The sequence below is a fragment of the Chanos chanos genome, chromosome 1 (assembly GCF_902362185.1).
Source record: "Chanos chanos chromosome 1, fChaCha1.1, whole genome shotgun sequence".
Lineage (NCBI taxonomy): Eukaryota > Metazoa > Chordata > Actinopteri > Gonorynchiformes > Chanidae > Chanos > Chanos chanos.
Genome location: NC_044495.1, coordinates 17,469,981 through 17,598,743, shown reverse-complemented (window position 1 = coordinate 17,598,743; position 128,763 = coordinate 17,469,981). Strand labels below are relative to the sequence as shown.

General features: G+C 38.8%; 8 protein-coding genes across 11 annotated transcripts; 2 read left to right on the top strand and 6 right to left on the bottom strand.

Moving 5' to 3' along the window:
* The first annotated feature begins 1,009 nt into the window (after positions 1–1,009).
* Positions 1,010–5,557, top strand: zfyve19 (zinc finger, FYVE domain containing 19). The gene is made up of 11 exons (XM_030782350.1): positions 1,010–1,246; positions 1,347–1,468; positions 1,567–1,620; positions 1,709–1,872; positions 1,971–2,113; positions 2,311–2,416; positions 2,654–2,872; positions 3,937–4,013; positions 4,242–4,343; positions 4,539–4,726; positions 5,069–5,557. The coding sequence occupies exons 1-11, from the start codon at positions 1,193–1,195 to the stop codon at positions 5,145–5,147; spliced, it is 1,308 nt and encodes a 435-aa protein (XP_030638210.1). The 5' UTR covers positions 1,010–1,192; the 3' UTR covers positions 5,148–5,557.
* A 1,351-nt stretch (positions 5,558–6,908) lies between these two features.
* Positions 6,909–18,534, bottom strand: ppp1r14d (protein phosphatase 1 regulatory inhibitor subunit 14D). The gene is made up of 4 exons (XM_030789273.1): positions 18,358–18,534; positions 8,924–9,004; positions 7,437–7,469; positions 6,909–6,977 (listed from the first exon to the last, which is right to left on the bottom strand). Exons 1-4 carry the CDS (start codon positions 18,529–18,531, stop codon positions 6,909–6,911), a joined length of 357 nt encoding a protein of 118 aa, XP_030645133.1. The 5' UTR covers positions 18,532–18,534.
* Positions 18,535–24,829: 6,295 nt separating this feature from the next.
* On the top strand, positions 24,830–29,816 carry srp14 (signal recognition particle 14). The gene is made up of 5 exons (XM_030773939.1): positions 24,830–24,936; positions 26,624–26,696; positions 27,075–27,187; positions 27,325–27,357; positions 28,348–29,816. Exons 1-5 carry the CDS (start codon positions 24,913–24,915, stop codon positions 28,435–28,437), a joined length of 333 nt encoding a protein of 110 aa, XP_030629799.1. The 5' UTR covers positions 24,830–24,912; the 3' UTR covers positions 28,438–29,816.
* Positions 29,668–41,504, bottom strand: xgb (x globin). Its single transcript, XM_030773928.1, has 5 exons — positions 41,335–41,504; positions 33,825–33,932; positions 31,928–32,048; positions 31,653–31,733; positions 29,668–29,787 (listed from the first exon to the last, which is right to left on the bottom strand). The coding sequence occupies exons 1-5, from the start codon at positions 41,502–41,504 to the stop codon at positions 29,668–29,670; spliced, it is 600 nt and encodes a 199-aa protein (XP_030629788.1).
* A 2,118-nt stretch (positions 41,505–43,622) lies between these two features.
* LOC115811581 (pleckstrin homology domain-containing family G member 3) lies at positions 43,623–86,459 on the bottom strand. Of its 4 annotated transcripts, XM_030773862.1 has the most exons (19): positions 86,375–86,459; positions 65,733–65,781; positions 60,181–60,596; positions 58,740–58,840; positions 56,670–56,739; positions 56,494–56,540; positions 56,054–56,204; positions 55,522–55,653; positions 54,814–54,996; positions 54,600–54,692; positions 52,783–52,869; positions 52,655–52,688; positions 52,448–52,543; positions 51,360–51,392; positions 49,788–49,801; positions 49,127–49,420; positions 47,771–47,884; positions 45,741–47,238; positions 43,623–44,978 (listed from the first exon to the last, which is right to left on the bottom strand). In XM_030773862.1, the coding sequence occupies exons 3-19, from the start codon at positions 60,565–60,567 to the stop codon at positions 44,182–44,184; spliced, it is 4,131 nt and encodes a 1,376-aa protein (XP_030629722.1). In that variant the 5' UTR covers positions 60,568–60,596; positions 65,733–65,781; positions 86,375–86,459; the 3' UTR covers positions 43,623–44,181. The 4 variants fall into 4 exon arrangements, with proteins under 4 accessions (XP_030629722.1, XP_030629714.1, XP_030629732.1 ...); XM_030773854.1 differs by lacking the exon at positions 86,375–86,459 and having other exon boundaries at positions 65,733–65,875; XM_030773872.1 differs by lacking the exon at positions 86,375–86,459 and having other exon boundaries at positions 49,788–49,798; positions 65,733–65,875.
* A 1,683-nt stretch (positions 86,460–88,142) lies between these two features.
* Positions 88,143–95,968, bottom strand: spint1a (serine peptidase inhibitor, Kunitz type 1 a). Its single transcript, XM_030766913.1, has 10 exons — positions 95,563–95,968; positions 94,711–94,865; positions 94,225–94,366; positions 91,853–92,023; positions 90,206–90,253; positions 89,891–90,022; positions 89,250–89,300; positions 88,702–88,872; positions 88,448–88,507; positions 88,143–88,321 (listed from the first exon to the last, which is right to left on the bottom strand). Exons 1-10 carry the CDS (start codon positions 95,966–95,968, stop codon positions 88,143–88,145), a joined length of 1,515 nt encoding a protein of 504 aa, XP_030622773.1.
* A 5,883-nt stretch (positions 95,969–101,851) lies between these two features.
* pld4 (phospholipase D family member 4) lies at positions 101,852–105,544 on the bottom strand. The gene is made up of 9 exons (XM_030766800.1): positions 105,537–105,544; positions 104,451–104,634; positions 103,853–103,973; positions 103,624–103,751; positions 103,315–103,515; positions 102,940–103,079; positions 102,623–102,788; positions 102,377–102,473; positions 101,852–102,069 (listed from the first exon to the last, which is right to left on the bottom strand). Exons 1-9 carry the CDS (start codon positions 105,542–105,544, stop codon positions 101,852–101,854), a joined length of 1,263 nt encoding a protein of 420 aa, XP_030622660.1.
* A 2,106-nt stretch (positions 105,545–107,650) lies between these two features.
* On the bottom strand, positions 107,651–128,346 carry cep170ba (centrosomal protein 170Ba). Its single transcript, XM_030766688.1, has 18 exons — positions 128,200–128,346; positions 126,629–126,718; positions 124,974–125,052; positions 124,583–124,641; positions 124,126–124,264; positions 123,020–123,133; positions 120,008–120,475; positions 119,093–119,886; positions 118,371–118,553; positions 117,275–117,413; positions 115,494–117,062; positions 114,304–114,538; positions 112,741–112,876; positions 111,195–111,329; positions 111,011–111,099; positions 108,800–108,893; positions 108,673–108,724; positions 107,651–107,769 (listed from the first exon to the last, which is right to left on the bottom strand). The coding sequence occupies exons 1-18, from the start codon at positions 128,302–128,304 to the stop codon at positions 107,660–107,662; spliced, it is 4,590 nt and encodes a 1,529-aa protein (XP_030622548.1). The 5' UTR covers positions 128,305–128,346; the 3' UTR covers positions 107,651–107,659.
* Between the last annotated feature and the right edge of the window lie 417 nt (positions 128,347–128,763).

Here is a 128,763-nt window from a genome sequence, read left to right as displayed (position 1 = left end):
CAGTCAGGTTCTTAATACGAATTATAAAATTTCGTTTAGGGTAAACGCTTCTATTAACCCTTTGGAAACACGATTCAGTGGTTCATAACTTGAATTTAATTCTATTTCAACAAATTTCAATTCCTGACGAAGCAGAGTGTCCGAAACATGCATGCTGGGAGATGGGGTTTTTTTTGCATCTTTCCTCTTAGCATCATGGGAAGCATAAATATTTAAGGTGCATTTTATATACGTGTTTTATTTCTTCAGTGTACGTTTATTTGCTTACTTCTAACTTCAGGCGGACACATTTTCAGTGATTTTTTTTATATATATCATAAGGATGCTCGAGTGGCTTTAAGGACAACCCATGGCGGAAATGACAAAACCCTGTGCGGCACTCAAAAGAGGGATGCATTCGGAGGGATCACCGCCTGCTTGGCTCTGCGCAGATTCTGCTCTGAATCAGTGTTTGTGTGATTTTCTTGTTAGAACAAGACTTAAATATTGTTATGTGCTGTTCAGCTTCTTTGAGACAAAGAGGAAAAATAGGTTTCTTGACAGTAAATATACACTTATGTATATGCCATTTGACTATGCTTCGACTAAAATTTATGAATCCAAGCGCACAACCATAAAACAAAGCCACTACAAAGTTTAACAATAATAAACTTGGAAATATCTTGCCAAAGTTCTTCTTTACAAATTGTTTTCACTGCAAGACTAACTGAAGAGCTTCATTAGTCGTGCTGCGGGGGACCTTCGTTGCCTGTTTTCTGTACCTTCTGTACCTTCTGACTTAAGACCCGTTTCATGCAATGAAAAAATGTTTGTTTTGATACTAAATTAAAAGTATGGTATTTTACGCACTTGTGTAGTTTGTAATTTGTGTAAAGTAGTCGGTTGAAAATGCGCCGGCTTGACGATGTTTTGATCCTCGTGAATAATCCACGCGATGTGTTGCCTGCGTATTAGGAAGTAGTTGTACTGTTGTGATATGTTAGAACTACAAGAAGTTATCTGCTGACTTCACGGTTGCTGACATTTATAGAAATTTAACTACATCCCAGCTCTGAAATAAGATTTAAAATGAAATTAAACAATGAAACTGAGACGTTGATTAAGCGTCTCTAATTCATTTTATAACAATACAGCAGCTGATACTTCCTGCACGTTTTCAAGGATAAGTTTTAGCAGGCGGCTCACTGTCAATATGGATAATCGCTGCTTCGGTTGTGCCTCTAAATTCACCCTCTTTAGAAAAGAGGTTGGTTTTTAATGAAATTTTTGAGAGAACATTGCATGAAATTGAATTTCTAATTTTCCCAATCGGATTTACATTAAAATATGTTCCTCTTCTGTTTCAGCTTGGCTGCAAAAACTGTGGACGTTCATTTTGTTCAGGGTGTCTTACATACAACGCTTTGGTGCCACGGTATGGCAATACACAGCAGAAGGTCTGCAGGCAATGTCACGGGAACCTCACGGGGTCAGAATATATGTTCCATTTAAGTTTTACTTATCAATTGCTTTTACTAATGGCCTTTGATGGTTATATTGAGTTGATAACTATCTCTGTCTCTACAGAGGGGAAAACCAAAACAGTGCAGGAAGATGGTCACCACCTGAGAACTACAAAAAGTGAATTGCTTTAATTTACTCGTTTAATACATATGTCATGCATCAATATCGCATCTTTTTTATTAGTGTGTCCTTAATTGTTTTCTAGGCGAGTTGCTTTGCTGGAGGCAAAACAAACGAAACAGTCTCAGCCTATGAAACATGGAGGTGGAAAGAGCAGTGCCTCTGACTCTGTTCCAACCAGGGGTTTAAGCAAAGAGGACCTTGCCATAGCAGAAAGACTGCAGAAGCTGAAACAGGACACTAAGCCAAGTAAAGACCATCAAGACATCACCAACAAGCTTGAATCAAATGATAAAATATGAATTCACATTAACTAGACCTGTACATACCCCAATCTTTCCACACAGAATCTGTCCCATCTGAGAGGGAAATTGAGTCTCGCCTAGCCGCCTTGAAGGCTCCTGACCTGCCAGTGCCTTCAGCTGAGGAGATGGCAGACCGTCTGGCAGCTTTGCAGGGAAGACTTCCTCCCTCACAAGCTCCTCCACCAGTAAGTAGATAGTTAAATAGGAAGGTAGGAAGATGAGGAACCAGGATGTCACTGTTATGAGTCTCAAGTTAATCTGCCACTTCTCTGAAAGATTTTGTCGCTGGTGGATCATATAGGAATTCCTCTGTTTTTCCTATGTAAGTTCACGTATTACATTTCTGTTATTTTAGAGTTATTGACATATCTGCTCTGTACAGGTTCATCAACCGCCTGTCAGCAGAACCCAAACAGAACAGACCAATGATTTACTAACTCAACTGACTGAAGAAGTGGCTATTGACAATCAGGGTCCAGCATCACAGGGTACAGTGTTCACATCAGTCTGTACACAGTAGCACATCATTTAGTTGGCAGTCTTTGAAAAAGCATGAGGGATATAAAATGTGGTCCTGTACTCCTATAAGACATTTGTTCTCCTTGACCCCTTAAGCCATGAAAAGGCCGCTCTCTCCTCAAATCTGGGTGTAAGATACATTTTTATCTTGATCATTCAGCCTTATCTTGGTATCTGTTGTTTGCTTCCCTCCTACATTTCATTAGGTACAGAAGGCCTCTTAAATGATCTCAACAAGGAACAAGGAGGGGTTTTAGATGAGAACCTGGATGGTAAGCCGTTGTCACTTAAGGAGCTAGAGGCAGAAAAGAATCGCTTACTGGCAGAAGCTCGTGAGGAGTTACAGAAGGATTATCACGACAAAGAGCAGGTCCTGCAGATGGCCAAGAGGCTTGCTGTGCTGAAAGACCAGGACCCTGACAAAGGTACTGGTCTTATTTCAGTAAAACATCAATCCACAGGAAGTATGTTGTATTCCAGGATGGATTTCATGGTAAATCTAAAATTATAAGTACAAAGGGCGTGATGAATATTCAGTCATTCTCGATTAACTTGATAAGTAATGGTAGTGATGTCAAATCTAGTCACGTGATGAGAAACACAATGCCTGTTCATTTCTGTGTTATGTTAAATGTATCAGTTCAGGGATGATTGCTGCAGGGTTGAGGGAGTGCAGTCATAATGTTTATAACTTTGCTGTCTGGTATTGAGGACAGCCAGAAAATTTTGTGGATGAATGTTGGTATTTGTGTAGACAGTGTTGTACAAAAGATGTTTGATTGCTAGTTTATAAATACAAAACTTATCAAAGATATGTAGAAACAGGGTTTGTCTCACCAAATGACTGCCTTTTGACATTGCACTGATATTATATAGCTGACCAAGAAAAGGTGAAATACCTGTTTGTTACTTGTTTTTGTATGTTATTTACCCCCAATAGATCCCAGAATAAGAATAGAATATTCTTATCACCACAGAATATACTGTGGTGATATTGTGATGCAGGCCATTTGCAATATACAAATACACAGAAAATCTCAATGTTAAGCTTAGCTTGGTCAGTAAAACGTATTAGTTTTGCTTTACTTTTCCACTTTATATCCTGTAGTTTCGATTGGCCTTTCCTAGCTGCTGACAATACGCCGTAGTGTTTTTCTCCACCAAGAATAACTCATCTTTTAAGTTTTGTTCATTTAAATGTGAACATTGCAAGACTTTAGAGGTCACCTTTGACTTCCAATCAAAATATACATACATGTCACATAACAATATGTGGTGATCAAGTGACATCAGGCTCTTGTTATTTCATGGGCCAGACACTTGATAGAAGAGAATGCTCAGTCTCATACTCACTCAGTTTTCACATTAGAGACTTTAATACATATATGTAGTGTCAGTAATTTACGTAACATGATGGCATGTGACTCATGTGTCATCTGTCTAGTTGTTGTTTTGTGTCCCAACACATTTCACTCACTTTCTGTCTCAGTGGCGATGGAAGACTTCCAGCAACCTGACAGTGACGATGACAATGAGGAGGAGGCAGTCAAAAGGATATTGAAGATGGTCTGTAGCTATTAGCCATAAGTTAGCACAAGGCACGTAGTTTTTCATGCTAGTCAATTTAAGAACCCAGTGGCAACCGCACAGGAGTGTGTTTAAGTTGATTTTTGTACTACAAAGTCATTCTTTACCTGAGTGTGTTATAACTTTAAATATATTTATTGATATATGTATTGTATAAATGATGAGATGGTTCAAACTAAACACATAAAATTTGAATGGCAATTTTAGATATCAGAGGAAGTTACATTGGATGAGGCCAGTGGTTTCAACATCCCACCAGATCAAAGCATCCCCCAGAATCTGAAGAAAACTAACTCAAGCAAAAAAACGGTAATCTCACAGTCTTTACCCTCCTGCATAACTCATGTTGTTTCTATCAAATTTTTTTCTGTCACAGAAAATTCATTGATTGTCTGATGGAATGCAAGACTGTTCCATCTGGGAATAGCCTTCAGTGTAACAACTGTTGGTTTTCTACGCTCTCATTTGACTTGAGTCAATTACCTTTTAATGTGTCCATTTCAGACAGCAACAAAAGCGCATAAGTCAAAGACCCCAGCTGTGGCTCAGAAATTAAACAGAAAGAGTGATAGTGATCCTGATGATGATGATGATGATGATGAAGAACTGCCCTGGTGTTGCATCTGTAATCAGGATGCCACTATCCGTTGCCACACCTGCGACCAAGACCTGTACTGCAACCGTTGCTTCAGGTAAGATAACCTCACTTCAAACACTGGAGTTTTCTCCTGCTCCTAGAATTGGAGAAAAAAATCTCAATGATCTCATTGACTAAAATGATCAAAAAGATGAGCGCAACACTGACTGTAGTTTTCAGATCCGTTTGATAAAAAAAAGTCACTGAACTCATCGTTCAATCCTAAATTCATCATCTTTGGATGTGCCACAAATAAATTTTGTAGCACATCCATTCCAAGACACAATTATCTTGCTAAACAGTTATTTGTGAGGTCGTGAGATTTAAGTTCTTGCGATATTTGCCCATATAATTTTGCATTTCATTGTAATAAGTGAGTTTCTTAAATTTCTCATAGGGAAGGCCATGATAAATATGATCGAAAGGAGCACCGCACCTCTGCTTATACAGCACCTAAAAAAAAGAAGAAAACGTGAGTTTCAACAATGAGTAATCAGAGGTTTCTGTAACTTGTTTATGTGTTGCACTATACCTTTAAACACCTGGCCAATCTTATGTGACCTTTGTAAAATCTCAAATGGGCAGGTACTCATAGCCAATAAAATGATCAGCACAGGCCATGTAAAAATATTAGATATATTGCAGTTGTAGTCTAATAGTAAGGAGCTTGTTTTTACTCATAATTATCATCAGTGTTTCAAAGGTTGTCTGGATGTGTTTCGAATGAATGTAGAATAACTGCTTACATACTGTTCACACATAAAGTGAATGCTTCAAAGCTGATTTGTTACATGGTAGTATAACTGGTAAAAGGCTGTCAATACAAACTGTATGATGTTCAGTAAATTAACCTTTGAACTGTAATTATGTTATCATGTTAAAGCTGATGAAAATCCTCGGACAGATTAAACTACTTTAAGATTAAAGTAAATATTGACTTGTGTCTGAGAAATCTCATTTCTGAGACATTCTTTTCCATGTGGTTTAAGTTCTTGGAGTTATCCTTGCTTTGTTTGTTTTGTCATCATGCCATTAATGAGGTTTCATTTTTAGTGTTTAGTCTGTAAATCTGATTAGACCCTCAAATTGAAATGACTCAAACACCAGAGTTACATGCTGACATAGTAACATCATATAACAGGCTCACATCACTAACGTCCCATCTCTGTAGGTCCGCCTCACACTTTCATCCCTGTCAGCCCATCTCACACCTGAATTTTAAATGCATGTATCAAATAACAGATCAGTAGAAAACCTTTTAAAACTCTGTATTTTTTTCCCACTCCAAATTTAATGGAAAAATTGGATATTTAGATTTGAAATAAGTAACAAACAACAGCAGTTATTTAATTATTTTTCAGTTGATTTGATAATAATATCAGCATAGAAGTCAGCGGATGAAACATACTCTCTCAGTACTGATATAAACACTTGTGTTATGTTTTGTTTATTTAATATTTATGAAAGTGTGGGGTTTTTGCACGTGTGATGGAAAGTGCTCCATGTGACATTAGTTCCATCTGTGGACGTCCTTTTCAGAATATGGAAATGTTGTTATGCAAGATATATAAGTTGCTCTGGTAAAAATAGCATTCTGCTGAAGATTCTCAGTGTCACTGAATTATTTGCTCAGTGAGATTTTCAAGTTTTATGAATTTGTTAATCTCATAACATTTCTGAAAACTCTCTCTCAGTACTGCAATCACTGCATCTGGTAAAATATCATAAATATTTAAGACATTCCTATACAACTGCATGTATTTTAAATGTAGTTAGTTTCTGACTCGTTTGTGAACTTCAGATATAGTTATTCAGGTGGTACATTTCAGACCCAGCACCATATCAAACTGCATGGTTTAAAAGATTTAAAAGGAATACAGAGAACACTTGAAAAGGCATGTATTTATTTTTTCAAGCGACAACACAACCAGAACAAAAACATATAAATATACAAGGCAGTAAAACGATTACTTATGCATATAGACAAGTTATTATCTTCACAATGCAGTCTGCAACTGCTTGGAGGGTTCAACATTCTAAAACTGTACACAAATAGTAATAATAGTTGTAATAATAATACCAAAAACAGCATTTCTGTGGACAGCCAACCTTTGATCAAAGGGCAGAGGAAATAAATAAGGTGACATGGGAGAAGCCCATATACAGCTGCCCTTCATGTAGACAGACTGTTTGGAATGGAAGGGGCAGATATGCATACTAATGATTTTGACCTTATTCTACTTCTTCAAGGGTCCTGACATCTTCCGTAAACCCTTCATCCGATAGAGCAGTCCATTGATAAAATCCTGAGATAGGGGAGAGAGAGCGGCAGCACATGAAAACTTTGGTAAATACAATGAAGAATAAATGTGTACCGTAAGCATAGACAATGTTTTCTGTCTGTTCAACAAGATACTCTAAAATATTGTATACATACTTTGGGACAGAAAATACACAAATATAACCCCAAATGAGATGCTAATCAATAGTGGATAAAACTTCCACAAAAGAAAGGAAGAACAACGCAAACTAACACAATGGGTAAATGTGAAGTGTAACCTTAAAAAGTATGTCTACATGCAGGAGTGCTTGTTTTGACAGTCAGAAGTGAAAGAGCAGTATTTTGGCTAATTATTCAATAAAAGCAAGTGGATAGCAATGAATTCTCTGACTGATGTTGTCCTCGTACTCTAATGTCACTATATTTGAGGCATAATTTTATCCTTCAAAAACAGAGAATAATTACAAGAGTGTTTGTGGCCTACCTCTTTTGGCTTGCCGCATTCCTGCAACAGCTCCTGTGAAAATTAGTCATACAAATACTTTCAGAGAGTTTTGTACTGTCACTTAAAATCTTGTTGCAGAGTGATTATAGCACATGCACTTCTGATTTGTACACAGTGGTTGTACACATCTTGAGAGCTTTTGTACACGACTTGCTTGCTCTCTCTTATTTCACTGTCACGCTGTGCAAAAGCAAGTGCAGGTCAGTGTTTTCTTGATTTGCAGCACTCATAACAAAAGGTTCAAAACTTAAAGAGTGCAGGTCTTCAAATAAAGAAAGGCAAGCAAAAACAATGTGACGTGGGGCAAACTCCAAACAAAGCCAGACAAAGAGACAGGGGAAACCAAGGAGTATTTATACAAGACTTAATGAGGCAAAACAAAATGAAATCAGGTTGAGTCAATAATTGAACCAATGGGACTAAACCAAAAAAACAGGCAGTACGAACTTAAACAAAACCAGACTCAACCAAGAAACCAGGAAGTAAAAGACTCAAACCAACACTGACCACTAGAGGGGAGAAAAACGAGATAAATAAAGGACACAGGAGCAAGAAGGGACAGGGAGGAGCAGGGCATGAGGGACAGAGAGGGGACAGGGAGGAGCAGGGCGTGAGGGACAGAGAGGGGACAGGGAGGAGCAGGGCGTGAGGGACAGAGAGGGGACAGGGAGGAGCAGGGCGTGAGGGACAGAGAGGGGACAGGGAGGAGCAGGGCGTGAGAGACAGAGAGGGGACAGGGAGGAGCAGGGTGTGAGGGACAGAGAGGGGACAGGGAGGAGTTGGGCGTGAGGGACAGAGAGGGGACAGAGAGGAGCTGGGCGTGAGGGACAGAGAGGGGACAGAGAGGGGACAGGGAGGAGTTGGGTGTGAGGGACAGAGAAGGGGACAGGGAGGAGCAGGGCATGAGGGACAGAGAGGGGACAGGGAGGAGCAGGGCGTGAGGGACAGAGAGGGGGCAGGGAGGAGCAGGGCGTGAGGGACAGAGAGGGGACAGGGAGGAGCTGGGCGTGAGAGACAGAGAGGGGACAGGGAGGAGCTGGGCATGAGAGACAGATATTAAGTGACGTTAAAGCCATTTCATTTTTTATGAAGTATTTTGTCATAGAAAAGAAAGATCAACATTCATGATGATTTGCCATTGTACAAAACAGTATAAAAAACAGTAAAAAAAAACAACAAAAAAAAACAGGTCAAAATCATTTGTGGTGATTAATTATTATGTTATAATAATGTTATAAAAATGTAAATTTGTGTGTAAATTACATTGGTATGGTTTTGCTTTTGAAATGGTGATCAGGACCAGGTTAAGAACTCTGCAGTCCTGCTCTCTGAGGCATTGCCTTAACTTGAACCGATAACCATATCTTGATCACATAAATGTGGCTGTTTTCAAACATAAGCACAGATATACCTCTAAGTTGAGCTTGAATCATTAAAATGAGTGCTCAAACTCATCAGTACCATACCTGCAGTTTACCTCTCTGTGCTTCATCTGAAAGTTCTAGAAGCTCATCAATGTCAATCTCCAATTCTGGAATCTCCTCCTCCTAAACAGATCAGGAAAGGTAATGAAGCGACGATGTAGTTTAATTTGTGGCCACAAAAGCTCACTCATACAAAGGCAGGATCCGCAGTACTCTATGACTGTTACCCACTGGATATGATAAAACCCCTTTCAGTCTGAGACTACAAAACGGTTGTTATTTTAAGCATTTAACATAGAGAGATTAAAGGCAACTGTCATCTTAGTTACTTTAGATGAGTTTGGTGGATTGAGATTAAGGTGATGTCCAGGGTTCACATCACAGGTGAAAACAAACAAGCGCTTAATTCTCTGAATACCAAAAACAGATAAGGAACCATATTAAAGTACACTCTACTGTCACTATGGTTGATATCCCCACTGGTGGTGCAAGTGGCGTACTCTTATTGGAACTTTCATAATTAGAGTTTATGAATGGGAAAGTAGCATTAGCAGTCATACACAGGAGTTAAAACCTGCAGAATAATGGATGGCTCCACATGAGACAGCACCAATGTGTCCTCTGTGTAGTCAAAATGATACAAACTGTCTTACAACTGCATTCATTTGGGTCAGATACAGTTTCCTTCCTTACTGAAAATGTAACGTGGCAAACAGGGTAGACGTAGACTTGTAGACACTTGACCTGTAGAATGATATGTCAGCGAGTGAGGTGTCATAAATGTCAGACTTCTGATTGCACAACTAGAGGCTTGAAAAATGAGCACTCATGAACTCATTATCCCCTCCCCCAGTGAAGTTGTCTTTTATCAAAAAGACAGCAATACCTCTGAAGCTCTGTTTTAGTATGTAAAATGTACTGAGTTCTGAACTATTTTTACCCACTCCACAGACAGTCTTGATAAATAGTGTGTTAATGGGAGATTACGCAAATGTAGGAAGACAGAAATCAACCTAAAATGTCAATGAATTCTGAATGGTTTTGAATTATAGGGTAATGTTAGTCAGTAACTGCGCTCTGTTGATATGAACACTTGTGAATGAAAGATCAGTAACAACATGCTACTTCTCCCCTGATGTTTGTCTTTTCGGTCGCTGGTCACTCTCCTGTATGCCACTTCAAAATGTCATCACCTATTTCTGACCAGATATCTGAATATCTAAATTCAAAGCAGAGCTTAGCGAATAAAATTAAGTTTGCATAGACCTTTCAGTTCTTTAAACTCTACTCTGACAAGTGGCTTTTGTATGTGTAAACAAGTAAATTGTTTAGTGTTAATTTCCTTAGTGCGCTAATCTGGGATGGAACTAACGCATTGGTCATTTGCCCAGTGGAAACATTCAGTCTGTGATACAATCTTATGTTAAATTTAAATTTTGACCATCATTTATCCGATAACTGCATGGGAATCATTGTGTGTTGATCTGCCACTGCTTCTGGTCTGATATATGGATAGCTGTAGTTATATCAGATTGGTGCATTTAATGTAAACCTGTGCCAAAACCAAAGAGTCAGACGCTGTGGCTTGGCCAATCAGGTGGGGGTAAGCACAGAAACCTTACACTGCATTCTCCTTTTGGGAAGGCACACACAGGAGACTGGATATCTGACCCAGGCTTCTAAGAGAGCAGCTCAGCACCTTGACTAAAACTCTCAATAAGTGCAGTTATAGCGTAAGACCATTACAATAAAACTGTATAAATCGAGAACAACTATTCATACAAAGTAGTAAAGTGCACCTCTGGATTCAGAAAAACCCAACAAAAAACCCTCCAGCAATGGCACAGTGCACTGGGTACAAAGGTTTTCTTTTTTCCGTCACATTTGTCTTTAATTGTGTCCTATCACAAGATGACATGTATGAAGACAAGGGTCAGAGTTCACATTGTTCATTCTCAATACTATGGTAAAAAGTCATATAACAGTTCACAGTGGTGTGATTACATCTTATATCTGCAGTTGAGACTCAAAGTTCAACCTGTGAACTCACAAGAGGTGATTTGTTATGATAACAATGAATGAAGTTTCTCACTCACACATTCATGATTTCCAAGGATATTACATAACAGACAAAAACATGCTGTGGGAACCAGCGACAGTTTTATCTTTTTAACACACGCTTTTGTTTGAAATAGAAAAAAAATGCTAACATTTTCACTCAGCCAACATGCCTACTCATATTCCGGTATAGGTATTTCATTCATCTTTTGTTTTCATGGAAAATGGATAATACCTTTGTTAAAGCGTAATATTGGCTATAGCCACATCAGTGACTCCAGACCCAGTGAGGACATGCATCAATTAGAAATGTCTATAAATAATTCAGTGGTTGACACAGGGGGCTGACTGTAAAACGCTTCCATGCGGAAGAGTCAGAGTACCCACGACATAATCTTTCCTCCAGCTCATTTAAAATTTATCATGTTTACCAAATACATTACAGAAGCACTGGAATTACATTAGAATGAAAGATTTTTGGACTGAGGGCACCTTCTCTTTTTTGAGAGAGAGAGTAGTAGGTAGTAATATGATTATAGATAGATAGATAGATAGATAGATAGATAGATAGATAGATAGATAGATAGATAGATAGTTAAGTGATATACACATATCACTTACATAAAGATTAAACAAAATATGGTAGCTTTGACATACTCTGCTTGGTTCTTTTGGAGAAGTATACCTGACTGCTCTGCATGACCTGACGTTGAAGAATTTTGTAGCATAAAATGCATAGCTAGTACATACTTTTAAAAGTCTGCAAAATCTACATTATTCAAATGTGACTAGCATTTTAATTCTTGATTTACAAATTGCTCCTGACATATCAACATATGGAGGCTTCTTTCCAACTGAAAAAGACTGTAGTGGCATAATTAATGGAGATAACAAAAAATTGTATGTTATTTTCTAGTGATACCAGTCCATCATTCCTACATACTGAATAAACAAAAGAAAACTAGAACAACTTTTGATGCTAAACAAATCTGAGATCATCTATCATTTACATACATTGTGGGTTGTCTTAATGAATCATTCAAAATAAAAGGAAAAATGCCAGCATGTGTGTATTGTTTCCCTAAACAGCACACTCGCTTTCTATTGAAGATACTTTTCTGCATCTGCAGAGAATGGGTACAGTGTGTGTTATGTTTGTGTCTGCAGATTGTAGCAGTTTCTGTTCACATATACACTCCTCAAACAGACAACTGTTCCTGTGTCGACTGTATGCTTTCTTACAGTTGTACACTATACAAACCTGTTTTTACAGAAAGGTGATAACGTCAGTTATTCTCAAAATATAACACATTCAAAGATTTGTTTGTTCCTGCACTCAAATATTGTACATATTGAAATCAAATATTTTATGTATTGACTAGGGTCATGGAATGATGAAACTCAGCTACAGGGAGGGAAAGTTCAAAGATGTTCTGAAGTTTGACTTGTATTCGTAGTCATACTGCATGTGGATGTAACTAAAATAAAACGATACCAAGCAAATCCAAACCATGAGTTTATGCTTCTAATTTATTTATTTATTTATTTATTTTGCAATTTAACATACTAGCTAGTCTGCTAGCAACCTAAACTGTGTGGCTGAGTCATGAGATCACTTTGTCCACATTTGTTCAAACACACCTTATTTTATTACATGTAATACAGGTTGCACTTTCCACAGTTAAAGATATATTAACAGAACAACTGATCAGCTCGTAATTAGTCAGCTAGTAATTCACTCATTGCAGCACTTTCTTGTCAAGTTTAGCAGCCTTCTATCACTGTGACGATCTATTTTAGTCCTGTAAACAATCTTGATTACTGTAAAATCATATTTGTTTGTGATCAGTGTACATTAGTTAGCTCCCTGACGGCGAAGATTGTAGCATTAGAGATGCGCATCCAGATGCTAGAAAGGCTTAGTGAGAGTGAGAATAGCCTAGTTCCTGTAGAGGAAAATTTGACTGGCTCAGGTAGAGTTAGCAACCCCCTGGCGACTTGGCGGCATAAGTGCAAAGCCAAAGCTAACACTAAGGCTAGCCCACAGAAGCAACACCCCTCCCTGCTTCACATGTCAAACAGGTTTGCCCTCCTCAGTGAAACACCCGCTGAGAAACCTGAAAGAGCCCTGGTTATAGGAGATTCCATTTTACGGCACATGAAATTAGCTAGACCTTTAGGGGCCTTAGTCAGCTGTATACCGGGAGCCAGGGCGCCGGACATAGTAATTAATCTTAAGGTGTTAAGTAAACATAGGTTTTAAAAGATAGTTTTTCATGTAGGAACTAAGGATATACGTCTTCGTCAATCAGAGATTACTAAAAGTGATATCGTAGAGGTGTGTAAATTAACGAAGGCGATGTCCGATGCAGTAATATGCTCTGGCCCCATCCCAATGCGGCAAGGCGATGTAGTTTACAGCAGGTTATGGTTGCTGAACTGCTGGATGTCCAGGTGGTGCTCTGAAAATAAGGGCAAGGCTGGCCTTTTAGGGTGGGACGGTGTCCATCCCACTCGGGAAGGTGCTGCTCTCATTTCTTGCAACATAGCGCATAGTCTCAGAACAGTTAATCCGTGACAATCCAGAGCCAAGGCCAGGGAGCTGACACTCAGGTTCAACTATATTGAGACTGTTTCTGTTCCCCAACCTACACGAAAATGTAGAAATACTCAGAGAATCTGTTCCAGTAACCTAATTAACATAAATTTAAATCATACTGAATGTACAGCCAGCACCTGTGATCTAAAGCTAGGACTGTTAAATATTAGATCTCTTACACCTAAAGTGCTTATTCTTTACGAAATTATTGCTGATCAGGAGTTTAATGTACTGTGTTTAACAGAAACGTGGATCAAACCAAATGAGTATGTAGCATTAAATGAAGCTAGTCCTCCCGGATACATACAGATATGGAAACATCATGTATCCATATCTGTGCGCATACAGTTATATACACCAGCCTCGTCTTACTCGCAGAGGAGGAGGCGTTGCAATTATTTATAATGATAATTAAGGCGTCATACAAAAACCTTTACACAAATTCAATGCGTTTGAAGCTCTTTATACAAACATAACATATGTAGCCACAAAAATTAAGTCTACCTAGTCTATCACACTAATTATTATTTATAGATCCCCCCGGGCCGTACTCTGAATTCCTTTGTGAATTTGCAGGTTTCATCTCAAACCTCATTGTTTCTTTAGACAAAGCTCTAATTGTCGGAGACTTTAATATTCATTTTGATAACCCAGAAGATCCTCGGAGAACATTGTTCTCAGAGAAAGTATAAATATATATAGAAAGTATAGTCACATTTATACAATCTGAAACTATCTCAGATCATTATCTTATCTCATTCTAAATGTTTCTAAGTAATAATATATGCACCTCGCCACGCTATCATAATAAACGTACGTTTACATCAACTACCACACAGAACTTTACCAATAATCTTCCAGAGTTATCAACTTTGATTGGAGCACCGTTACACCCCACAGAACTTGTTCAGGCAACTGAATCCTCAGAGTCACGTTCTACAACACCTTAGATTATGTGGCCCAACTTCAAAGGAAAATAATTAGAGACCAAGAACTAGCTCCCTGGTATAATGATCACACACGCCCCTTAAAACTTACCACTCGAAAACTGGAATGTAAATGGCGCCAGACTAAATTGGTAGTATTCCAGTTAGCATGGAAGGAGAGCCTCCTGAGCTATAGAAAAGCTCTTAGTGCCGCTAGATCAACGTATCTTTCCACCCTAATAGAAGTTAACAAAAACAATCCTAGATTCTTATTTAATATTGTATCAAAACTAACTAGGAATAAGAGCACCTCGGAAACATGCACACTGTCAATATACAGTGTGTTAGAAAAAAACTTGTGTATTAGATCTCTTACCTACATGGTAATATTATTGGTAAACACAGTGTTATCTTCCACTGCTATGCTGACATACACAGTCGTATGTCTCAGCGAAGCCAGAGAAGAGACACCAGCTTAATAAAATTGAGGAATGTGTAAAAGATATTAGGCACTGGATGCTTACTAACTTACTCTTACTTAACTCTGAAAAGACAGAAGTACTTTTACTAGGACCACATGTAGCCAGAGCCAGGAGTAAGCTTTCTGATCACAAGGTAACTCTGGATGGCCTTTCTTTTTCATCATCTGCAACAGTAAAAGACCTTGGTGTAATTATTGACTCCAGTCTTTCATTTGAAGGTCATGTAGGTAATATCACCAGGATAGTCTTCTTTCATCCCAGAAATATTAACAAGATTAGAGATGCAATGTTATTTCACGATGCAGAAAAACCAGTTCATGCTTTCACTTCCTCTACGTTAGACTATTGTAATGCCCCACTGTCTGGATGTTCTAGTACGTGTATAAATAAGTTGCAGTTAGTCCAGAATGCAGCAGCCAGAGTTCTTACCAGAACCAAAAGATATGACCACATCACTCCTATGTTATCCACACTGCACTGGCTCCCAGTTAAATCTTGCATTGATTATAAAATCTTACTATTAACCTATAAAGCAATAAATGGTCTTGCGCCACAGTGCCTCAGTGAACCCCTGGTCTTTTATGATCCACCACGCCTACTTAGATCTAAGGGTGCAAGGCCATTTGCTGGTACCTCGAATTGTGAAGGCTACAGCAGGGGGCAGAGCCTTCTCTTATAGAGCCCCACAGTTATGGAACTACCTCCCAGCTAGTGTTTGAGGCTCAGACACAGTCTCTATATTTAAGTCAAGGCTGAAAACGTATCTGTTTAGCCAGGCCTTTTGCTAATAGCTCTCTACTAGGTAAAGGAGCAGAACTGGAGGGTTCTCAGGCGGAGTGTTTAGTGAACTGGGATGTTTGGTTGCTGTCGCCCCCCTCCCCCATTCTAACACGTTCACTCAAGTTTGTTGATGGTGGAGTGGGTGGCCGCCTTGTGTCCCAGAGTTCCCTCATGTCCATCTTACCTTCTAGCTCTCCCTTTTAACTACGCTGTAATAGCTAGTCTTGCTGGAGTCCCTGCATGCACTCGATACACGATGTACATTGTCTGCATTTTACCGTTTTAATGATCATACCGGAATACTGGAATTAAAACAGGTTATCAAAATCGACAAATAAGATGGCAAAAAGACAACACTGAAAAATATGTATGCAAAATAGTATATCGGTTTTCCTTTTGTCATTCCTCTGTGAACAAGGGAAAGAGTTGTACAACAGTCATAAAACTCGTTATCTTAAATTCAAAAGCAATACACATTTAGTACAGTACTGAGATTGATAGATGGTGCCTTTAAAATTATTAATTATTGAATGTGGTGTTAAACTCCTCTTTATACCTGTTCCTAAATTGCTGCAGAAAGGGTCAGCTGAAAGCAAATTTCAACCAACTATGTGTGTGCCAATACTTATTGCTATGCAAGCTGCAGTTCCTGTATAGTTTCATTGTGTGCGTCCCACAATTGTCAAATGAGATGCAGATGGTAGTTGTTAGAACAGTAATGTGAGAGGTTATTTTTCAGAAAACATACAGAAAGACAAGCTTCTACTGTGATAATATAGGATCGGCAACTGACGATATAGCCAGAATTCATTGTTGTAGACAGAGGTTTGAAGCACCTGCTTGGATGTAATGACTCGGGTTTGTTAATAGAGGTATGTGCAGAGGTGCACTGGAACCTGTGACACAACCATTTTTGTGCATACATGCAGTTTGACCACCCGGGCTTATGCTCAGCAATGCTGCTTCTGTGTTAGAATCAGATTTGCCATGATCTTGATTTTCAGTTAATACAGTTGGCCCCAGAAAGACACTTTGCATATGGTGGTAGCATTGAAAAACAAAAAATGATTATGTGGATAACAAACTATGTTAATAATAAGTGATTTAAAAAAAAAGAAGAAAGAAAATCAGTGACCACCTAAAGCTTCTCTTGTGCCTCAGCCATTGTCGTGTCTTCACATCAGCTAATGCAATGCTGCGAGTAAGTACCAACAGCTTAATGTCATAATTAGGCATTGCAAAAACTAATCAGTGTGGGCTCAGAATGGAGCATACTGCTGCATATCATGTGGGAATCCCCCCCTTCAAAAATGAATTTCTTCTCCTGACTTAGCCTATTTTTGATAAATAATCATTTCCATGAACTTAAAGAAATGTTATTAAGAAATGATATTAACGCCCTTCTGACATCAGTGGGTCATCTGTCAAATCAGCTGGGGGAAGTTCATTTAATTAATACTGTATTAAATTCCATTTCTGTTATTCACATGAACATTCCACACGCTGTGGAGTGTGGTCAGCTGAATTCAGGTTCAAAGTCATGGTTTGAGTGTGGGTTGAAATTCTGAATTTAATATAACCTTGCAATATGAAAATAAGTCCATATACACTATGCAAAACCAATGTGGTAAACTCATTGTTGTGAATTGGTTCTTCTGATTCCATCCTTCTGATCCTTCTGATTTACTTGAACTGCATGCAAGTAAACTGATGTAGCACTACATTGTCTAACACTGGTAATGTGAAACTGTAGTATAAGTGTGTAGATGTAGATCTGGCTGAAGATGAATCAGTTACTTGTAAGACAGTGAGATTAATTAAGTAGCGTAGTATAGTTTATAACCAAAGCAATTTGAATACTTTATAGTTATATACGTGCATTGTTATCTAAGGTCAAGAACTATATCTCTCAGTTGCTTTTCAAGGGAGGCTAGCTCAGTATTTCCATGAATGATTGTGTAGCCTAAACAAAAGCTTGAGAGTATGGAATAACATAAAATGTTATCTATTATATATGACTATTGTAAGTATATTACCAGATGATTACTCCTGGGAAGAAGGCGATAAATGACTCGTTCTCAGATATGCTCAGACTGCTAGTAGAGATTTTGAAGCTGTCTGAAACTCTAAACCCTAGTTCTAAACTCTAAGAAGTCTTATTGTATTGGCATATAGATCTGCCAGATGCACATTAAGAAACTTTAGATTAGCATCATTGTAAGTTGTACCTGAAGATCTCTGTTTATGTGTTATGTCAGTAACAGCATTGTTTTCACCTAATGAACAGAAAAGAAATACAGCTCTATTTGTGATCTTCTTTGTAAATGGTAATTTTATCTTTATTAACAAATACTTATCAGCTTGTTCTGTATCTACCAACATGGACAAGCATGTTATGCAGTAATGAACATCAAAAACAAGGACTAATCGCAAATATTTTAATGATATGTGCCAAATTCAATAATGGAACTTAATCTACAGCCAGAATCCATACATGAACCCACTCACCTGCACTACTCCTCTACTGAAACAACACTCTGTCTCCTCCTAAATAATCTGCAAGACTGATCTGCCCACAGCAACCCTCACAAACTGCAAATGTATATAATTATAAACATGTTCTGCTCTTACCTCACAGTCATATAGCAGGTGCAGTTGTCTGTCGATCCACTCCTCAATATCCAGTCTCCTCTGGAGGTCTTTGCGGTTGTATTTGACTGTCAGTTTGCCAAGGCTGCGCTGAGGGGGTTCCTCATCTTTAGTCTGAAACATCACCCTGGAATGGGTGCTAGGCTCTGTCGCCATGCCTGCCACGACAGTCTTTCACAGAGAAGAGAACTCGGAGAGCCGTGTCTTTCTCTCACTCCCTCTCTCCCTCTCCCTCCCTTTCTGTCTGTCTCTCTCTCTCTCCCTCTCTCTCCCTCTCTCTCTCTCTCTATCTCTCCCCCTCCCTTTCCTTCTTCTCTCTCCACCGCCCTCGTTGTAAATTCCACTGGTAGACTGTAATGAAGCAAGCCTGTGTGTGTGTGTGTGTGTGTGTGTGTGTGTGTGTGTGTGTGTGTGTGTGTGTGTGTGTGTGTGCACGTGCGCATGTGTGTGTGTGTGTGTGTTTTAATGATAGTGGTGGAGCATAGGTCAAACACTGCTGGTTAAAGCCTAAAGAATTGGATACAGGAGTGACAGAGCACAGAGGTAAACGTGCTCAGTAATGCATCTGCATAGATTTTTTTATGAAGTCAGTATAAAAGAGAACTGTCACTGAAAGCTTAAATTAAAATCAGGATGTAAAGTCAAACAAATATTTGTTGTAAATATTAACTTAGCTGAAGAATATTGAAAATACTAAGAAAATTAAAACAGTTTCATTACATTCCCAATTCTGAGTTTACATGTTCATTTTCTGAGTTATACCATAAAGCAGTGATATTACAAACTCTCTGAGAAAGCCCTCCATACATCTGATAAATTTCTACATACCCTCCAGAACACACACACACACACACACCATCCTCATTCCTCCAAACAATATAAAAGAGAAGTACACAAAACACAATATCATCATTTACCAGGTAAGTTGCACCACACAAAAGGATGCAGAAATAACTATACATATTCTATATTCTTGAAGCTGTCTGTAAGTTAGGTATACATTATCTTAACGTATGCTAAGCTTTTGGCTATAGATAATTTTTTAAAATGTATAATCTATAGCCAAAAGCTTGGCAAAAAACCTTTTTCTTTAACCCCCCCCCCCCCCGCCCAAACACACACACACACACACACACACACACATACCTTAAAGAGGCCCATGCCACAATGGGAATACCACTGCAATAAAGAGCATTGGTGAAAGGTATGAATGTAAATACAGTATGTTGCATACTGACCTGCTGTTTCAGCTTGTATAATCACAAAACCCTGGGGATTTGGTACTTTGTGTCTATGTCATAGCTAATGGTGCTGTTATATGGGTTTAATATCCTGTTCCAGGAAGTAATTTAGTGTAATGGATCTGGTCAGTCTCACAAATTGAAGGAGAGAGAGGGGCTATAACTCTCAAACCTTAGGCTCTTTCACAAAGCATGGTTTAGCTGAGTTGTCAAAATTCACTCGAATGAAAGATCCTTTTATTGCTTACAAAATTATCACAGATACCATTACCAAATATTGAACATATGGACCTGTTTTAGACAAATGTGACTCACAATTTAGTTGAGCTGTGCATTTTGTGTGTTTTTCAAGGAGCAGCAGGTCCTTGAAGCCCATCACTAGAAAGATTAAGGAACAAGATCCTGCACCCATCTGAATCAGATATCTTGTCCAATGGGAAAATTTCTAATGGCTCTTGCAATTTCTATCCATTTTGTGTGAATCAGTGTTATATTGCATTATACGAGCATTGTACTCATATTTCATTTGCATAAAGGAAACAAAAAATATTTTTGGATGTGCTTTGTTTAGAAAGTGATTCTGTGCCTACACCTATCATACTCTGTCTCAAGATGAAAGTTCCCAAATTTGCTGGGGTTTTTTTTAATGCAGAGTGCTCGGTCACACACTGGCTGAGCTTCCAGGACTTTCCATGCCACACACAGGGGAAGAGCAGCTGCAAAATTAGGTGCTGGCAAAGAAATAGGCTGGGCTGGAATGTCCACCACCAATGTTATCTAATGTATTCTACATTGTGCAAGATTCACAAACCCATGGTATGAGGTCTAACACAATAATATTACCTATTGACGAAGACAGGACTGGCACTGCAAGGGATTTAAAAATCTTTTTGAAGAATTTAAGAGAGGAATTTATCATCATGAGGGTTGGATTTAATATAAACAAACATTTGCTAAATCATTTTCTTTATATAGATCCCCCAGTGCATGGACAGATGGCTGGGAGGATGTGGGACTTAAGTGATCAAAAGTGGTGTTAGACGTTGATTGAAGTTGGCCCACGGAGAATTCAAAGTCGTGTTTAAAGGAGGAAAGCTACAAGCAGAATGGATCCAGAATCATTCTCATTAACGTGAAGGAAACTGAAATGTTGTCATTGATTAAATAAGATATCTACCTCTCTTCTCTTACTGGGACCAGCCATGGCAGTAGTTGAAGTTGACATCTGTTACAACTATTGAGCACTATATCAGTAGTGTCAAATTAGTGTGGATTGTAAAAAGTCACTTGTGTCAAAAAAAACTCAATGTCTTACTAGTGCTATATTTTCTGAATACACTTTACAAGTAATGTAATAAATTTGTCACAAGGCTCAAACATTGTTTATTTCGTACAGACCTCTTTGTAAAGCCCTGCGTTTATTTATCAGCAACCAATAATTTTAGGGGAAGCTGCATAAACCTATGAACGAAGCATTCTACATAATTTGGCATTTAAAAGCTGTCTTATCTTGTATGCAAGTGAAGCAACGTACAGTACTTTAGCAATATTACTTTTTCACCACTCATATATCGTATTTTGTCCGCTCGGCTCCTCATTGTATTTTGTCTACTTGGCTCTTCGTTGTATAGTTGATGTAGGAGATTTACTTTAGAGCATAAAACACACACTGCTATCACCTTTAGACATCTTTATCAGATGTATGTTTAATAAGTCTTGAAACTAAATAGACAGAATCAGTTGCACATCAATAAATGACGAATGAGTGAGACTGTGCTACCTGTAAAATCCATGTACATTATTTTAAAGTACCAAAAACTTGTTGGGGAGATGTGGAAATAATGCATTTACTGTACTTTCAATGAATTAAACACAAATTCTAAACCAATTACAGGTGTTTAATCCACCTGTTAGGTCATAATAATTACCATTATCTGACAAGTGTGCACAGTAGAGCTTCCACTGATCCAGTTACGTTAAAAACAACGCAGCTTCTTTTCTTTGGCCCTGGCAGAGTGTGACAGTCAGCCATCACTCCACTTGTTCCGGCACTGATGCACCGTCTGTTACAAACACTGAATTATTGAACGTGCTGGTAGCTCTCCTTTCATGGTCAACAACATTCATTCATTTCTTCCCATCTAACAGGTCCTGCCTCATCAGTTCCTCTGAAAAGAGCTTGATTGTTGCCCTGACTCCTACTGATAAACACACTGGACATTCAGTGTGGGGGGAGTGAACAAGCCTATAATACTTCAGTTTTAGGTAAAGCTGATGTCTTGTAGATGGTTTTTTCACAATATTTACTCTCTCTCTCTCTCTCTCTTTCTCTCTCTCTGTATTTCTAAGCTTTTTGTAATATGTGCTGAAAAAATGTAATAAGTGAGTGAGCACTCTGTGCCTCCTGTGGTGGGCTCTTTTGCATCCGGTAGATGCGACTTTTGTTTTCCTTTGAATCTTTTTGGGTCATTGTATTTTTTTTCTTTTTTGGGGGGGAGGTTTGTTTTTGTTTTGTTAAGGTCCAGGTTATTTCTTTTTAGAGGTTTCGGTTGGGCAATGCTCTAGCTGCTGTTCGCTGTGTTTATGAGAGTCTTCTTGTTCTCCTGGCACTCAGCTTCTGGATACTGGCTTGTCACCTTGCTCAAATATTGAACTTCATACATATTAATCATACCTCCCAGTTTTCCCTTTTTCTACCAGCAGGAGTCAGTGTAACGGTGCTGGTGTTTGGGTTACTGGATGGTGGCTCCCTTCTCCCCACACTGCATGAGGTGAACTAGGCGTAATACAGTATTAACGAGCACCCTCACTGTCTACTATGACTTGCTGTGTGTGTGTGTGTGTGTTTGTGATGTGCAATCCTAGATATTGGGACACGTGGAGTGAGTTTGATGAGCTGGCCTCCACCTCTCCAGGTAACTGCACTCATCAGCCCGTACTTACATTCTGCCCCATTGGCTTTGCTCTGTTTTTATTTACGACAGCCAGTACCCTGGTCTAGCGGTTTCCATTCTTTACTCTGTCCCTGGCTGAAGTGTTTTCATTCATATAGTCTATCTCTTTTTATAATAATGACATGCTACTAATGACCTATTCCTCCTTAGGATTCGTGTTATTTATTTAATAAAATTGCCCAGTCGACTGGAATGCACATCTCTGTCTTATTTTTTTACAGCGTATCTGTGTTTTGGGGAGCCTCTCAGCTTGAGTTGATTGTTACAAATCTTAAGGTGCAAGTCCTTAGGTGGTGTAGTCTGGTCTGGTCTCTTGCTATATATCACCTTGTGGTGTTCAGTCACAGGTGCATCACAAGAAAATCAGTAATATTGCTTTGCTTGGAGCAAGTAAATTCACTTGATCTTCTAAAGCCTGGTTGTTTAAGTCCAGCTCTGTCTTCGCCAATGTATTGTGCCTCTTCTTTTTTTCCCCATGTGTGTATGCCCTTTTGAATGCTCTAATACTTGACTGATCAGTCAAAACGAGGCAGCTACTAAACTAGAAACATTAACACAACCTTTGACTTTCAAGGCTACCAGGTCATGGCTGGTCAGATGTTCTACACAAAACTATGCACAGGCACCATTGTATCAGGCTACTTGGTGGCCTTATAGGCTTGAGATACTAATGCAGAGGGCAAGAAACACAAGCACTGGGCAGCAGTTGCTGTCAACTACTAAATGAGAGGGAGCATTAAATAACAGAGAATAACAAGAAAGTACATTTGGTGAAAGACTGTTTATGAAGATAAGAGCAAACAGGAGAAATACTCAGGTTGCCCAAGACTGATGTTACAGTGTTATGATGTTATTATCCCTTCTTCCTAGTTTAGATACATTTCTGGAGTTGCTTCACTGCTAAAGTTGTTTTATGCTGTTTTTTGTTGTCAGATCCACATCAGCAGAACAAAAGTTTCAGAAGACAGCAGTGTACATTCAGACAATAATGCTACATATAAATTTATGTAGTGTGGACAGCAGATGAGGCTCATCATATTTCAGAATTCATGCACTATACACGTGCTGAACTGGTCTGTCACTTTTAGATTCCAACCCATGCACGGGGGGAGGAAGAATGTGGCACATATCAAAGTGAGCGGCGAACACATGGACAAAAAAGCCTGACACGATGAATAAGTGAAAAATAATTTATTTATGTATCTAGCACACCTGGTTAACTTGAAAGAGTAAATGGGCATCAAACCAGGATTGCTGTTGGTGTCTCTGTATGCAATGCTGGAAAGAGTAATTAAGCTGAGTGATTCAGCAGTGGGCAAAAGAAACTTTGGAAGTTTATGGGGCAAAATATGGATTTAATGAGTATCAGAAACAATGGGTAAAGCAATGTAAATAAGTACATTGTGACATTTATTAAACAAAGTTATTATTCTTTTCTACCAATTTTTACTGAGTGCTCAGAGAATCCATTGAGCTGCTGTGTGACTCAGTGGATCTTTTGAGCAATGTGTGAGAGTGGGAGTGGGAGTTTCAGTTCCTTGGTTCAGTATAAATATGTCCCAGAGCCTAAAAGGAGTCTGTTTATGCTGCAGAAATAGTGTCCACAGTTGTAGGCTTTAGTGGGTGGAATAGACAAAATGGAGGATGTTTTCTGATTAGTTGCTTTAAAGAGCCTGACTGTTATGTAGGAATAACAATTACTACTATTAAATTACATATTAATATATAACTATATAATAATTCTGTACAGTTGCTGACTCATAGGTGTGTTTGTTAGTTTTTGTCGGGTTCCAGCACAAAAGGGTGCTTGGAGTAATAAAGCAGCTGATGTAATGGCAAAAGGAGCATTACAAGGAAAGCTGATGCTATGGTACAGTGGAAGTGAAGTCCATGATAAGAAGGATAAAAGCTCCACAGGCAGAAACGATCAGGATTAAACAAATGTCTCCAATACATTTCACAGGAAGGGACAGAAGGGAGCAAGCTGTGTTATCTTGGCTGGTATCAGTGAACATAAAGCACATATTGATGCTGTGTGGTAAATTTAATGCAGAGCAGAAGAGATTATTTGGTGTTTTGTGCATACTTCAGTCAGGTTTAGGAATATTTTCATAGCAAAACAGGGATTTGTATAGTTGTGTTCGGGGCTTACATTACTTTTTTCATACACATGTGCTCACGCCACAAGCAGTCTCCTGCACAGTAGGTGGCGGTAATTCACCTTTCGTGGGTACAGGCTAGCAATAAAATTCAAAGAAGAAGAAGCCCTAAACGCGACGTGTGCTTTAACTTGAATTCTCCATGATCAATCCATGATCAATCGTTAACTGCTACACGGAACAATGGTATTGCTTGAAAACGACGCGGTAGGTTGGTTTAATAAGAAATACAATCATGTAATGGTCTTTTGTGTGTGTTTGTTGGTATCTTGTCAACGATGCGCCTCGGGATCACAGCGACATGCATAACCTAGCAAGCTATCTAGCCAATTAGCAAACTAAATTGTCAGAAGCATCCCAGCCTGCTTAAAAAAGGTCATGGAATCGTTTGTTTGAATTTTGACTCCTCTGATGGACTGTACTGGAAAATGCATTGGAAACTACATTTACTTGCCAAACGCGCTAACAAGCATTCAAACACCGAGTTAGCATTTCTGCTTCATAGCTAGCAATTTAGTGCTCCAGTAAGATAAGAGACAATGTAACCAATTTGGTGATAGGCAGCGTGACAGGAACATAAGTCACTTGTCTTCCTATTAAAGTGGGCTCGCTTTTTCTACTTGACTGTATTTTAAGGAGACAGTCAACTGCCAGAATAAAGGAAACGCCAACATCTGTTAATATAGCATTGCTCCACTGCGAAAAGCAAAACAGCCTATGCATAGGCATAGATTGTGCAAGTGTGTGGAAGTCTGTTGGATTGATGTGACACTTACAGGAGAGACTCTGTCGTTTCTTATTCTTCTTATCGTGGTGGAAGACACTGAGTCAGGTGCTGCTCCAGAACTTCCCATAAGAGCTCAGTTAGTTTTGGATCTGGTGACTGAGACGGCTGTGGCTTATGGATTTAATCATGCTCATTGAACCTTTCTGTGACCACTGGTGTCTTGTGAGTGGAGACATTACCCTCTAAGAGTTTGATTGAAAGCAAACCATGACGGGAAAAATACACCCCCATAGCATAACAGATCTGTCTGAACCTTTCACTGTGAGACAAGCACTGAGACTGTAGCTTTCTTTAGTCGCAAGCTACACTTTCACTCATCTGCGAAGTGAGGACTGGGTGAAGGATCACCCATCTGTCCATATGACTTTTTTTTCTATTTCTCATTAGCCCCCTGTCTGAGAAGTTTCAGTTTCAGGCATTGCGAGAGCTGTGTTCTCTACATCCCATCATATTCTGCATTGTGATGCTTGCAATAAATGGTTAAACTACATGCTCATGCAGTACACTGATACTTGTGGTTAAACTGATTCCCAGTTGCTCATCTGTTTTGCCATGTATCTTGAAACAAGACGCAGATGTCATGGTCTGAGAAGTCACAGAGGGGTGTGTACTCTCAACCAGAGTTGATCTCAGAGATGATGTTTTTCTTTCAGACTTTCATGCTAACATCATTTTGTTTGTGATACATCTGCAAATGGAGTTGTCTTTCGGGGTTTTGTCCCAACAATCAGTCCTTCGCAAGGTCACCAAGATCACTTGCTTTAACCGTGACAACTTAAAAATGCATAATTTGACCTGCCCAACATTTTCAAAAATGACCTTAACCACAGTCCACCGTTTCTGTGTAATTAACCCAGGGACCAAACTTGTGTGGTAGCAATTTCTTACAATAAACATTGTGTCACTATTATTCCTCAAATGTGTTGTACTTTTAAATGCACATTGTCCTTTTTGTCAAATTGTCACTCCTCAGCAAGATGAATAACTTCAGCTAAAAGTTGTTTCTGTCTTATCCATTCTTAGTTTATGGTTGTCAGTTATTTTTGAGACATGGGATGATATCCCTCTGTGTAACCTCATCTTGCTCTTCTCCATTGTCTCTCTCAGTTTTTGACGGAGCTGACGAAGCTGTTTCAGAAATGTCGGACCAGTGGAAGCGTTGTTATCACCTTAAAGAAATGTATGTTGAATGACTGACCGGAAAGGCTCAGTTCGCTTCTTTGATTTTTCTGAGAGACATTAGATTTGCATGTTTCATTACCCTAATCTCAGAGAGACACGTGCACATGTTTGTGCACACCTTGTCCTTTAGCTGCAGATTCAGATTCAGACTTAGGATTTTCTTCACATTTGTATGTGCTCTTCTTTACCCATGCTGGTCTTATCAACATGTTGCACTCATAATTGCACTCGTAATGAATTTTTAGGTCCTACCTCAAATGTCACAGCCTACACTGATTTGAATGGACATCATATACAGAATGAACTAGTATAAGAAACTTGCTTAGCTGTTTGTATGTACCTACACCATATTAACTGAAGTCCTCTATGTTCATAGATGATGGGAGAACAAAACCTGTGCCAAGAAAAGGCCACCCAGAAACGTTTGAGCCGGCCGACACAAAATGCCTACTCAGAGCCTCCGACGGCAAGAAGAAAATTAGCACAGTGGTGAGTATCCTGACATTTCAGCCTGGGCTAGATTTACTTGCCTTGGTTACAGATCTCTATCCTATAATTAAACATATTTGCCATCATAGAATTCTGTATTTACTGTTTCTGATGTGTCTTTGCTCTGTGTATTTCAGGTCAGTACTAAAGAAGTTATTAAGTTCCAGATGGTGAGTGTTGTATTTGAATTTCATCCATTTTTGCACAACATTTCAGAGATTTCTCTCCACTGTTTTTTTTTTCCACTGTATTTGCTGGTGTACCAGCTGCACATAATATTGTTTGTTGAGGCCAAGAGTCTTAAACATGTAATACCTGTTGAGCATAGTTCTGACAGTGTAAAGCAGTTGCTGTCATTTAGAGTGTAAAATACTGTATGTAGTTTCTCCTTCTTTCATCCCAATTTGGAATACTCGGTCACCTGTCACTTAGAGGTCTCTGCCTCGGACAACAGCCGCTTTGGTGTACGTCCGTTAGGCTAACACACTTTGTCCTATGTTAAACCAGTTGCCACATTTTTTTTATTCACGCTACAATGTACATAGTGTCAAGAGATAACTGTTCACTTTGCTTGTGTCCAAAGAAAGATTTTTTTCAGTGCTCTTCAAAGTTGAATTAAGCTGAGCTTTGAGGATGAGCCTTCTGTTCTCTGAGGAAATGACCTGTCCAAATCAAGGAACCAGAGAATGATGGCAAAGTCACACGAGTTGGAGAAGCTCGTCATCACTGTATTTAGAACCGGATAGTTTTCCAACCAAGCATTATCAGAACAAACAGAAAAAGAAAAGTCATATGGAATCAGGTGCAGTTTGGATGTAGTCATAGCAACAGTAACTGTGTCAACCTCTGTAGAGTGCCCCAAAGCACCTGTTTTCTATATTTCTGGCAGAGCACTTTGTGAAACAGTGCTTTCTGTGGACACAACCAGTGATATCTGCCCGTAACTATACTGTGTTGGCACCTGCATAGCCCTGCTTTGTAGAGGCAGGAGGGAGAGTAACTCTGGCTGTTTCTCCCATTCAAGATAATTTGCTTTCTTGGGATTCTGGCTACAGTTGGTAAAGGTGGCACGACTGGGATTTTGACTGTGAAGCCAAAATATCAGATTTGTAGCATTTTTACCTCAAAGTTGTCCTGTCTTTCTTGTCTCAATCTGTTAGGCATATTCCAACTTATTGAGGGCACATATGGATGGATTGAAGAAGAAAGACAAAAAAAGCAAAAGCAAGAAGACCAAAGCTACACAATGATGGACAGAAAGTTGAGAGAAACCGTCATGACTCAGCCTGTCTATGTTCCATCTACACCACCTCTATTGGGATCCATCACTCAACTGTGCCACCTACAGCAGCATTGAAAACTGACCCGGCACTGCACTCTACAGTCTGCTAATCCCAGGCCAAATGTTCCTTCACCTGCTAGCTATGACTTCAGCTTAACATTTTAGACTCGCCTATATTTTCATGTAGTAGTCATGTCTTGGAAGGATAGAATTATTGAGATGTAATCCAAATGTCCTAATATATCTATCTAATATATATATATCTGTTTTAAGTTGGAGTTACTGAAAACATCAGGTCCTCTCTACCCGTTCATAAACTGTATGTGTAACAGGGTCTTGTGCCCCTTGTTCTCTTTGTTCATTTGAATCCACAGGTGAAAGTGAATGTCATTAGTTATAATGTCTGGATGGAGCAGTTTTTAAAATTACAAGGTGCCATATGGGGTGCCATTTGTGGGCTGTGACTGTATGTGGTTATGGCCTTTTCACTTCCAATACTTTTATTTTTAGGCAAGTTATTTAAAAGGTGAGTGAAGACGGTGGAGTCTTTTTTTGTTAAATAATGTCCACATAGATGGCCATGTCTGACATTTTCATTTCTAATATTTTTTTTTTTTTTCACCTCACTAGGGGACTGTATTTTAGAATGTCTTGTTCTGTTTATAGAGTTCTGTGCCTTTACACAACACCTGTGTTAACCCCCAACACCCCATTCATATGAGGCAGAAAAAAGCACCCCAGTTGATTTTGGGGATATTTTTTTTTTTCTTGCAGACAAACATGACAGCGGTTATTGTGTTTATTATGTCAGTGTCGGTTTGGCAAACTGGGGGAGAAAAAAAGAGATCTTGTAGGTTGTTATATTTAGGCCCAAAATTACATCCAGTCAAACAGACAATAGTGTCCATCTCCTTTTTTTTGTGTGACGTTTGCAAGAATGGAGTAGTCCTAATCCAGGCCCTGAATAAGCGCCTGAATGGCAATCAGATAGTTTTGGTTCATTAATAAAAAAAATAGTGGGCTGACTTACATAGATTTGTGTTAAACAGAATTTGTACAATGTGGAAACAAAAGCAAAGAAGACCTTAAAGAAATAAATACATTATGTACATTTCTAAGCCACAAGGAAGGAACACTTTTCTGTTCTGTTGCTGATTATAGTCTGGAGAGCGGATGAAGAGCCCTCTTCCCCTTTGTTTTAAAGTGCAGTGTTCTTTTTGTCTGGTCTCTCTTTGGTGGACACAACCACATGGCTGTGTTTGATCTCCTCCTCTTCAAAGCCCTTCTTCATAATCTGTGTCACATACCGAAACAGGGCCTGGGGAGTTAAAAACACAACAATGAAAAGGCTGGAAATAAAATTTTTATTCATTTATTTTTTTTGTTGTTTTCATTCTGTGCTTCCTCCTGCTGATGTTTTTTTTCCCATTTGAATTGTATTGTTTTTAACATGTACAAAGACAGGGCGATTGTGAAATGTGACAAGGGTATTTTTGCCTGCTGACTAATCAGAATGCTTTAGATCTTGTCGGTGAGACTGATCTTGAATGAGCTGCAGCCAGTTACATACTTCAGAAAGTATTCAGGCCACTTTTTACACACTTTTTTGTGTTACAGATTCAAAATGGATTAAATAAAAATTTTGCCATCAGTCAACACACAATACACCATAAGGACAAGATGAAAGATTAAGATTTTTCCCCCACAAATTCATTAATAATAAAAGTAAAATGTCTCATTTACATAAGTATTTAGACCCTTAACTATGATGCTCCAGACTGAGCTCAGGGGCATCCTGTTTCTTCTGATCTTGAGTGAGATCTCTTTGGAACTTGACAGTAGTCCACCTGTGGCAAATTCATTTTTTTTGGAAATGATTTAGAAGGGTACATTGCTGTCTATATAAGGTCCCACTGTTCACAGAGCAAAAACAAAGTTCTCTGCAGAGCTCCAAAACAGGATTGTGCCAATGCATAGACATAGAACACACTGTTGGTTCCCAGGAGCACAGTGGCCTCCGTCATTGTCAGATGGGAGAACTTAAGCCACTAAGATTCTTCCCAGAACGGGCTGTCTGGCCAAGCTCAGTTGTCAGCTAAAGGGACTTGTTCAGAAAGGTGGCCAAGAACCCAGTGGGCACTCTAATAGAGTTCCTATGTGGAGATGATGGAGCTTGTTGGAAGGAAAAACACCACTACAGTACTCCATCAATCAAGTCTGTCTGGTAGAGTAGTGAGACAGAAGCCACTCATGAGCAGAGAGAAAATGACAGCCTGTTTACAGTTTGCCAAACAGCACTTAAAGTACTGTGAGAGCATGAGGAAAAAGATTCTCTGGTCTAATGAGACAGAAATTGAACTCTTGAATGCCAAGTACCATGTCTGGCAAAAATGATCACCTGGCTAATGTCATCCCTATAGTAAAGCATAGTGGTGTCAGCATCATTCTGTGGGGGATGCTTCTTAATGGGAGGGACTGGGAAACTGGTTGGGATTGAGGAAAATATGAATGGAGTCATATACAGAGATCCTTGAAGAAAACCTGCTCCAGGGTGCACACAACCTCGTATTTTGGCTATGATTCACTTGTCAACACGATGACCCAAACCACACAGCTAAGACAACGGTGCAGTGACTTTGGGACAGGTCTCTGCTGAATATCCTTAAATGGCATAGCCGAAGCATAGACCTGAAGTCCATAGAAAATCCGTGGAGAGATGAAATCTCGGAGAAACTGCTCCTGTCCAAGCATGTAAAGCTAGTAGAAGCATACTCAAGAAGACTGGCAGCTGTAATTGCTGCCAAAGGTGATCCTACAAAGTACTAAATAAAGAGTCTGAATATGTAAATGAGAGTTCATGTTATTTTCAATAAAAGTGTTTTTATCTTGTCACCATCGGTTATTGTGTGTTGACTGATGGCAAAAAGACCCAAAACAAAACAAAGAAAAAACAATTGAATCCATTTTGAGTTAAGTTGGTAACACAAAGTGTGAAAAATGAGAATGGGTCTGAATAATTTCTGGAGGCACTATAAATTCCCTGACAAATGTGAGCCTCCCATTGATAGAATGTTTTGAGAAATGTAAAATAAACAGTTCATATGTGTGTTTATGATCTAAGTGTGTTTATCTCCCACACTGAAGTGGAATAACGTTATGTCAGTAGGATGGAATTGAGTGTACCTTCCAGGCTTCTTCCAGTTCCGGAGTCCATTTTTCTTTCAGAATGGGCTGAACAGCACAAATAAACTCTGAACCCACATACTGTGAGGAAAAAAGTTTTTCAGAGAAAAAATGTTAGTAATAAGAGATGTAGAAACCACAGATGACAAATAATGGATTAGTAGGCCTCATTTGTGATTTATATGAAGTTAAACTTATTGCCAAACAGGACACTTAATTAGTTGGTTAAGTCACTCCAGCTTATCCTGACAGGCTGTATAAAGATTAGGCCTTACCTCATAGTATTTGGGTGGAGCATTATAGCGATAGTGACTTTTCCCTAACTCCAGAGCCAGCTGGTAAAGCCTCTCCAACTGGTCTAATCTGGCCACACTCTTCTCAATGAAGGACATTACCCTGTCCCACAGACACAAGAGACTACAGTCATTCTCTTAATGGTAACAAAGAGGTCATGGATAAATCTATATAGGCTCACAGTGAAGATAGTTTCTGTTTTTGTCAAAAGACATCTTGCCCCATACGTTAAATACACACTAGGTATATTATTCCTCAAGAAAACTGAATCAAAAACACATACAATTCAGAACACATGTTTGTAAGGAACACAAACAGAGATGGCTGCAGAGCATTCTCAGCAATTACACAGTAGAACTAAATAAATCAATGTCTGTCTCATCTGCTCTAATTATCTAGTCAGCCCTGCACTTTCAGCCATACTGCCCGCTAGCTAGCCTGCTTGTCTGACTGTATAAGCAGTGGAGAACAACATGTCATCTACATGTTTTTACAGGCTAATTATCAATATGTACAGATGGAAAACTGACACATTCCATCTCATCCTGGAGCACGCAGTAAATAGATACATACACTAATGCCCACCAGAATGACTGGAGAGCCACTTGACATTTTTAAATTAGAGAGAAAGTGTTAGGGATGTATTTGTATGAGACAGAGAGAACGACAGTGAGTGCGTGTGTGTGTGTGTGTGTGTGTGTGTGTGTGTGTGTGTATGTGTGCGCGTCTGTATGTGTGTGCGAGAGAGGGAGATTTGCTTTCCAGTCTGTCTCCCTTCCACACCACTGAAACAGCCGTACCTTCCAGTAAGTGGAGCCCTCAGGCTTAATTGGTTTTATTAGTCTTTTGTGGTAAGAGAAACAAAAGGCCCTGATGCATTCATAAAACGACAAAGTGGCCAATGTGTGGAGGCCTGCACTGGATTGAGTGTGCTGTGTGAAGAGAGAGAGAGAGAGAGAAATTGTGGCTGCAAATATTATACTCTCCAGCTGATGTGGAGCATCTCTAACACAGGTCTTCTTTTACATCATTACTTTTTTCCCATTTATGGCAAAATCCATAAAACATAGACTGAGATATGTAAGCCCACAAATCAGATCATGTTAAATCTGATAGATAAAGTGGTGTTTTCATTAATATCCTTATTCATCCTAACAAGGGCTGTTGAGCGTGCTTTTTCAGGGCTCGGTGTTTAGGTATGGGGTATGGAGAGGACACCGGGGTGTCACGTTGCAACTTTCTAGGAGGAACTAGGGGCTGAGTGCCTTTCTCAAGGACACAAAATAGACAGTGCTCAAAGGAAGAGTAGGGACATTAGAACCTCCAGCCTTTTGGTAGTGATCCATCCTGAGGTTTTAATCAGGAACTGTCAAGATCCTTATCAGCGCTACCCATGTCTGGAGGTCAATGTTGATTCCTCTTTGTGAGGTTTCTGAATAATTTACTGGATTGAAAAACTAACATAGATTAAACACACATTCCCATTTTGAACAATGAATGTTGTGCTGTGATGTGTAATGACAAAGAGAGATAAATGTTTGTTTCAGAGCCAGCTTATTTTTCACAAATGCCAGTGCTGACAATAGAGTAGACTTGAGATGGAAGACCCCTCCAGACTACATGAGATGGACCCAAAGGGAGAAGAAGTCCTGCTGAAGAATGAAGTGAGAGGAATATTTTTGGAGACCGAGTTACAGTAGAAGGATCCTGAAACAGTGTTTGAGATTGAGGACAATACTACAAACAGACTGGTGATACTACAGTCAGGGGGTACAGACTTGTGAGGACTACAAACAGAGAAAGTGTAGAGAAACAGAAGAGGAGAAGGAAACAGGAAGGGGGCGGGCAGAGGTAGTATGTCTCCTGAGTGGGGCTTACCTGAGTCCATGGGCACGTAACTCCTTACTGGTACTTAACCTCTCCAGATCTTCCACGTCTCGGAAAAGGAAGAAGACATCTTTGCACTCTGGATGGGTCTCAAATAACCTGTTGCCAAGACAACAGACATTTATGAGCCTCCAGAGATTTGATTAATAAATAATGGCTAAACTGACCAATGATACTCTCACTGTGAGAAGCTTTTCACACAGCTCTCATAAAGTATTAACTACTGATCATTATGACCTGTGGATGACTTCACATCAAAATAATATAAAACTTGTTCTGACCATGGCTCATTCCACCAAACTCCTCAGCTGTGTAACTACTTCAGTTATATCCTTATTACACAATTAGTGAAGATCATGTTTAACATTATGCTTGAATAATGAATAATTGAAAAAATTGTAGCTGCTCAGCTGATAGCCCATATGTCCTCTAACAGTCTGTTTGAAATATTTAAGTCAGGCTTCAGATGTTTTCACTCTACTGAAACCGCCCTTACTAGAGTAACTAATGATCTTTTATTAGTCATGGATGCTGGTGCTACCTCTGTATTCTGCTTGATCTGAGTGCAGCATTTGACACGGTCGATCACACTATATTGTTAAAGCGCTTGGAAAACCAAATTGGCATTCGTGGCCTGGCGCTCTCTTGGTTTAAATCTTATCTCTCTGAGAGAAAGCAGTGTGTCCACTATAATAATGTGACCTCTGAATACCGTAAGCTTAACTATGGTGTTCCTCAGGGATCAGTCCTTGGCCCTCTTCTATTCTCTATTTACATGCTCCCTTTGGGTGACATTATTCGTAGTTACAACATTAACTTCCATTGTTATGCTGATGATACTCTGATTTTCTTACCTATCCAGCATAATGACCGCTCTGAATTGGCTAACCTTGAGGCATGTCTTTGTGCTATTAAGGGTTGGATGTCTTCAAATTTCCTGATGCTTAACACAGGCAAGGCTGAAATGCTGGTCATTGGTCCCCCTACGCATAAGCATCTTTTTAGTGATCTAACTCTAAATTTTGACAACTGCATCATCTCTCAAAACTCTTCAGCTAAGAACCTTGGTGTGGTTTTTGACTCTAGTCTCTCGCTAGTCACTCATATCAAGAACACATCCAAAACTGCCTTTTATCACCTCCGTAACATTGCTAAAATTAGGCCCTTTCTAAGTATGGCTGATGCAGAAACCATTGTTCACGCATTCGTCACGTCTCGCCTCGATTACTGCAATATTCTTTACTCTGGCCTGCCTGCCTCTAGTACCAATAGTCTTCAGCTGGTCCAGAATGCTGCTGCTAGAATTCTGACCCGAACAAAGAAGTTTGATCACATTAGCCCTGTCCTGGCTTCCCTTCATTGGCTCCCAATTCATGCAAGGGCAGATTTTAAGGTCCTCTTATTAACATATAGAATTTTACATGGGCTTGCGCCTTCCTACCTGTCTGGCTTAATTACACCCTATAACCCACCTCGCACCCTGCGCTCTCAAGATTTGGGATTATTAGTCATTCCAAGAGTTAAAAAGAAGTCCGCTGGCAACCGAGCCTTTTCCTACCGCTCTCCCTTCCTTTGGAATGGTTTACCTAAAGAAGTTAGAGAAGCAAACTCTCTCAATACCTTTAAAACAAAACTAAAGACTTATCTATTTTCTCGAACTTATGCATGATATAATTTTGATTTGACTTTGTTATAGACATGTAAAGCCCTTTGAGACTATAAATAGTGATATTGGGCTCTAAATAAATATTATTATTATTATTATTATTATTATTATTATGCTAAGACTTATGTATAACAGTCTATACAAAAGTGACAATGAGTGAGGACAACACTTAGGATTACACTGATGAAGTTTGCTGACTTCAAAATGAAGTAACTACATTAAAAGCAGGTATAAACAGGTAAACGTTCTGTAACTATAAGATCTAGAAATGTAAAGTTACAGAATGTTTACCTACATTTAACGTTAACGGGCTTGCTTTTTTAAGTCCCTGGCTATGGAAAGCAGGTTTGCTTTTCTTCTTTCTCTTTCATCATTTCTTTTTCACATATTCTTCCAGGGAGTTTGTATGTAACATTCCATATCAGTTCTTCCACCCTGATGACACGGCACAGCAAGTCTTCACAAAATCAGAAATAAAAGACCTGCAGCACAGATGTAGCCTCTTGTTCTTCTTGTCTAACACCTAACTATTCCTCCCATAAGGTAGCCTAACAAGTTTTTTTTTTTCCTTTGCCTTACACAGCTGTGTCAGACATGGCAGGGCAGACTCTCATGAACTCAGAGAACCCTAGAACTCATTTATCCTCTGAGGAACACACTGCATGTCTGATGACCTCTAAAGAGCTGCTTTCTTATTGCCATGGTTACTGTAAACCACCGAGGATTCTTATGTATGCCTCACTGTACTTGTGAATGTAATTACAGTGTTCTGGTATCCATGTTTGTAAAAATACTAGAATATTCAGACACTCTGCAGTCTCCAAGTAAAACTGCTATTACCCATTTGTAAAAATCAAATCTTACAGTGTGACTTCATGAATTGCCAGTAAAAACAATAATATTCTGAGCTTGATGATCAATCACCGATGACGAATGATCTGTTATTCACCCAAAAAAAAAACTGAACAAATGTTTGAACTGCTAAAATGTTGCTTACTCTGTGAGGTGACATACTCAATCAAATGAAAATAGGAAATACAGTTGCAAATGCCTAGCACGCCTGTCAAAGATGAATCAAAAAACAATTCCAGTGCTAAGCTTATTTGGAGTTTCACAAAAAAGTAGTTTTTTTCTTCATGATTCATGTTTCTAAACTAAAATCGAATTCAGTTTCTCAAACTCATAAAACAGAAATCACATGTTTCTCTCGTTAATCAAATTAGGTATATTTTTCATTCTAAACATGATTATATATTCAAAGTCTTAATCATCTATACTCAGGAAAGGTTACTGATCCATACCAGATGCTGCACATGGCATCATTGATAAAAGACAATGAAAATGTGTGTACAGCTGCGCACTTGAGTTCCCTGTTGCTTCTCTGCCCCCAAGCAACCTTATGGGGTAAAATAGAGGCCCATTTCTTAAAATGAATGTTTTAATGCAGCAGTAGTTGCAGAGGAAAAAAATATTTTATGGAGAAAGCAGGATTGAAGTGCTTTGAAAAAGGACACCACAGCTGCAAACTTGGTGAAATTGAGACTTGGACATTTCATGAAATGAAAATAAAGTGGCCTGATCTTAACTTACAAAACAATGCATGCAACACTGCTGAAAACATAGTGTACAAACTACTGAATGCACTGCTGGAGAATATAGCCTCTGTTCTGGTAACCAACCTCTTACTTGTACTGTTGAGGAGGCAGTAACTAGGATAATTCCATATGAGGGCACAGATCTTTTTGTTTCTAACCAAGACACTGATGGTAAGTTGCAACACATCATGCTTTCTTATGTCCATTCAATTCAAACAAAAACAAAAACTTTGCAGTTAACCACAATAAATCAAATTAAATTAAAATTTCCACAAGATAGACATTGAGTGATGTACACATTAGCGAGGTTATCCCGGTTGCCTCAGAGAGGGCCTCAGAATGGAAATGGGAAGGTGAGAGGGAAGTGAGAAGCCTCCCAATAACATCCTATGAATTATTCTTTGTGATTTACCAAAGAGTATCTCTCACAGGCTTGCCCCACACCGGTTTTGAAGAATGAATGAGCTGCAGGTAAATACAGTATGCCACAAATTTTAACAAGACTCTGTGAGGATTACATATTATCTAGACACACTACATTTACACTCTATCTATGTACAGAGTGCATGTTCTTGCAACTTACAAAGTGACACTCATTTACAAATGGAGTCTAGGGGTGTAACTCAGATTCTTTGCTGATGAACTCCTGTGGAACACACTTACAATGACTTTTAACAATACTAACGAAATCACATCAGAAATAATTATATAGTCGTACAGTAGTAAGTGTACTTATCCTTATATAAAGAGCTAATGTGACTTCAAATGAGCCACAACTGATGAGTTTAGGAAGTCATCACAAATCCATTCAGTCCTTATGTTAAACTGGTTTGTATCTAGTCCTAATTGTCTTACATTATCACAAATTGGATATCCCTTCTTATTTCATAGTCTATTGCAGAAGCCCACACAACAGGCACTTTACTGTTGTCTCTTCTCTGTCTCAACTGTTTATTTGTGTAATTAATGTGTAACCGCTTGGTAATTATTCTGTGACACAGTCTTGTGTTTCCTGACACTTATGTTTATACACTCATTATTGTATTTAATTAACAGGAAATTAAAAGTCATATAAATGTAACACTACTTTTGAACCACAGAAGGGGTAAACTGATTTTCCTGGGTTTGCATAAAGGTATGCATGGGGTTTTTTTTGTTTGTTTGTTTGTTTTGTTTTGTTTTTTTACATCAAGTAGAATTAGACATAAAAAGGTAGAATGATTGCATGATTGCATGCAATTCAGTGTACACATAACCTGGTAATAAAATCAACTATAAATTACTCTGAATCGAATCAACGATAAATTACTCTGAATCAAAAGTGATTCTGTCTACAAGACTACTCAGTAAAGGCTTTTCTCTCTGAGAGTTGCAAAGACTTTTGCAAAACTTTTACACCTGCCTCTCAGACACTGCTCCCAGGGGTGCCGCTACAAATTGTGGGCCCTATGAAAGAATATAATAGAATATAATACCTTAACAATATTAAGCTTTGGGGGGCCCAAACTCCACCTTTCTGGCGCCCCTGGCTGTTCCCACGGCACACTGATCAATCAGCACCTATTAGCACTCAGGACTGTTGTCACAGTAAGCTGCTGGAGGAGAAAGAGGAAAAGATTCTAGCAGAGGCTGTAGTCACCTAATTGGCATGACCAGTGAGAGCTGCTACATAGGTAGTGTTGGACAGGAGAACAGAACATCCTCAGTTTAGAAGTCTGTTATACCTGTGTGGCAGTTAAGAACAGGTTTGCACCTTCATGAGGGATTTTATTGAGATCATTGTAGGCACGATGCAGAGAATTACTACAAAAGGTTGAGTTTCTGAGCCAAGACCTTGAGGGTGGAGGACAAGTGACACTTGTAGGTAGATTTCTACACACACTCAAGAGACTAACTGGGGTGGGGGTGTGCTCTATGGATGGATAAACAGTTGTTCTTGTTTTTTTTTAAGTTGATTGTTAACTGGCTCTTCATTTGACCTGATCCTTTCCATTAGCTTGGGTGTAAAGAGAGAAAGAACTCTCATTTATCAGGATTATTTTCCACCATGCTTCTCCTGTACACTCTCACATATATTTCACTTTGTTTTTTTACTTTCCTTCTGTTAATATGGCCAGGTTATCTTTGAACCCTTAATTTAGCAAATGAACAATACAAAAATATTGAGAACATGTGCTTCCTCACAGGTTTGGTTTATGAGTTCATTAAACAGGTAGTATTCTATCATACTTAGGGTCCAGGGCCAAAGTGTTGTTTTTTGGCTGCCATGACTAGATAAAGAGAGCTTAGTGACAGGTGTGACTACTGGAGTATATTTGACACATGCTTTATTGATGTTTTACAAGGAAGAGTGGCTATGGCAATGTCAGCAAATAAGTCTGGGGGAAAGAAACTACCAGCTAAGGTCAACTACAGTCAAAACTGTATATTCATTGACTGTGATGCCAGTGTCCGTTCTATTCGAGATGCCAAACTGATGGGCACAAACACCAATCCATAGGTTGAGCCTACTGTTTCATCATATACTGAATACCTCATAGAGCTACTCTCACTATTGTCAGGTTAGAGAGCAAAAACCCTAATTACACCCTGATTCTACTTTTGCAAAAAATTTGAAGCTTGTCCTTTTAGAGGGTGATGTGATTGGTGTGGTATGAGGACTGACAAGTATAAGTAAAACTGTGCCAATTGTTTAGATGAACCTCTGCATGCACACCCTCCCTCTTATTATGTACATGACTGTAACATATTAAATAACCTATTAACATTAATATGTTGCAGCCACATGCATAATCTAATTTACAAATCATAACATTATTTTTATGCTGAAGCTGTCAATGATGTGAGTCACCTTTACAACTTTGGTGTCCTTACTTGAGAGACTGAGTGAAAATTCTCATCTTTGCCTTCATCATTTTCAGTAAACACACATTACATGATTGCATGATGTGCATAATTTCTAGATGTTTTATCATGTGTGATCACTTCTGCATTAGATATATTTCTTCGAAAACAAATGGATAAACATTTAATATACTAAAGTGTAAATTTAATATACATTTAGTGTACTATAGTATACTACAATTTAAGTGCACGCTTCCATGATCCATACTAAATCTGCAAAAGACAGGCTTTGCAGTCTCCTAAATATAACGTCCTGCAAGTTATTTAATATGCAAGAAACCCGCAGGAAAACTTATCATAGCCTTGGCCTGGAGAGCTTAGGTACCCCCAGCCACAAAAGAATCAAGCAGCTGCAGGCCAACATGCTACAGTCAATCTCCTCATCTGTCTGGGTCCCCCAGGGATGCACTGCTCTGATACTCCCTCCACCCACAACTCTGAATAATAAACACAACACTTGGACTCAAAAGAAACTTAAAATAGACTTGAGCATATTTACAGCTCTTGATTCTTGACTGAGTCTCAGACCATTGTGTCCCTATAGAAATGGGTGCTCACATTTTTAAATATTATTAATATGGGGGAAAAGGGTTTCTCTTCTATGATACCTAAAAGGTCAAGAGATCAAATTTGTCATATTTCTGAGATACTGAACCAACGCCTATGCTGAATATATGGTGAATATATGGATAACTGAAGGTAGCCCTTCGTCCCTTTTATAGGCCACCACAGACACACAGCTATGCCAGAGGTTAAACAAACCATCTACAACAATAAAAAACGGGCAAGAGCCTGGCAACAAGACAAAGAATAACTATAGTCTTTGAGCTAATTTCGTTGTCTGCCATGCAAAACCGCTGGGTAAATCATCATCAAAAAAGCGTGTGAAGACATTTCAAAGAATGACCTGAGCCAAAAAAATTCTGTGCTATCCTGCAAATTTAAACGGGCCTGCCCCTCTACTAAACAGTCACTGTCAAAAGTGCAACGTGGGCCAGAGAAAGTCTCCTTAAGTTCTAATTATTTACATCTCGCGAGTCTGTACTGACATAAGAGAACATCGATACGCTTGTTGAAATATTATATTTTGTGTAATATAAATCAAGGATTTTTTCAGCCTATTATTATTATGTAAACAGAGCAAGAGAAATATATTAAAGAAACACAAATACTCCTATGCTTTTGTTATATTATCAGTAAACATCGGTAAGTCTAATATAAAAGACGTGTTGTTTACAACTGAGTTTTCGCCTGCAAGTCGTGTTATCATGCCGAGGCGCAATAAATGTTACCTGTGTCTGCCAGTATAAGCAGGCATCACAGCAAGAATTCTCACCTGACAAACATGATGATTCCAGCTTTCGCTATATCCTCTTGAATAACTTTCCATGACTCCTTTATCATATCAATCTGTTCTTCAGTTAGGTGCGCAACAACGTCCTCCCCTTTCTTCGTCTCAGCCGCTTGTTTTGGTGCCAAACCCAACCCTGATACAGCGCAACCCATTTTTATTATAAGACCCCAACAACTCAAGTGAAATCAGGTGTATCCAAGGCTAGCGACACAATGTTCTGTACAATTCCGAAGAATACTGTTGTAGCCGAGGAATCAGGTCTAGTTTATGCCGTCTAACACGTTGATACTTCGTGATCACTCATAACAGCTTTAGTGTAACTCAGAGCGCACGAGTCCTTCGCCCAGTTCATAATGTGTAACCCCTATAAATAAGAGGGCGGAGTTTTGCCCATTTGCAAAAAAAGAACAGACGTTCTGAAATTCTGTTCAGACCTCAAGTTGAATTTGTCTGTGTATACACTGAACTGGATAAAAACGAATTGCTCTGTAATACACAACCGAAATTGGAATGCAACAGAATGTGCATCTGCGTCTTGGCGCATAATTGGACAGGGCATCTGAATGAGCCATGAAATAAATCTAAATTGACATGCAGATCTAGTCAATACGTCGTTACAAGGAATATCACAATAGTGTGCGGTAAAGCAAGTATAATAATTGAAGAAAAAACGGCTGCAGAACAACGTACAGAGAGAGCTGTTCTCTGAATGCTTCATATTAAGCACATTACATGGAATACATTAAGTTGTACTAGGTGCTAGTACCAAATTTTAATTGATGAGATTTTCAGCTGCATTAAAATACAGGCAGTTACTGGAGTTTAATAAGTTTGTAACACCAGTGCAAATCAAGGACTTAAAAGCAACTCGGACCTGCTCTTATGCGCACTCAATGCAAATAGGGACAGCAAATTGAGTAGTCAAGAGCATATGTGCTCCCAGACACTGCTTTGGACACACCCTGGAGCTGTACTTCTGGAATTAAAGCTGTGTCTTCTTTGTTGGATGCATAACATATTGGTATTTAAGGATACTTAAGAAATTGCAGATCTTTTTAATTGCACCCATCTCAAGATTCACTGATTAATTTTCACACCTTAATGTCACACTTGCCAAATCTGATGCTAGCTTGTAAATTTGAGTATGAAATTCTCCCTACTAATTCTTCTATAGTCGTGAGCAATATTTTGTGTTAGTCAGTACAAAACTGCACAGATACTTAAAAGATGTAAAAACTGCACAGAAGCTTCTGCTTTAAAGTGCAACTGCACAAGTCCTCACAACAAAGAAAGTATTTACAGTCAAAATTGTACAAAAAGAATTACAACAACAAAGTGCGTCTGAATGCATATTTAATGGAGAGACTTTGCTCTTTCAGTCAACAAAAAAAAAATAATGGGTCATATAACAAGTTGATGTCTGTGAAGAGACAACTACTGTGCATTCAATCAAAATCAGTTAAATTAACAAAGAAATTAATTATACAAAAGTTACACAGAGAGTAATGTCCTAGATGATATGTATTTTGTAGCTAAACAGTACATACATGCTGAATCTGAACAGAATCCTTGCTGACTCTCCTCACTGGCACCACAGAGGGAACAACTGTATTTGACAAAAACACTTTGATGAACTGTTTAGTTCTCCAGTCTTTGTTGCAATTCATTAAGTCGCCTCTTCCAGGGTTCGTTTTTAGACAGGGCAGAAAATTCAAGACAGTGATTTTAGTTGACAATTTGCACTTAAACTTCTCTGATAAACTACTTTCCGGATAAAGGATAACACTTCATAACAAAGTTGTCAAACAGCTGAGTGATAAGAGAACAGCGTGCTCGTACCCGATTGGTGACAATGTGGTTTCTTGGTCCTTACTGACAATTAAATAACTAACCTTTAACCAAATCAAGCACAGCCTTAAATAAAGATTGGGCAGTAGACTACAGAGTGAATATACCCATGGATTTTTACAATACTTATTGCAATGTGATCATACAGATACTTATGAAAGAACATGGAGAACTGTGGTATAAAGTAAAACCATTAGAGAAATTTGATTAATTATCAGCAAGTCTCATAGACACTCATCACTCACTCACTCATTTTCTCAGCCGCTTATCCTAATTAAGGTCGTGGGGGGGCCATCCCAGCATTAATTGGGCAAAAGGTGGGGAAAACTCTGGACAGGTCACCACTCTGTCGCAGAGCAGACACACAGACAAAGAGGTTCACACCTAGGGGCCATTTAGTATCTCCAATTTGCCTGACTTGCATGTCTTTGGACTGTGGGAGGAAACCCACGTGGACATGGGGAGAACATGCAAACTCCACACAGAAAAGACCTTGGCTGCCCGGCCGGGAATTGAGCCCAAGACCTTCTTGCTGTGAGGTGACAGCGCTACCAACTGCGCCACTCTGCACCCTAGGTACTCATCAGTCAAACCAATGTGTGCGCCACCTTTGCAGACATTAACACTATTACCATCCTGTTTGACATCTACTAAATATTCAGGAAATCCTCCTCTCATTCCCCCCAAGTAATTAGCAGTTATTACCAGCAATTAGTCTATGTACAGTAATATTTCTGATAGATTATATGTACATAGTTACAATCACAGATTTATTAACAGCAATGGTATAAAATACATTTACACATGAATTTACATTTCTAATTCATATTTCCTCTGAGATTATTTTGCAAAAACTAAGAGAGGCAAACACAACATTACTGGGTAACCATGAGAATGATTGCTGGTATACCGTTGCACCGCATTATGCATACATCAAATATGGTCACTTAAGATTGCATGGAAATTCTCTTGACTACATATTTACGTGAATGAGCTCAAGCTCTGAAATTTCTCTCGCAAATTTTTTACAACACTTTGTTGACTGCTCTCAGTGTTTTTGAGTGAAGTCACTGGATATTTTTTTGCAATGTCCACCATATCATGTGACCCAACGACTTTTTCTTTGCTCTTATCCTTTGCTCCAGTGCTTTGCTTCAACCCCAGTTGATTTTCTTCGCACATCTCTTTCTCTTCTTTCCCTGTGACTACAAGACTCTCCTCTGGCTTGGTGCCTGTGAGCCTCTCTATGATTATGATCTTTCTCTCACCGGGCAGGGTGGACTCACCAGAAACATAATAGCCGTGTATTTGGGTCTCTGGGTGGTTTTGGAATTCATTAAGGTGAAGTGTTCCAAGCACCTGATCTAATGAATGTACCCTACATACCTTTGTCAAACCCTCATTCCCAGAGCTCAAATTTAAGAGGGCTTCATTCGGAGAAGTTTTAATATCCGCAAAGGCCTCTTTTTGTTCTGTTGTGCCATTGCAGCTGGTGCTGTTATTGGAGATGCTTGTTTGAGTGCTTGGCATTTCAGGTTCAATCTTGAGCATCTTATCTGGGACAGAACAGCTCCGGCTCACAGGGTGAGGGCGAGATGGTATGCTTTCTGAGTAGCGGAAGGAGTATTTGGAGCGCAGTGCTTGGACATCTGGCCAGTGGAGAATCTCTGTGTAGATTGGACTGTGTAGGTTCTGGGCTGGCACAGCAGAGCTCGGGGTCAAAGATTCCTGCTGCACCCCCTGCTCATAAGAGCTCAGTGACATCAGACAGGAAATGGCTAAACATGTACACCAACGCAGAGAGATGGAGAAGGGAGGAGAAAAATGTGCAGTCAATAATCAAATCAAGAAAAGACTACATCAAACCTAAAACAGACTTAAAACTGCTTAAAACTATCTTATTTAACTTATTATAATTGGTTTGCTACACATTTTAACTAATAAAATACTGTAAAATATCAAGTAAAACAGATCTTCTGATTTTTGTTGCACATTTGAGCCTGACTTAATAATGAAGTCATTTAATTTTTGTGTCTCAAAAAAATGCTGTGACAAGAGAACTGAATGCTTTTAATAGAGTGAGTGAGAGGAAGCAGCATAATCACTGATAAGACAGACACTCATGACAACCACACTAGGACTGAACAGCTAATTCTTTACATGGTGCAATTTTTTCTTCAAATAGATTGAGACCCTCAGGTTTAAGGCATAATATCAAATGTTTTCCTGTCTCATATTTAAAAATAGGAAAATAAATCCCTAAACAAACAAACCCATCCTCTAAAGTACCTCTTCTGTAACATCTACTGTCTATCTTTCAAGAGCATCAGGATACTTATTTTTTTTAATTTTGTCAACAGTGGTAGAGGGTTAATGGAATTAAGGTCTAGATGTCTAGTTAGTTATCAGTCCAAATGTGATATATATGTCAAGATTAGTTAACCTAATTTAGTCAGTGTAACATGACCTAGGCAAAGAATGAAAGCTAGCTAGAGTTTGATAGCTAACAATAATTACATTTTGGGAGCCCTTATACCTACCTCTCTCACTTTTCTGAGATTTGGGGATTTCCTCCTGGACAGACAGGACGTTCCTGGGTTTAAGCTGGCCTTCGGCTGTTTTGGCTCTCTGACTCACAAGTCTGTTGTTCTTGATGCGTTGACTGTACTGCCTGGCTAACTGGAACACCTTGTTTTTAACCCTCTCCATGTCCTGCAGAATCACATCATCCTCAGCGGCTGACCTGAGACTAATGATCTTGGGTAGAGAAGCCTGACTAACTCTACTCCTCAGCTGGCACTTGAAAATCTCATTTGAGTCTTTCTCCTGTCCCTGCCCTTCGTCTCTCTTGTCTAGGGAGATGTTTGTGGGTGTTGGAGTAAAGGTACCTTCACCTGTTGTACAAAGATCAGACTCCTCCACAATTAGGAGTTTCTCACTGTACTCACTGTCAGGATTTGTAGTAGCTGCTGATTCCTTTTGTAACATGTCAGGACTTGTTTCAATAGTGTGGTCACCCACTATACTTTTAAGAGTCTCTTGGGATTGCATGGATGCTTCACTTACTTTGACTTGAATATCATGGCATTCTTTCATTACGTCAGAAGAAGGTCTGGACTCACTGTCTTTAATTACAACTGCAACACTCTGAGAACTGAGATTAGAACTGTAGCCATCCACTCTGTCATGTGTGACAGGCTCTGGGATCCTTTCTACCACCTTCTCTTTTTCCAGACCTGGGAGATTGAACACATCCCAAGATGTGGGTCGACTGATGTGGGCAGATTTCTTATGCACTGCTATATTGTCATCTGTAGAGATGCCATTGAGCTGTCTGCTCAAGTTGCGGACAAGTCCTACAGGAATGTATGAGAGGCTCTCCCTGCGCCTAATACGGAAGCTAGCATCTTGTTTTTCAGCATGTTCGTAGTATCTCCTGATCTTGTGGATGAGTAGTCGGTCTTTCTTGGAGAGAGTGTCTCCTTTTTTTGTTAGTTTTTGGTCAGTATCCAAAAGGCCATCCAGATTAGGAAAAGAAATTGAAGTTTCTCCAGTGAGGTAGAGAGGAGGTTGTTCTGTGGAGGAGCCGATTAATGTTTGTGTATTCTCTGTCTCCACTTCCTCAGAGTCCACAATGAGGGTACAGCTACTTTGGCTGCAGATGATGTCCTCACCAATAATGTTTCCATTGTCAAGCCCAAATGATGGCACAATCATGTTCCTGGACTCCATCATAGGCATCAACTCATCCTCTAAATCCTCCTCCTCTTCCTGTATGTTCTCAATTTGGCAGAATTCCTTTTCATTGTAGGTCTTAATCATTTCTGACTCATCATTTGGTTTCAGGAGGAAGGATGCATCCACAAAGTCTTTCATATTTTCTCCACAATCTATGCATTCACCATTCTCATTTGGTCTTTCAGATCCTAGAGGGTGTCTATTAGGGAGTTCTGGTACAATTTCAGGCTCTATGGCTTCTGTGCTCTCAGTCTCTCTCCACCAAGAGAGGCCTCCCTCAGGACTTAACTCTTCAGAGACCTGGAAGGGGAGATAAAGAACACTACGTTCCTAAAGAGAATGCAAGGCTAAAGAGAATACTTGCAATGTTTTGATTAACCTGACTTTGGTAATGCAAGAAGACCTGTTTTTACTTCACTAATGAGGATATGACTGTAACTGTCAGGCTGCTGAGTGTGTTGGGGATGACTGTGAAATATATATAGTCAGGGGAGACTGGGGATGGTGGGCAGAAGACAGTGTCAACCAGAATCTTGAGTAAATGTCCAGTCTTCTGGGGAGAAGATGCTGGATCTTTCAGTGTTTCCTTCATTGTTGGGAGGGTGGTGGTGTTAGTCATAGAAATCCTCCCTAACTCAAGTCAGATATCTGCCTGGATTCAATGTCATGAATCAAAATGCTGTTCTTCAGTAAACATATATGAAACAATGCATAGAATTTTTTCAAAGTAAAAACTTGTCTTTCTTCTACATAGGCTATTTGTACTATAGATGAAGCCAACATTAATACAGTTTGCAAAAACTAATTGACTCTTGTCGAAACTCTGGTGTACCTCTTCAGTAAGAATAAATGTCTCGTCCATGTCATGGGCTTCCTCCTCAAAACGTGTGTGGCTCTCCATCCTCACTGGCTCATTCTGCTCAAACAGGTCATTTCCATCTTCATTCTGGAGGAAATAAGAAAGTCAAGAGGAAATTGATTGTGATGATTTTCAAGGTAAGCAACCAACTTATTCTAAATAAGACAGTTTTATATTGCTTAGGTGTTTTGCAATGGGACTGGATAGATTAAAAACATAGGGTAATCTTTGAAGTCATTGTTTGACAGATACTTATCTGATCTTACACAAATGCTTCTTTGCATAGCATATGAGAAATGCTTTTATAAATGGTTGAAATTCATATGAATGATTATTCCTTATTAATAGAACAATAAACCTTTAGAAATCCTTTTTTTTAAATAATAATGAAAAAAGAGAGGAAACCTTTGGTGACTTTGATTATGGAGGGCAAAGTGCTATGTATTTTAATGACCCCTAAATTTGACAGTTAAATTACTCTTTGAAGTCGGACTCCAAAATTGCGCTGTTTAAAATTGCAAATGCATTGGACATTTCCTGATCCTCTTTGAATATACTGGGTAAAATGACTCGACTTCTATCCTTTCAAAATCAGCAAAATGGGATCGTTACAGTGAGAGGTCACCTTCACTTAAGCTAATGTGCTGGATGCTGTAGCTTATCATTTCGGTTTGTTACCCATGATTGCCCAGCTGTTTTACTCAACACCTTCTGTAAACATCAAACTGTTTCACTTGCCACATGCACAATGACTACTGGCAAAAATTCCCAAACAATTTACAGTTAAGTGATGATTAAGGGGGCAGAACAGAAGTAATAGACGAGGTTCTAACGTTTCCTGAAAACACACACACACACAATCACATTAAACCCTCTGTAACAGCCTGAAGCACTCTCAATTCCACTGAGGAGAAGGAACTCATACAGCATTATTCTGTGTTATGTGGACAAATTTGCATCCACCCTCATCAAAAATACTGAGTCACCCTTGATTCACTGAGACTATGCAAAACACTGAATCATGCTTAGTTTATCAAGACTTTGCACGTATGTTCTAATCCTTCAAGACTAAAATCCATAGACAGGAATTCCATAAGTAGTGATGTTCACGATTCATCAGCCATATGCAGGATTATTACATATGTAAAATGTTCACAAGCGCTTGATTTGAATGGATTTCATCATGGAGGGCAGGTTGTTAGAGCATGGCGCATAAGACCAAATCATGACAATGAACCTCATCATTATGTTCTGAGTGCAAAGCAAAGTCCTGCCCTCATATGGCCAACAGGATATGAAAGCCAACATTAAGCAGGTAAAATCAGCTACCTGGTCATCTCCCATTGTAACACTGTCATCACCACTCTCTTCTTCTTCTTTTTGCTCCACATCATTCTGTTTCAGCTCTTTTCCCTCTTTACAAAGCTCTGTGTCTTCCATTTCCTCCTCCCTGTCATTCAGACTGTGTTGGAGCAGTGAGTCTGTGTTCAGGCTAAGCTCCTGCATACTAGATCTTTGAGGCTCGGGCTTCAATGGTGTCAAACCCAAGGTGTGCTCACTAGCACTAGGCTGTAGAGAGCATTTGTTCCTGTCCATCAGAAGAGTGCCCTCACTCTCCGCATGCTGAAGGTCATAGAGAATACAGGGCATTATCTTTAGCAAAGATGCATTTCATCTGAGTGATCTAAAGAAGTTCCCCTTAAGTACTAAGTGTAGACAGTATGTGTATAATAAAATGAAATCTATGCAAAGCTCATGCCAAAATCCATGGGAAACTCATCATGCATTTATTTCAAATAATTCATGCCACTAAGTATAACCATGTGAAACACAGTTTATACATTTCGCTCTTTTTAGCAAAAAAACACCACTGTGTATTATAATTAGACCACATGGTGCACTTAAAATATTTTGTTCCCAGTTAAGTAAAAACTGCAATAGATTAGGGAGAAATTTGCTCCTGGAATACCTTCACTCTGTGAAAGCTTACCTTAAGAGTGGCTACTTGATGGATATGAATGGTCAGAGGATGATGTGGAGAAGAGAGGAAAAAGGATTATTCAGTGATGATACAGAAGACACAAAATGAACGGTTACATATAAAGTAGAACAAATCAATTTTGTGTACATTGTTTTATTACTCATCAAAAACTGCTTGCATGTATTTTGTGGGCTGGGCTCTCATTGTATAAACACTCATTTAAAGAAACTGAATAATTATAAGTAGTTTTTGTGGTGCAGGATAGATTTGTGCTGCTAATGTTACAGTCTAAGGGAATGGATCACCATGACATTAATGTGCATGGCTGGCGACGGAAAATGATTTGTAAAGACAGATAATTAAATCATCTCTTGGAAAAAAAAAACAAACTCATTTTAGATACTCAATACCGCTTGAGGTAATTTGTTTAGACATTCCCAACATCTGAGCAAGAGAAGAACATGTATGATCAGGGATGAAAATGACTTCATTTTAGAGATCATAAAAATCAATCTGAGATCAAAATCAGCTCCTATGTAAGATGAATGGAGAGAGAGAGAGAGAGAGTATGGGCTCTGCTCTGGCCTAACAGTGCTAGAGATTTAGGTTTCCCGTTCATTATCCACAAATTAGAATTGATAATGCAAAGAGCTGATTGAAGGCTCAAAATGAGTCTGAGGGCAGAAAGGAAACAAAGCTCATCACGGATGTGTTTTGTAATTGCCATCATTATGTGTGGGAGAAGAGAACAGGGATTTTGGCCTTTGATCTCTATCTGGAGGGACACCCAGGTCCCCATAAGCCTTTGAAGCTAGATGAGGGTAAGGTGAGCAGAGTTAGCATGAAGCAACACTCTGCCTGCATGACCAGCAGAGAGCTTGTTTAACCCTCCAGGAGTAGCACATGGTGTCTGCTTTTTTTGTTCTTTAATGTCCATCTCTTTTTTGCTATGAATATGAAAGGACAGGCTCATTTTTTCCATTTAAATATGCTGTGCCTTTTACCAACAAAAGAGACTCCCCAAATTTTGGATACTGAACAATCACCATTCTGCCAGGATCACTGAGAGAACTGGCTCTAAAATCACAATTATTTGCTCAAATCAGATTTTTCAACAGTGGTTTTAGATAACCCTAAGGAACTGTGACAAAAGAATAGCTTATTTTAATTCTCCTGTGAAATATATCTATTTTTTCACATAAATTCTTTGAGACATGAAAGATTCACAAGGTTTTTTTAAAGCATTATAGCTAAACTGAGAGTTACATTGTTCAAAGAAGTAAATAATAGCTGAGCATAGCAAGATAGATGGCAGGGGTGAAGGTGGCTGATGGCTGGAAATGATATACATATTAATGTATAATGTATTAATGTAATTGTAAAATACATTATTACAGTATAATATACATTTTGAAAACTGGTTTAAAATAGTAAAATAATTCAAGCAAAAACGAAAGTTCCACACATGGTGAGGTGTGGAAAAAGGGAAAATCAGTACAACCGCTGGTTATTTTTGGCTTTAGCATAACCTGTCTTTCTTGACAAGCTGTTTCATATTAGACATATATAAATAGAACAAACCTGTAGTTGACCTTGTAATCTCCTGGCCTGGTTCTGTAAATAAAGAAAAAACTGCATTAACAACAATAAAACTTATCTCAAACATAGAAATGATAACTGCTCTGTATGACTGTATGGCTTTTGTCTGCAGCCATGCATCCCTTTTCAGCTGACAGCTACTTGGCCTCCAGTAATATTTCTCCAGTAAGGACAATTAAATGATTGGGAGTTACTACCCTCTTTCAGTGCTTATCAGATGCTAATCCATAATTGACACAAGTGTGCCATCAGCTCTATTTGGCCAAAATACAACATTATTCAGGCCATCAAACTGATCCGAATATAGTATAAACAAGTGGTTCTGTACTTTCATCAACTAGTTTTGTACACATCACAGACAACTGACTGTCACTGAGGTCAAAATTGGGTGATCAAGCAAGATAGAGAGGCTGTCCTGACCAACACGAGACAAAACTGTACAGCTACTAGATTTCGAAATAATTTTAGGTTTCCTTAATTAATCACAATTCATAACACATCTAGGACTATTCATGGAGGAGCCAGTGATGACTATTTTACTTTTGACTTTTGAATGATTAAACATTACGTAAGCTAATAACATTCTATTTGAACTTGAGTAAAATAAGTCATAAGAAAACAATAACCTGTTCTGTAAGACTATGTATTTAGGGGAAAAGTGTTAACAGTGAGAAAGTCCCACATCACAACATACTTACACAGCAGCATAAAATGAGAAATTGTTAAATGCAGACCGGAGGGAAGAGGGGTTGAACCTGTCCATATTTACAGTGGTACAGACTGACTTCTAAACAATAAGTAATCCAGAATTTGTGAGGATGAACTTCCTAGACCCCAGACCAGTGGGCAAAAACATTTACTGTATCCTACTTACAACAAAAAGGCTGTTGAACGGTTTGAGATTCGCTGACTGACAGGATCATGTATGCCAGTGCTAAACTTAATGTTTAAAAAAGAAATGTACTGAGTTTTTACTGCCACAAATGACAATGCAATGCCATCCTGTTACAGTGAAATACCACAAGGTGTGATGAACTAAAATTGTCAGACAGGGTTGGAGGAGGATTCACCTGATTGTCTTCGACCTCGCCTCCAACCTCCAGAGAAATTCTCCCCATGACAGGACATTGCATTCTTCAGTCTCTCAGGACTGTACCGGTACTTCGCTGGCCATGTGAGAAAAGAAAGTGACAGAGCAGTCAACGACAAACCATAAAAATGAGAACACCTCTATAATTCCGTTTCTATATCCAAAAAATCCTTTCTCCAGTACTCACAAACTGAATACATGTCTAAGATGGCTTCTTTTGCCTTAAAGAGAAACAAAAAAATTTTTTTTAAAACCTTTGTGCCAAGAAACCAAATCTAAAAAAAACTTGTTTTATATGTGAGGCTTGTCTCCTACTTTCTGTGGTATAACTGCATGGTGGTTCTCCAGAATAAGTCTCTTAATGTGATGAGCCCACACTCTTTTCTCCTCTGCAGTTTTTGCCTGTGAAATAAAAAGTCAGAGTTAGGCACACCACAAATAATTATTTTAAATATATATAGTAAACATAAATAATTATATTTATTAAATGCATAACTATAATGAAAATCCATGTGGAAGAGAGAAATTTTTTAGTAAATCAGACAGCTTCGCATCTACAGATCTTGATAAATGATCTGAACCTCAACAAGTACTATGATATTTTAATGAAAACCTAAAATGGTCCATTGGGAGTCTGAAATTTGGGTGCAAAAACATGTTTTACACAGACAGATATCCCAAACATACCTCAAAATCAACAGGATATTAAATGACTTCTTTTCTCAGTTGATAGAGGAATAGCTCCCAGCATATTAATTCATCCCATAAATCTCAGCAGTTGACAGTGAATTTCCAATGAGAGATATGGAAAGTTATACTTACAGATATTTTATGAGTAGTTTTATGCACATTTAGCTCAATCTAAGGTGTTTATTATCATCATGCATCATACCGCTTACCAGCACTGGCAACTGATTCACTTACACATAGACATAAAATGCACAAACAAAATTCCCTCTCCGTGGGTGATTCACAAAAGATGACATAATAGGAGATAACAGTCTCACACAATGTGAAATCAATAAATGACAGATCCAAAACAATCTCAGATCCCCAAACAACAACCAAAACGATGTCAAATCAATAAATGACAGCTGTTTACAGCAGCATGTTTCTGTGTAATACTTTAACTCAGACCATGAAACACCTCGCTGACTGCATGATTCTGCATCAGTGGAAAGTGAACTGTTCTCTACTGTTCTCTACCCAACTGTTCTCTACCCAAGCCGATACTGTGTACATCACAACTGTCTATGCTGCTGCACATGCTGTTGCTGTTGCACATGCACTTTAAGACTGTTCCACTCAGGACTGTTCACCCACTACACACTCCATTAACCTACTCTATGTCTCTTATATTTATACTCTCAGTTCTGTACATTCTATTTATGCTCATGTATATATATATCCCCTTATAAATCTCCCTATAGTACCCCTATGTTTACCTTACCTTTATTGTTCTTTATTGTTATTTAACTGTTACACTGCAAGTTGAGCTGGCCCCGAGCCCAAGAAATTTCATTGCTGATAATGATGTCTACATTGTTATCGAGTAAATGACAATAACACTTGAATCTTGAAACTTGAAATTCCATCCTGACGTCAAAAGGTTTACACAAGAATGACAGGCTTGTAATACCATTGTAGCGATGTCTGGGTTCTCCAATAATTTGTACTTGCAGTAAATGCCACAGTCGTGTTTTCCAATCATATCTCAGGGGCACAAGGAGAAAGGACCAAAACGCCGGACCCAGAGATACTGCGCTTCTGAAATGCTCTGCTCATGGGTGATCTGTCCAAACAAGCCCACATGAGAGAGTGCTCAATTTCTCACCTATGCACCCGCCAACTGTTTTTGCTCCAACCTTTATTTAAAAGCACTTGGAGAAGGAATGGTCACTAAATTCAAAACACAACTATGTAGACATCTCATTCAGTGTCTTGAAACAACAAGAAGACATACTCACAAACTCAAGCCCACCCCTGAAACCTAAATGTACAACCTACTTCTGTGGTGCAAGACAGCGTCTCCACCAGTTGCATCAGACCATTTTGTTTGCCCGTGTGAAGTGAATCATTTTGGAGGGTCGCTACTTCAACAATGAAACTTTTGCAAATCGCTGTATACTCACTTGCACTGTGTGCGGCTGTTTGGGATGCTTGTAGTGTGTCACACTAAAACGCAGTGAATCCTTTGCACTCTCAATGAGCATCAGAGTAGAACACTGTAAAACACAAGATTTAAGAGTCCTCTTAAAAATAATCCACCCCGATGAAACAGATAAGCCACAGCATTACGGCCAACAGTGCGTAACATGAAATCTGTGCTCAGCTCTGTAAGGGTACCATGATATGATGCTTATAGATATAGTTCTCTCCTCGCTTCTTGGTGATGAGAAGTATCTTGTCAAAGAGAAAAAGGGTTCTCTCATTCTTAGCTCGTTGGACATGAAAAGTGCCTTCCAGAACAAGTTCCCCATAGGTAGTAAGGTCAGGCCCTTTCCAGTTAATTAGGAGTGACTGGATCTCCTAAAAAAATAACACTTGTTAAATTAAACTGTGTTCTCATTGATTCAGTGTCTCATACCTCATACTAACAAAACAAAAATGACAGACATCAAGACATAAAATCAGGGCCAAAATTCCTAACAGTATTTCAAAAGCCAGCGTTCTTTCCCATTTTATCATCTATGTTCTACTCTGCAGATTAATACATCTTGTTTTGACCTTGTTTTAATCCTTTTTTTAATTAGAATATAGGTTTTTTTAAACAGAAATTGCATAATTTAGCTGTCATGTAATAAATGGTTGAAGTGTCAGAACAACACAAACAAAAGTAAATTAAATAGTCTTTCTGGTCAGAATAAACAAACTGTGCATTATGTAAACAGCTTACAAAATTGTGGTCTAATTTCCACCTGTTTAAAGCCTGATGTACAGCCATTATAATTCACAAAATGACAGCCCACAAGCCTAACTGTTGTTTAATGAGCAAGTTACTATTATCAGCATTGTTCGTAGAAAGCTGAATAACAATCAAGACAATGCACTGACCTGCACTCTAACTGCATGCTCATGTTTCCTCTTCATGTCATTGATGTACCAGGCCACTCCTGTCATGGTGTTAATGGCCTCTTCTACCACCTCATAGCCCTCTTCCTCAGAGTCATAGTGATTAGCAATCTCCTGGATGAGGGAGCACAGAACAGGAGAGTGAGGAGTTGTTCACTAACAGGAGATGGAGCACAACAGTTCATCATTTTATTCTCGGTAGGTTTTTACTTATTTGTCCAGAACCCTTCTTTACTGAACTATGGCTACTAATGGGTAGTAAGAGCAAATCTGAAACATCCCTGAGGCCTATGTTAATTTTCCATCCTGGAAATTTGGGGCCAAAATACAGTATAAAACAGACTTATAAAACCTGCTCTGTATTAGCTGGGTAACACTCAGTATCTGGGAGGTGAATTTTGAGGATGCTCTGTTTTTACCAGCTCAAGCTCAGGTTAACTGATTTGCTGGGTGGAGTAAGTAAATACCGACAGGATTAAACCTTTTGTTGTAGCGGTTGTGCTGTATTCAGTACCTGAAGCAGAAGATGGTATTTAAGGATCCTCTGAACAGGCTTAAGTAGATATGAACCCAGAGGGAGCGAACTATTCAGAAAGGCCTGCCTGTCTCTGAAGAACTTAGCCAGTGTTTTGTTTTGCATACAGTCTGTCAGTGTAGCCACAGAGCTGCAAAGAAAGATGAAAAAATATTTTTAAAAAAACCAAAGCAATGTGAATGAGAAGATTTAATAAACATTATTTTATGAACAGCTTGTGTGTGTCCGTATGTGTGCATGTGTGTGTGTGTGTGTGTGTGTGTGAGTGTGTGAGTGAGAGAGAGAGAGAGAGAGAGAGAGAGAGAGAGGAGCAGAGCATTTCAGTGTCTTGTAGAAATGAATTGGTTCTATCCTTACATGCTCACTTAAACATGGGAGAAGACAAAATACAGTAGTGGTCCTGATTCTCTTTCACTTACTTGGGGTAATTTGTACAGTACTGAGTGTAGATCTCAAAATACTCTCTCTGAAAATGAAATTAAAGGTGAGGTTCAATCATTTCCTTTTCCACAGATATTAAATTAAAACTCTTCAGATCACTAATTACAGTGATTCATTAATAGTTTATATACCACGCAGGTTCTTTCCTGCTCACCTTGTCCACAAAGCATCTGGCAACTGCCACAGGGTCATTGTCACACATGTCCAAAGATTGGAGTAGCTCGCTGGGGAAAGAAGGGGAGGCATGTGTTAGATATGTGTTTATTGTTTCTATACATGTCAAACTGTTAAAAATTAAATCACTTACATAGTCCCTGATCCAGGCTGTTGGGATTTACAAAAGAAAAAACACTTTCACACTTTACACTTTCACATTTGAAAGGGCAAAGTCTATCCCAAGAACCACACCAGCACAATAACCAACCATGCACATGACAATACAAAACACTATGAATATGTATTAATCACATCAAACGGATGCCATTTTTAACTTACTTGTATCCAACAGTTTCCCTCGCTCACTGAGTGGCACAAAACAATAAACAAAGGTAAATATACCTTATTAATATATGTTACTAAAATATATGTTATTCCTTGTTCGTGCAACCCGATCATGATTCTTTTCCATTATTTACAGCATAGCTCTCTGAGGTTTTGGTATTTCATTATCAAGTCAGGATATGAAAGCGCTTAGAAGACTAAGGCTTCCTTTCATTTAGCCAATGACAATTCTTTATGTCAGAGTGTCATTTCCACTCAAGTAATGATGTTTGACCAGGGGCTAGGAAACCCCAACAGTTCTTTCATGTCTCTCTCATGAAGCTTCATAAGAAGGTCACTGCTAACCCCACGCCTCAGGACACAGTTAGCAATGTGTCAGTAGAGCGTAAGAAACACTGTTGTTGTTATGGGCTTTAAATACCAGCGAAGCCAGCAGCAGACTAACATCACGCATATAAAGTCTGACACAACAGAGCCATCTGACTGAGTATCTCTGCTGCTGCTGAAGTCTCTTATGTATTGAAATTCAGGGTTTCAGTTACATATCTTCTTTATTTATTTATTTGTTGTTGTTTTTTTGGGGGTTTTTTTAGAAAAAAAATGTTGCCCCCTTTAGCTAGTTTGTCTTTAGCTGTCTTCGCCTGTGCTGCAGAGAAGTGTTTTCTCATTCAGCGCTTTGCTCTAGAGAGAAGTGGAACATTTTCCTCAGGGTCACAAACTAAGATTGTCTACAGAACCATCTTAAGAATGCATTTGCAGGCACCAGTGTTTACTAGATTTTTTCTCAGTGAAGAGACAGAAAATGCTGGGGTAATTTTCAAGCTATCTGAATAAAACATTTATTCATTGCTGTGTTAATGCCATAATGAGAGCTGAGAGGTAGAAAAATTCCAAGAACAATAAAATCCCGAAGAAGACGAAGAAAATTAAAAAACAAAAAGACACAAAGATATGCATGTACGCTTAATGGTATACAGTGATATTAAAATAAGACAACACTGTTAAATTGTGGTTTTCTTTGTCCCCAGTGTAGGACTCAGGTGTCTTATTTAGCTGCTGTCAGGGTGCATATTAGCAAGCAAATGTGATGAAGAGCAACTGTTTATACACAAAGGCCTGCGAGTAACCTTGACAGTACTTAAAAAGTGATGGGTCATGTCAACATCTTACTAAATTAAGTAAAATGATTTGCTCTAGTTAGCATGATCCTACCACATCTGCTTCAGAAATGGCTCAGAAGCCATTACCTCGTAATCCGTCTTTCACTAGCTATTCGAAACACCGGCAAGAAGAGTTCCAATATTTAATTTCATCACACACAAAACAAAGCATGCGGTAGGACAGGTTCTCAATTCATCAGTGATTCACTCCAAAGTGGTTTACATTAAAGGTCAATGTATTTGTCCAATTAACCAAGACCTCATAGGTAGTCATGAACCAAAAATCTACCTTCAGTGACAGTGGTTTTCTAATGTAGAACTTGCCCATAAATATTTTTGAACTGATTGTGAAATAGCTGTTTATATGAGTTAAAAGAGACAAACTAAAAAGCTGACTGTGCTATGTTTACCCTGAACTAAAACTTGTAATACCACACAACATTTCTCCAATTCCTATCATCGTTAATATCAGGTCCAAACATTTTCCTCAAGAAACTATCTGATTGGAATTTCACAAGGAAAACTGAAAGATATTTTAAGATTAACATGTATTTGAATCTTACCTGTTAAACTCATATATATCCTCAATGTTCCCAAACAAAGAGCACACCTGCTCAGGTTTGATGGACAGGGTCCGTGTATCTATAATGTGGGACAGGTAGTCCTGAAAAACAATAGAGGGAAGAGTGAGACCCTTTAGATAGATAGATAGATAGATAGATAGATAGATAGATAGATAGATAGATAGATAGATAGATAGATAGATAGATAGATAGATAGATGGATGCGTTATTCATCCCGAGGGAAATTTAGGAACTCATACATTGAACTCACACATTTCCATTTTCATTATATTAGAAAAATATTTTAAAGGGAGCAGGGGACACTTTAATTTCTTATAGTTATACTGTCTTATTTAAATTTATGTTCTGTTTAATTGGATATTCATGTGCAATTTGTTCAATAAAAGCACGTTCGAAATAATTTACTTCATTTCTTTATTTGGTGGGCATACGCTATTCAATGTTTGGGGTCTATGTTAACAGTGTACCTATTAAAGCAGAAAGACACAGGAACTGTATAGCTAATATGCACACTTCAATATTTGTTTATTTATCGCAAGTCATGTCGTCATTGCAATACTGAACAATGTTATCGCACATCGCAGATTTTCCTCATATTGTGCAGGCCCAGAGCCTAGTGCAGCGCCTCACTGCAGTATGTGGCAAGGATAAGAGGTAATGGTGCCTAAATTCCTTAATGAAGCCTGGCACCAGTTCAGGAGTCCTAATTTTAATCTCACCAAAGGCTTGGTGCAGGATAATGAGCACAATGAGTACTGTAAGAGGTGACAGTAACTAGTGAAGCAAGAACCCATAATGTGATGGTAGGTAGATGAGCTACAGGGCAAGCTATATAGCCTGGCCCAGCTCCCGGATGTCTGCTGCCATGTGTGTGTTTGGCAAATGAGGGATGAGGAGGGGCTAAACTCTTCATTTGGTGTCATTTCAGTTTGAGCTGATCTGAGGCCCTCAAAACAGTAAGAGGCCATGAAGCCTTGAGTGGAAGTAGTCATGAGTGCAAAAGAAAAACAAAAGGAACAGAAAAGTAACAGCAGGTTGACACGTAAAGAGCTGTAGTAGACAGACTGATGGTGGGAGAGAAACAGAGAGACAGAGAGACTTGGGTCAGCTAGGCTAATGCTTTGATTTTGTAGTTTAAGAAACTAAAATCAGTTTGAAAATATTATGGCAAAGTCTGTGTTCTTTGCTACGTTCCAAAAATTCAAAGTCATTTTCTCAATTTGATCAAGTTTTTAACCTGAGCACTACGAATGTGTTTACACACATGAATAAAAAATTTAAAGTTCATTAAATGTCAGAATCTAGATGCTAAATGGGTTTCTTACTTTCCACTTAATACACTGTGGACTGTCAGACGAGGGAAAACACTGGTCTTCTCTGAGCAATCAGGGCCTCTCAGAACTATTACTCAACCACTCACCTCAACAATTATTCGTAGATCCCTAACATACATCCGCTCCGTCTCAATAATTTCCATCACGACACGGTCCAAATATGTAAGCTGTGGGTTTGGGGCCATGGTTTCAGTAGCAAATGGCAAGGGTGGACCAGACAGGAGTTCAGGATCTGGTCTGATCAAGGTAATGGTACTATTATTGCCCGGGCATGTAGACCGGTCCGATGTGACGTCCTGTACCTTCTTTGTCTCTTGGGTGCTCTCTGGGTGAGTCAGCTCCAACTGGAGGCCAGAAGGAAGCAAGGGAGCAGCTGTGCTGTTTTGGTCATTACAGAGGGGCTCATAAGACTGGCTGCAATACAGGCTCACTGGCCACTTGTCCTCTGCAGACTGCTGGTCATTACTACCCATTGACAAATCTGAGAACAAATGAGGAGACTCTGAATGAGGGAAAAGAGGGAGAGAGAGAGAGAGAGAGAGAGAGAGAGAGAGAGAGAGAGAGAGATTCATTATAATAGTTATTTAACACTGAATGTTTTGCCTCTTTCTGGGACAATTACTGGCAGTTTCACTTGGTTCTTTCAAGCTTATGGATCATGAATCCATAATTTCATGAGCACCTATGAACAAAAAATAATAATATATTTTAGTCATGCAGATGACATTTAATCAGAAGTAAACATTCCACTGTTGCACTGAATTCTGATGTGTGAACACAGGTATATTCCAGACAAATTTCTGTTTTACTCCCAGAAGACTGTGTGAACCAAAAGTGAAAAAGGGTATTTACAGACTTACAGTAATTTTCGGTGTTTCATATACTCTAGAAAACTTTATAGCTTTATTTCAGCCTGCGGTAGGTAAATAAGGGGAACAGGGAGGATTGGGAGAATCTTGTCAAGGCAGATCTCAATCTCAGATGCTATTTGTAACACAACCTCAGGGTGCCGATATAGTCCAAGTATTCCACAACAAATTTAAAATATGATTTCCCCAAATTACTCAAATACACTTAGCATTGTAACACTAAGGGACTGTGGAGATGTAATGCCTAAAGGATGTTCATGAGTGTTCACATGACATTTGAGAACTGTAGGTCAGAATTATTGGTAAAGAGAGGGACAATATGGGTGAGACAGGAAAGGTCTTGGGGATGGGCTCCTGCATGCATAGATTGGTTTTACATTCCACAAATTTGAATCCACAATCCATATTGCCGTCATTTGTTTAGAAAGCGGTAGACAATCACATAGACACAAAGTTATGATGTAATCGTAAAAACATGAGGACCAAGCTAACTTTACATAACTGCCTTGATTTCAACCAATCAAAAGAGCTAAACAACCAACTTTCAGTGAGGCGTTACAAACATGCTTATTTGTTCCATGGAGACAACTACAAACAAATTCAAAATTCAGGCATAAATTTAAACCAAAAAATGAGCAGGCTAGTGCAGGCTAGGGGTTGACAGGTGTGATTTAGTGGTGTAACTTAACAATACACTGGATGAGAGGAGAACGGGTATTTGGTAAGATTTCATTCTAGCTGTCAGCTCTCAATGATGAGCTCATATCCAGGACAAGGGCATTCTCACTGTAGTGTAGCATTTCCCACAAGTCCTTTATAAGCTTGGCCAAAAAAAAATGTAACTCCTACCACAACTGTGCGTAGTGCCCTTATTTATGTGTGAGATTTTATTATAAGCCAAGAAGTATATCTGACAAAGTCATACACACACTGGTGAAAAGGTGTGTTTGTCTTATGTTAATACAGTAATATTTGTTGTCAGTGCAGGCACTGTATTGACTCAAATAGTGGACTTGGGGTTATCATAGTGGAGTGTTAAATCACCAGCGTGTGTCATCAGGACCAGTCATGACAATGGGGAAAATGTTACTCTGTACACAGTTAGTCACATGTTGTATGAAACTGTACAATGGAGGTAGTCATTGCACAACAATACCTTATACTGTGGAAGGTGAATCACTAGACAGCAATTGTTAAAGGAAACAGATGTTGTAACATAGCAAAAAGCATGTCACTTCACGCTCTCCACATTATGTGTCAGCCTAAAAAGCTGCAGGCACTCACAAGCCAGCAGCAGTTCAGTTGTCTTCTTGAGAAATGAATGAGTCAATTGTTTTGTATTATTCTGTCATTTACACTGAAATGTGCACATATAACAAAACTAGTCTACACTTAACCTGGAATGATACCTGTATCTACAAAGTTGTCTGATTTTTCTATACTCAATAAATTAACTCTAGATGCATATCTGTAGTATTTCTGTTGGTACGGGATCATTGGTCTATGATAAATAACTATATGGCTGTGATGTTATACAACATTATTATTGTTATTAACCTTAAAACAAAACCTCAGACTGCAGGAGTACAAAGATTCCCTGAAAAAAATGGTATTCCCTTAGTTTATACAAAGGCCTGTACTAAAATCAGCAAGTTTACAGTGAATTTTTCAAATTCATTCATTAATTATTGCAAAATTTCTGTACTACTACTACAGTCTGTCTGGCAGAGAAACCATCAGTCCTTACAATACTCATTGGGTCAATTTAATGAGATTTAAAATAGACTCAATTTTCAAATGAACTTGACCATGTTACCTTGTATGCAACAGATTGACATTCACACACTACCACCGTAGGGGATATATGGCTGTGTCGCTGACAGGAAACACACAGAACGTTCCCTCAGAGACTTATTTTCATTTAAAACAAATGTAAGATGTAGTATAAGTCTACACTCAGTGCCCTCATGAAATGTGACTTGTGGTTTACCAAAGCACAATTATGTGAAAAGCAGGCTCTAAATGTAATAGAACACATTCAGTCAAACATAAAAACCCAGGTACCTACTTTCCACATTCATGATAAGGCATTGGGATTGTTGATTTGAAAATTAGGTTGATTGTTGCTTTAGGAGCTGCATACAATAAAGTGTGACATACACACAGTAAGAAGTACTTGGTACAACATTCATTGTCAAAAGTTATATGCATCTGGAGTTCACTCAGCCTCTTCTGACCCTATAATTATATAATCTCAACTGACATGCAGTGTCATCCTTGATATGTTCCTTGTTTTCTATGGGAACTGTAAAATTTCACCAAAAGTTAATCCTATCTCAATGAATTATACTGTATATGTTGTACAAATCAAAGCAAAATAGTATCGCAATAGACCACCCAGAAAGTCAGTGTTTCATATGTTTTGAAACAGGTTTTTGCCCTCTGCAGAATCCACTGTAATTTGTTTTTTCAAAATATGAACAAAAATATAAAATTATATAAACAACCATAAAAATAGGCGTACATTCTACAAAGCAGAACACAGTGATTTGCATTTTTCTGAAGAGGAAACAGCATTAGAAAATGTTTTTTCCCTCAGCGACTACTGAGAGGAAACAAGAGAGAGATGAGCACAGTCGCTTCTACAGTCATCAAAACCTACTATTACTTTATGAAAAGACCCTCCACCACTAACCTCAGTGCTGAGATGTTACTGTGAAACTGCTCAGCTTTGGAAGAACACTGGTTACACTCAAAGCTACATTTATCATCTTCAAGTCATGTACAATTACAGAGCATCTAAAATTATAGGCTATAAGGTCTCTGAGGGTATACAATGGTATCCTGTTCATAGTTTCTCACAGCCTGAGCTATGGGTCAATGCACAACGTATGAGTTGCACTATCAGTTGGTGCTACCAAAACAAAATCAGCAACGCAATTCTCAAGAATCATTAACTTGAGTCAAGGTGAGTGTAGTATTCCCACTACTCAGGGAAAAGACTATGTTCCATGCAACACATCTACCATTTACAGGTACTCCAAGCTTGCCATGTGCTGGTAACTTTTATGTCTCCGCAACATCTCATAAATAATGAGTGTTCAAAAATCTGCTGTTCTTCAGACAATATCAGACTGACCTTTTGATTCTGTCTGGACTGGCAAATATTTCACCCTATTAAGACCACTGTGGGTAAATAGTTGAGATTCCAAACATACTCCAACTTAGACCCTGTACAATTTAACCCTTCATGTTTTAGACTTAAATTTGAAATTTAATGAATCTGGATAGAAACACATAAGCACTGTCAAATTGTTATACAGATTATCTCTATCATGATCTCCCAAGTACATCTAGTTTGCGAATTAAATTAAAACAGAAATTGACATCTTCAGAAAAGCGTGTATATGAATTTGAATTCAAACAGGTAGAGTTGTGTAGAATCGAAATCAAAAGCCAAACAAAGAAGTCTTTGTACAGATATTAGCACTTCCTCATGAAGAGAGGAAACTATGTAAATATGTGTGATAACAATCTCCCCTCACCTTGCCCATACAGTGAGAGATACAGATGCCGGGTGCTCTCAAAACCATGATGCTAGAGCATGATATTTCTCTATGGCTGCTGAGATGTTTATCTACAGCTACAACTGCTATTCCCCATTATCCCTTCCGGCTTGCCAGTCAACTGACAAAAAGGAAATGCATCCTATTTTATCTAGCCACCCTGTTTTTCTCAATCAGTGAGGCAACAAGAGTAATCAAGTACCATTTTCAAACTTTAAAGGGGAACTCTGCGTGACAGTGTCTGCTGTATTACAGAATGTTATTTGGCTATCTGCAAACAGGCGTCTATGTAAATTTTAACTGATGCAAATTCAGAGCAGAAAAAAGGACTGCGTCTTTCAAACCCCAGCATGTTCCAGAGCAAGACACTGGCAAGACAATCTTACAGAGGTGTGGACAGCTTCTTTAACCATACAAATAATAAGAGTACTAATGGTACAAATAGATTGGAATCAAGACTTATTACAGTTATGACCTACTAATGACTGTCGAACAGATTGAAAACATGCTTTACACGACAAATGTTCAGCGAAGACTACTGAAAATGAAATTGAAGCTGTGTTTGAAGGTGCTCACATGTTTTCACTCGTGTGATGTTTATAAAATATGTTTTTAGTAAATATATAGTCTGTGATATGGAAAAGAAAGAAAGTTGTGCCTTCGTAAAATCACTCAAGGATGTCACAGGATCAGAACATCAGGTTCCACAAGGCCATCAAAGACAAATCGAAATGTTTATCAAAACTCACGCTAACGCATACCTACCTCGTTTATTGGCTGATAAAACAAGTCATCTTTAGAATGGACAGCTGAAGCCGCTAATGAATGTAGTGTTTGTATATGTATGTACTTTTAAGCCCTTCAAGGTTGCAGAAAAACCAGGACACAAACAAGAGAAGAAAAAATGCTGTTGTTCAAACAATAATCTTTCAAACCAACATGAGGCTAAGTAAGAAATCATTTTTGGTGGAGAGTTCCCTCAATGGGAATGTGACAATATCATATCACACAACAATGAATATTTTTGATAAGAGTGGAAGTCTGAAACAGCATTAACTGTTTAATTAGTTTCTGTAATATTATTAGGTGTGTGGGTTCATAATGAAAATCTGAGATTTAATTATGACAGTAAGAACAATTATTAAGGTGAGAATATAAAACAGTCAGGGGATATCAGAGCAAATATTTAAAATGTTCACATACCTTGACATAGAACATATACTGAAAAGCCTTATCTGTCCAAAGCAGGTGCCTGTAACAGAAGGTGAAAAAAATGATGGAATTCATGTCATGCAAAAGCACAATCTGTAAAAAGCTCCCTTTCCGAAGGAGACAAAGCAAAATTTGTTGTTCTCATGTAGCCTTTCTGCTCACTTCCTGTATGCCTCCTGGACTTAAAAATCCATACTCCAAACTGATTTGTGTACATAGAGAGAATGAGCAGCTAGCTGCCACTCCCCTAAAACAGAGACACTCCCTCGGGAGTCGTGACATTCCTCTAAACATTCTCCACAGTTCTACTCCTTCATGCTCCACCTCTCCACATAGAGTCTGATTTTAAACTCAGAAGGTCAAACACAGAGAAACTACCATCCATTAGAGTGGTTTCCTTTATCAAACATAAAATGGCAATATTGTAATATGTACACATTGCTGTCCCAGAATACACCATTGTTTGGTATTTTATATCGGAATCATTCAGCAAGATATTTTATATTAAAGACATTTTAATGAACACTCTTTTACTGCACTGGTGTTTTTAACATTCAAAATGCAAATTAAAGAGAGCACAAAGGCAGTATACTTCACAATTTAGTTGCATATGCAAATCTGTTCTTTTTCTTCGTACAGTCAGTCCAGGGCATTACATCAGCAAAAGCAGTGGCTGGCTCGTCTCAAAGTCAACCAGCAGTCTGGCTTATAACACTCGCTGTGACATCACATGGTAAGTCTTGCTACTCAGTACCAGGCTGATCTTAGATCAGAGTTATCTTACCCAAGTGCTGGCCCTGTCCATTTGGAGGAGACAAAACAAACTGTCTATGATTAACACTTAAAACCATAAGAATCCCTTTATACACTGCAGACAGGTATGCTTGTGCCAAGACTGGCAATGTCAGTGAGTGGCAGGAAAGCCATTTAGGGCATTAAAAGGCTAAAAGGTGAAATGTTTAAATGAACCATACATACTGATATACTGCTTAATCTGAACTGAACATGGCAAAATGTATTTGCATTGTAACATTTAAGCTGCCTCCAAAATTACATAGAAAAAATCCCTAACAAAGGGAGAAAAGGCTCTCAAAACAGTGCTGAATTGCCCTCCAAGATTACTGTCATTTGAGCATGTCACTTATAGTGTGAAAAATATGTGGTTGCTGGTCTCACACGTGCCAGAAAAAGTGTAAGTTAACATCACTTCTCCAGCTTGAGGCTGCATGAGAGGTAAAACTACAAGATCACAGTGAACACTCTATAAATGATAAAAATACAAGGGGACTGCATTGTTGTCGGTGGCCAAAGAATTTCAATTTTAGTCTCAATTGACCAGAGCACCTGACTCAAGATGTTTTTTTTTGTTGTTTGTTTAGTTTTGTTATTATATACATTTCTGCAACAAAAGAAACTGTCAGTGCTGCTGTTTTGGTCTCCCCTCTTCTCTCCTCTTTCTGTCCCATTAGTGGTATGTGAGAGAGAGAGAGAGAGAGAAAGAGAGAGAGAGAGAGAGTGTGTGTGTGTGTTTGTGTGTGTGTGTGTGTGTGTGTGTGTGTGACTGACTGGCAGTGATACACATCCATCATTGTTGTCTCACAAACAGTAGGAGCACAAATAGTATGTTTTTACGAATATTTATTTCGTACAAATATTTTGAAAATTATTTGTTTTCGGGAAGTTTAAAAAACAATGTCAAATAGCTGGTGAAAATAGCTAGTTAAAATATAGGCAAAACATAGTACATTGCTATGCCACAATTTTGTTTGGATTAAGGTTTTTTTTTTTTTTTGGTTTGTTTGATTGTTTTTTTGTACCTGAACTGGTTTTCTGAGGTAGTTTATTATAACGTTACTTGTCTTTTGCTTTACTGTTGGCCCTGTATAACGGAGTAATAGGGCCACATTGAGGAAAGAAAAATTCTGAGATTTCGAGAATAGGGATGTAATATTAGGAAAACAAAGTCGTAATTGAGAAAAAAGTCATAATATTATGAAAATTAAGTTGTTATTTAATGAGGATAAAGTTATAATATTTAAACAAAATCAGTCGTAATATTAGAGGAATAAAATTGTAAAATTTTGCGAAAAAACAAAACATAATTTTCACTATTAGCCATTTCCTCCTCCGCAAAAGAGGTAATTTCCTCCAAGTCCATGTGGATCTTTCTTCGGAACAGACACAGTTTCTTCCTGATATTATGATAATGTGGTGCTGATGTGCCAAAAAATGAAGTATTTCCTTATTTGTGAAACCGACACTAAAGATATTTCCCCTCTAAAATAACACTTAGCCTAAGATTACAACTTTATTCTCGTAATATTACGACTTATTCTTGTAATATTAGTACCTTATTCTTGAAATCTCTGATTTTTTTTTCCCTCAATGTGGCCCTGATACTCCGTCGTAGGACCTGCAATATGTGAAACGGAGTTTGTCTGACTGGTATTGTGTCTGTTCAGCATCCTCCAAGTAGGGCGGGTGGTCGCAGGGTTCACAATGTTAACAGAGGCATTTATTAGTTTAGAGTTTAGTTTATTGGTTTGAGTGTGGATTAGGAACTGAATGTCAGTTTTAAAATGATTTTCTTTTCAATGAAGCTTATGGTTATACATGCTTATTGCTGGGTTTACGAAAACCATAAACCAATATTTAAGTGTTCATAATTATTATAATAGTTTACTGAAGAATACTTATATTAACACTTCGATATCCTAAAATAGGAAGTGTAATAAAAACAAAAATGTGACTGTTATGCCTATTTCCACTTTTACTCAAATCCGAATACAAATACAAATAATTTTGCTGCCTCAATAAATACAGATACAAATACAAATACTGGGCTCTCTGCACATCCCTAATATATGTGCAGTATATATGTACACACACACACACACATATATGTATATATATATATAGTGCTTTTGTATATTGCGGCATAAATTAGAAGTATTTCAGTGTATTCCACTTTCTCTATGTGAGATATTTTGTTGGTCAGGGAGAACTTCTTCACCCCCTCATTTATCACCCATGCAAACTGGGCCAAAGACTGACTTTGATGGGATCAGCTGTGTCTGTTTGATAGCCAAATCCACGTGAAGTGTCTTCTCCCATTAGATACATTAGTGTCCAATCAAAATCTCTTTGTTAGGCATGTCTGATTGGCATCAGCTCCAAAGCGAAACCTTGTTTGCCCATTAATATATCTCTTTACGGCGCTGTGATTAAATTTGTGCTGTTTTATGTAAGCATTCCAAAGCCTTTAAGTGATGTCTATCAAGTTGTTAATGATTAGTCAGAGGTTTGCAAAGCAGAAAAAACAGTCAACATTCTAGCCACCATTCCAATTGTATCAGTATCTTGTTTCAAGGTCAAGCACAGGGCCAAATCACCACTAACTACAGATACTAGTTTATACCACTTAACTCTTGTCCTCTTTAAAGACTAGACACTGAAATTTAAGTCAGTTTAGCCTGCCTGACCATTAACCACAATTTGGAGTGCTACAAATCTTCAAATCCAAAACATGGTTTCTGCAAAATCTTAAATGCTTGTGGAGCCCCATGAAGAAAAAATGGTGCAATACTGAAGAAGTCATTTATCCATCAGACACATTCAGGAGCCTGATGGACATGTGGCACTGAACCTTCTTTGCCACTTCTAGTTTTTTGGGGTTTACCCTTAGGAACCATGTCCCACATTATCAAACAAGCAACAGAGGCACTTTTATTGAGCTACAGCAAACAGCATGGAACTCACACTCTACATTATCAGGGAGCTTTATGATCCACATCCGGCAGAAGCAAACCTGCTCAACCTGCTGTGAAAACAGGGCCACCAAGGGGGAGTGTGAGAGCAACAGGCCCGGCGCCACAGGGGGGCTTGAGGGGGCGTCACCCCCTCAGATGGACTACCCTGCCCCCTCAGAGAAGATTAAGGCCTATTTTTTTTTTTTTAATTTATTTTCATTTTAAAATACTAATACATAATTTAGCCCACCATAACTTGCTAAAACCAGAGTCACGTTCTGGCCTACATTTTCAAATCCACCCAAATCCACTTGATTGGTTGTCTGGGTGAGTGCGAGCTAACTAACGTAGCATAACCTTGTTGTGTTGCGTTGTGCGTGGACTCTGAGTTGGCAACTTTCCCACAGTACTTCAAGAAGGTAGCTAGCTTAGTTTGTTATCTAGCTATTAACAGACAAAATGGACATCTGAAAATGGATTAAAAAAAAAAAACATGATAGTGGACGCTGGGACTAGCGTATCAACCAGCACTGACCAACCAGCCACTCAAGACAACACAGGCAAGCAAAAATATTTTTTTCGTGTTTTGGAGTGCTGGGTTGGTTGAGGGATACTTATATTTGTTTGGTAGGCCTATTATGTTAGCCTACTGTTTATGTCACTAATAGTTTTGTTTTATAATAGCCAGCCTATAGGATAATTTGTGCCTAGGCTGCCTACTACATTGTACTGCCTGTGTTAGCTTCTGTTCTTCAGAGACTAATTCTCAATTTGCAGTTGCATGTGTTTATTAGCAGAGGCTTCTCCACAGTGTTGTTTTGGTGACTTGACCTGGTGGTTGTTACTTTAAGCACTCCCTTGCTTTAGGTCAGTAAACATTGTTGGCTCTGTTGAAATCAAGCTCAGATAGTCGCTGTCATGCAATGGTGTGTGGATGGTACATGTTTCCTGGGGTTTGCTGATCTGTTAGTGTGTTTGCGGTGTAATGATGCACTTGTTAAATGTATAGCTGTGTGCAACGGCTGTAATTTTTTGGGTTAAGTCAACGCCCCCTCTCTGCATTTCAAACCCCCCCCCCCTTTCGCTTTCCGCTGGCGCCGGCTCCACAGCAGGTAAAGAGGAGAACATTCAAATTCTATATTCTAGCCTTGATCATGGGGAAGGACAGCTCAGTGTCTAACAAACTGTCAGCAATTACCACAGCCCACAGTGACTACCGACAGTGCAGTCTGATCTGTCTGACAGAAACCAGGTTGAACTCAGACAATCTGTATACACTTTTACTGCAGTGGAAGACTTTACTTCTGTACAGGTTGACAGAGATGAGCTGGGCAAGAGAAGAGGAGGGTGGCTAGGGTTGTATGTCAGCAAGCAGTGGTGTTATATGAGGGGTATGTGACTGCAGACACATTATCACACCAGGAGTATTCATCCTTCCCTCTGTCAATGCAAAAATAAGCACTGAGATACATGATGCAACAAGCAGATTACAGTTGGTTTTAATATTAGGGGATTTCAATCATTGCTCATTCATTTCCACTCAGACTTGCAAACTGTAAACTTTGTAAACTGTCACATGCAAAACAGGATTTAGTCTATGCTAGTACTAAGGAGGCTTATTTTTAAAGAGACATACGTCCTCTTGGGTGAGGAAACCAAAATATGGTTGATCTGATTCCAAAATATGAGGGGTTAAGACACACTCATTAAACAATAATAAAAAATGTACACCAGGGGACTCCAAAGGGATGCCAGTGACTGTATAACAGATTAGAATGCCCAGACTGAAGAACTTAAAGAAAAGACTTGGAACCATTAATGGTATTGATGATCTGACTTGTTTGATACATTGACTTCTGTGTTAATGCACCTTCCCCACAAAAACTGTACACTGCTATCCAATCAAGAGGCAGCTGTTGACTAAGAAAATAACGTACATTATCATTATGAAAAAGGACAACATTCAGGAATGGAGTGCAAGTGCAGAAAGAGCTGAGAAGAGGCTGAGGTGAGAGGATAAGTACAGGAAGAAGCCTGAAAAGAAACTGCAGCAAGAGAGAACAAAGGATGTCTAGGATGAGATGAAGCATAACTGAGGTGAAAAAGGGTAAAAACAGTTGAAGAGGCAGGTGGTGGATAAGGTGACCAAGAGGGCAAATGAGTTGGACATATTTCTGGCTTTAACTCCCCTGTAGTTCTCACTTATTGAACCTACATTTTAACCTAACCTACCTAGTAGACAAAGGCAGCGCTGTTCCTGTCCTTATCACAGCTGAGAAGGTGAGAATGAACTCTTTGCCTCCTTGTTCACTCAGTGTGTCCTTGTGTTATGCTTTGTGCCGGCCCACAACAAACCCTGACCTACCACAGATTTGTGGTTCTCACATCCAACATCATGAGGGCCATTTAATGGATCCTCCTCTCAAAGCTGAAAGAAGAAGCTACTCAGTGCCTAGAACTTCAGCAATTCATGTTTGAATTATGTGATGTATTTATTATTTATTACCACTTATTGTTAAACTCCACTGTAAATCTGCTACATGCTGCAAAAGTAATTCAGTTTACAACGCATAACAGTTAGGAGAGAACTCAGATGTAGCATGTGAGAACACATGGAACTGTGCACAATAAATGCATTACTGAAGAAAAACTGTAACTGGGGGGAAAAAAGGTTAAAAACTGAACAAGGGCACTGGAAACTTGGAGCAGGGTTGCAAATTCTAAAAGGTTTTTTTTTCCGAATGACTTTTTTTTTTCAATTTTAGTGAAAAATGAACTATTTTTTTTTTTTCATACAAAATTGAACAAAATCAACCCAATCCCTGATGTGCACTTTCCAAAAACATTAACTGAAGCATACTTTAAAATTGAATTCCACTGAATAAATACTGTTAAATAAAGAGCCTTGAACTGCATCTAAGGGTTCAAATTCCAAGCTTATGAATTTGTTCCTGAGGCATATAGACTTCAACTGAGAAATCATAAAGTATGTGCAACAAACACATGTTGAGTTTGCCAAAGAGAAAACTTATATCTGACAAAGAACTGTTTCATTGGAACAGTCTTGAACACACCGTTGTTCACCTTACCAAACAAAGGGCTGCAACAGTTTCATAGCCTGCTGTTTTGGCAGACCAGTTTTTCCTCATGCAGAAAAATGCAGACAAATGAAGCCTGGCATTCAAGTATTGAAAAATTTCTTCCCGCAAAGATGTGAATAGACATTTGAACCACACAAATTTCAAGTGCAAATGATGGTTCAGCTGAGATGTGTGAGTGCTTATATTTCCATAAATCTGGCTCTTTTATGCCGATTTTTTAACATTAAAGTGTAAACAGTGTCCCAAAAATGTGGCATCAATTCAGTCTGTTGTGTTGCTACCTGAACCAGCTCCAGAGCTCCCCTCTGCGTGTGATCTCAAGGTGGGTTTCAAATAATTTATATTGAACACATTTGTTTCACCACAGTGAGACAACATCCTGAAACTAAGAGACCCATGACCATCCCGGGAGAGACTGGAGCAGCTGAGTCCATCATTCTTGAGGGAGTACTGTCATCTCTGGTAGGAGATCTTTGCTGAGCTCTCAAGCCCCCTCGAATCAGCTAGGTTATGTTTATGAATTCCATGAGTCTCCATCATGGCTGTGCTTTTCCAAAAGAAATCTTTCATATCATCTAAAAAGTTACTCAGATTTGAAAAGGAGAAAATATCTTTGCTGCGGTGTTAAATGATCTATGTAATAGCTTAAATGTATTTATGCATCTCACAAAAAAATTGTTCAAAAACTTAAATAGAAGCCATTAGCTCAGCTTTCAATTTTTATTTGAGAAATAAACAAACAAACGAACAAAACATTTGTCATAATCTCCATTTCTTCAAAAGCACATTTGCTGTCTCTGCAGAGGGGGAGGCAGAGGTGCAAGGTTATTGTAAACTTTTACCATTTGGCTGAAAGTACACAAAAAGCCAGAGATCCGGAGTATAGGTGGCAAGGAGTCAAATCACAGTTCCATCACCATGACAAAAGGGGGCAGGGTTGCTCAACTGACCTGTTTCCCCCTTTAAAATATGGAGGCTTTTCCTGTAAAGTTTCACTGAAAATCTTTAAATACATTTAAATACACAAGAAAAAAAAAACAAATATACACTAAACGTTGTGGAAGGAACTGATTACTTTTCGCCACCGTTACATCTAATACAAAAAATAATAGCAAATGAGAGAAGAGAGTACATTATCTAATTATTATATTACTGACTAAATTTTACACACCTCTCCTGTTCCTTGCCTCTCAGAAACACTCCTTTCACTACTGTTTCACTGTCCATTACCTATCTGGCAAATGATTCCCCAGCTTTAGTTAAAGACCAAGAACTCTATTAACTCAATTAGATCCACACCCAAACATAATCTCTAAAACATACAAAGATGAAGCTCTCCTCAGAGAGGTTCACATTGTATCTGCCTAGTGCAAAAATTGCTTCATCTGGCAACATCAAATATTTTACACAGGTTAATTAACTGTTTAATCAACAGTCAAATCAACTCTCCAAGCAACAAGCTATGTCTTACTTTGATAAAGGTTCAAAATAATTACTGCTTCTTTTCAAAAATTCAGATAATAAACAGTTTTGTAGCTGTTAAATAATTAGAAGTTCTTATAACAAAAGACATGGAACAGGGCAAGAGAAATTCTTAACAACTGAACCTAAATCATTAGAGGTTATATGGAAAGTGATGCTTTTGTAAAGCAGTAAATCATTCATAGAGATAATAAAGAGATTTCTGAAAGGGGACAGGATTTTGCAGTAAGATCACAATAAATTTAAGGTAGCTGAAATTCTTTGGCCATAGCACTCTTAGATGCATGCACCATTTTAAAGTCCACTCAGACACAAAGAAGTCAAAAGAATGCTAGTATGTCTTTTGACCAAGTATTCCAAAAAAGCAGATTACTTTTCCTGTACAGATCAAACAGAATGAGGAAAGTTTAAATCCCAAATAGGCCCTGACCCCAGAGGTTTGTCCTAGCTTTATCTATAGAGAAGTCATCTAAGTCAAGGTTATTGATGTCTTTCAGTGGTCTCATGTCAGCTTATCGGTCTGGAAGGATTCCAGTGGGTCACCCTCACCTTTCACCTCTTTTACAATCAGTGTATTCTTCAAGCCTGAATGAATTCCTTGAAGGTCAAAGGGAACTGTTTTTTATAGTTTGAGCTCCAGTCTGGGACTATAGTCCACAATAAACACTACTTTATCACTTTCTCAGTTTTCCTGAGTGGAGCTGTTTTACTGCCTGGATCTCAAAACACAATTTCAAACCAATAACTGCAGCTGGACAGTAAATTAAACCTTAAAACTTAAACAGGATCTGAGCTCCTAACAGCGTTTAAAAAGCCAAAAGACCTCCGAGATTACTAACACTTATACAATTAACTGCAACAGCTAAAAAGTGCAATTAGTTTCCCCGTTGTAAGCAAATTACATGATTTCTGTCATGTCATGTCAGTATGTATTTATCACTCTTGCAGCAGGTATACATTTTTGTGAAAATTTGTAGACAGTATTAATTTAATCCAGATCAAGATATTTTCATGTAATGTTTCAAATGTTATGAAGTGTAAAATATATTACATATGTAAATTCTAGTCAGCTATCTTTATATTAAAACAGTATACAAACTTGATCTTGGAGTAGGGAATCTATTTACTAATTTAAATGAGCTGAAAGTATAAAAACATGAATTTAAACTTTTAAATTTGAATTTAAATTTATCAGAATAAGTTAAAAATAATTGATCAAATAACCTTGCTTTAGTGTACTCGGATTTATATGCTTTAAGTTCTTGTAACGTCTGAGATGGATTTTAGCCAGGCTTCTGTTTTGACAAACAGTTTTTGTTGTTGTTTACCTTTAAGTGTGCCATATGGGCCTCCAGTTCACATAAAGATCCCTCCTACACCTTCACCGCCACTCAGAATCACTGCTTTCACAGCTGTTTCACTGGCCATTACCCATCTGACTAATGACTGCACAACCCCAGAGCTAATGACAAAAGGAGTACGGAAGCTCATCTAGGTCCACATACCAATCCACAAACATTCAAGAACATGTTCCATGATTCGATGCCCTGTTCAAAATACCATGTTAAGGAGCTTGGCAGGAGAGGCTTGTTTAAGTCAGAATCCAGAGTAAGTCTCAGAAGGTCTGAGAAGAAACTGAAACGACGAGAGGTATGGGTGGCAATCCAATCCCCAGCACTGGCCTCTTCTGGCTTAAGTGCCAGAGGACTGACTGGGGGAGGCACAGTCACACTGGCATTCTTCAGCCAGTGCCAAATGAATTCACAAGTGAAAGAGAAGAAAAGACACATTGGGATAAAATATGCCTCTACAAGACCAGGCACAACATATCAATATGTTCAGACTAGATTTTACCTATTTCTGAACATGTACCTTGGAGGCCAGTATCAAACCAAATAACTCCATCTGAGAAAAGGACCATGCCTTATAAAGTTAACTTGAATTCAATTGCACCATCATCAGGTCTGCTGGGTCCTACAGGTCACTCAAAAAAGCTACGTCAACTTTTAATTAATGTTGTGTTACTTCCAGGGAAATTTATATGCACAAAGTCTATGCATAAGCAAAGAAGAACTGTGAGAAGCATATTATAAGACAAAATTACAAAAATGATAAACTATGTGATAAAATTCTGAACACAAACTCTTCAGCAAAACAGAGGTTAACCTCAGAGTATGAATGCAAAAACTCTTCATGTATTGCTCTTTGTAGCCAATCACAGCCAAATATGGACCCACATTGTACAATGTGCTATACCCAACATTCTCAGAGCAATAACAATACTGGTTTTTCTTTCATTTTTTAGCATTTTGTCTGCAAATCAAGTAGCAGACTTTTAGCCCGCAATGGAATGGAATGAATGATAGGGCGGCCTCAAGAGTTTTCTTTCAAAAATGCTTGTTAAAGAATCTAAGTGCTGCTGGACGGTGTGTGTGGGGTTGAGGGGGTTGTATATAATGTATAAATATATAGTATATGAATATATAGAAACACTGACTGACCCCTGTGTTTTATCTAAATTAAGCAAACTTATTAGTGCATACAGGACAAATGCTTCTGTACACACTTTCATCAGGATGCAGTCTATACAAACCAGACAGACAGTTAAGAACACACACACACACGGTGAATAACCATCTGTGCTGACACAGCTGATAATCACCCATACTCATAATGGGTAAGCAGAGCAGTTAATTAAACAATTTGTAACTTTGTCATCAGCTACTGACTTTTTATATAGAGAATATCTCATTCTCACAACTAATACATGGAATAATGGGATGGTCAAATTTATATTCTTTGAATTCTTTAAGTGGGATTGTGCAGAGATAAAATGTTGATTAAAAAAATGAACTGTTTTATCAGACTGTAGCCATCTTAAATTTAAAGTTGTTAGGACACACTGGAGGCACTCCTTGAGCCTTTAGAGATATTTTTATTGGATTTCAGAATTTTACACAAATCTTCTGTCATAGTTTTAGATCTGACTTAGATGTCCTAAGACTAGATTTATTATTATTCCTCAAACATTAAAAGAAAAAAAATTCTGTCAGCACCTTGCCTCCTCCTTTTTCAGCACTGTGCCTCCTCTCTTAAACGTGTAATTCATGGTAGGGGTATGTTCATCCGATGTAAGTATGGCTTGAAAATAGTGGAAGACGGCATCAACATCAGAGCCACCCAAAATCACAGGAGCATACACTTTGTGTGAAGCACCACTAAAAATGTAATCTAATAACTGGAATGAATTCATTCCTTGTGGACGCCACCATTTCTAACACAAGTTTAACATTGCTAACACAAGGCACACTGGTCACTGATATTATTCAGGAAAATAGCAAATCAGATTAATATCAATGGTGAACTAGTCAAACAGGTCACAAGTATGACACTAGTGCAATCTGGCATTAAACCTTGAATTGGGTCCTGCATTTTTCAGTTGCTCAGTTGTCCTTTGATGAAACCATCCCAAATGCATCAATTAAGATTAATAACACATAATACAATAAACCCTGAATGACTCTAATCATTGTAATCAGGTAACTGTCAAATTGGAGTACCCTTAAAAATTCCCAAAATTCATCAAAATGAGACCTCTACAACCAGCATATACTTCACTTGTGGTAGCAAGGACTCATAAATGTTCACTGTAATGTTTACCAGTTAGGCCGCAGTTCTACAGCTGTGCACTCTACTAGATGCATGTGACCCAGGATTCCTTCTCTACCCACCGACTTTTCACTTCAAGCTGACAGACATGTGCCTTGTCAGCCTCAGAGAAGGAAATTCTTGCCATTCTTGCGACAGTGATTCAGTGCACTCAGGCTCTCGTAAACATTGAATTTCAAGCACAGAATATCCATGGCAGCTTCACAAAAGGAGCTGGAACCACAGCCTTGCAATATAAAGCAGGGAAACAGATCAAATCAACGCATTTCTTGGACAAAACATCAAAATAAGGACTTAAATTTAAAAAAAAATTAAATACAAATAACTGCTTTCTGGTGATTCAGAATTTACTTAAAAGCTATCTGGTGAGAAAAAGTCAGATGATAAGGAAGTCTACAAAGAACTTTGGTTTAGAGGTGGATTGTTGCTGAATCCTTGTTTTCCACATCAACAATAAAGGTTTTGAGCCCCGAATAAGTTATTTCCATTTTTTGAACTGAATTGAATTAATCCAAAAGACTGAACTTGCAAACTCTTCTGTATTCCATGGAGGCCTGCCTTTGAAATAAGGGCATGCTTCACTGACACACCATCAGAGATTAGAGAGGCAGGAATTTTTCAGGGATTAAACTCTCCATTGTCCTTCTCTGTAAACTTAGGCCATTTCATTGAGCTAACAGTCAGCCCCTCTGAGGCCAAGCCAAGTTCACAGCCATAGAAGGTTAATAACTCTCAGATGGAAGTAGACTGATAAACACAGAGAATACACCCATTTTACATTAAGGTCACTTATTGAACTATCAGCAAGGTGCTCAAAACCAATATCATACACAATCTGAGACAAGTCAAACAAGGTGCTCATAATGTCTAGCATGTTTTAGTACTGCTAAACATGACACAATATATATATATATATATATATATATATATATATATATATATATATATATATATATATGTATATATATATCTTCAGAGTGTAAATATGAAAATCATTTTCTTAATACAAAATCCAAAAACGCTAATTTTAAATCACCCAAAGTGACTACATCAAGAGTGCTTTATTTAGTAGCTATCTTTCAATGTTACATTATGTCCAGTTAACTGAGGCTTAGGGTAAAACTCATCTCATAAAGACAAAAATTGTTTCTCAGGGAAAACTCAAATCACACAGAGAAGTTTTGCACATTCAAGCAGCTATTGCACATTTACATGGACACCGAAAAAGTTCAACACCACCAACAAAGAGAGAGACAAGATATGGCATAAAGACACTCAGCCTGAAGACATCCAACAATAATATTCTTTATGTACTAATGTATTGAAGTTTGCATCCCCTAAGAATTTTTTTAACATTAGGTAAACATTTGCTGGTCCTGGTCTGTAACTGGCCATATAATGATGCCAGACTTGCACTCAAATGTGTTGTAACAGCCATTAAAGTTTCATAGTCAAAATATGACTCTCCCAAATTCATCTGCAGTTTGCCCTGTAATTGCAGTTAGATACTGTAAAATGCTTCACACAATATTTCAGAGTGAGAGCTGACTGCTTAATCTACTTAGCCTTTGGCTTTTCCTTTTTTTTATTTTTTCATTTTACGCAAAATAACATTGCCCCTCCACACCAGCCATAATAACCCTCCCTTGGAAGCATTTGGCCAGATGAAAGTAACAGGGTGTTTGAGCCTCACACTGTGACAATTCTATTCAGCCACTCAGTCAGGAGTGTTAGATTAAGCACACTGAGAAAGACCCAAAAGTTCATTCTTAGGAAATGAAGAGAGTTTAATGAGTGCACTGCAAATGATGCAAATTGCAAAATTCTTAACTGTCATAAACCCCACCAGTTCCAAGACCCTTGAATTTGTGAATGAAAGGTTCCTAGGAGAATGATCCATCACAAAAGTGTATTTTGTTAACTGTGGGCAGCTAATAGGCTTGAGGAAAAGACAAAACTGTCGTTATTGTGTCACAAGGGCTATTCAAGGCCCTAAAAAAAATGCTGATTACTGTTTAAGCCATTGTAGCCTCTTGACCTTAGCAACTGTGGTTAGCTTTTTAAAATGAAAAACTGATGAAAAGACAAAAAAGAATCTGCACCAAAAAAGATATATGTGCTTAGGAAATACAGTGCCAAATATGTTTAGTATGGATCATATAAACAGGTAAGATAGAACTGAATGCAGCAAAGTCTTGTCAACCAAAATCCGTTTTCCAAAGGAAGAACAATGAGCTGAATTCAAAACTTGTCCAAGAGGGCAATCTAAAGGTATATTAAAGACTAGCTAGCTAGACTAGACTAGTCAGCTGCCCATGCTGCTGATAGCTAGACAGCCTCTAAGATGATTTAATCATGCATCAGAATCAGAATCAGAATTCCATTCCATATATCCATACATCAGCAACTCAAGATGCTAAAAAGACAGACTGCATAGCCTTCAATAGACATGATAAGTAAGAGAGTAGCTGTCATGAACAATGGTTCGACCATTGAAAATCAACAACTGTCTCCATTTATCTGTTCAGTTGAACTGAATAATGTTCAGATGAATTAAATGTTAATCAAGCTGGTTTATTGCTGGTGTTTGTGAAATACTCGTGAGGTGTCACGTTTTAAAAATAACATATTCATTGATTCAAGTTCTCCCCACTAAGCAAAAGACAAATGTTTATGTTGTCTCACTGTCTACTTTACCATCCACTCAGACCAAAAAAAAAACTGTGTCTGGATTTGTGGTGTCATCACACAAATAGAGAAAAGGGCTCCAGAGGCCAGATTCACATGCAGTCCGCCAGATGCAAACAGATGACAGACCCTGCTTTGAAGTATACTGCCACATACAGTTAGCCTTACTTAAAATGGCAGGAGCCTGTTTACAAGGATAAATACTGATGGAAATCAGTCCCTGTGGTTGACAGTCTGAAGGAGGGACACTGGATGTGGTGAATTTGGGTGGTGAATTCCCTGAGTTACTTTCCCTCTTGCCATGAGATCATTGTCAAATAGGCAACTCAAACGGTCCATTGTAATAACCAATTTACTGTCAAGGAGACAGATTTGCTCTCTACCACGCAGAGAAATAACATACCAAAACAGATATTAACATTTCTTTAAAGTCAAAACACTGACGTCACAGTCTGGAAATGCATTGAGGCCCACTACAGGGTATTTTTTCAGAATGCTGCACCACTAAGATGAATTCTACTGAAATGAATGAGGTGTGCTGCAAATCACTATGTCTAGGTATGTGTTAAAATCTATAAATATGTATTTGAATAATACGATTATTCAAAAGAATGTTACATGGAATATTTCGGCTGAAATCAACTAGACTGGATCGGAAAACAAGAAAGGTGGTAAAACTACTTTTGAATGAGTTTTAAAAATACAACAAACGAATACGACTCCTACATACCAAATTAACCTCAACAATTAGGTCAGAAGGACCCACTGAAATACTAAATACTTCCTCATCAGCCAGTGCTAGCACCAGCTTTCAGAAACATTGTCCTGACACTCAACTCCTGGCGATAATAAAGACAAAAGGCTGGGGTTCGTAGCAAGGATGCAAGCACTTAGACAGACCCTTTATTATTTCAGCCGTATGTCCTCTGTTTGTCTTGGTTGACCTTCCTCTGACCTTCTCACTAATCCCTGTTAAAGAATATTTCAACTCTATACAGACACACATTCAAACAGTGCAAGAGAAGTGCCCCTTTTCCCACATTTCTCTTCTGGTTCAGCAGTTGGTTCAGCAGTTCTCCATTCACCTACATCAGGGAGGACACCATAAAATACCATCAGTCACAAAAAAAGGCAAAGACACATCCCCCGTAATGGTGCTCTGTATTGAATGCTCTGTCACATCATTCTTCAGTTCCAATCAAAACCACACAGACATCTGTTTTCAATATACATCATGGACAAATAATCTATTTTTAGTAGGTAGGCAAAAAGTACAATAAAACAGAATATCATTTAATCCATGAAATATCATTAATCCATGTTTCTGACTACTGCAGTAATTACTCTACCTAAATCACAGTTTGTCTGCCTACTTTTTCTGTGTGCAAAATACAAAAATAAAGGGAAAGCAACATAATTTCATCATAAATTCATGGCCTTACCTCACCAAAAAAAAGTTTTTTTTTCTGGTTTTAAACAAGCCTCATTTTTGCAATTCCTAAGGGATGACTTTGGTGACAAGATAATATTTTGTTTTCACCGAACAAACATGGAGATCTGGACATCAAATGTTTCATACTTGCCCAGTACATGTACATCCTGGTCACAACGGTGTAACTTGTTAATGATTTACAAAGCCCATTTAGAAATCTACTCCATTTTTAGTGAAGTCCAAGTTGTTTGTATTCTCTAAGATATGACTAACTCTAAAAATAAATCTTTAAAGAGCAGAAAGCACAGCATATCCTGAATGAGACGACCTTGAGCTCAAATATTTTGGCCAAAGGCATTTAAAATGTTTTATTAAGCAGATTTATTAAATATTATGGGAGTTTAACCTTGGCCATTTAAAGCATCCATTTTAGACAAGTCAATCACAAAAAGTACTGGACAAGTTGGGGCACTGCATACAAGTTTCTGCAAAATTACACTTGAGAGTATGTGACACTATCAACATCTTTGCAAGATGGTCTATAGGTCAGAACCTCTCCCACTCCTGCACATACATGCACATACACATACACACATACAAACATCAGCAAGGCCTGTTCAAATCCAAAACTGTCAAACGCCACTGAAAATATAACTGTAAGACTTGCTTGTCCACAGTGCTGTAACGCTGTGGCACAACAGTACTAACACAAATTAAAGTGCCAAAGTGATTTTAACAATACCAAAATAACATCATCCAAGTAATCGTCTGGATTGTGCCCCAGTGTCCTCTCACCAGATGAGAACAGGATTTGGGGATTCAATTTGGTGAACATTTGAGGATTTGATGAGGATTCGATTTAGTGCTTCCACTAGGGCAACAAATTATGCAATCCAAGGAATACCCTCTCCATGAGGGAGTTTTAGTTTTGTTTAATTTCTAAGTGACCTTGAGCTCAGACAGTCTAACATAAACCTGACACTTTCAACCCCACAAGGAAACTTTGAAAGCCAACCCTTTGTATTTGATGGCCACCATGATGGATTTAAGCCAGACAGCAACAGGCAATCAGATCCCCGCACTGTGCCTCCATTTGCTCTGAAACTTATGGGGAGCATCATGTCAACTTTGGTGATTTTGCATGTTGACTTTGTTGTTTTACATCACAAGAGCAGAAACACCCTCAAACCACCTGAAAAAGGTACTTAGAAAGTGAGTTAAGTCATGCATTATTACTCTATGCAGAGAGGACACAGACTGGGACTTGAGATGGAGAAATCAGGACCAAACAGTTCTAGGGACTCACTGAGAAGAACTACCTACTGGGGCGCTCCCCCAAGAACTACATACCTTCAAGGGCTTTTTTTCTGTTTGCATTTGCACTGCCAGTAGGAATGCTGAAGTGACATAAGCCAGTCCATGCTTGGTATAGTGATGTCACTTCTGCGTAACATACAACAACAACAACGTTTTACATGGATTTTTAAAAATGGCAGTTGCAATCAATGTACACTTACGTCACTCATGGTTTCTCTTGTGCTGGGAGAGGACCAACCCTGAAGTAGGAGCTAAAAAAGTCCCTCAAAACTGCGTTCTAAGAACTATGATCATCCTCAATTTTTGCAGTGTGGACACACAAAAATGGGGGTACCTCCTCCAACAGTTCTAAGAACTACGAAAAAGTTCCTCCGGTTCAAAAGCACCTGTAGCAGCGTACTCCAAATATGTTTTACAAAATGAATACAGGGTTGAGCTAAGTGGAATGAGAAACACACTTATGCCCATTTCAAGGACAGTGACAATGTTGCATTCATTTGTCAGCAGGTGTACTAGACAAATGCATAGGTATATGTATATGCTATATGTATGATCATGTATGTTTGTGAAAGAAATCTAAAAGCATTCAATACATACATAATTTTACACTATTTTTTCATATGGAATGCACAGCAGTAGTTTAGAATGGATTCTAATAAATAAAAACAAGTGAGCTGCAAGGTGTTTGGACAGTCCCCATACAATAACCATGCCGATTTTAAGAAAATGAGCTAAAATGTAAGAGTGACTGGTTCTACAAGTAACCTAGAGTCCATTGTCAAACTCACCTTGTTCACCTTACAGACATGTTGTAATGCACTCTGTGTTCAGCACAGAACACAAACACTTAAATCACCTTGCCTTTGAGATAAGAGGTATTAAAATGTCGAGGGACAAGTGCAGAAAGGCTCCGCATGTTACAGTGCCTCAGTGTTTATTGTGTAGCATAGAGCAAGCCCTGAACAGCACTGGGTGTGAAACTTACAAGTGTGACACACTGCAATGCTGGGGAACGCTGTTTTAAAGTATATAACATGAATGTTCCTTCTCTCCTCGAGGAAAATTCACCAAGTCACCTCTGTGGACAAACACGACATTTTAAAGCTGAGATAAGCAAGGTCAGCTCAGTCATGAAACTAACCGTGTTTGTATACAATACATACTCTATTTCATCCCTCACATAATACCTTAGGAGAGGAGGCATTATTATCGAGGTGTAACCTTGGAACGTCCTTTTTGTGTGATCCTCAAGCCAAGGGGATGCAAGAAAATTAACAGAAAGAAAATAGAGAGATTCAGCAGCTTAATGGCTAATATTTTCGCTGAGAAATTTTATGAGAGCAAGTGTTCGTTGAAAACATGAGATACACACAATGAAAAAAGGCGACTTAGCTTAAGTGCAAATAGTTCCTTGAACCGATCAAAGTTCAGTTTCCAGGAGCAAATGTTTTCTCATACTGTGCAAACATCATTTTATCATTCCCAAAATGCTTAGCCTTGCCAGCATTTTGAGTTCTTATTTGTATTAAGCAATGTGAGTGAAATAGTACATGCACAAATTTAAATTATTTCCATAAAGTTAAGAGTAAAGCACAGATATGATTCCCGTCATGAGTTGTCCCTGCCTGAGCTTTAACTGGCACTCTTAAACCTATAGTTAAAGCTAAAGTCCCTCATTTCAGTTTTACTATTCAGTGTGCTAAACTGTGTGTTAAGAATTGTGTATATTCATACCTAGTGCAGTGGGTTAAAAGACTAACATTCCATGAGTAGCAGATACTGCAAACAAAGCAAACAGATAAAGACAACCCCTTGGTGAGACTGAACAATTAAAGGGATACTCCAACAAAATGATTCAACCTCCCAAACAGTTATATCAGCACAGAATCTCTGCTACAGTCTACAGCATGAGAATTTCACAGTTGGCACACATAAAGGACCTCGACACAATTACAACTGTGAAGGTGTGTGCCCAAGTTTGCAAAAATACCGTAAGAAATATACTGGCAGAGCGCATATTTAAAATGATTTCGACTGAGCTGCACTAATTTTTTTTAATATTTGTTGGACATTTTGACTGATTTTGATGCCTTAGTGGAGACTTCTCTTTTGGATCTCTTAAGACTTACTGGCCCGTCGTTTTGAAGAGGCCAACAACTAAAAGCAGAAACTACGTCCTCACAGAAGCCGTGGTTGCAAAAATATAAATAAATAAACATTTCATGATGCGACTTCTGCCGAGTATCTATTTAAACAGAGCATTTACAAACCATTTGTGTGCATTATTAAAGGAAGTGATCACCAAATAACAGAAATTTTACATACTGTAACAATCAAAGTAGAACTTTTTATGTTCTTATTATTTGTACTGGGGATCACAATGATAACAGCTGCGATTCCCTTTAACAGAAGCCTGCGTATGCGTGTGTGCGTGCACTGATCGAACTGATCTTTGTAGGTAGCAGATGCCTCCAAATGAATCCAGGTTTATCTCCCCCAACATCAACTTGTAGATTGTAATTGTGCAACTTTATACTCTGTTGCCGTTTAACAAGAGGAGATATTGTCATCAGTTGCAACTGGATGCGCAGTGTCTACATTTTGAAATTGGAAATAGCCTACCAAATGTAGGTTACACTAGGTCACCACTCCATATATTGCTGATAGATGTCGGCCCCTGAATTTGGATTTGCGTTTAGGCTATTAGGCTATACAGACTATTCACTCCTGCAATAAAATGCATGATTAACAGAAACTTTGTTTTAAAGGGTATCGGTTCTCATTGTACACACCCTTGATCACTGTCATCATACAAATCATTTCTCTGAAGCCTCTCCCAAAGTCTCGTTAACTTAGCGGGGTTACTGCTCCGCTTGTAAAGTAACTGTGAAGCAAAATGGATACACTTGAAACAATGTGTCTTCATCTCTAAAATAAAATTGACAGGACACAAGAATGTAGCCTACAGGTAAGCAGTTAAACAACCAGAGACAATTCAACAACTTCATTATTCTTTGTTCTGCGAAACAGCAAGAGCACTGCTCTCATAACGTCGGCTACAACAAGCCTGAGCGGACGACTGTGATATACAAAAAAATACTTAAATTACATAATGTCCTAAGTTTCTGATACAGTGTTCTGTGACAATGTTGATGTCTTAGAACAGAAATGAAAGCCGAAGCATGTTTCACTTACCTATTGCGCTTCCCCCGGACGTATTAACGTTTTTTAAGAATTCATTGTTTTTTTTAAGCTGTATTTTCGCTTTTCAGGTGCCAAACTGAAACTTGACATTCGCTCTCTGGATTACATCAAATGGTAGCACAGTTTATCGGTACAGTGTTCCGCTTGAGTTGAACTCCGCCTCGTCAAACTCCACACGTTACACTCAAAACAAACTTATACCCGAAACGGCTGGAGTGTGCAAGACCACATTCTAGACCTATCTAAGCTTGAGAAACTGTTGTCAAAGACTTCCCTGGGCAGGCAATTTCTCCATTAAGTGCGGAGCACTCAGACTCTTGCAAATGTCGATTTTGTTTACGTCTGATAATAAAATATAGCTACATCCTTTGTGTGTAAACTTCGAAATATGCAAGTTGGTCGTCCTGTATAAATTGCACTTGTAAAACAGTGATGTCTAACCCAATAAAGTGTTCTTCATTGGCCACAGACGACTGGTATTTAAGTTCATGTCGTTTTACAGAATATCTGTCAATATCTCCGCAGTTGTCGTGTCCGCTAACTGCTAAAACACGTGAGCAATTTATCGCCAATAGCGGAAGCTAACGGAATGAGCCGTGAGCCATAGTTTGATACCATGAACTACTCCTTTAAAAACTATATAGGGGGCACTGTATCAACCAAATCACAATTTGCACCGTGGACGTTTTCACATGAAGTAAATCAATGTCGCCCACTACTGGTCTGAAGGCAATTTGTATCTGTGGCCTCTTGCACCACAGATAATGTACCGCCAGTTGTTTAGGATGGACCTTATGCTTACCGGAAAGTCTGCTTTGTAAAACAAATCATGAACACTCTTACTGGACAAACAGAACAATTTATTTAAATTTTGACAGTTGGTCTCCTGGGATTTCCAAAAACCATGTGCATATAAAAACTACAAACAAATGCAGTGAGAAAAAGTAGCATCATCTCTAAAATCACTTCTGCAAGCCTACGTTCAGCTTTTCTTGAATCCACAGTATTTGTCATTTCAATAACAATAAAAAAATATCTTGAAGTACATAAAGCATCACCTCTACATATTGCCATGAGACAGAAGCAAATATATACAAATAATTTCCAATAAAAGTATCTCATGTAAAATGTCAACAAATATTAAGAAAAAAGTTCACTTAGTGGCTAGCTTTAATTCAACATTTCTCTCATTAGCATGACCATCAACACTTTACTGACCATGAAATCATCAGCAATTTTTTAAAACCCTGAGAACAGCATTGCTGAAAGACAGTAACAAGCTTACAAAGAGTAACCAGGAATTCCAGCAAGAGACCACTGGCTGAATTTCAACACTAACATCCTCGCTACTAAAAGACCTACACTAAACTGAAATAACTAGATACAGAGAAACCACACAGTATTTACAGTCTGCCTGTTTTCCCTCCATCTCAACAGCCCAACCCAGCCCTTACCTATATTATCTAAATCAGCCCATGAGTAATGTTTCAGACATTTCCTCAGCATTCATCATACTATGTGTTACAGAGTCCAGTGTTTTTTAGAAGTGGAAGTTGTTCTGTGGGCAGATTTGTGGGTGAGGAGATTCATAATAGATGCCTTTTACTACTGAAAGGGAATAAACTATTGAGGATGGGAGTGTGGCAAATACTAGATGAAGTTTAGTGTTAGGGTTATTCAAATCTCCTTCCAGGCAACTCTCACTCCATAAAACATGAGTGTGCTTGTTTGCAGTGAGCACATAGATTAATCCTCACAGTTAGATTGGCTTGGTAGTACTGTTATAAACAAGTCTATCAGTGTGCCCCATAGAGTGAGCGCCACTTGTGGCCAATTGATAGTTTTGCGGTTTTTTCTTCTTTTTCAGGATACAGAAACCTAGAAAAGCCACTACAATGAAAATCGCCAATCCCAGCAGCACAGCCACAACAATAAGGCCTGAAAAAGAGAAGTATAAAAGTATAATTTGATCATCTGTCTTTCTTAAATTCGCGTACATGATTCATTCATTGCATAAGCCAAGATAAAAAAAAAACAAAACAAAACACATGTACAGGTACTTACCTAAATTACTAGTTTGTGCTTGCTTTTCAAAGTTTGCACGCCGGGCAAATACATCTGATTCTGGATAACATAAGACATAGACAACACAAGGATTATTATAAATACTAAATCATAGACGACACAACGTAACGCCACACAACACAGCCGCACAAAACACAACATGCCACTGTGTTACACAATACATAGCACTATTTAACAGTGGTTAATCGTACTGAATATAGACCTCTGACACATTAGAAAAACACTAAACTCACTGTCAACGTTTTGGCAGCTCTTCATACAGCTGTCTTCAGTCTCAAACTTATTGTCGTTGCCTTCACAACCACCATAGTTAAAGCGTAAACACTTCTCCTCAAAGGGGTTGTAGTACCAGCTGGTAATAGTGTCTGTGCAGCGTCCTGTCATAGGCTCCTCTGTACAATGAACTACAAGAAGGCAAAGATGAAGAAAAATCACAAAAAATTTGAAAGAAGTCATTTTAATAGACACCTGCTATTTTTTAGGGCAGGTGTCTCTTAATGAGTGGCAAGTACATGTGTAATCACCCACATATTTATTTTTTAAAAAATGGACACAAATTCTGACTGTCCATCAGGTGATCGCACTTCTAAGTCAACATTTTGATTCTCTTGAATACTGTAGGCTAAAAACCTTAGAAATAAGTCCACCAGGTACACATATTTTTTCCTCAGTACAAAGTGATTTGAAATCATGAATTGAACTTGATACTAAATTGATAGTTACACATTCAAAATTCTGTGATACTAAATAAAACAAATACATGATAATGCAATTTCCTGACCTTTGTTTGCATTCACAGGTATCACAAGCAGAGATCTAAACTTCGATTCCACTAGTAAGAGAAAGAGACAACAGACAACGGGTAAAAATGTAATAATAATATTAGACAAATCCCAAATGCTCAACTAATACTCAAATCAAGAGTCATAACATCTTCTGCTGAAATACAGCCAAAAAAAACATAGAACATCTGACTGGGAAAATGTCTGTCCACACGTAAACCAATGGGAATGTCGAACTCTGAGGTCACCAGTTAATCTCGAGTCAAGTTGAAATCTACAATGCTGAAGTATCCATTCATTAATATGCTGCCATTGGGCTTTGGAATATTTTCTCTTTTTGTATTTTAAATCTCTGGACAACTGATTTTTTTCATGTTTTTATATTTGTTCATTTGACAGACTTTCCTACTGAGAGTAGATTAACATATATAATGTGAAAACATTCAGCAGTAGTACTTGCTTTGGAAGATGTGGTACAATTTCTAAAAGATGTAGATGCCATCATACTATAAATTAAAACAATGCAATGTACCTATTTACACAAAATGCCAACGCAAGAGAGACCAAGGAATCAACATAAGTAAGAACTGATGTGTGCAGTGTTGAAGTCTGAGAGGGTGAGATCTTAGTTGGCACTTACAATCACCGCAGGACTCCTCATCAGATCCGTCACTGCACTGTCTCTCCTGGTCACACTCAAGTGCTTTGTCTATACAGCAACCATTACCACAAGTGAACTCGCCTGCTTCACAAGTCCTGCCACACGTTTCCCCTAGAAATGGTAAAAGGGAGACTTAAAGTGACGACTGAGCAAGCAGTAAGTCTTAGGTGGTCTGCAACGTCAGTTAAATTTAAAAAGATTTTGTCCTCTCCAATATGGCTACTTCTACAGTAGAGTAACTGTCCTGAACTATGCGACATAGCCAGAGTTGTCCTGCAAGTATCAGAAACCTACCAGGGCCTCCAATTGGACCCAGTCTTCCAGACTTGGATGGCTCAGAGGCTGTAAAACAGAAATCATGCATAATCAACAGCAGCAAACATCAGAAGTAACATGTCGTTCTAGTCTCTCATGTTCCACACAGTGTAAACCTCTCACTGACTGAAAACCATCAATGGCAGACCAAAATCGTAACTAATTGACATTGTTTTGTTTGTTACCCACTAAAAAAAAAAAAGTTAGGTAGCAAGATCAAAACACATGTGTGAATGAAAAGTCTGTAGGACAGGTTCATAGGCAACTAACCATGAGCAAGCTTTTACAACACAGTGCACTGTGGTCACGTAATCTTAAGCTTTTGAATGGCCATCACACTGCAAATGAAGCTGTTGGTACGGAGTTTGCTCTAAAGTGGCATCCCTTCTATGGAAAGCGCTTCTCATATTTAATTAGTCATAAACCCAGGTTAATATTGATGGATTCTGATGAGACGCCAACAATTGTAAAAGGACAAGGGAGACAAAGCTTATTTTAGCATACATCCTGCGCAGGGAGCCACCTCAAGAACAGAATCATGAAATGACTGCCTGACAGTCAAAAAGGGATTGTATATAACACCAGGCAGATAATACAGTCAGCATAAATCAGTCATGAGATGTATAACCTCTACACAGATAGTTACATTCGTGACACCGGGAACTCTCATTTAAAGCACAGAACAGACAGAACAGTGTCGGGTTGTTTGCATTATGGCTATCCCTTCCTGAGACCTAGATGAGACCTTGTGACATCATCCCCAGGACAGAGGGGGATGCCTGTGCAGTAGGGATGGTGAAATACACCAATGCAAATCGCTGAACTGGCATAAAAGTTCACAATGCAATTGCCCTGATTAAAATAGTGTGCACCAGATGAATTTGGGATGAATTCGGGATGCATTGTTTCTGACGTCCTTGCATCAGTAAAATCAAGTTTATTTATGTAGGCCCTATGCCTTTATTATTTAGAAATGTGGGCAATAATTTGTGACCAATAATTTTATATTTAGATGGATTCCTCCTCTCTAAACCATTTCTCAAGCACGCTCTTTCATCTCCCCTGCTGTCAGTGGCCAATTCTCGTCAAGTCTCTTAGCCAAGTCTCACACAAAAAGGCCCGTTTGTGGAAGGGCCAAGTGTTTTTTAGAGGTCAAACAGAAACAGCGTAAATGAGATGCTTACTGAGCGACAGTCAGCAGCGGTTCTAGCTTGTATGGCACCCTGGGCGACAACCCCCCCCCCCCCCCTCCCCCTTCAAGATAGTTCACATTACGTGGAAATAAAATTATGATTACACAAACAGGCAGTATTTTTATCTTGAAAATAATTTCAACAAGTCATTGTGAAATTTACACTATCATAAAATTGCAGATATCTAAAAATTAATCATGATAAGTAAGAATTCAAAGTTGTTTTGTCCATTACAATAGTAATTGAAGTCACCTCTATTTACTTCTCATAACTTTAATATGCTGATGTATTCAAATTTGAACACTGGTGCCAATGCAGAGGCATGTACTTATGCCAACAGGTGGCAACATGCTCCCTGAAGTAACTTATTTTTGAAGCACCTTGAAGCTATTTTGACATTTTAGAGTGAGGCCTGCACAGAAGCACTGAGTACCTGAGACTCCATGACAGGCTTTGTTGCACTCCGCTTCAGAGAGATAGTTATTCTTGTTCTCCTTGCAGCCGCCGAATGTGAACTCCTCACACTTTTCTGAGGCCCCATTGTAGAACCAGCGGGGGAAAGCGCCACGGCAGGGACCCATCTTCTTAGGCATCAGGCACTGATCTAATGAGAAGAGTAAGGTAATGAGACCACAATTGCATAAGTTCAACTGTTAGGTACTGTACCGAGTTTACAAAAATATTATAACTACATTATAACTAACGTCATAACTACACAGATAAACAGACAAAACAACCTCCCTTTATCCTCGAGACACCCTAATTTGGTCACTTGAATCCTCTATCACAGTACCACACAGCATCAGTCAGGGAAAAGCAGACATCCTGTTCATTCCTGTTTCCATCATTCATTGTGTGTTACAGATTGTTAGATAGTGCAGAAATACTTAAGTGAAACCTTCGACCTCCAGTCTCGGTCTGGACAAGAACGAATTTAGCCTGACACATGTTAAATATTTGCTATCACTGAGTGCATGTTGATATGCACAGTATTTTACAGAATCATTCATTTGACCACACAAAATTTCTTGTACTAAGTAAAATGTTGCAGTAGTGGTACAGTAGAAGAGGTGAGCAAATCTACTGTCATAATATCCGACAACTGATGGGGCCATTTTTATACTGTCTTGACAATGGGGGTCTCCAGTACCATTCATATTAAAATATATTCTTTCCTAGTGGCATAACACATTATTACTTAATAACAAACAGTTAGAAATGTACATTTAACTTCAGTGTTAAGCAAATGATTGATACTGTTCCAGGGTATTTTTCCATGTTTGTGAACAAACCAGTCAAACCAGTTTTCAAAACATGTCTGGAGGCAGCAGGAAAAATAACAACAGACAAAAGAATTCTGTGTTCCATGCCAAACTGGGAAGAGTGTGCCATTTTGCAACAAAGATTATAGCAGACACCAAAACATGTGCTGCATTTAGTATTGTATTAATATGGCAGCATTTCGTACAAGTTTATGATTCACACCACCTAATGTTGAGACGGTATTTGACTCCATCTCAGTGACACTGTTGAAGCTTAATCACATTTTCGGCTAGCCTTTTAAGTAGGCTGCAAGTGACGAAATGCTGAAACTTCTTTTGAGAGACATAAAAGAGCACTAATTACATTGTCTGTAAGTGCAGGCAAATGATTCTGAAAGAAGGGACAAAGATTTCCAAGCACAGGAATGAGAAGCTCAAAGGCCAGTAAAACATGTTTAAGACCGTAAAAGCAGCCAGATTTCTACTTTTGTGTGTAGATACTAAGACTGGAAAATATCCTGTCTGTACAGAACCCTTTGCCTGGCAATTCTATTACAGAACAAAACTACTATAGTACAAAAAATAAATAAATTCTCTCACATTTTATAGGCCATATTTCTCATGTTTGGTTTGAATTGGGACATAAAAGTACAATAGCAAAATACTGCGAAATTTTGCACGAATATACATGATTCTCACAGCCTAACACCCATATGCAATTTTTACATGATTCTCACAGCCTAACACCCATAAACCATCGTGATGCACATACAGCCTCTGTAAGTGCTGTATCTAGTCTCTGACTGTAGCAGATATTGTAAACACAGCAGAAACATAACTAGATCACACCTACGAAAATATTAGATTGATGACAGTCTGAATAGTGAATTCATTTGATGTTGGAAAGGTATCACTTTTCTGGGACATAGCCAGGTATACACTTAAATACAAGTGCACAAAAGGAAAAACAATGAAATGCTCCAGATCTCAGTGCACATTTGCTGCAGCCAGTTGTCATGAGAAACAACAGAAATACATGAGACAGTGGTTTTACTGGACTTACAGTTCTAACAGTACTAATGATGCAAAAAGGGTGGTATGGTTTTTCTATGAAGCAGATAATCTAACCAAAGTGAAGTAGAAGTCTGCAGAGCACAAATATGTATAGAGGGCGTTTAACATGGATGTTTATCACTAATTTTGTCAGAGGCATATTTTACCTTTAATGAGCAAGTGAAATACAACTGTGATTCAGATGTTAAAAAAAGCATACGCTACATTGGACTAATTCAGCATGAGAATAAAAGTCATAAAACATGTTTAACAAATGTTTCTTTTACTCTGAGCTCTTCAGAAGTGTCACTGAAAGTTCCCTTTTTATTCTTTTATTCTCATTTATTCTTACTTTTTCCTAGTATCTTGTGTTTGATTTATCGTCTTGAGCAAAGCACATAGTTGCAAGCTTTACAGTGAAACACATTCATACTTTAAAACTACAGTATTCTGAATTTCTGCCTTACAGCCAGACAAATATTTTACTCACCCTCAGACTGCTCAGGTGTGAGAACCAAGACAGTAACTTGTGCTGTGTTTGACTGTCCTCCTGTATCAGTAACAGTCAGCTGGAATTTATACGTGCCAGCTGACAGGTTTGACACCATCACTTCATCCTTGAAGGTTGTTTTCTAAGAAACAGGGAAATATGTGGAGGGATGCTCTAAGGAAGTATGAGGGGATGTAATCTATCGATTAAAAGATTTTTAAAAAAAGTGAAGGGAAAAGTGAGCATTAAAAAAGTAATCAGGAAAAGTCCATTTGGCGGCATAGTCTCATCACAAGAAAATGCACAAATCTTAATCATGAGTATCAGTCAGATTAGCATAAGCAAGGTATTACTTCCAAAATTCAGTTCTGCTGAAAACAAAACCATGGAGCCCCAGCACAAAGTTGTTAAACTTAAACCCACGCTTCACTGAGCACAAACAGGGAATTATTAGAAAATCTTGGATAGAAACAATCAAAGTCCCACCTCTATAACAGCATAAGGATTTCCCGAAACCATCTTCCAAAGATAGTCCTTGACTCCATGATCATCTCTGCTCCCAATGCCAGTCAGATACACAGTCTCCTGAGGTTGAACTACCTGGTCTTGTCCAGCATTGGCAATGGGCGGGAGGTCCTCATCTTCCGCTGAACAAGGGAAGATTCCATTTACACTTAGGGAAATGTGATAGCACTGTTGTCTAACAGTATAGAAATCTAACGCATGAACCAAAATACATCTAGGCATTGTCAAATATTTAAGCAAAGAATTTCCAGCGCTCATTTTCAGTACACATGTAGTAAACTCTCTAAAACCTTGCAATGGAATCATAGTAACTCCTGAACGTTACTTAGACTATATGTTACTTATGACTAAAAAAAAAAGAATAGTCTTGCCTCAGATTTAAAGACAATTTACAAATTAATTATGATTTAAAAGCCTAGGAGATTAATTGGAAATGTGACTCATTTCTCAACATATCATTTGATGGGACAGCTAACGACTGAGATAAAATGAAAAGCATGCAACAGCCAGCGAGTGAGATACAATGAAAAGCATGCAACCGAAACCAAGGATTGTGAATGCATCAAACTTGTGCATGTGCTGACATGTAGAATCATTCGCTGCCACAGGTTGCACAATAGGTAGCGGGTCTTACACGTTAACTATGTATCATTCCGTATGGTTTACCGCCCATAAAACTTCAACACATCGCATAATGATTAATATTAAAACCCCATTATGATTAAAACCTTATGTAGGAGAGGAGGTCTAGGTTAATGTTTACCACCAGCATGTGATAGCTATTGTACATGTTAGAATATTCTCTCCCCTTACTTGGATAGTAGTCCTTGAGATATCTCTCAAGCACCGAGGTCAAGACGGAGTTGCTGTATCCATTCTTTCTGACAAATTTACATGCTTGGTTTTGCTTGTATAAACAGTTGAAGGTGAAACAAGACTTGACCCCGCCATCTTCTCCATTTTCCATCAACGCCAGGTTACAGTTTGGAGCTTTGCAGCAGGACACAATGCAATCTTTTTTGTTTTTCACTGGGGTGGAGGACAGGAAGACTGCGCCCTCCTTCACCGACTCATTTACATTAAGAACGAAATCCTCCTTTGCCGTGCTGAATTTCTGTAGGCATTGCTCCTCGGTCACCTGGGCCTGAGTACTCCCCAGAAAAACAACTGCAAGCAACGCACGTGAGCAAAATAGTAATCCAGTTTGGAAGAGTTTCATTATACACTCCTCACGAGATCCAGAGGGTGTACTCAATTATGTGCCACTGAAAACAAATCTGAAAAGCAAGAAGAGTTAAGTTTAACAACATCGCGTGCACAGATCTACGAAATGCACAATTCACGAGAACACTGAGTACTCTCAGTGTATGTTGCTGAATGGCCTAATCATAAGAAATAGATTTTTTTTAAATGTCGTGGGAAAAAAACAATCGAAAACTCTCATTATTTACAAGCGATTCGACCGGCAGTACAACACAGCAGAAATCTTACCAAATAAATGAACAGACGTAGAAGTGCCAAGCGACCACTTTTCTCCTCATTTGACGGAGTATCAAAGTGTTTTTAAATTCTGATGAAACGTACAAGATGTACTTCTTAGATAAAAGCGTTTCCGCGGAATTGAGAACGAAGGACTGACGATCTTTCCCTCTCAGGTGTGTCCCGATAGCAGCTTTTACAGGAAATAAAGATCTACCTGTCTCACCAAATAAGCTCAGCTTCCGCAAATTGCGCCACGCCCCTCAAAACTACCTAGCTACCTACAACTTTCACATAAGGTAGGAGTTACTAAGGTTAGAAGTTACTACCCTTCACTAAGAAAGGAGTTACGGCAGCAAACACAGGACTGTGCTTTATATTAAAGCTAGTAAGTTTGTGCGTCATGCTACTTTGAACTTTAATTCATTATTGTTATCGAGCTGATTCGATTTTTGAATTTCAACCCACAATTTTTTCAACACACTGCGGCTTCCAGTTATCTTCAAAAAGCCACATTTATTGTAATGTCTTACATCAAAGCAATAACTTGAATAACAAATTATAGAACAATGGTGGGCGGTCTGCATGCCTGATTTGTGAATAAAGACATGCTTAACATTAATTCCTCCGTCTTGTGTTTTGACTTAAGTACTTAAGTGAAAGAGGGTAGTAGAGTTAAAGCGTGGCTATTGGGTCACATTCATATGTATCACTGATGCGCAAAGCGCTTTTGTGCACAAAACATTCTGACGCACAAATGCATTGTCCAGCACATCCAATGAAGTAGCTTACAAACATTAACAGTCAAGAGATCAGGAAGAAAAGGTTTATGAAAACAGCTCTGCAATATTAGCATAATACTGTATGTCTTTGTAAAATTCTTTTAAGATCGTGAAATGAATTCGGCCATATATTTCCAAGGAATCACTTGAAAATGAAACAGTAGCTCAGGGACTAGTCTATTTTCTGTACTGGGCCCTTCTATAAACAAGAATTAGAATACAGTATGCATAACAGCCTGTAGTCTTAACCAACCAGAAATCCAGGCAACGGACACACTTACTGTAGTGACTCTCTGTGAGCTGGAAAGAATCGTTTCCTAGGTTTAACTTTACTGAGACTGTGTCTGTTCCCCATTCTACAGAAAAAAGCTCTCAGTCATGCAGTATGTCTTTTGACAACTTAATTAATGCTAGTGCAGCCCAAACAACAGACAAGACCAGCCTAATGCTTCTACTGGGCAAAGTTATGATTACTAAATGTTACATCATTAGCTCAAAGGACAGCACCTGTAAATGAGTGCATCACTGATTCTGACTTGTGCCTGACAGAAACCTTGCCAAAACCATTTCCTGGTTTCAGAATTAATCTAATTCCTCCCTTGCTACCACAGACTGAATCATTGGGGGTGGGGGGTGAAGCGATGGTGCGTTCCATTTACCTTGGAAGTCGGAACTCGGGCCTGGGAATGACGTCACACCTGACTTGACTGCATTCCCAAACAAGTTAGAAAACCGTTTTAGCCAGGTTAGCTATTGTTAGACATCGTCAGCAATACCAGTTGATAACAACATATTACGAGTGTTCTAGTGCTCCAATGTTGCTGCCTTAGATGCTAATAGAGATTCGAAAGTAATTCCCCGCTAATAGCTTTTCCGTCTCCATTCTCTTTGGGTCAGTCAGAATGTGCTTAGGCCACACATTATTGTAACTGTACGCTAGACTTAAATTTAAGCTATGTTATTTCTGTGGAAAACTTAGGTACAAAGCATAAAGAGAAAATTGATTGTTTCAGAAACACTGTAAACTTCCGCTATTATGAAACACAGCCGTGTATATCAGTCAAGCTAGATGAGGTCTCTCAGCTGTCCTGGACACAAGACCACCTAAAGGGCATCAGAAATGGTACTTTCTCGTAATTTGAACTTGTAATTTCTTCCTGTAAAATTCTGAAATGATAGAAGCACGGATACTCCGTCCTAAGGATGCTTGAAGTAAGGTAACTGATTGAACACTCACTATTGTTGGTTTCTCTGTTGGGTCTGCTTCATCTGTCAAAGACTTGGCTGTTACTATTGACATTGCTCTTTCATGTGATTCTCATATTACCATCATGTCTAGACTAGCCTTTTTCATGGTCTTTTCCAGCCATGGTCCACTTCATCCCTTTTTGCATGCTTAGCAGAGGACAACAGTCACTTCAGCCAGCCATTATACCTGCTACTTGCACGCTGCCCTTCATGTCTGTCTGCCAGTTTTGACTGTGTAACAGCTTGCACCCCTGTAAATGATAAACGCTTCAGTGGATGCTGTCCACGGATAACAGCATACAATCCTGGAATGATTTCATAGATCTTTTTTTTCTATTGCTGTTTATATGACAATCTATTAATTAATCCACCCATCCTGATTTGATTTTTTTTATTTATTTTGGATTAGCAACATTTAAACATCTTTAGTACTGAAGGGCACTAACTTTCATACATTTGCTAAATCATTTAGTCTAGGCCAGCCAGAGGAGGATGGGCTCCCCCTACCGTCTTAGTTCCTCCAAAGGTTTCCTCCTATCTCAGTCTAAAGGAGCTTTTCCCTGCCACTGTTGCCTTGGGCTTGCTCACCAGGGATACTGGGTCCAGCATTCTGTAAAGCACCATACAAAAAAAAAATTGAACTGAATTGAATTCACATAAAAATGTTCTGTTTCAGTTATTCAGCCCGGACCACATAGTCTGCTGTGACAAGTGTTCATAACATTTATTCATGTAACAGTGTTCAAAGTGTTGCTAGATTAAATTGTAAACAGTGTTTTATTTTCCTGTGATTTTACAAGTAAACGAACCGGACCAAAAGCGCGCTTGGAGATAAGCTTTATTTGGTGGTGGTGGAGTCCGGCAGCATGTCTGCCTGCAAAGCTTAACTCAGAGAGCTGTTACCGTGATGGGCCTTTTATACCATGAAGCGAACAGACAATAGGTGTACAGCGTTGCTTGATGCAAATCAGAATCTAGGTGTTAATGCTAAAGTCCCCTTTTGTCTGTGAGGGCTGCCATTTGCATTAATCCATGTCTGTTCAGATGTCACTATAATCTTACAACAGTAACCTAAAATGTTTGAGATGATCTCATGGGTTTTAAAACTGCACAGCACCCGTGAGATCAACTCTGAACATCTGTAAATTTGTGGACTGTAAATTATTTTTTGTCTTGTTGTTCCTTATCAGTCTGGGGGGGGGGGGGGGGGGGGGGCATTGTAATAACTCCTTTTCTTTTGTCCTCTCTCATAAAAAATAAACTCCATTTTCTAGTCAATGTCAACATTTTTTCCTCAAAACTATCAAGACACAACAAAAGTATATAAAAAACTATGTATTTTATAGTTCCATATAACCACATTTACATTATAATGAATCAAGTTACATAACTCACTACTCTGAAACATAATTCGCTTACTGTCTTAAGGCCTCTCAATAGCCTGGTGACACATTACCCACACAATACAACAACACCACAAAGGAATTAGATTCTACCAATGACTGTGACTGGTTTGTACAGCCAGAATTATATTTTAACATATAAATACATAAAAAAGGTAACTGTAGGAACTTCTTAAATATTACAATTATTATTTGTAATATTTAAGTTTTAGTTTTCATTTGAATCACTCTCTTTTTCTCTACCTTAGTAATTCCTCTTCAGTCTTTGTATGCACATGTCCTCTAGAGGCCTGACTGGGAATTGAAGGAAGGAGGCCTTGGTAACAGTTAATACAGATCTACTGATGCTGCACAAAGCTTCTTGACCACACAGCTGCATAATGAAATCGAACTCAAAGAGCTAGCGCTTAACTTGTTTGATTTTTTTATCGCTGTTTTTGTATTATTATGTTTATCATCATCATCATCATCATTATTATTACTATCATTATAATTTAATGGTCATTTTCAAATATAAAATTCATCTCTGCATGCCTAAAACTCACATAGTCAGCCACCAGTATTGATCTCAACAAGGACAGCAAATGAGAGTGAAAATGTGACTAATTGTTGCAGCAGCAGGCTCATGAGTATAAAATGAAAATCAACTTCACATTTGGTTTCCTATTTTTCCTGCTGCACTGAAAATGCACCAAACCATGGCCCCAAAACACAATCTATCTGCTGAATCATGAGTTTTGTGTCACCTTAATTTATCTTTTTTAGGAATTCCTGTGCATCGACATAATGTTAACACAACTGCATGAAAATGTGAAAACTTTACAAGTGCTTCAGTCTCAGAAAATATTTCCTCCTCAAAAGGTGTCAAATACAAGAAAGGCTGACTTATATTCTAGATGTTGGGTTGCAGTAGGGCCATCATTCATGTGCACAGTGCTTTCATGCATAAAAATATCCTGATGTGAATGTGTTATTGAGGCATGTCAGAACAGCTGTCCAATAAGTTGGCTTAAAAACATTAACAGAGGCAAGAGATAGACTTATGAGAGAGAAGTTTATGAAAACTGCTCTGGAGTATTACAAGATCTTACAGTGCATCTCACAATATTGCCTGTTACGAATAGCAGTAGCAGTATTATACTTAATAGATGATATAGGAAGGCAGGTACATGTATAGATACATATAATTCATAAAGGCAAACAGATAAATCTTTAAAGCATCCAACATTTATTTCATTCAAAGAGTATATACATTTGCTAATCCATACAATACTCTCTACTTCATGATTCATTAAAACTTGAAAAAAAAATTCCACACCCTTTCCCAGTGTGTTCAGTGGCAGTTCACCTGATGTAATGTTTTGTCTGAGGTTCAACATATACGGAACAAGAAGCAAGAAGGAGGCTAAAAGAAAATGTCTTTAAGCAGGCACTGGGTCATTGTTAGGTCTGTCACTGTTATCTGTAATCGCCTTGACACAATCAGTATCTTCCTTCAAAGTCAGAAACTGTGGGGTTAAAAGAAACTCCATACAGAAGTCTCTGTGAGGCCTAGTATTACTTTGTGAGACCAACTGAAGTTTGGATAAAACTGGGGGAAATGGAGGATGACTGTTCTACATTCTTAAATATTTCCGCATAAAATGACTGTAAAGGAGGGACACAGAGTGTACTTAAACTGAGGCTGAGCGTATTAAGTGCAGATCCATGACAGAGAAAATGAACCCTTTAGCACGCTAATGATCCTGAGCACAAAACAAAAGCAACAGTGACCCAACAAGAAGCACATGAATGTCCTCAAGTTAAAGCCTGGGTCTGATTTCAGGCAAAACCAGTGGACACTTACAGTATCTAATCATCCAGCACATCTGAAGTCTGTTATGGCTAAAATACTGACTTAAGGTGTGTGAAGAGCGGAATCAAGATTCCACTGAAGACTTGTGGAATGAAAACTTCTTCAGTTTTAACTCTTAAATACTGATTGAAAATTTCCGTGATTATTAATTTAGACTGAAATTGTACAGTAGACCAGTGGTAGACCAGTGTGATAAACCACCCCTTAAAAAATTCTCAATCTTAGCTTTTTAGGAAGCAGAAGGTGAAAAAAAGCACAACAACATAAAGACTTTTACATAGCACTGCTTAGATTTGGAATTCGTTCCCTTAAAATATCCAACCCTTCTGCTACTGCTAGTTTCCTCTCTGTATCTTCCAGAATGCACAGTCAGGGTTTTCACCAGAGCTGGCCAGTGGAACTGAATACTCTGATTCCCAATCCCTTTCAAACACTTTTTTCAGCTGTTCCTGAAATGTGTCTCTGGGATATGTTGAGTTTATGGTGTCGTGAGATACCACCAGTCCCACTCCTGCTGTGCTGCTGAAGTAGTCAGCAGACCAGTTTGAGGTACCTAAGGAACAAAGCATGAATTATAGATGTTAAGCTGTTAACTACTATTGATGCAAAGATTGTTGTCCAAGAGTTGAAGCAAGTTTATGTCATACTGTTGAGTGAAGATTGTTCTGATTACCTGTAGAAAAGACATTTATCATGGACTGAGTTGCTGACTAGAGCAGCAACAAATTTGCGGCACACAGATGTCATACTTGCCGTTTCCCAAACCACTTACTAAAAAGGCATATCATAAATGCACTGAATTTTGTCTGACAGAAACGCTATGCACAAACGGTTAAGTTTTGCTTAAATTTATCACTCACCTACATAGGCAACCTTATCAGTCACCATATATTTATTGTGGTTCACTCTGGCATAAGGAATGTCTGAGTGGTTGCCAACGGGCACAATATATATTTTCTGAAAAAGGAAAGAAAACAGCAATAATGTACTATTTATGTAATGATAAATAATCACTCCTGAGCACTTCTCAGTCTGAGTGAGGGGAATATAAGGACAACTGATAATGTCGTAGATGCTGTATTGGCCAAATGGAGTCTGCTGCTCACCACTTCCAGATGAACGTTTGAATCTGGATACTGCAGGGCAGCCAAAGACTGAAGGAAAGGCAGCATGGTAGGGTCAGAATTACGCCCACAACTGACCAGCAGACGCACAGACACATTCCTCTCAAAAACAGACCCCCTTATTGCATCATCAATAACTGGCCAGTACCTGGGGAGTAAATGGGTTCACTGTTAAGAATTGTGCAGTTAGAGCACTTTTATAGGCAGCAAGCTACAGAGCATTAACTTTCTCTTGGGATCATTGAAATCCTAACATGTTGTAATTTTGTATTTATCCGACAAAAAAATAGCAGGCTCACCTCTTAGGACGTGAGAACTGAGATAAGGGTAAGTATTCCATAAGTGCTATATGAATGAAGCGCTCTGCCTCTGCAATGGCTGACAATATAGCGTCCAGGTCCTTGGTGCGAGAGTGTGGACAGAAAACAGGAGGAGAACCCTGCAGCAGTAGAGAAAATCACAGAATGCACGACAGAGCAAGTATACTGAGAACAAATCAGTATGAAAGAATGAGTCCAGGAAACGCTTCAGCCCAGCTTGTTCATCTCATTAATTATTACCCATGCATCTACTATTCTTCATAGAGGCATGTGCAAGTTGTGGCATGGAAATTTGGACAAAGCCCGTTTCCTGAAATCAGGGTAAAGAGGAGAAACAGGGAAAACTCTCCTCACCGAAATGTACACTTGACTAGGCACACCACTTAGGTTCACTAGCAAGGGCTTTTCCTGATTAATCAAGGTGTCAAAGGATGAAGGCCATGGATTTGGGAGAGAGGCATTGCGATGACCCATCACCCAATAAGACAAGAAGATCTTATGGAGGTCACTGGCAAGATGGGAGCAGTTATAGATCACAGCTCCAACCTCTTTGACCTGCATTTGGAAAAAACATTATGTTGGCACCAGCATAGAATGGCCAAGTTTATAAAAAATGAATCGTCATGACATTTTTAGTGAGTTTAAAGTTATGTTCATCTTAACCTGAGTTAAAGATCTCCAGTCCATGTTTGCACTTCCAATGTAGAGATGCTTCCGATCAACGATCCAGAACTTGGTATGCAGAATTCCACCGGTCAGATGGCCAAAGTTCACTCTTCTTACCTGTACTCCTGAACACAAACATAATACATGAGCATCTCTTCTGCTTTTATGTAGATGTTATTTAAAATGTGATGTATGTGAAATGTGTAATTTAAAAGCTGACACGGACCATTTTGTCTTAAAACTTTCAGGTCTGTCGAGTTGCTGGCAAGAGTGGGAATGCTGGTCACAACACGTACTGACACGTTTCTGGATGGCATATATTTTATTTGCTCTAGTATGTTTCTGCCCTGTCACACATAAAACATTATGTACATTTATTGTCATGAATTGTACTGTAAGAAGTTATTGAAAATTCTTATGGAGTTTCATTACTTTAAAGCATTCCAGCTTAAAGAAAACATATTTAAAGAGTTTAGAACTTAGTTACAATGAGGAGGTCAGTTAGACATTACATCATCACATGAACGCCAATAGGTTAGTGGAAGGGTTATAAAGAGGGAAAAAAACAACGATATATTTGGAGTGCTGTCCACTTTAACATAAACACATCATACCTTTGAGCACAACTCAGAATTATTGCTAATCATTTCGTTCACACTGACACGTCCAAAGTATTCTAGAAATCACTTTCAGGTGGAAATACGTCAACATATAGCTAACTGACTGTAAACGCTAACAGAATTTTAGTCTGTTTGGGTCGTAACCTGTCCAATACTGAAATTGATAATTGAGAATAGCTGTGTTTTAGGAGAATAAGTGCTTACAGGCTGGTCAGTAGATGAGTTAACGTTGATGTCTTCACCTGTGAGAGACCAATAGAAGGAGGCAATGTCAACTTGCTCTTCTGCCATGGAGAGAAGGTCGCTCCATGCTTTGTACAGCGGTGTTCCAAAGGTAGCATTCACCTCATATTTCATGTCGAGAGGAATACTCTCAACAACTATAATCCTATGCACACAATAGAATTGCTCATTTTCTGTCATATATCTCAGTCATGATGGGACATTGTGATAACTGCACTCAGCTAAAGTCCATTTCAACTTCAATACAGACGGGTAAAATTATTTGAATATTAAAAGTGGAAAAACAAAACATTGCAGAGTAATGTGTCAGTGGTTACAGCTACCCCGGTTTTACAAAAAGTCATGACAGTTTGAAAGAAAATTAGTATGTTAACTGAACAAAAGACTCGTTTCAGGATGTTTATCGAAGTTATGTCTTCTCACTCAATTTACTTAATGTAATAAGCCCCATCCCACTTCACACCTGCTCTGCTGATCTGTAGACGTATGTGGTCTGTTTTCTATATCCTGTTGAGTTTCATTGTGGCTGGGGCCTGTAGTTTCATGACTTATTTCCTGTTTTGATTTCTCCAGTATAGACAAAGACAGCAGGACAGTTATCAACGCCAAAAATCCCACAGTCAGAGTCCAAGGAATAATCCGGCATGGGCCCTGAAAGTCGCAAAACAAATCACAACGTATCCCCACGTATGCAGTACAGCACCAATTACTTAACTTTCTGAAACGTAAATAAACATTCTTGCAAGAGTGATATTTAAAATATGTTCTTACCCGCCGGTTGGACAGATAGTTATCATTTAAACTTTTGTAGGGAGAAAACAGCCCATGGTCTGCTTTAAATATAGTCCTTGGTGAGCTGAAAAAATTAAGTTCAATGAATGTAATGTTAAGTTATAGACTTAAGATGTAAGTGTTAGTCTGTTAAAATAACACTAAATTCTACCATCAAAGTGCTCCAAGTGCAAGAAAAGGATACATGTTTTCACACTTCAGTATGATTTACCTATCTTAATAACTAGCAAAGAATAAAAAAGAAATTGAACTTACTCAGACATTGTCAGACCGACGTTTGTTACTCTAGGCTGTGCTTAAGACTTTAATGTTCCTCTTCCTGAGCTCTGCACTCACTCATAGTGAAAGGAAAAACATTTATGATCGTCTTGACAGTTCCTCTTTTCATTTCTCTATTTCAAAGGTGCACTAATAATCCACCACTACACTTCAAATATAATCTTTTGTTTTGTTTTGTCTAATTCAGAATTCTTGATAAAAGGATATTTAAATGGAAGACTCATACATGACACAATTAAAAAATTGCCCAACAAATTCAAGTAAATATTGATTCATTTAATTTGAAAAGGTGCTATTCATAACTTCATGCACAAAATTACTTTCATACAAAATTATCCTTTGAAGAAAACTCTGAGACAATTAACAATTTTACAGTGCATTTTTTTCAGGATAGCTTATCAAGCTCTTGGATAAATACAAGATGAAAGTGGCAATCTGATTGGAGACATATGTTCCCACTTGGCTGAATGAGGTTTGTATTAGCTCTCCATAGAAATGACACAGAGAAAACTGCAGTGAAGTTATCGATAGTGAACAGTTTGTGAAAGATTAGAATTACACTGACTATAAAATATGCAACAAAGCCATTTTGGTTTTGCTAATATTGTACCCAAGGAGGAGAAGTACTCTAAGATGTAAGCAGCCTTCACAATTCAGACAACCATAGTTTTACTTAAATTGTTAAAACAGAATTCCTCCAAATTGGCATTCTAAATCATACATTGCACTTATCTGTTTTCAAACTTATTTATTAGCAAAATAAACTCACACTCTTCACAAATGCACTTTTGGTGAACTGTAAATCATCATCTACTACTGTATATTTCTGAAACAGTAGTATTATTCAGAAAATATCTCTTTACATCTTAGTTTCAGCACTGAACTAATACTATTTGTGCATGAACTGTACTATCATCTTCATGGACTAAGGAAGTGAGAGTAGTTGCACATCTGCACACAGGAACTGTTCTTTAATTCTGCCCCATCTGTGTACACCAAAAGGCCTTTATTTTTACACCAGTGCTTTATAAATTGTTTTCTGACCATATGCTTAATAAAAAAAAAACAGCAGCTCTAGAGGGGATAGCTCACTGAGTAGAAACATTACAATTATCACCACAGCAACAGCAGCCTGTGGGTTGGGCCGGTGGGGGGTGGTCTACAAAGAAAAAAAAACCCCATCAACTTCACACTTTCAGACACCTCACAGACGCTAAGATCATTTGTCCGGAGTTGCATTATTTCAGCTCGAGAAAATTGGCAGAATACATGAACCAAAACAAAATATCAAATTCACCTCAGAAAGACAAGTATCAAATCAAGGGGATTTTTAGCATGGGGAGACAGTTCTCATTATTTTAATTAAGAGTACCATTTGACTTATTTCATCTATGAATAATATTTTGACATGTGAGATGACATTTGGGGGGGACATCTGTCATTCCAATAGACCTTGCAAAATTCTTGGAAAAGTGCAATCACAAAAAAAGCTGATTTAAAATATCCCAGACTGTTCGCAAACACCGATAGTTTATATTTAACTGATTAAAGGCTCTGCAAAAGTCCAAGTGGCTTTGGAATGTTTCTAGTATTAAAGCTTGTAATGTCCTAATGTTCCTATTTTCAGCTGAGACCACTAATGGTTTTGTGATACTGACTTACAACTCTCAACTTTGCTATTTCTTTCTTTTTAAAAGTAGACGAATGCTCTTCACATACTCTCAGTTCTATGAAATGTGGGCAGTATGAGTACATTCAACAGATGTTTTCAACTACAGAGTTTATTATCATCTCTATAGCATATAAACTGTCATGAAATGTGTCCACAAGTATTGTAGTTATCCCATTTTAAAGCACTGGTTGGTCCATTTGGTCATTTGAAAATGAAGGCTTTCTGGTATTGTTCATGCATTATTACAGTGGCATTAGTGCAATACGACACCAAAAATAATTTGGCATAGCAAAATCCTCCCCATGTCCTGGAGAAACAGAGTCGGGAGAAAAGTCTCCACAGCGGAGCCTGTAGCATTCTGAATATTGCCATAACCCGGCTGCACATTGATGGAAGTCCTATGTTCCTGCAGCGTAAAAGCAGCTTTCTAGTCCCTAGAAGTTCTGGAGGTCGTCATGCCTAGTGGAGAGGGGCTTCCAGCAGCAAAATTCTTGCCCAGGTCTTGGTTTCCACTGGGGTCAATGATAATGTTGATGACTGAGAGACAGAGATATATTCTGTTAGGTGGAGCATGTCTATGAATGTAGCCCATGTGACACTGACATTGTTCACCTGTGACATGAACAACAAACTCAACCTTGTTTCCCTGACACAATTTTTGAATTTACTGTAACCAGTGAAGCAAGAGCCTCAAGGGGGAGGTAATATGGGTGGTATTTGTTTGAATGTTCCTTTGTTCTGTCTCTTTTAATGCAGCTATCCAGCTGACAAATATGGACAGCTTGGATGTTTTGGACCACACGCACACTAGGAGCAGTGAGCAATGAGCACACACACACTAGAAGCAGCATGCGCACACACACCCGGAGCAGTGGGCACCTGCTTCAGCTGCAGAACCCGGGGAGCAGTTGGGGGTTAGATGTCTTGCTCCAGCCGTGGATGTTGAGGGAGGGGGCATGTGCTCTTCATGCACTCCCCTGCCCATATTTTTTAAACTTATTTATAGTCCATCATTGCTCTACCCCATTCTACCTCTCACTTCGTTCCTTATTATTCCTTCTTACAGACTATAGATCTTCTTGCTTATGTTTTTTATGTGTATCAGTACACGTGTCACTTATTTTTCCCCAGTAGTCTGTCTCAATATCACTTCAACAGACCTTTAAATACATTTCAAAATTATTTTGAATCACTCATGTTATTTCATTTTTCTGTAGATATAAATAAAAAATCGAAATGTAATCATTACAATTTCAATTGAACAGTAACCTAAGGAGTGTAAGTCTTGGGTGATTTAGTCCTGAGGTAGAATTAAAAGTAAAATTTTATCAAATCATGTTTTATCCAATTATGCTTACGTATTTTTCTGAGAGCATAAAATGACCAAAAAGACAACGGCAATATTTAAAGGCAAATTACTACCAGTAAAGTTCCACTTACCTTCAAGCTGCTTCTGAATTGTCCTAAGGTCTCCCAAAATAGACGTAATTTTCTAAAAGAAAGAGTAAAATGTTAGAGGTGGACACAATGCTTGTAGCTATACATCATTAGGAAGAGATACACCAACCTTGTTTGAGGTGTTCAGTGCAGGATCATACTCAGAGGTATTGAGTTTAGCCTCAATCTCCTTCCAAACTTCTGTTTTATTATGGAACAGCACCCTACACACACAAACACACACACACACAATACGTTATGCCCAACCCCTAAACATTCTTAAATAACATTAAAGACAGGTGTCTGAATTATTAGAACCTCTAAGCTTTCTTAAATAACATTAAAGAAAAGTACATCCCACTTTTGTGAACAGACAGTAGTTGATCATAGAGCAGTGCGGCTTGCTGATGATCTGTGTTTAACTTGGGTATAGAAATGACCTGACTTGTAGGTAACATGTGTCATCTATTAATATCCCCAAAAGCAAAAAATTCTTCAATGAGAACAAATGGCTGATACTCTTAAAATGTCTCTGCCAAAAAATGTTTTCAGAAAAAAAAAAAAAACAGAATCTGACTCCATTGAACCACTACTAAAATAACATAAAAATGAGAAATATACAAAATGAGAAGTTCTCACAGCAAGGGTTGGGTATCAAGAACCAGTTCCAAGTTGGAACCAGTTTCAAATTCAAAAGAGCTGTAGATTCGATAAGACACATGCGTTTCGGTTCTGCATTTCGGTTCCTAACTCTTGCATATTTCATTCGCGCTCCCGAGTGAACTGCAGTGAGTATATTACTGTCCACAAAAGTTTCGGTTATCTACCTGGACCTGCTACACTGACCTAAAGTCACGTCATTTGTTACACAGTACGCTTGTGAGAAGAGACCCTTCTGTTTACTTCCTGGACCCGAAAACGCTCAAAAGTTTGGACTGCAGAAAAACGCTTGAACGTTTGGCTTAGCTTTACTAAAAAAAGATAACAACACAGGACAATGCTACGACAGAGTATTAGGGCCACATTGAGGAAAAAAAAATTTGGAGAATAAAGTCGCAATTGAGAGAAAAATAAAAAACAGTCATAATATTATGAGAATGAAGTTGAAATTTTACAAGAAAAAATCATAATAAAATCGTAAAATTTCGACAAAGAAAAACATAATTCTTAGGAAAATACCAGCAACCAACAAAACGGGCAAGAGGACAGCCAATGGCAGCCTGAGCCTGCGTCTGGAAACTGCCGTTTGTCTCATCTTTTCGAAGTCCTGATGATAATGTGGTGCTGATGTGTCAAAAGATTCAGTATTTTGTTATTTGTGAAACCTGTACTAAAGTTTATTTTAACAAGATGCTCTAAAATGAGATGTTCCTCATTTTAATGCAGGCAACAGGCTGCGCTTGTGATATTTCCCCTCTAAAGTAACATGTAGCCTAAAATTACTACTTTATTCTCGTAATATTATGACTTTTTCTCGAAAAATTACGACTTTATCCTCATAATATTACGATTTTATTGTTGTAATATTACAACCTCATTCTTGAAATCTCTGACTTTTTCCCTCCACGGTGTGGCCCTAATACTCCTTTATAGTTAATGCAAAACCTGCAGTGAGGATATTTCATGCAAAGGAGGAAGCACCTCCAATATGACGAAGCATTTACTTCAACACGGCGTGAATCTGAAGGAATGCACCGTGTGTTGCAGTCTCCCAGGCACAATAACACCCCATTTACAGCTAACGTTAACAGCAGCAATGTTTCACACTCAGGTACAAAACTCAGATGAGCTGGCATTCGCCTTTTACATTGCAGGTAAACGAATTATGTCTACAAATTATTCTAATATATATTATTCTTCGATACCAGTTCAGAGGGCTCCCCTCCATCTCTGGCTCATCCCCGGAGACCCCCCTCTAGCATAGAAACTCCTTTCACTTTAGTCATGAAGGGAAAAAGAAACCCTCCTGTCACAGTTGACAGTTTACCGATTATAGCCTAAATGTGCCCGGAATAAAGGTAGGCTAACTGTTGTTCTTGAAATATTTGTTCCTTTTTTCTCTCCAAAAATACTGGAATCAGAACCAAGATTCGATAAGAACCGGATTCAATAAGCAGAATCGGAATCAGAGTTGGAATCGATAAAACTGAAACGATACCCAACCCTACTCAATGCCAAGATGCCAAGAGCTATTTTGCCAAATACTAAAATGTCAGCAGAGCTAAGGACGTGTTTAAATGCATATGGGACATGATTCATTCACTCCTTTCATTCATTCACTCTGATGTGAAGTAACTATTAGAATTTCCACAGGTTAAGTGCTTTGTCAGGGATATATTACTTGATTTTCTCCATCAGCTGTTCTGTGTTCTCTCGGATGGCCTGAGAAAGCTGAAAAACTGGATTCAACACCACATTGTCAAAAATGACCTAGAGCAAAAAAGATTGAGACAAAATACATTAACATATTAATATAAATTTAAAAAAAGACAAAAAAAAATCTCTGCTAAGCAATAGCACAATACCTCCTCTTTGTTCCGGCTCTGCTGTTTTAAGCTTGATTTTTCATCATTTATCGTGCAGGCAGGCTCCCCTGATGAACTTACTAACTTTCTAACTTTCTGGTACATTGGACTGGCCACAGGAACATTATGCTGCAACTGTAAACCAACAGGAACATGTTGACAGAAAATTCTGAGCAGGAAAGGCATCACAAAGCCATCAAACATAAGTCATGTTAAGAACTTGGATACTAAGCCTAACTCTTTGCTCTAGAGAGAGCTGTTTTTTTAACATCTGTGGCAAGGGTAAGGAACGTTTTCATCAAAAAAATCCAAACAAACTAAATTCTGAGGGGAAAATTTAGAGAGCAAAATCACAATGTCTTGTATATCCGAGCATTCCAGACATGCCCATGAATCTTAGCGTACTAACAACCTTTTTGAAGGACATCCAGTGTGGGACTGTCAGTAAATGTAGATGTGTACATTGTCTGTATATTGCCTGTAGTACTAGTGAGATACCAATGGCCGGAACCAATTCCTTGTGTGTGTTAACATACTTGGCCAATGAATCTGATTCTGAAATAATTCTGTTTTTTTTTGTTTTTGTTTTAAACAAGAAGAATGCGTTACTATGGCCCAATTCCAGTTCATACTAACAACATTTTTGTAGGACTTGTGCCGGTAAATAACTTTGTTTTTTTGCTTTTTTAAATGAGAAGAGTATGTCACTGTGGCCCAATTCCAGTTTATACAGCAACAGCTATTAGTGGCATACAGGCTAACTGTATTAATTGCGGTAAATAAGACGTGCCTTGCCCAGTTCTTTAAGAAAGTAGGTTTCTAGTAGTTGCTAAATGTATCACATTCTACTTTAACTGTAAATTAGATATAATGCATTATTTTTTTAGGGTAACTTGAAAAAGAGAAGTACAAAGCATTTGAAAAATTCTGATGACATTTTTATTTTATTTTCGATCATTTTTACGAAATTTCTGTCCCCCATCCCCCACCTTTTTTTTTGGGCTATGTTGCCAACTTTGCGTTTTCAAATTCTAAAGACGACTGCTTTCAAACTTAGCCTCGACATCTTCTAATAAAAATTCAATTGTTGGCCTTCAAAATAATCAGAGTGTTTAGTTAGGATACTCTGAAAGCTGAAGAGAAGATTAAACTTGGCCCAAAATTCAGAGCATGCAACGAACACTGAGCAAAGAATGCTGTACTGGCATTTGTTGAGAAAATCAACAATATATCTATCTAACAATGTATCTATATCTATATAATATCACACAGAGCCACTTAATGTTTATCTATACAGCTCTTTGAGGGTGATAAAATATTAATCCACAAAGCATTTTATTTTAGTCACACAAGTTAATGTCTTAACTTTGACATCCTAGCCTGATACACATTATACATTAATAACGTACACGTTATGCATTAGTCAGTGAGCCATATTCTCCAACTCCTTGTCTACAGACTCCAAGATGTGAGATCCTCTCTGTGGAAAAATGTCTATCAAGATAATCGGACAGATAACAGCAAGAGGGTGTTGAAAATACTATACCTCTTCATGAGCAGATATGGAGCGGGCAGAAGTCTTTGAGTCCTTGGTGGTGGAGGTTTGGGGCTCAGCGTCTCCTGCAACATCATGGATCTCTCGAGCAAGAATAGCTAGGTCTTTGGCCAGGTCCTGACTCAACCTAACAATACAAACAAGATTTCACCAAAAGATTCAAATTATAAACCTATATTAAAAAATCAGGTCAAGCAAAACCAAGTCAGTTAAGACTGAAGCGTAGTCATAAATGTACCAATATCACTTCTTCACAGAATTTTGAACTTGGCTTGGATGACCGAGTCTTTTTAGTCCTGTGACAAATTCCAAATTACTACCTCCTGCATCCTAGCATTTATGATGTGACCCTCTAGGACCTTAACAGGAAGAAGTATCATGTACATTTGAAATATTAACTCATTCGTTTCCCCAGTTGTAAAATGTCTCAAAGAAAAAGTCACTCAATTTCTATATATATCAAAGTCAGGGATATCCTACATGTCAATTGTAGCCCATAATAATGCTTAAAACGTCTTCCGGTATAGATTTCAAAAACTTTAAAATAAGAACTTCAACATCATGTAATCAGTAGGAGGCAGTGTGATGTTAGGGCCTATCTACCCTCTACACCTATTCCCTGGTGGAGATGACACTGACAATATATAACATTCTGCAATTGTCCCTTAAAGGCATTTTAGCGCAACACGAAGTGTTTTCTAAGATTCTCTTAATTTGAGTATACTGCATACACCCATAATAAGGCACTTGTAAGTTTTTCATCCTTGTCTTTATCAATGTTATTACATGCATTTAGCCATCAGTTCTGTGATGGGCCACTACCTTGAAGAGTTTATAGCACCTGTTAGCATGCTACTAACATGTTTGTTTCACAAGATATATGTCCATATAACATATCCACATCATTAAGCATAATCAGTTCTATAAAACTGATGGAGTAGTTGTAAAACTACTCCTCTGCAACATAAACATATTGATATTCAGTTGACTATCTCCTGCAAAACTTCGATGCATGACAAATTAGGAGTGTAAAAGCTAACTAAATATCAAACAGCTTTTATTTTTAGCCCAGGTTTGAGAGTAGGACTGAATTTCCCCAATTCCCTGAATTCAAAACCACTTATTAAATTTTACAATGCAAATCAATTAAGGTCCGCATCACAGTGGAAATTAATTCGCTTTTTAGTTACATGTTTGCACATAAAGATCTTTTACCTTTTACGTGCACATTTGGTAACTAATTGGTCTACATTAAATGTCTTGACATTTTGGGTAATCTCCCAGCGCAAAATGAATGCGTCAGAAAGCTGGCTAGAAGCTTTAGTCCACAGATGAGTAGATGGGTAGACCACCAGCAGCACACATTAGTAATGGAACAGTGCATCCTGTCTATTGATACCAGTACTGTAGACTGTTCAGGGTCAAACTGATGGACCTTTGTTAGTCTGATCAGTATAGCACAACTTATGGGTTATTTGACAGGGTAATTCTAAGTAACTGCAATTTCCACACAGTTCAAAAACAATCATGTGATTAACCTCTCTCTGGCCCTACCTGGCAATCTCTGCGCTGTGGGAGGTCCAGTTTTGAAAAGCATCACCGCTGTGGCATTCCTCCTCTGAATGAACAGCTCTGGGTTTGGGTTGGGTTAGGCTGGGCGCCTGGGCTCGGAGCACCTGCAAGGCTGCTGAATTATGGGAGCGTTTGTGTTTGGAAATGTTGTGGTTGGATTCATACTCCTCCTCTGAGGTGGATGTGTAGTCTAAGCCCTTCTGACGCCTCCGAGAGCCTTTGCTCAAGGAATGGGTTCAAAGGGTGTTTGGGAGCAGTGAGTTTTGGAACAGGAGGTTAAGGAATGAAAAGAGGGAGGGAAGAGACAGAGGAAACATGAGAGGACAGTGCTAAATCAGATCCCACTCAAACAAAAAACAAAAAATCAAAATTAATTAAAAAAGGCTTTGAAATGAAGTAAAAGTGCTCATTCAGCGTATAAATACTGTATATTTGTGGTGTTACAGTATCTTGAATCTCATCCCGTTGTTCTTTTCTTAACTGCCATTTACATACTGAACTGAGCACTCCAAATCATTTTTCATAAAAGTTGCGAGGAAATGTCAATGAAAACCCTGTGTGTTAGTATAGTTAAAGATATAACAGCCCATACACATGTTTGATAGTTTAAGGCCATTATTGGCCAGGTGGTACAAAGTAATAAATGACAGATGAACCACCGGTCAATGTCATATAAAACAGACAATATGATTGCAAAAGCCCAGGTAAGACTGAAATGTTACCAATCTGGTTCAAAAGTTCAGTCAATTACGAGGAAAAGGAACTTGTCCATTAAAAGATCAGCTTAATTATTTTAGTTGTTTGTAGGAAATGACTACAAATGATGAGATTGTGATAAATATCAAAACAAAATCCAGGTACAAATTTCATGTACGGTAATGTGTCAAAAGATGTTTTCATTTCATTCAGTCCTTCAAATCTGAACAGTTCTTATTTGGATATAATTACAATCAATGCTCATCCAGGAAAGCCCAATTCCTACATGACTTTTTTTCTTACCCCTGATCAAACAAACTCAACTATATGATTGTGTAGCTCATAAAAAGGTTTATTTCCTGAATCCAGTGAGTTTGTGCATGATTAAAGCTTGCTAATACTATAGCTTAATTGGAGCTTATTTGCTCCTTCACTTGATGTATTGAGCATATAGAGAAACTACTCACTGGCTGTGCTGCTGGCATATTTTGCACTGCTGGAGCGTCCACGGATGATGGGCTGTTTTCCTGTTGGTCCTGTGCCCCTACGAGTGCCTGTCTTGGCCTCAGGAGGCACAGAGGCTTTCCGCACAGAGCTACTGGATTCAGAGCTACGGTTGGAGAAACCTGTCCGTCGAGTAGACGACTCTGTGTCACTGGTTGTGGTGAAAGAACCCGTCCTCCTCCTTGGTAGAGCCAATAAGTCTAGACGGGAGAGTTTCTTGCTCTCTTGTGCCCCCTTGGTGGCAGGGATATTAGGATCAGAGTTCTGGGATGTGCGGTCTGTCTCTGCACTCTCGTTGTCTGATGCCTCGCCCAGACGAGCACGTCGGAGCATTGAGGTTCGTGTGGGCCTTGGAGCAGAGAGGCTGTTGGAACGACCTAGTGCCTTAGCTACCATGCTTCTTAAGGATTTACTGGAGTCATCCTTTTTCAGGGGTACAGAGATTTTTCTACTGGCAGAGGGCTTTGAGCTGAACTCCTGGTCTGAAGAGACGGTGTCTGGCAAATAACGTTTGTTGGAGTCCTGGTGGTCGTTGCTTAAGTCGAGAACTCTGTGTTTCCCTGTGCTGTTTTGCAACTGGTAGCTCCTGCTTGGCTCCACCTTACTGTCCTTCGCTGCAGCACTGAAGCTGCGATGGTCTGAAAAGAGCTCTTGACTTGACTGCTGTGATTGGTTTGGCTCCTGGTTGTGCTGACTGGTAGGGGATTTCTGCCTGCTGTTGTTGCTGAGGACAACAGGCTTCTTGACAGTCGTGCTGGGGGCATTCCTGTTGCTCTGTTGGCTGACTGTGCTTGAGGTATCCACATCTGAGTCCCCAGAGAGAGAGTCCTCTAGAAGGTAGGAACTGCCAGCAAGCTGCTGGCCCTGACGTCTTCCTTGCAGTTTAGATTCCAGTGCTGCAAGAGCAGCCTCTGTGTCTTTGAGGTACGACTGTGTGTCCTGACTGTACATGCCCTGAAGGGAATGTGTAGGGTCTCCCTCCCTCGTAGACAAATGACTAGTGATTTGAGGCAGTCTGGTGACATAGACATCATCACTGGGTCTGTCTTTTGTGAAACTCTCTTGTCTGACAAGGGACACAGAGACCTCCTTAGACTCCTTATCTTGGAACTCCAAATTTGGAGCAGAGGAATTAGGCTTGCCAGGTCTTGTTAAGGTAGCTGTTGAGAACTTCTGAGGAGAACCTTTGTCTCTCCCGGTCTTGCCAAGTTTGACCACTGTTTCCTGTTTGGCAGAGTACTTCCTGCATTGCTCCATGGAACCATCATCAGACTTGCTAGTGTCACTCAGACTGTCAGGGTCCAGATCTTCTTGTACACGCAGTTTGTTGATATCGTCCTGTGTTCGCAGGACTTCCCTCCTCTCCACAGCTTCATAGGTCAGGTAAGATTGCTGTGTGAGAATGCTTGGGAGTGTAGTCTCTGTCTTTTCTTTCGATGGGACCTGTGGGAGAACCCGTCGCGCTCTGTGACTTTGACCAATTTCAGACTCTGTGGTGTCAGAGTTCTGGTTAAGCATTGCCTGGTGGATAATTTGTCCTCCTATTAAAGGAAATAACATAATTTTATTACATTATTTTTTCCCCCTTCCCCTTCCCCCTACAAGTGTCTTTTGGCACTTGCCAGGCCGTCATTGTAAATAAGAAATTGTTCTTAATGTCTTGCCAAGTGAAATAAAGGTTGAATGAATTGAAAAATTTCTTTTTTTTTTTAAATCAAATAAAACTAGAAACAGTCACAGGAGGATCCCTTACCTCCATCTACACGCTCCTTTTGTGCTGGGATGTTACAGAGTCCCGACACATGGCCTGAGTTAGAGTAGCTGTCTGCCAAGCTTGCCCAACGAGAAACCCATTTGGGGCCTCCAGAATTCACTAAGTCAACTGATCTCATCTAGAGGGGGAATTAGACAACAATCAAAACATATGAATGCTAGAGTATGAAAGGTCCACCAAATTAGAACTCCAACTCCAAACATGCAATGTAATATCATCAATTCAAGAGTCCTTAACACTTTTGTGCTGTACCAGCGAGTATGGACAAACTCTGGCAATCAGGTAGGTATGCCAGTGTTATCCCTCTCACTGCCTGACTTAGGTGGCAGCCACAGGAGGGGAGACTCTTATGTCTTATTATTGACCTTAAAATGACATATATGAGCACAGCAGCTTCTGAGAAAAATGTTTGTGTTGCAATCTTGGTGGTATTGTAGTAATTACAGAATAAGGTTAATTCAGAAACATTAAATTGCCTACTTATATATCATATTTTACGTGAGAGACAGTTAATTATGAAAAATACATTATATCTCTAAATTACCACATTAATTCCAACTATTCTAAGTATCTTTTTGTCTGCATTAAACTGTGACAGCTGAGAAAGAATCAAGGTGATCTAATGTAATGTTAGTTACATGCATGCACACAAATACAATGCTGGTCAGGAATCATTATTTTGACTGAATGCACAAGTGTGAAAATAAAGAGGCCAAACAAAAGGAAAAAGAAAAAAAACCCAATAAGTGTGTTGGGGAAAAGCTTCACAGACACACACACACACACACTAGAAGAATACCTCAATCCCAAAAAATCTTCACACAAACCATACATAATTTGTCACCTACCATGAAAGTAACCATTCCCAGATCAGAACCATAGGAGGTCAGAAATCATCACAGGAATTTATGTTAAAGGACAGTATAATCAACAGAAAAGCGTATAGATTTCAAGCCCCCCCTAAGCCAATGGTAGACTTACTGGCTGACTGACTGATTGGTTGATTGATTGACAGACGGTAAGACAACTACAGAGAATATGGAGTAAGCATGGCTGAACCCAGTGGAGTGTTTACCTGCGCTGGACCCATGGATAGGTCTCTAAGATTTGCTGGGTTATGGCTCAGCACTGAAGGCCTAAACTCTCTATCTGCAAGGCTATCTTGCCCTTGCCTCTGCTCTAGGACTACAGGCTTATATGCAGCTGCTGCTCCTGATGGTTGGCTGCTGTGCTCAGAGCACTCACCAACACCAAACACCTGTCAGGAACAAAGCATCTATGAGAAGATATGACAAGGAAGGCACAGGATGCCCATCCTCGGTGAGTACATTTTAGTACAGCCTTGTTGCAAAAGGTTCTTATGAAGTATCCTGCACTAACTATAGAAAAATAAAGGTGAACTAAACAACAAACAAGCTAACCATTACATGGGGGAATTGGCTAAAGAAATGATGCACAGGAGATCCTTTGGAGAATTGGATTTCTGTATGTGACAGATTTATTTCAGACTGTAATTTTAGACAGAGCCTAATTCTGGCTCTAGCCTAAGTCTGTAACTTGAAAATTAATTCCGTCGCAGTGTATAGCTTTCCTCATTAGAACAGCTGTTTGCGTGGAAAAGGTTTGGTATTCTCATACCCAGTACTGCTTGTTTTCAGAACAAGCTAAGCTGATCTTGTGGCTTACATATGTGCAAGTGCTGTTTTAAACAAAGAGACCTGTACCTGCTCTGTCCGCAATTACCTTTACATTTAGAACCACTGAGTCCAGTTCAAATGGATACTGATATACTGGTACCTGATCAATCCTGCTACGAGCCTCCTCTAAGTCTTTATCTGGTCCGTCTGCCTCAATGGTGTAAGTGCCTGCATCACTCAGGCTGTCCTCCTCCTCATGTTTTGGACCCTTGGGGCTCTTGGCTTCTGTGTCCTGCTGAGCATGGGACATGTGACTGGGTTTCGAGGGCACTGCTTGATGGGTGGGGTACGGGGTGCAAGTCAGATTAATGTCTGGGGAATGGGAGTGGGCAGGCGATGTGTCAGAAGAATTTGACTTTGATGCCTTTAGTAGAGCAGTAAAATCTCGAGCCAGTCTGGAGTTACGGCCCAGGCTCCCAAAGGGCTTGGAAGAGGCAGATCGGCTAGAAAAATTAGAGGCACTCATCCGAATGTCGGTCTTCTCTCTTCTCAGAGAACCACCTCTTTGGAAATTACCTGAGTCATTCAGGGGAATGGTCAATCGTTGTGTGTGTGTGTTAGATCCAGCTGATTCAACCTGAGAGGTAACCTTCCTCTTGTCTGGCTTGCTCTTGAGAGAATCTGGAGGGGACATATTTAGGGACTGTGCCTGCTTTTTGCGAGGATTGTTGTCAAAGAACTCTATGATGAAAGCCTGTTGGTGGTCAGGTTTAGCTCCTGTAGGTTCCTCATTTTCAGGAGAAATAAAAGGTTGTGACATCACAAACTCCGAGAGTAAACCCTGCTGAGACAATGTCTCAGACCCTGTCGGAGGCTGTGATATTAGGCTGCCCTTGTCATCGTTGACAGGACCTTCAGAATCACTGTCACTTTGGCCATCATGATGATGTTTATCTGGAGGGGCAGAGCAGGATTACGATCTGATTAAAATCAACAAATCACCTCAAATTAACAAAAAAACATAGAGAACAGACATTATCAGCTCCTAAAAGTTATTTACTGATGGGGTCCTTACCATCTGTGGACATGTCGCCCTTAGTGCTACACAGGTTATCAGACCTAGAGCTCCTCATGCTTACGTTATTCTGTGCTAGCCAATCAGTGACTTTATTCTCTACAGACATGACTTCAGTTGGTGTGGCTGTAGCTTCCTTGGAAGGATTCTTGCGCTGGCGGAAGGAAAACTTTGTGACATGATCTTTGATCTTCATCTTTCCTGGGGTGCAGTCATCAAATTCTATGGTGAAAGAGGCATGGCTCTGCACCACAGGTGGTGTTGGAGTGGCTGTAGCATTAGTGTCTTTTGTTGGAATCTCCTGGTCTTCTGTCCTGACTGTTTTCAACTGTGAAAAGTCTTTGGTGGGGATCTCAAAGTAACTGGGTTCCCTGCGGTATGAGTAGATAGACTTGTCCTGGTCCTCTTTACTTTCAGGTGGGGACTGTTTGACTTCAGGTGTATGTCTAGAGTTTTCCTTAGTGTTCTCTGTGAAACAACAGTACAATTAATGTAGACCAGTGAAAACCAACACAAACTACAACTAATATTGCAACTCTGATGAGTGCAAATAACTGATGAACTGACTAAATTTGCAAAACTATACATGCAGAACCAAGTTAACTCTGAAATATGGCACTAAAAGCAATAACACCAATCACAAAAATAGAAAACATGTCTATAAATGGTCATGTCTTCGATCTATTTGTCCATTTATTTTGCCATAAGGAAACTTTCTTTGGAGACCTACTTGAGTAAAAAGTGACAAAGAGGAAGAGAAAAAAATGACGCTTTTTTCTTTGCACCTTTTCACTTGTACCTATTCATGCCTCAGTCATTATGTAGTTTTTTATCCATACACTGCACAAAAACTTGGTGCTGTAACTAAACCAGTATGCTCTTCAACACGAATGAAAATCAAAATTGATGAAAAAATCTTTAATATCTAGGGGTTTTTTTTATATCATTTCTGACTTTTAGTGTAAAAAGACTCTTTTCAAGCCCCTCCTCTGAATGACTATCCAATCCTGGCTTAGTGACAACTACTGCCTGTCTTTTTCTCAGACAAAGACTGGTCTCTGATAAGCTAACAAACTGAGGTAAATAAACCACCTGTTTATGGTTAAACAGTGTGTGTCTATAACACCTGTAAAAGTAATTCCAGGGGCTAGAGAGTCTGAGGGTGCTTCTTTGTTCTGTTTCAAAAACCAAAAACAAACTTTGAGAAACATAAACTTTGAATCAAGCTTTGCTGCAGACTGTAGCCTACTGGTAGGACAGCCACACCAAAATGACAAAAAAGATACCCACACTTGCTCTAAGCTAAACTTGTTTGTAGGTAGTTACAAACATTACTTTTTTGCCTGTGTATATGTTTTATTTTGTAAGTTGGTAATGTCAGTGATCAAACCGACCTGACATTATACAGCCCACTTACATATGGCTGGTTGTTTGATGTATTACTACTGTTCACTGTCCTAATGACAACGTCCATGTTAATGTAACCTGGTTAATGTTAACATGCTGACCTAAAAGCATGTGCTACAGCGTGAAAGAAACATCAAGAATAAGTTAAACAGACAGATAGCAGTTCCACTCAAGTTTGTAAGCGACTGCTCCCTCATGTAATTTCACTTATCTACAGAGCAGGAACCTCATTGCTCAGTGACACTGCTGTTCTGAACATCATTAATTATTAATTGGTCAGGAGCCTCTCTTTTAAACTGAAAGTTAAAACCTCTTTCGATTTTTGCTTATGACGGCTGTTTAGGTGACAATTACCATAGAAAAATTTACCAACAGAGGTAATTTTCTCAACAACATAACCACACTTCCGTAGTTTGTCTGCATCGCAGGCTGCACAGGCAGTAAATGATTTTCTAAGTTAGAAACTTTATCTCAGCAGGCCAGGATTTAGTGAAGTGTAAAATGTTTCAGCTCACATTTTCTTTCTTAAATGAATGAACTGCTTGAATGAAAAGAGTTCCACTTTTACTACTGTGCATAAACTCAGAAAACACAGCAAAGCCATAATCTCAAATAACTTGACAGTAACAAAGGACAAGGCATCTGGTGCACGGTGTGTGTCTAAGGTTTTGCTTGCATAAATTAATCATTCTATTTAAAAGTAATTTTCTCTCAAATACATGGAACACAATGTGAGGTCAGACTTTCCTTGCCCATAGCTAACGCCCAGGACCCACCCAGATGACTCAAGGGCTCTTAGTATGCACAACAATGTTCACCACACAAGTCATGAGCTAGAGAGGAGGACACTACTTCACTAGTCATTGGGGAACTAAGATTGAGAAGGCCTGGACAGGAGCTTGGCCAGGTTAACACTTCGTTCCCAAAAAGCCAGGGGATTTTTTTTATAAGTCCACCAAAAGCGAGGTCCACAACTTAACATCTTATCCTAACTGCACATTCTACCACTAGTTAGAATATAACTGCTAGACAATAAAGACTGTTCTGACTCACTAAGGCAGAGAAACATAGCTTGAAACATTTTTTGATAGAAAATTTTTTGATAGAAAATTTTAATAAATTAGCACCTAGGCTGTGTAGCACACTCCTCCAGCATTAGTCTAAGAAACATACATTAAAACATCAGTTAAAATCGTCAGTACCATTCTGGGAACAGGAAAGGAAACAATGAGCTCATTTTCAGCTCTTGGTTTATGGTGTAACTAATCTGTCACAAGGCTTAGCTTGTTGGTCTAACCTGTTCTATGGCAAAAAAACATTGTATCAACATACAGAAGCTGCAAATCTCCATACATCTGTAACTCATTCATTGTGTTCTGTAGATGACGACAGAGGAAAAAAATCGTAGTTTCAGTCAGTCTTATTGAACATGTACTTCTTGAAATCAAGGACATATCTTTAAAGCATAGCTATAGCAAACACTGGAAATAAAATGAAGATTAAGAAGGAAATCAAGTGAGTGACCTTCCGAAAAAGAATGTATAAGGGGTAACATGGGCCAATGACAGCAGTGAGGAATGGACACACGTTTATGCAGTAGCTGACCTGTGTGGTCGTCATTAGGCCTTCTCCCATCACTGTCCTGACCCCCAGGCTCATCATCCTCACCCCACCATGAGGGCTGTCCATACAGCGGAGTGGGTTTGTGGACTGGAGTGTCTAGGGTTAAGAAAGGGGAAGGGAAAAAGAAAATTTAAATACAGAGAAAGACAGACAGGCCCAGAGCAGAGGGATTAAACCACTTAAAACTCATGGCATTCATTGGTCACATGGCAGGGATTTGGTCTACTGAGCCTGCTATGGATTCTGACAAAACAAAGACTTTATTTTAGCACAATGTAGCCAATAACGCTTTCTAAGTACAACTGTGTCGTTAAGGTAGTCAAAAGTGGACACTGGTTATAATAGAGATATGGAAAAACACAGCGCTGTGCTGTGTGAGCCTGTAAAAGCAATTTTAGTACAAGTGTAATCTGTATGGAAAATGTCAATACATACACCAGACAGAAATACCACTGCTTTACAATTTAGAAAAGAGGAGGCAGAAAAACAGGTGAGATATGAAAAACATCTGTCTTTGCTGCCAGTCAAAGAGCCATCACTGAATATCTGTGCTGAGGTGAACAACTCCACTACAGGACTGACACAGCCAGCCTGCTATGTAAACACTGGTCACTTGTTCTCTTACTCAAATTCTACATCAAGTACAAGCTCGGTAATGAAGTACATGTATCCCTGCCTTGACACTGAAATGGCTTACAGCTGCTGTCTGGTTGGTGGTGCACAGCACCACCTGAAAACCCTTTGATCATTTTAAAGTCATAGTGTGCTCCTCATGCAGGTTGCAGGCTCTTAACTGGAGAGTAAAGAGCTTGGGTGTGTTGATGGATCTGCCAACCGTATTCAAATAAACATCAACCATCCTGCTTTGACTAGAACTCACTTCTAAAGTGAGATAGGCAAGCAAATGATTTGCAAGACAGAGACCATTCAGCAGGTTTTTGTAAGAATGCAAGTTAGTTCCATGGAAGCTCACAAACACCACTGATGCCTAGAGCTGAAGGAGACCGGAATAAAGATTGCCACATGTGACAATCTCGGGTGATGTTTGACAGCGTTGGGAAAACTGGACTGTGTGTATATGGAAGTACCTGTGAGTGTTTTAAGCTCAGCCTTATCAGGTTTAGAGCCAGAGGATTCAGTGTTCCGGGTCTTCAGCTCAGCCTGCTCACGTTTCCTGGTCTCATGAGCTCTTAGGCCAATCTGAAATTGGCTGGTGTACTTTTCATGCTGACAAATTCACAAACGGTGACAGGTTGACAATATTCCATTCTTTGGGATTCATAAAAGCCACACAGACATTTCTGAAGCACAACACTGAACACTCTTCCAATACTGAGCACAATTCAAAAAAGCTATCCACCCATATACATGAGGCACAACAAACACATAACGAGTTTGACATAAAAACAAGCACAGCTGTTTTAAAACAACAGGCATCTTTCATCTAAAGTCAATGATTAAAAGCAATTTCAAATCAAAAGTATATAGTATACACAACCATGCATACCCAGTCGTTAACCCACACCCAAAACACAGGACAAGTACCTTTAGGGCTTCCTCTGGAACCTTGTGTTGACTCTTCTCCAGAATATAAACATGAGCATGTGAGTTGTGTTAAGAAAAAAGTTGCACACTTGCTCTGAACAACCTTTTAAGGAAACAAATTTCATTTTTTTTAAGAGTCTGGCTGTCTTTCAGAACGTATTTCATCTCTATTTCTTACACCACTTTCACTGAACAGTAAACCTCCACAGAATATGCCTGTCCTGTAGTTTACCATGAGATACATTTGATAGCATAGAAATCTACCAAGAAATCTGTATCATTTATAGAAAGCTGTTTAACCCAGATGAAATTCTGAATGCCTAGTTCTGAAACTGAAGTGTAAGGCAGAAAAGCACGGAGAGTGTTGTATTGCATTGTGGACAGTGGATATCATATCCAAAGCGAATAACATCAGACATCTTGAGGGTGATGTAGGTCTGGTCAGGAATTCTGAGGTCATTCACAAATGTCTGTTGACAAAAGCAAATAAAGCAGGTGAGAAAAGACCAAGATGAAATTGTTCAGTGTGCTCAATGCACATATTAGTTCTTTAACATGTGAGGGGACAATAAAAACATAGAGGTTTACACATCCGGGGGTGGCTCAGGTTTTTCTAAGCTTTGCGTCTGGCCTTTTTCCCATTAAAAGTTAAGCGACATCCGTTGAGACATTAATAAGATTGTGCTGCTTACACAACATAAGTCGTAGCTCAAAAAAGACCATCACATGGGAGAGATGGGTTTAAGAAAAAGCAGAAAATGACCTGAAACTCTGTCTGTGAACAAAACATAGCCAGAATTTAAAGACAACAAATTTGCTATTTTCCAGTTCAAAATGACTACAAATTACTCAGCAATTAAACTGGTCTCTGTGGCATGGTACAAGGAATGACAGCACAAGCACAGGACTTTATTCAACAAGCACTTATGAAAGTGCAATATGAGTAAAGTTTAAGAGTCAATAACATTTGTTTGAATCTGGGCCTGAGGGCAACAACAGAAATAATTAAAGGTCAATGAATTAATTAACTGACTGATAATGAAATCACAGATAAAAACCCTCAGTAAGGAATAACTATACCATCAAATAGGTAACATGACAGACCTGAAATAATAAACCCTTCTAGTGAATGCACAGAACATGCTTCCAGTGCATGACGAACACTTTGAGGAGTCATCTCTTGTACAGAGAGAAACACAAAAGGGAAATGACAAAGAAATCTTTTTTCAAGTGGGGACAGTTGGAATTATTGCTCACTGAAGAGCTGCCAGTGGAGGTGGAGAAGAAATGAGAAAGAAAGCAGCTCTTTGAAAAAAGGTTCATGGCAGCAGAAAATTCACTCTTCATTGCTTCTGCCCAATTAACTAAACCAGGCTTAAAAAAAAAAAAAAAGAAACTTTTGTGGAGAGGCCTCCATAGGCTCCAGCGGGTGCCTACACATAACTGGCCTAAATCTGTCTCTACAGTTTAATTACCCATTTTCATCAGGAACACAGTAATTTCAAAACAGATTTGCTGAAGTATTAAGTGTTGCAAAAACGAACAGTAATCTGCAATTATTAAATACTTTAATCAATGATGTTGTTTATTTCAGTCTAGCTGTATTTTAGTGCAATGTTATTCAGCCCAGTCCTTAAGGCCCACATGTCCAGCACCATACTGATGAGCACTGCATTAACACACCTGATGCAAATGCATCACAGCTTGATAATTAGATCAGCTAAAGTCAGTGTGCATGTGCAGGGCTGAAACAAAAGTATGTGGGTAAGCCTTAGAAAATCAAGTCTGACAGGAGGCGAATTAGCATTGAAAGAGACAGGTCTTTGAAAAACCAGAAAGAGAAGTCTCAATCAAGTCAACTTCTGTAATCACTGGATTAAGTGCTGATTGACAAAAAAACAACATCATCAACAATGACAAAAAAAAAAAAAAATCTCAGCACATGCTTGCCCTCAAGCTTTCAACTTAGACAATAAAAAGTCTAGGAATTTGGGGTTTAACGGCCGGCAATACACCATAGTCTTGAATGTCAACATCAGAACTCACCCCATTAAGACTGCCCAGGTCCTTGACAAGATGTTCATCTGTAGCAGGGTCATAGTTGATTACCGCATGCTGCTTATCCACACTGCGAGACTGCAGGGTGCAAACAAAACAATACAAACACAATTCTGTGACAGGTTCTGAGGGTTTATCTACCAGTGGATAATGGCTGTGAGAAGAGGTCTCTAGACAAAAAATGTTGTGTCGTCTTACCAACACCTGACTGAATCATGCAGTCAAAGTCATACGCTGAGTTCTGATGTGCTTTGCTTTGTCTTACAACCATTACTGTAAGCAAAGTTGACTCAGACTCAAAACAACAACAGCTACTGAAACTTTACTAGTGTAGAGGAATTCCTCTTCATCACATAATATACAGTCAGAGAGAACTGTAATTACACAAGCAGACAGGACATATTTGCTATTTGTCTGATTATGCTCTATAGTGCTTTCCACCTCAGATTTGCTCTACTGCCAAAGTTACTTGCAGGCTTGTTACTGCCCATCAGCATCTCTTTCATGAGTAAGTCACATTGTGTCCAAAGCAGCAAGGGATTATGGGGCACTAAGCCACCCAATAGGCCTTTGCACATAGTGTTCCAATTTTTTAACAATGTTGAGTACTCATTCATCTGAACAGAACTCCAAATTTGCCTGTCATCAGGCTTGGACCTCTTAGTGTGCTCATATTTAATTCATTCAGTTCTTTTTGGATAAATACATGCACCCTTATCAACACAGGAATATTGGACTGATTAACCACCTAAAACCTCTGTGCTAAACTATTGTAGTCTTTTATAGTGTGACACAGCATAACTGGTACTCTTGCATTCTTACTGAAACCACCTCATTATTGCAAGGAACCATACAGCTTCAGGTATAAACCTGTTGTTAACAGCCAAAAGGTATCAGTTATTCTGTTTAAAGTGAAGCTTTCTGTTCTGTTTGTGAGACTGGTGAAAGCAAATACTGGGCACACACTGTAGCCTTAAGAAAGTTTTCAGAAAAGTCCAGCTGTAACCTACTCAATAATAATATGAGGTAGCTGCAGTTCTTTTAAATCAGTCAGCGAATGCGAACAAATAAATCCAAGCCACACATTTCCAAACTGTGGCTGTAACAAGACACTGACCATGCATTGTTTGACATGTTAACAAAGCCAGTCCTTAAGCCTGTGGCCAGGAGGAGTGCTAGGGCAACATAAATGTGTGTCCAACTGGAAAAAAATGAATGGTTATGTACACACACACAGTGAGAGTGTAATTATAAACTGGCCTAGGGCTTGGAAGCAATGTGTAGGAGTTTTAAAGTTGAGTTCACCACAGTAAGTAGCACATTACCAATGATTCGTAAACAGTCGAGCTGCTCCGCAGACAAAAAGAAGGAGCAGGAGGAACAGAGTGAGAAAGAGAGAGAGACTCAGCAGCAAAGAATGTCTCACTCTCACACACCCCTTTAAATCACTAGTCTTGATCTGGGAGTAGTCTACCACAGTTAGACAGTGTTTAGTTGGTAAATAAAGTGTAAGTTTATTTAAGTCAATAAGTTTCAACTCCAACACACCTCTCACTTACCTGCAACATTAACTCACACTCCTCTCGACCAACAAAGATCATCTCTCGTGGCAAACGGTGTCGTGTGCCCGAGCTGCTGACCAGGAACCATGATGTCAAACTCATCTTGCTAGTCTTGTTCAAAGCCTGCTCATCATCCTCCACAACAGCTGAATCATCCACACTCTTCAGAGTACACAACCTGCATCAGTATTAAATCAAAAATCCAGAAAATGGAAAAATAAAAATGGTGCGAAGTTCCAAGAAAATGACTGAAAGTGGTCCTGGGGGGGAGGACATTTAAAGTAAAACTTTGAAAGTACTTCGGCATGGAAGTGGCGACAACAATTTGAACTGTTGCTGAGATACGTAAATATCAGAAGTGGAGTGAACTTGCTGTCAGGAGAGGACATGTAATCCTGGTAAATCCGTTGCACTCATTAAGACTGAGCAAAGTTCTAAATCCAGATTAAACCAAGAAATTACTTTTCACTATGTCATCAGTTTCTATATGATATTTTAAGAGAACTTATGAATACATATCTAAATTATCGTGTGTCCATAGGTCCACGTCTCTTTTGTGGA

Excerpts from the sequence above, each read along its gene's own strand:
- zfyve19 (XM_030782350.1), top strand. The coding sequence starts at position 1,193 with ATGGATAATCGCTGCTTCGGTTGTGCCTCTAAATTCACCCTCTTTAGA. Across the intron at positions 2,114-2,310 it reads CCTCACAAGCTCCTCCACCA|GTTCATCAACCGCCTGTCAG; the intron begins GTAAGTAGATAG and ends TGCTCTGTACAG. Across the intron at positions 4,727-5,068 it reads TACTGCAACCGTTGCTTCAG|GGAAGGCCATGATAAATATG; the intron begins GTAAGATAACCT and ends AATTTCTCATAG.
- cep170ba (XM_030766688.1), bottom strand. The coding sequence starts at position 128,304 with ATGAGTTTGACATCATGGTTCCTGGTCAGCAGCTCGGGCACACGACAC. Across the intron at positions 118,554-119,092 it reads CTCGTAGCAGGATTGATCAG|GTGTTTGGTGTTGGTGAGTG; the intron begins GTACCAGTATAT and ends TGTTCCTGACAG. Across the intron at positions 111,330-112,740 it reads CCATATCTGCTCATGAAGAG|TTGCAGCATAATGTTCCTGT; the intron begins GTATAGTATTTT and ends GTTGGTTTACAG.
- spint1a (XM_030766913.1), bottom strand. The coding sequence starts at position 95,968 with ATGAAACTCTTCCAAACTGGATTACTATTTTGCTCACGTGCGTTGCTT. Across the intron at positions 94,866-95,562 it reads TCTCAAGGACTACTATCCAA|ATGAGGACCTCCCGCCCATT; the intron begins GTAAGGGGAGAG and ends GTTCAGCGGAAG. Across the intron at positions 90,023-90,205 it reads GGGTCCAATTGGAGGCCCTG|GGGAAACGTGTGGCAGGACT; the intron begins GTAGGTTTCTGA and ends TACCATTTCTAG.
- ppp1r14d (XM_030789273.1), bottom strand. The coding sequence starts at position 18,531 with ATGGCGACAGAGCCTAGCACCCATTCCAGGGTGATGTTTCAGACTAAA. Across the intron at positions 7,470-8,923 it reads CACAGAGAGGTAAACTGCAG|GAGCTGTTGCAGGAATGCGG; the intron begins GTATGGTACTGA and ends TAATTTTCACAG. Across the intron at positions 6,978-7,436 it reads AATGCGGCAAGCCAAAAGAG|GATTTTATCAATGGACTGCT; the intron begins GTAGGCCACAAA and ends CCCCTATCTCAG.
- LOC115811581 (XM_030773862.1), bottom strand. The coding sequence starts at position 60,567 with ATGGGTAGTAATGACCAGCAGTCTGCAGAGGACAAGTGGCCAGTGAGC. Across the intron at positions 52,689-52,782 it reads ATGCAGTTATACCACAGAAA|GCAAAAGAAGCCATCTTAGA; the intron begins GTAGGAGACAAG and ends TTTCTCTTTAAG. Across the intron at positions 51,393-52,447 it reads GCGAGGTCGAAGACAATCAG|AACCAGGCCAGGAGATTACA; the intron begins GTGAATCCTCCT and ends CTTTATTTACAG.
- pld4 (XM_030766800.1), bottom strand. Across the intron at positions 103,974-104,450 it reads ACTCATCTACTGACCAGCCT|GGCAGAAACATACTAGAGCA; the intron begins GTAAGCACTTAT and ends TATGTGTGACAG. Across the intron at positions 102,070-102,376 it reads TGATAAGGTTGCCTATGTAG|GTACCTCAAACTGGTCTGCT; the intron begins GTGAGTGATAAA and ends TTTGTTCCTTAG.
- srp14 (XM_030773939.1), top strand. The coding sequence starts at position 24,913 with ATGGTATTGCTTGAAAACGACGCG. Across the intron at positions 26,697-27,074 it reads TGTTATCACCTTAAAGAAAT|ATGATGGGAGAACAAAACCT; the intron begins GTATGTTGAATG and ends CTATGTTCATAG. Across the intron at positions 27,188-27,324 it reads AGAAGAAAATTAGCACAGTG|GTCAGTACTAAAGAAGTTAT; the intron begins GTGAGTATCCTG and ends TGTGTATTTCAG.
- xgb (XM_030773928.1), bottom strand. The coding sequence starts at position 41,504 with ATGGGTTGCGCTGTATCAGGGTTGGGTTTGGCACCAAAACAAGCGGCT. Across the intron at positions 32,049-33,824 it reads TTACGTGCCCATGGACTCAG|GGTAATGTCCTTCATTGAGA; the intron begins GTAAGCCCCACT and ends TCTGTGGGACAG. Across the intron at positions 31,734-31,927 it reads CTCCACCCAAATACTATGAG|TATGTGGGTTCAGAGTTTAT; the intron begins GTAAGGCCTAAT and ends TTTTCCTCACAG.